At 42.1% G+C, this 134,139-nt stretch overlaps 2 protein-coding genes across 2 annotated transcripts; one reads left to right on the top strand and one right to left on the bottom strand.

The window, feature by feature from the left end:
• Window positions 1-37,436: 37,436 nt before the first annotated feature.
• On the top strand, window positions 37,437-105,923 carry USP7 (ubiquitin specific peptidase 7). The gene is made up of 31 exons (XM_027886158.1): window positions 37,437-37,822; window positions 68,017-68,121; window positions 73,769-73,967; window positions 75,394-75,532; window positions 76,235-76,323; window positions 77,022-77,130; window positions 80,901-81,031; window positions 83,819-83,873; window positions 84,410-84,490; window positions 84,581-84,671; window positions 85,360-85,442; window positions 86,357-86,466; window positions 87,173-87,329; window positions 88,215-88,359; window positions 88,897-89,027; window positions 90,139-90,273; window positions 90,470-90,571; window positions 91,270-91,375; window positions 91,738-91,830; window positions 92,689-92,756; window positions 93,986-94,086; window positions 95,470-95,623; window positions 97,044-97,111; window positions 98,192-98,300; window positions 98,396-98,473; window positions 98,802-98,902; window positions 99,530-99,629; window positions 100,318-100,437; window positions 101,766-101,837; window positions 102,388-102,478; window positions 104,524-105,923. The coding sequence occupies exons 1-31, from the start codon at window positions 37,741-37,743 to the stop codon at window positions 104,628-104,630; spliced, it is 3,312 nt and encodes a 1,103-aa protein (XP_027741959.1). The 5' UTR covers window positions 37,437-37,740; the 3' UTR covers window positions 104,631-105,923.
• A 4,306-nt stretch (window positions 105,924-110,229) lies between these two features.
• Window positions 110,230-120,177, bottom strand: LOC114058634 (cell death-inducing p53-target protein 1-like). Its single transcript, XM_027886159.1, has 5 exons — window positions 120,098-120,177; window positions 113,416-113,534; window positions 112,330-112,395; window positions 111,190-111,349; window positions 110,230-110,720 (listed from the first exon to the last, which is right to left on the bottom strand). The coding sequence occupies exons 2-5, from the start codon at window positions 113,519-113,521 to the stop codon at window positions 110,612-110,614; spliced, it is 441 nt and encodes a 146-aa protein (XP_027741960.1). The 5' UTR covers window positions 113,522-113,534; window positions 120,098-120,177; the 3' UTR covers window positions 110,230-110,611.
• Between the last annotated feature and the right edge of the window lie 13,962 nt (window positions 120,178-134,139).

A 134,139-nucleotide genomic window follows, 5' to 3' on the forward strand; every position in this document is an offset into this window, starting at 1 on the left:
GGAAGCACTTTAGTAGCAGCACTTCTAAGAACATGATCAAAATACTGTCTCATAAAAGCAATGAAATTATGTGATTAAAGCTTGGTCAATTTATTTTTCCCTAAAATAGTAATCCAGAGACTTTTTGCCTCAAAAGCAATGCTCAGTTTGAGAAGGAAAGCTGTTTGAGTCTGCCAGAACAAGTTTCTCAAAAGATCATGTCAGGACTCTAATATGAAAATAATTAAACAACTCAGACAAGGAGCAAGGCTCTCCTTTTGCAGGAAAGACTCATATCCTATGAGATACAGAAAACTGATATGTGGATTCAAACTCTGCCAGAGTAGGAGACACAGTTTTCAGTTTTACTGGGTAATACCTCACTACACACTTGGTTCCACTGAAGTAAATTGTATTTCTTGCATAACAGGATAAAGCACGTGGTGAATATGCAGTTGTCCTTCTGCTCAATACTTCAGAGCAGCCTAATCTTTCTTCATGGCCTAAGAACTGCTCTACAAGGCGAACTCTGCTTGCCTGTAACACTTCTTTAAACAATGTGTTTACTTTTTGTCCATATTCAAATCTCTAGTGCATCATCAAAAATAAAACCAGTTTCTACACAGCACATCGATTAAGATTCACAAACAAGGTCCTGTTGCTGTGGTCTGTACAAATAAAAGAGATGGTCTTTGCTGTGAAGGACCAGCAATGAAAAAACATTTTTATGGTATACAATGAATGAGCAAATTCCTTCTAATAACACAACCCTGTTAGTTGTGGTTCTGTTGTCACTACTAAGAGAGACAGATCTTGAAACTGAATTCACTTTAGGAGCTTGTGCTATGGTTAATGTAACTGTTGGCCCAATATGGAAATTTGTACCTAAAAATGACTACCAAAGCCATGTCCAAGGTTGCAGGAGAAGCAGTATCTGATAATCTCTGACTGCCACAGGTCAAATTCTAACTGTAAAAGCAACTTAATCACTTACTGCAGATGCATGATTGACCTAAAAATAAAAATGAAAGACATGGCAAAAAATCACTGTGGGGGTTATCTAAGTGGTATTTCCTTTGCTTGCGGAGTAGATTGTTTGCTCCAGTGTCTTCGTGAGACAATAAGCCAAGGCTTTTTAAAAACCTCAATGAAGGTAGAAGTTCTCCAGGTGAACTTGTGGTGTGATGTTGACCCTGTGCTGAGATGGGTTGGTTTCCAGGCAGAAAGCCTTGTTCCAGTGGTGTTTTGTCTGTGCTGTCACCCCCTGCTTCTCAAATCCAGAAGCAGGGCCATAGGTAAAGCGTTGGTTTATTGCTTGCCTTGGTGGGCACAGCCATGAGAACACTCATTTTATGCTGCTGAAGTTACCTTTGGAGGGCATCATCCTTTTATACCTAATCCTGTTGCAAATGAGAACAAATGTCCTCTCTTTATCTAGTCCTCACTGGCAGTACTTACACAGGACTAAATACACAGAGAGGACTGCAGGACTCTCATCCAGCTGTGCCCCCAAAGCTCTGTAGGGAATGATATTAGCAGGATTAGATGTCTGAGTAAGCCGTGAAAGCCCCGCTCCCTGATCCAACCTCTGAGGCTCAGCAGAACCCCCACTGAAGCTGCTGAATATTTTGCTTGCTCAAGGACAACTGAATCTGAACTTTTTCTTTAAAAGCACAAGTGGTAGGCAGTGACATGAACAGAGGACAGGCAATGGATCTCAGATATCACTTCAATATCCTTTCACCACGTGACCAAATTCTTTATTTCAAAGAGTGCATCTCTCCCCCCCAATCTTCTAATCAGTTGAGTAGAAAAAAAAAAATCAAACCACCTGCTCCCATGTTGTGATCTGTGTAGTGACTGACTGTTCGAGTTTAAAGTATTTTGAGTGCTAAGTATAATATTTGCAGTTCTGCAGTTCAGCTATTGGAGGATTCAAGGGCAGAGTGAACACCAGTAATCTCTTGGAACCCTGGCCAGAGAAGACTCATTTAGTTTGTGTGGGAGTAGGATGCACAGAACTCCCCAGCGTGGGTCCTCTGGCTTCTCTGCTCAATTCTCCACCTATATAAATGAGATAATACTCTTCTGTAAGAAGTGTGGAATTAGTACCTGCCCTTCAGGAGTCCCCATAGTGTCAGTTCTTTAAAATCTTCTTAATTTGTCCTGAACAAACAGGACATGTAGAGTCAGTAAAGGAGTCATTCAGTCTCAGTGGATGATGTATTGTGGTTTCTCTTCTGCACTGACTGGTTTTCTAGCTCAGGGAAAATAAGGTTGATGTCCTACTGACCCCATAAGTGCTTAATGAAATACCTGCTATCACCAGGCAGATCACATAAGAACAGACTTTTGCCATGAGGGGTTAATAAAATGTTTAAAATGAAACATGATGAGAATGCTAAAGAATGCAAGTTGTGGATTATCAGATGTAATCTGACATTCCCACCTTTGGTTTCCTGGCTGGTGTGTACAAAAACCTCAGCCAGGGCAGCAGGGGTAGCAGGGCTGTGTGAACCCCAGTGCCAGCTCCCCCAGTGCAGCCCAGTCTAAAATCACTTCCACCAGTGCTCAGGCCATGATCTGAGCCCTCTCCTTCGTGGTGGGGGTAGCGGTACAATGGCGGAGGGCAATGTTGTAAAGAACACAACCAGAACCTCATCTCAGCTCATTAAATCTCTCCGATGTTCGCTATGAAGACCAAGCGCTGGGCTCCAGAAGCTTGAGGTGTGTTGAAGAAATTGAAAATGCTCCTTCTCAGGTTTGACCCCACTTTTCAGTAGCTCTCTGCAGCACAAGAGAGCTGCTCCTAATGTTCCCTGTTGCTGCTGTTCGATGAAGTGCTGGGGACTTCAAGTGGCACTGGAACCAGGGCTCAGGCTTCGAGTGCTACTTCACGTCCTGAATACACCAATTTCCTTTGAGAAGCAAGGGCAGGGAGAGATGGGTGTTGCAGAGTGGAAGCCTTCTCCGATGGGGCAGTTTTCTGGGTTGCTATGGTGAGAGCAACCACCATGCTGAGCTCTGTTGTAACAGCCGCAGAAACACAATGGCCAGAGTCTATTCCAGTGCAGATTTATGAGGATGCCGGAGCATTTATTCCAAAGCATACTCTTTCTCCCCCCATTGCTATAGTCAGTTGTTGTCAACAACTGTGTTCTGTAACTCTTCCTGTATTTTACTCTTGGGAACAGACAGAAACAGACCCTAAAATCCAATAAACATGGAAATGGGATAGGCTTTCTTTGAAAAACTTTTTTTCCTCTGTATTTTCTTTGCATTTGACTCCAGATCTAAAGTTCTGGTTCTGGCCTTGCAGCTTGAAGCATTTTGGATTGTCTCTGCCTACTCTTGCTGCTCCAGCTCACCCCGTTTCCTTGCAGTGTCAGGGTTTAGGCAAAGTATGGGCACTCACCAAAACGTTCTCCTCAGCCAGATTTTTCCCTCCATTCCTTTTATGTCAGCATTCTCCACATGCATCACATGCCAGAACAAAGCAGATTTAAACCATTTCTTTTGTCTTCTGGTGTTTATGAAAGAACCAGTTTTCAGTCAAATCAGATCCCTGAGCTGGTCAATGGCCTCGTGTGATGTGGAGATGCTGAGACACGTAACAGTGACACAGCAGACATGAATTATATAAAGTCACTGAGCAACAGCAGCTAAATATGGTGGTTTAAGTCATTCTTCTCTCCTGCAGGTGAAATATTAGCTGCCAAACTCCTTCATCTTTAGATTGTCTTTTTGAGAGGAAAGATGAGGGAACAAGGGAAGGGAAGGAGAGGGTTTTAGGCATTAGCCTTTCTGAAGGATAAAATATCTGCTCAGATGAAGAGGCCAAATCATAAATAAGCCCAGTACCGCCTGTAGAACAAAGGCATGCCAAAACTCAGGTTTTAGCCCTCACTAGGTCCCCACTAGGTGCAGGTTGGCTTTAGCAGGCTGTGTTGGTGTCTGCCAGCCCATGGATGGTCACTGCTGCCATCCAGGCAGTTATCTGTCTGTCTCATGGAGGGTTGGGTTGGTTTCTTTTGCTGGCTTAGCTCTGTCAGAAGTTTGAAGAATTGAAGAGATGTGAAGAGTTGTATTTGCCCACTCATTTGGTACCTTTCTGTTTACAATGATGACAGTGATTTCCAGGGTAGAAGACACCTGTCCTGTTTTCAGGGGCAGCAGTTGGGTCTTGTTATGTATTTTACGAAGTGCCTTTAGATAAGATTTGGGGTTTTCCTGTACCCTATACCCTTACAGCTGTCGCAGAGCACAGCACATGATTTATGGTTGTTTTATCTGAATTTATGACAGTTAGATTATCCCTTGGCTTTATATTAGTGTCTAATATTTTTAATATTCATAGATACATAGTTCAGCATGTGTAATCAAATAATTACAGGTGCCATTAGCTAAGTTATCACACTACTCTGGGTGTATTTCAATGGATAATAATTTAATAAAATTATCACTTAATTTCTGGAGCCCTCTTCTCTGCACAAAAAAAAATGAAAACTAAATGAAAATGCTGCTCTTAACTTCCTTCATTAAGAAACTCCAGCCTTGATTAACAGGATCTGAACAGCCAAACATTTATAACTTGGTTTCCTGAATTTCTACTCCCAGTGGAATTCACAGGAGGACACTGAATTAAAAAGTAGAACAGAAACTCCCCATTTGCACAAAGCCTGTGTGGGAAGGAGATGGGAGCAGCGATGCCTCCTCCTCTGCTGTGCTCCTGAAGCAGGGAACACGGCAAGCAGTTGTCTGCATCAGACCTTTGGGATGGCAGGAACGGCCATGGAAGGAGCAGTGCAAGGGGAAAGGTCTCTGTGTGTTCAAGGGGTTGCTCATCACAATGGTCAGGAAGGCAGTGTATCCAAAATGCTGGGAAAGGACAGCAAAGGGGGAGAAGGGCATGGGTGGCAGAGGGACCGTGAGTGTTCCCTGCAGTGTCCCCGACAGGGACAGAGGGCTCAGGTCTGGGTGTGGTGGTGGACACCCCTTGCCATGGCCTCTGCTCTTTGAAAGGCCCTGTCTGTGCTTCCCATGGTGTAAGTCACATGGTTTGCAGTAAATGCCTCCCTAATGCACAGTTAATGGCAGCAGGGATTGGTTCTGCCCTGCTTGTGAACCAGCTTTGGACTCACATTCTCTCTCTCAAATAGACTGGGAACAGTGATGTGAACTCGATGCAAGGCTGGCAGCTGCAGAGCTGTTGGACCTTCAGGTGTTCCCTCCAGATGTTCTCTCTCCCTTTCCCTGGTCCCCCCCATTCCCTGTGTTCCTCCTTCACCTGTACACAGCACACAAAGGCAGTGTTGGATTTCTGTGGCATCCAGAGGGGATGAACTGGGACAGTGAACCTGGCACAGGGGGATCAGGAGTACCCATTCCATCCATCCATCTGTCCTTGTGGCACTGGCTCCATCCTTTGAGGAGCCACTGCAGCCCTCTGGGCAGGGAATGCTTGCACCTGGGAAAAAAATGCACCTGAGCATTCAAAGGAGACTGAAACAGTGAAGAATCTCATTGTGAATGCAAGAGAAACAAAATAAAGGGATTAAAGAAACTAATGGATTCATCACCAGCATCACAGTGGGCTGGACACTTCTGACTTAGAGATTCCCTCAGTTCCCACTACAAGGCCTTCAGGAATAGGGCCAAGGAGGCTGACAAATATCTCCAGCAGTGAAGGAAGTACAGAGCAGCTCTTCCCTGGTGCACACTCCCAAAGCAGTGACTTATGGACTTCCTGAGTCCAAGGCTCCATCCATTTACAATAATAATGCTGATCTGCCCCTTTATAAATAAAAACAAAGCTGTTTACTCCCCTGGTGTAAAGCTTTGTGGCCAAAATTCTCTGCTCTGTGATACGCAGAAAGTCAGGCAGATTTTCATCATAGTGTTTCAGAAAAGCAGGGAAAATAAACTGGAATTCTAGATCTAGCTTTTTGTTGAAGCACTACCCTATTTCTGGGCTTGAATCCCTTCTTATTCTCAGCCCCATCCCTGGATATGGTTCCTCACTTTCTATGCTGTGTATTGCTGTGTGCTATTAAAGGAATGTTATGTTCCACTTGAAAGGTGGTAAAGTGAAAATCACGTAAATACTCAGGGAAGAGCTCTTTGAGATGCTTCAGGACTTAAAGGGCTATGAATTTGCAAGCTCTACTAGCATGATCTCCTTTTATGGCATGTATTTGTATCAAAATATGGTATTTTTACACTCAGATTTGACACATGGATCCCTTCCAACAGGAATAGAAAGATGGCATCAGTCATCTGTATTTAAAATCCAAACGGAGGATGTTGCATATAAGAACTGGCATTGGGTAATGAGAGGGAAGACAACAGTGATTCCTATTGATCCTCAAAGTGTGACCCTGAGCAAGTCCCTGAATCTTCTGTGCCTCAGCCTGTGATGCTCAGACATGATTAGCATGTGTACTTTATCAGCAAGGATGTTGTGCAAGTTATTTAATGAGTGCTTGCAAAATGACTTGTGGCATTTGAATGGCAGGGGCTGTGTCATTGCACAGCACTGCCCTGTTGTATAATTGCCTGTGCTGCAGGAAGAGCCCGTGGCCAGCCACTCGCTGCCTCCCTGCTGAATAACCTGAGGGCAAATGATCATTCTAGTGCTGGAAGGAAAATGCAGTTACCCAGAGGCATAAGTGTGGATCCATCGTGTTTCTGGGCAGCTCATGCTTCCTTGGGTAAAACTCAGGGCTAGAAGTTCACTGCTGTGTGCTAAGCAGATTTTTGTAGGGCTCTCTTCTGACTTGAAAATAAATCTTTAAGCAGAGAAAAATCTGTGAAAGTCAGTAACTGCTATCTCAACAGTGGGGAGAAAGAAGATTCACCTTGCCACTTGTAGACCTTGCTGCTGGCGGCAGAGAAGGAGTGTAATCCTTGCCTCTATTATATTGCTAGGCCTCTATACCTCTATACTTCTCACACATCCGGCTGGAAGGTCAGCCTGTGGATGGCTCTCATCTGTCACATAGCACTGAGCCCTTCCAAACAAACATGGGAGCAGTGAGGAAACTGGCCACTGGATCTCACTCCAGAGCCAGGGTCCTGCATCTCTTCTCTCTCCCTCTGCCACCTCTGCCTTCAGGGCTGATGCCCTCTCTGATGTCCTGCCAGAGTACACCACAGCACACACGGCTCCAGCCAGGGCTCTGACCTTCTGTCTGTGTAAATAGAACAACTGTATTTTGATGTTTGCGTTAGAATTCCCAAACTGCAGCAGTGCAGAGAGGAGCCAGCTCAGCTGTCACTTTTGCCACCGTTTTTTTTTTCCTTTGTGCATATTGATACTGTTTTAAATTTTACAGTTTCCATCAGGAAGCTTCAACCTGCAACTAAAGGCACAAAAGTATTTACTGTTAAAGAGCATCTGTAGGGCCTGGTCTGAGGACCAGCCCACGCTGAGGAGATCAATTCCTACTGATTTGATCTTTTCCTCCTCTTAATAAACCAGTTTTATTAAAACTCTCTGCTCATCTTTTGGATTTGTTACCCTTGCAGAGGGTGCAAGAGAACCCCTTAACTCAGGGTTGATTTTGTTCCATGTGGAGCTGTATGCCCTTTCATTTTGAATGTAAATATAAACCCCATGGATTCAACGTGATCTGTTTTATTCCTCAGCAGGGATTTCACTGGGATGGAAGGAATAAAGCTGCTGCCCAGCCCTGGACACAAGCTGACTTTGGAGAGGATTTGCCAGCATTTGAGCTTTAAGATAACAAGAGGATTGCTGTAACTATCTTACCTGAATTTAATTGCAGTACATTTTTTAAGCAGAATTTGAATAAGCAGCCTTTAATAATAAGCCCCAGATATGCTTATGATTGTAGGTGATCTCTTTCTGTAATGGCTGTTGAATCATTCTATGTGACTTGGGAAAAAAAACTCCTGGAAGAGATTTTTAAACAAATGAGCCTGTTTCTTAGGCAGATGCCAATTTAGGTGATAATCTATAAGTAATTGTGCCTTCTACCACTGCGATTTGAAACAGCCAAGGCTCCAGCATGACAGTTTGAGCTGCACTTTAAACGGTGTTGTAAAAAGCAGACCCAAAGTCACTAAAGGCCAGAAGGCTCATTAGCTGGGAAAAAAACATGAGTAAAACCCTTAATATCTTCCAGGAGGAAAGAAATCTGGGAGAGCACTTCAGATTTCTTCATTCTGAATGCAGATCTAATTTTTTAGGCCAGATGAACAAAGTGTCTGTCTCGAGAGCTCCAGAAAGAGGAACAAAAGTAAACTATAAATATTCAGCTCTTGGTTTCAGGATTTAATAAATTATGAGCTCTGGGAGAAGAATTTTTTCTTTCAAACATGAACTGACTTGATTCATTTTTCGATTTGGTTGTATAGTGCTTGTCACCTTCTATTTGGATACAATCCATCAGTCTCTGGGCAACACTTTAGGATGACACATCCCAAAGGAAATTGGGTCCAAGGGTCTAATAAGGAACAACCACTCCCCCCGTGGAAGGCGCAGTCTGTGTCTCTGTATCTGTGTCTGTATCTATAAATAAAGTCTCCTGCCCGGGAAGGTCTGATGTGAGACACGACGTTCAAAGATTACTTGACCTATATAACAATCAGTGAGCACTCTGGTGCCAGCCCCGGGGTTGGGTGACAGGCACGGGCTCCCTGTGCTGTGTGTGATGGTCAGGGCTCTGCTGCTCCCTGTTCCGGCACACCTGGATGCTCGGCACACGGGGATTCTTGAGAACGTCTTGTAGCTCATCCGATATCACTGGCTTTGACTGAATGTCTGGATCCAGCCCCCTTCTGCCGTAAGGGAGGTTGTTGGCAAGCCAAAGCAGACGTGGGCCCGTTTAAATCGTGAAGTGACAACTTGCTGGTGCTCCCCAGGACACACACTTGGCTGCGGGGTGTGTGGCATCCCCTGAGCCCGCCCGAGCGAGTCGCGACAGAGTCGTGATGTCCTGCTGGCTCAGACCGGGCCTCTGAGCTCTCCGGGAGACCCGGCGATAAACAATTATTCCACTAGCTTTAAAATCACCTTTTGATGGCTTTTCAGTGTTCAGAGGCGGGTTTGTGGATAGGTAACCCAGGAGAGCTGAGCTCTCCCAGCGTCCCGGGGCAGTCGGTGGGAAACCAGTGAAGGAAATGGTGTGAATTCCAGCTTTTTAACACACAGTCTCATGGAAAGAAATCCGGGAAGCAGAATGACTGGCTGCCCTCTGCTGTCCCCTGCTGCCCGCCGCTGTCCCCTGCCTGTCAGCGCTCTCCCCTGCTGTCCCCTGCCCTCTGCTGTCCCCTGCTGTCCCAGTTGTCCCCTGCCCGCCACTGCTATTTCCTGCTGTCCCTTGTCCTCTGCTGTCCCCTGCCTGTCACTGTTGTCCCCTGCTGTCCCCTGCTGTCCCCTGTCTGTCACTGCCCGCGGCCACCCCCGTGTTCCAGCCCGTCCCACAGTCTCGTCCCAGAGCTTCGCCAGCTCCAAGGAATGTTAGCAGGGAGCGCGTGTCCCCCGAGCCAAACGCTGCCTGTGAGAAGTGTTTCTCTGGTGACTTCGAAATGATTTCTTGTCACTTCAGGCTAAGCCACCTCTCCTCCTTTATTTACCTCAGCGCCCACCTCTGGGACGAAGAAGGGTGGCCACGCTACCCTGCAGGCTTCCACCTACTGACCTCCCAGAGGGGGTCAATTATTTTGAGATTGGCCCGAAATATATTTAGAAATTCCAACAAATAGCTTTTCGTCCAAAATAAATGCTGCCCATCGCTGCGGGAGTTACCACAGCATCACCCCAGGCACTTCAAAGTGAAAAAAATAACTAACCATAAATGTGACTGGGGCACTTCACAGAACGCATCGGCAAAATTTCACAGGGAATATTTTCCTTTAGTGCAAACCGTAAGTTTAAATTCTCCCTGCTGCTTTAAGAGGGTGAATTCAATTTACCCTCAGAGATTATTAAACACTAACGTAACTCTGACTTCGGGAAGCTATTTAAGAGTGTTTGTTTCCATGAAAGAAAAGCCTTTTGTAGTTAAAAATAACGAGCTGTGTAACGAATGACTTAAAGAAATACTATAGAGAGAAATCCTGGAGTATCAATCACTGCTCCAGGTTTCTTGCAGGGCCATCCAGCCCCTCTTACCAGCTGTTAATGAGGGGAGGTCAGTGGCTTTTGTGAGGGACTTGGAGTGGATGGGCTGAGAGTTAGCACTTAATTAGCATCGTTAGTGCTTGAGTCCTGCGAGGCAGAGGGAAAGGTCGCTCGTGGTTCCGCCGTCACCGCAGAAGAGAGAGGTCGCTCCTTACCCGGCTCTTGCAGTCGTGAGCGGACCTTCAGCACAGATTCCGGCCCGTATTTATTTTGCCTCTTATTCCAGACTGCTGCGTCGGCTTCTCTCTTCTTTTCAACAACTGAGTTTATCGATATCTGACTCCTTTGGGTCCTCACGCACCCAGACGTGCAGGCAGGGCCACTTCTTATGGGATAGAGCCAAAATACTAAAGTTTTTCCCAATACTTTTCTCTGGGTGTTGCGATGCTGCTGTAAGGAAGATTCCACCTCTTACCATCACACTCACTCCGAGCATGATAAAATAAACGGGCGTCCCAGCTGCCCTTTCGAGAGGGAGAGCTCCGGAGAGCTCTGCCCAGCCCAGGAACCCCCGGGATGTCTCCCCACCCTTCCCCGGCTCAGCCTCTCCATCCCACCCCTCCTGCGGGGGGAGCAGCAGGTCTGCCTTCCTCTTGTCGCTGTCAAAGGCCATACTTTGCTGTGTGAGTCCCCCTTAACCCTCATCTTCCCAGGCTTTAAGGAAGTTGCTCTTTGTGTGGCTGGGGCTCACTCCCAGCCCAGGCCGTGACGGGGAGCACTTTTGTCTGGCACTGCCTCTTAAAAGCGTGAAGCTCCATAAACCACCTTCTCCTCCTCTGAAAGAGCCGCTTAGGGGGAAAAAAATGGAAAATATATTGACAAAATGACAACGTGGGGAGCTTTTTTAAAGAAACAAACAAACAAACAAACAAACAGAAACCGAGCACACAAATATGGGGAAATACCTCATATAGTAATTAAGAATTGGCAGTGCCGCAGGAGCCTGTGCACCTGAAAGGCCTTTTCTGTCCCCTGCCAGCCCACTTCGGGGACAAATGGCTGGTTGTGGTTACCATTTAGATCGGGAGATAAGGGGAAGCTGGCAGAGCCCAGGAATGCGGGCTGTTAAGAAAATATCTCCCACCCATCCGGGCTCGGGCGTTTGGGCCAGCAGCTGCCTCCCCACGGCGCCTTCCCCACCAGGGCACACATAAGTCACCTTTGCAGCCCCAGAACTCCCTTGGCACTTCCAGCTTTCATTTACAGCTTTAGCTCTGCCTATCCCACTATGCATTCATTTTTAGCTTCCTCCAAGATGGACCATGGTTTACTTGCTCCTGAGATTGATGTCCCCGAGCCTGTGCAGTGCAGTGCCTCATCCTTCTGCTCTGACTGGCAGCATTCACTTGACATAAAGGGACTTTTTTTTTTTTGCTTCAATCCTCCTGCAGCAAAGGGGATTCACATACAATACTTGGCAGGGGTTCCTTGCAGGTTGATTCCTTTAATTGTCAACGATTCTTGTTAAGGCAAGACTGCAAAGTTTTAAGCACGATCTTCTGTCCTTCCCATTCCTGCTGAGCACTCAGATGTGCTTAAATCCCTCTTGGTGACTCTTGAAGTATGAATGTGCTCAGATACAGAGTATTTGTCATTGTGCACACTAAATGTTTGTGTCGGTGCCATCGCCTGTGGCCAAAACAATGAAACTTCCTTTTCTCCAGAAGTGGGAGCAGGGATTGCCCTTACAGGGCTGGCTCTGTCTAACATCAAAGCGGGTTTTGCAGATTTAAGATACATTCAGCAGCTCTGAGGAGATTCCCCCTTTTCTGCATCACTGTTTTCAGCTTGGAAAAACCTGTGGGACTTGAAGCCTTTCGGGCAGGGGTTCAGCTGGGGGGGTCCAGGGAGCACTCTGAGCCTCAGGGCCAGGGCAAAGCTCTGCCTGTGGTTGGCAGCTCAGCAGTGGCACGGCTTTGGAGGGCAGGAGGGAGCTGCTCCTCTCCCAGACCTGCCAAGTGAAGGGGCAGAGGAGAGAGAGGACTGGGTTTGTCCCGGGAATGTTGCTGGACCCCCCAGGCAGCGGCACTGGGAGAGGCTGCACTCAGGGTGCTTTGGTTACCTCAGACAGGATCCTTTTCCCTTTAGAGAAGTGCGAAAGACCTCAACAAGGGGCACTTCCTCACCAGAAATACCCTCCAGCGTGTTTGCCTGTAGGTGCTGTGTAATCCCTGGCTCGGGATCTTGGTGCCTCTGTCCCCATGTATGTAGAGCAAGATTCCAAATCCAAATGGAGCACCTCGTGGTCCAAAACCGGGTTTTATTTTTTTTTCATTGTTTGGCTTTACAACTATGTCTAATGAAATAAGAAAAACGAAACTATGATCCTGAATGACCAATGCCATTGCAAAGGCTTCCAAAGCAGATGTTCCTGGATAACCAATGGATTGGTTGCTTTCTGGGAAGAAATAATTTTCACGGACCTTAATGCTGCTCTTTCACAAAACCCCTCACTCTATCACACGTTAAAGGGAACGGAATCTCAGCCAAACCAGGGATGAGATCTGGGTGCAGGGGAGAGGGGAGGAAAGTGAGGGATGATGAGCGGGCCCGGCCCGAGTCTGGCTCCGGGTCCTTGCGCAGCTTCTTCCTAAGTACAGCCTGGCCCTCCAGGGACGGCGGGATTAGCCGGGAGCGAATGTAAACCGCAGCCTGTGTATTTAAGGAAGGGAGAAGGCTGAAAAGGTGTGCACAATAACACTGAGTGCTTTGGGAATCACGGCCATCAGCTCAAATTAGCATTTCAGCGCTGCCCTGAGCGGCACCTGAGGCTCGGAGCGGGGCGGGGAGGTACCTGCTCCCATCTCCCTGCTCCCATCTCCCTGCTCCCATCTCCCTGCTCCCATCTCCCTGTGCCCAGCTCCTCCCGAATCCTTCAGCAGCTGCAGAGGTGCTGTCTCTGTGCTTGGAGAACTCACACCTGCCCGCAGCTTCCCAATTTTGGGCAGCGGGAGCCGGGACGTGAAATGTGACGTTACGGAATTGGTAATGTTTGTTTGTCTTTTGGCATTTTGAGAAAATTACAGTCCCTAAAGGAGGACAGTGATCCCTCAGAAATTTCCTAATTCCTTGAAGCCAGTGCTGTGCTGAATTGTTGGCTGGGCGAGAAGACAGAGGAGAGTGACATCACTGCCCCTCTGCTCATCCCATCACCAATCTGGAAATGGCACTAAACCAAAGCTAACCCAAGTAATTTATTCACCCTCGCTGTACCTCATGGATCTACGGGGGTTCTGTGCTCTTAGCTGGCTTGGAGCAGCAGCACAAGGACCATTCACTTACAGCCTTTTACGAAGTCAGTTCTCCAGAGTGGAGGAATGACTACCCTCTACTGGGAGGGAAACAGCAAAGGAGATTAATCTTCTCCAAGGTAAGTGTTCCAATAACATTCATCACTTAGTCAAATGACTGCCATAAAAGCAATACCCCCTGAACCTCTTGAAAGAGGTTTTACTTTAAGCACAAACTTAACTGGCCATTAAGAGACCTGTGGTTGATGAAACAGAGACCCCAAGGGGTAATGGAGACCCCAGGGAAGTCAGTCTCACTCAAGGACAGGAATACCAGGGCTGGAATCCCCATGAAACCAAGACGATTCTTTTAGACATCACTACTTTTTTTTTTTTCCGAGTAAATCCATGTCAGTCCTGCCACATCAACACTAACAGTTTTAAAAGTGAGAACCACTCAGGACCCCCAGCCAAAGTACATGGGAATTTTTCTGTTGTTTTGGATAAAAAGATTTTAGAAATCACCAGTGTTGCCTTGCTAATCCTTAATGCCAAGATGGTTTTGTGGTGAATTTGGAGTCCTGATCAGCTGGGACTGGTGAGGATTTGCACTTTACATGTGAGTTACAGAGGGAAGGACATGAGGGCAAGGATGGATTGTGTCTCCCTGCTTCATACCAAAGCTCCATATGCTGGTACAGCACGAAGAAAAACATTTAACTTTATAATATAACTATAGCTGTAACAAAGTTTAGGAAACAGAAGCAGCTCCACTTTTGAAAATTGGAAAAGTGCCTCCTTGGGAACAGGGCTGTGTTAGCAGGGTGTTTTGGCTGATTAAGTGAATTTGCATGCAGATTTTGCTGTTTCAACAAAGCAAAAAAAAAAGATTTTTCATCCTTTTTGGCTGTTAGATTTTCCAGAATTTGCCTGCCAGGGTGATTGTTTAGGATGGCGAGCGATTAAGATCTGTTTTGCAAACAGAAGTATAATGAGGTTTTAATATCTGGCATTTCCACAGCAATACCCTCAAATCCCCATAAGATAAAATACAGTCAGGAAGAACAACAGACTTCTCCTGCGTTGTCACCAAGAAGTTTCTGGCTTCAATGCCTTTGTGTGGTTTAAAAAAAAAAAAAAAATTGGGATGTAAGATTGTAATTATCCACGATGGCAACACAATGCTCCTAATGAGAAAACAATGCTCTTTGGACTTCAACCCAGGGCAGCACCCTCCTCTTCCTCTCTCCATGCCTCTGACTAGCTGAATTAAAAATAAAATATGAGCTGGAGGAGCAGACATGGTGCCCATGGGCAGAGGGAGTGCTGTGCCAGCCCTGTGGCCCCATGAGCTGCCCAAAGGCCCCACACGGGGACAAAGAGAATTTTGGGCCCCTTCCAGCACCTGTGAGGGAGGATATTGGATTATTTGTCCCTTTGACAACAGGAAGCTGGAGACAAGGCATTTCCCATTCTCCTTCCAGCATTATATGAATGGCCTTTAAAAGTGTTGTGGAGAAGTAAACACAAAGGAATGTCCCACAGAGGAATGGTTTTAACAATGCCTCTGCTTTCTCCGCCTTCAGCTGAGCGGGCTCCTCACTAGTCTGTGCAGTTCTGGTCACATCAGGGCATGGTGACCTCCAGTCCCCTCCTCCTGACTGCACTGACCATGAGACCATTTGCACTATAAAATTGCCCTGGGGCTCTGAGACAAATGGTCCTCACTTGACATTCAGGGGCAGGATGTTGGAGTTTAGATCCAGGTGCTGCCAAGATTAAGGGTTCCACACTCACTTCAGACAGGGAGGGAACTCCCCAGCTGTGCTCACATCTCACTTGTGAGGTCCCACCACCTCCTTGTCATGGTTGAAGAGGTTTCTGCTGTCCGTGGCACCTCTTCCAACTCTGACACTGCTGTCTGACCCTTACTGGCTCTTTTGCCTTTTGCAATCCCTCTTTCCCCCACCTTATCCTCTCTGCAAGCCCCTTTTCTTCCCAAATCTCTCTCCCTACCTTAATCTCTTCTTCCACTGTGTCTCTAGAATAAGATCTCATGTTCAGTACCACAATTTACAGCAGAGCTTAGAGTCATCCCAATCATTGTGTCAGTGGCTGGACTTATAACAGTAAATTGCCCATTCCCTCCTCTTCCTCACTAATCAGATACTGGATGGGAGAGGTGCTGCATCTCAGGAAAAGAGGATCTGTTCTGAGACTGACCCAAGGCAGGAGGAGGATGGGGTTTCCATGGGTTAGCCCTGGACTGTCTCATTGATAGAAACCCACTCTCAAAGCAGTTGCTGAGGATATTTTCAGCTGGGGTCCTCTCCTGAGCAGGTCTCAGGTCTCCCAAGTCCCATCCTGACAGGCTGAGTCCCATCTTTCTGGATATTCTTAAAACAAGAACAAAATCCACATCAGAAAGAGTAAGTGGCAACTTCTCTGGGGGTTTGGCTGGTTGGTTTTTAATGATGATTAGTGATGAAGCTCAAAGTTTTCAGCCAGCTCTGGATTGCAGTCTCATTACAGCTGATGGTCTCTGTCAGACCCCCCTGCTCACAAGTGTCACCACGAATCCATTGCTGACTGTGCATTAAAAAGGGAATTCAAAGTGATGGATCATGAGATGGAAAATTAGTTCCCTTTCCTACAGATCCTGACTCCAAGCTGCCCTGCTCTCAGCTTAGCAGCCATTCCCAGCTCCTGAGGGGAGTATCCCTGCTGGTGTGGGGAAGCAGCAGGCACTGGGGTGACTGGTGGAGCTGCTGGATGGTTTCCTGAGAGATTCTTTCCTTTTTATTATTTTGATTATTGTTCACGGTATTTCTGCACCTTTACAGTACAAAAATGGTAGGCATGCAGCCTGGCTGCCTCTGTACACTGCCCCTTAATCAATGCTTAGCTAATTCATAAATAATCCCATTAAACTCTTCTTGCAAGTTTTCCAGCCTTTGGGCTGCTCTGTAAGTTTTGCTACAGTGCATTTTGGAAAGATTCAAATATGGCCTGATTTTTCCATGGGTCCTCTGCAGAGAGGTGACATTCATCTGAACAATCATTTTTAATTCGCACCATGTGGGAAATGGGACAAAGAAAAGTGAAACACTTTCCTCAGGGTAAAGACTAAGGGAAAGAATTAGTTTCTTGACCCTAGTCCCAGACCTGGCCTCAAACCACGTGGCAAGCAGATATCTTTCTCCTTAGGAGGATTGCCATGCTGATCTCATCACTGGCATCTCACTCACCCGCTTTTTTATCTCTAATTATGTACTGACACAATTATCCGTCATTACAGAGAGTGCACACTGTGCACACACAGAGGGGAAAACAAGCTCTGTAGTGCAGTTGGGGCACACTTTATTCTGTCTGGAGTAAAATTTACCCACCACCATAATTTTTTAGCTACTGAGTGTAAAAGAAAGCAGTTAGGGGGAAGGGTTTTCTTTTTTTTTGGATAGAACTGTCCTGCTGTCCTGGTTCATGGTTCATCCATAAAGATACAAATTGTTTTCATTTCTTCTCACTTTTAGCGTTTTCTGCAACATTAAAGCATCTTTTGGAATAGACATGATAAAACTGCTATCACTAAAGCTTTCTGCACTTCAGGGCACTTTCCCACGTCATCCACCTGTATTTATTTCTCCTTTGCAAGGATATAAATAGACAAAACGTATCACCTGAGGCAATCTGGGTATAGCAACTACTCCTGAAGTCACCAAATGGAAATCAGTCAGGTTTTAACTACGTAAAAGTGAGTAAGGATCCCTGGCCTGAGTCAAACTGCTCCCAGTCCAAAGCCAGAGGCCTTTCACTGGCACATGGCACCTTCAAACATCCAAGCCAGTTGGTGACAGGAGTCCAAGTGGGTCATGAGTCAGTGCTATAAATAATAACTCTCTTAGTATATTGGTTCCTACTTAATGTTTTCTTGTTTCATCTTTCCTTCCAGATCAACTTGAGAAAGAAAGAAGTGTTTCCTGGTGTAGTATAAATCTCTTTTAACAGCTGAGGATGTGAACCTGTATGTCACCACCTAGGGAAGGAACTTCTCCACTGTCAAGAGCTGCCTTTCTCATTTAATTCAGTCCTCCATCCTGCTGACAAGGGAATGGGTTTCAGATTCCTCTGAATTTTCTTGGATGAATGGTTAGACCATGGTGGCTTCCAAACTTACTAAAAAAAGGAGGCTGGGCTGGGTTTTCATTTGCTTTTATTGTTCTGAGCAAGTAGATACATTCCACAAATAAAAATGTTTTTCGTTTTATGCATAACAGTTAAAGAGGTTGGGAAGACAAAGCTCCAGAAAATCCATCAGGAACTCCCCAGCCTGTTTTTTAACCTGTGTCACTTCACCAGGAGTGTGGTGCTTTGGGACTGATTCATGTTTTGATAGTGCTGTATTTTGTGTGCCATATATCAGAACAGTTTCTAGTGAAACATTTTTGTGGAAGGCAGAATGGGAGGTGGACAGGAAGGTGGGTCTGACAAGTCTTGGTGAAGGAAACGAAAAATATCCTCCATGAAAAAAAAAAAAAAAAAAAGAACCTGCCAGTTCACAGGAATGCAGTGCAATCTGGCTGTGGAACTGCCAGGCACTCGGTGCTCAGAAACTCTACAGACTCTTCCTTTTTGTTTCTTTGGGTTTTATTTGTTTGTTTGTTTGTTTGTAGATTCAGTACAAGCTGTATAATATTTACACCCTTCTTTAACAGACCCAAGGAGTGAGTCATGACACTTATCTCACCATGGTCCCTGACAGCATCACCTGGGGCAGCATCATGTTATTCACAGCAGGGTGGGAGAGTCAGCAAAAGGGCTGCCACTAAAACACCAGACCCATGTCTGGCTGCTGAGCACACACTGTATCACCTGCTGTAGCAGAGCCTGGATCTCTGGGTTGTACTCTTTCTTAATTTGGGGCATATTATTAAAGATTGGAGGACTCTCCGTGCAGCTTTTGTTTTTAAAGAAAGTTTTAGGAAAAAACCCAAACAGCCTCAACTTGATGAGTCAGCGTTTCTTTCAAGCTTTTTCACCCCATTTATAACCTGAGTGGTAGCAAATTGTACTTGAAAGACTACTTTCACATGATACTTTATGTTATTTCACCAGATCAGTGTAACATTTGTCAGCACACAGAGCAGAACCTGCTGAAATACAGCATAGAAGCCGTGCATTGCTCTTGTCTGGAGGAGCACCCAGACACAGCTCAGCACCCAGCTCTGTCAGTGCACCTTAAATTGATCTCTTGTTCCTAATCCTTCCTTCTCTGGAGATAACATCCAGTGAAATTGCTCTAACTTTATTTGTGTAGTTCTAGTGCTGATCACAGAACAGGATACTTTCACATACAGAACATTATGAGATAAAGACCAATCTTAGAACCAGAGAGGATGCAGAGCATGCTGTGTCCTTTCATAATGAACTGTGACAGGGAAATGAAATTACTTCTCTAATACTTCTGAATTCGGGAGGACTGAAAAGGGGTTTCAAATAGGTCCTTGTGTTACTTTGCTCAACAAAAATTACATTTCTTTATTATGTTTTCATACTAACAGGTTGTTTTATATCCTTTTACATACTAATAATGACGTGGTTCAACATTCATGACCTTTTGTCTCCCCTACCACTGCACCGCCCATATCCATTTCCCCACCGAGAGCCTTCCACCACCGAGCCCTGATATCACTGTCAGGCAACCACCTTGATATTTGAGTGTTGTATCACAGCTGCCTGTAACAGGAACTGTGATCTCCTCAGGACAGCACTGCAACGCACATTTAGAGAGGAATGTGGCTAAAACAAGGGAGGGGAGATGGGAGCTGCTCTCTGTGCTACAGAACCTTCCCAAGACCTCCTGCCGGCCCTTCCACCCTCTCCACTGCTGAGCTTTGCCTCTCATTTTTTCCCTGGAACACTGTAGATCCTTACAGTCTCTCAATAAAGCAGGACAGTACATTTTGTTCATCCCCTCGAAAGATGTCTTACAGTTGGGGATTTAGGAGGTGAGGCAAGAGGTAAGCAGGTTGTTTTTGAAGGGTATCACAGCTTGACACTCTGACAGAGCTCGTGGAAGTTTAAACCAAAATGAAAATGGGAGGGGGAGAGGAACACTGGGAAACTGCAAGATATTTTTTGAGCCATTGTCAACCTACAAGCTTTGCTTTCCATTGATTTATCACCTTACTGCTCTCGGTATCAGGATGACAAAGATTCTCTCAGGCATCTGATAATAAGGGAGCCTCCCTTCCGTGGTCTCACATGCCCTGCATAGCTCACATTGGTGGCCTTGCAGGCTGTGACAGTGCCCTCCTGCATAACTCCAGAGGGAAACAACAACTGAATGTGGCACAGAAACTTTGGTGGCATCCACGTGCATTGCTGAGGAGTTTGTGACATTTGGCACGTCAGGGGCTTGCCCCTGCCATACCCTGGGCTTTACACTGGGCTCTAATTCTGGATCTATGACAAGTTCCTCTTGCCTGGACAGTGGGTCTCAAAGTTTGCCTTTCTATCCCCCACCTGACTCGTGATGGGGAGTGCAGTGCAGAATAGAAACCTTTTTCTTAAGGAACAAGGTCAGGCACTGGGGACGCTGTTTCTCAGGTTCAGTGTGTACCTGGCATTTACATTTGTTCTGGTGTACTAGAGTTTCTGAGTGTGTTCCTCTCATGTGAAGGGTTATGTGTTAAGTACTATGCTTCCAGGATCCTTTAATTAACCAGATTTAAACTGTGGAATTGAGTGGCTCTTCCACGAAGCATCATTTACATTTACGCAGGAGCAGAACCACGGATACCTGGAAGCTGCCTGTCAAGGAGGCTCTCACCTTCATTCTGGGGAGAGTTCAAGTAGGCAGTGAATATAAAATTTCCTTTCATCCTTTTGTATTTGCTTCTTGCTTATGTCTCTTCAGCCTATTAGGAAATAGGGTCAGTGTCACCTCAGAGAACACCTTCCACACTCTTTTGCTGTCCTCTACTTTTTGTTCAGCAAAAGCCATCCTGATCCAGTCTGATTCGTGTAGTGAAGAACCAGGAAAACTGCACAGAAAAAAGGCACATTCACAAAACAGAAGAGGTTATTCTTCATAAAATTCTTATTTTTTTTTTTTTATTTTCAATAAAGATTTGAAAATTCTCCTTACAGAGAGACTGTGGCCACAAGGCAATGAAGTCCCTTCCCAAGCTCTTGTAGAAAACACAGTGCTTCAGTCCTTCTGCTGTGATGGCTCAATCTTCTCTGATGCAATCAGTGAGCTTTCCAGCTATGTTATCAGTTTGATGCTCCCAAATTTCACTGCTCCCTAAGCCCTACAAGCTTGGTAATAATGTCTGGTGAAAAGTCTTCTAACCTGCCAGGCTGCTCTTCAGTGGGAACTTATCAGCCCTGCTACCTCTCCAGTATCAAGCCCAGGCTTGTCAGTAAGTGACTCTTCTTTCAGGAGTCCTACATGATGGAAGCAGATTTAGTTTCATTATTGTTTCCTATGAAAGCCGGATGACTGTTAGTTCTGGGAAGAAGTAGGTCGTATTAGAGGCTAACAGGATTAAGAGCAGTTCAGTAGGACACTCAGGAGGCCACGGATTTCTGCCCTGCTGACAAGCACCAGGCAGCACATCAGAAAGTGATGAATGCCGCTGACAAAGGAAAAGCTTAAATTCTTGTTCCTTTGGCACACACCTACTTTTACCTCAAATAAAGAAAAAAACCCGGGCAATCTCACAGTGGGGTCCCGGGACCCACCAGAAAGATGATGCAAAACAACTCCCGTTTTACCCTTGGCTTATCTCTTCATTCGTTACTCCTGGAAACACCCACCATCAGCGCGGGAGCTGTGAGTGTGTGGGGGATGTGGGGATGGGCACAGCCTGCAGTCCTGACTCGCAGCCTCCATCAGCTCTCACAACAGCAGCGATTACATCCTCGCCACTGCCTCTAGAGGGTAGAGCAATCATGAGTCTCTAACGGGGCGGGCAGCTTGAACAGTGCCATTTCAGGCTCCTAAAAGCTTTAAAATTTCCTGAGCAACCCTGCACAAAAACTGCCAGTCAGTGCAGCCAGCCGGCAGACCTGAGACTGGTGATGCAGCAGTTTCGCAGCGCTCTGCCAGATTCATCCCGCTCCAAACATATTCATAGCAGTCTCATGGACGGCCCAGGACTGCTTTGGCAGCAATTGTGCAGGATAAATAAAGCTCCCATTGTTGCAGATGACTCTGCTTTCAATTGCACGCGAATCCAGGACAGCGGGGACTTCTGACTGATAAAGGTTCGCACATTTGTGCTACTGCTCTAGTAATGCAGGGCTCAACTGCGGCACAAATTGCACCTTTTGGAGGTTTTTTTGGGCAGCTGTTCCCCAGTCGCTTGCAGCATTTTTCTGAGCAGCTAACCCTCCATCACAACGTTTAATTCTTGTGTCCCCAGCCTCGATGTGCTGCCATTTGAGCAGGCAGGAGTCAATATATTCTCGGCCATGGGTATGTATGGCTCTGCACATAAATAGAGGAGTCTTTGCCTCAAAACCCTTTGGGGGAAGAGGGGTTTTAATCATGGGAGCAGAACACAAGTCACAAGTCTATAATCAAGGGCTTGTGTGATTACTGAATTTCTGAGTGGGAGAAGTAGAGCTCTTTCTATGATACAGCCCGATAGAAAACCTTTTTATAGTCAAGTATGAGCTGTGCAGGTTCCCTTATAGGAGCCCTGATCACGACCTCTGAACACGTGCCTGAAAACTCTTTGGATTTCACTAGCTGTAAATATTCCTCCCATAGAATAAATTAAAGGACCTGATGCAGCTGCTAGCACGGTACCTTAACATTACAATGCATTTATTTACCCTTCCAGCGATTTACTGAACAGTTACTGCTCCTGACTCTACAGCATGTACAGCACAGAGATACAACCTCCTCAGAAATACCAGCCCATCTTCAGCTGCTTAACCACCTCCCTCCTAAAACGCTTAAGAAACGGAATGCAACTTCCCTGAAACAGAAATTTCTCACTAGTAGGCACCTTGAATAAGTAGAAGTGTTATCGAAAATTTTGTTCCAGCAATCTGCTCTGCCTGTACACCATGTGTGTTTGAGCCTAATCAGAGCTCAGAAGGCAGTTTATATAAATCAGCCTCGGGATGGTAATATGATAGCAGCCCTGCTTGTTTGTAACACAGCCTTCTACATGGTGCAAAGTCTGAGTTTGATTGTTTATAGCAGCAATGAAAAGGCATGCCTCTGCCTTGCCCTTTGATTGCTCGCCTCGTCTGAACCACTGAAAGCTGCAAAAAGTGACGACAGCCCTTTTTTCTAGATGTTTAATTCACTGTGTTGCAGCCTGTAGAATGGGGGGGGGGGGGAGGAATAAAAATCAATAAAGTTAAGGCAGGCGGTTTTTCAAAGGTCTAACCTCTCTCCCTGGGCCAGAACGAGAGTGTCAAAGCATGTGCCTCTTCACAGGAGCGCTGGGACAAAGCTCCCCGTGGCACAGGGCAGTGCTGGGAGGGTGCAGCTCCCAGTCAGCAGGCTCAGCTAAGCTGGGCTCTAGAGGGGAGGCAAAAGTGGAATGGGGACTGTGAGAGAGTTGTTTGTTTTCCCACTTCTCTGGATGCCAGACGTCTCAATCTGCTTGCAATTTGGGGAGGGAGAGATTCCCAGGGGAGCAGGAGGGAAAGGAATGGAGGAGGCTGCTTCCTATGCTCTCAGCATGGCAACCCACTGAGAAACAAGGGAAGACAGACAAGAATCTCGTTGAAATATAGTCAGTTAGGACTAAGAACCCTACAAAAGGAAGAAATGTTGCTTGTAAACAACGATCTATGAACAGCATAAATTACAAGGCTTGATTTCTTTCAGCTTTGGTAAGTGGGGAGATGTGGTGGGGTTCTCCTCTGTGCAGCATAAATGACACATGGAGCGCTCTAGACGTGTTCATTTGGGAGCTAATCTTCTTGCTTCTTTTGTGAAAAATGAAAAAAAAAACATGTAGGATGCAACCTGACCCCTCCCTGACATGCTGGGGACCAACACAGAGGGCACTTCCTCACTGTTGGAAGCAGGTTGGCACACCTGCAGTCAGAAGTAACATCACGTGCCTATCTTGGGGATTATCTTTGCTTTTATAACCCAAACAGCAATCTTTTTCCTAACGGGCTTCCCATGGCCCTTTTCCAGCAGTGCAGAGCACACGTGGCTGGCCAGGGAATCAGAGAGCTCCTCCCAGCACTCCTGGTTCATCCCAGACACTGCAGACACAGGGAGCCCCTGACCCCACATCACCATGTGAATACCCCAGAGAGTGGTTCTCCATTAGCCTGAGCATCACTGACCCTTCTAAAGCTCTCAGTGAACAGATCCTTTGTAAGTGTATAAGATGGACTTTCCAGTGGCCAGGACTCACCTGCAGGGAGGTTTCTGTATCCCCCATGAGCAGGGCAGGTGATGCAGGACTGGTTTATGGCCATCCGAAAGGCTGCGTGAAAAACCACCTGAGGCTGGTGGCTGAACACTACCCTGGTTTATGGAACACTGCTTTCCCCTTTATTGTGCTTCTCCAGGAATGTGGTGTCACCTTGGATTTGCAGAATGCACCCCATGGGGTGCAGAACAGCCCCAAATCCTGCGGTGGACTGAGCAGACATGCATGGGTTGACTGCCCTGAACTGCTGGTTTTACAGCAGCTGAGGATGTGTCTTGCAAAGCCCACAGCATGTTAACTGTGTAAGCTTTTCATTGGGTTACCAGACTCTCCTGTAGCTCCCTGGCAGGGGGACTGTGTCCTCCATCACTGCCCTGTGCTCTCCCACAGGATGAGCTGCTGTGGGAGGATGAGCTGAGCTGCTGTGTGTTCTGCTTCTCCCTGGGGAACCGCTCCAGGCTCCACTCTCCATGTAAGACTGGGATATTCAGAGGATATGCTCAAGTAATTTTTTTTGGTCCCCTTTATCAGTTTTCAGTATCTTTCTTTAGTTTCAATTCTATATTTTTATTTCTGGTGACTATAACAATCTTTCCTTCTCTCAACATTGTTGACAGTAACAGTGTAGATATACAGATATACTGGCCTCGTTGGTGTACAACAATGATGTTAAACCACAAAGAAAAATTACACTTAGGATTGCTATTTTGGTGCTGACCTTTTTTATTAGAGTGCAATACAAAATCACAGAACTCTTAATTTTTTTTATGTTGCTGCCCAGCCCCCTCAGTTCTTGAATTAGATGGCATTTCTTCCAGTTCATCACCAGTGTGCTGAGACGACAACAAAGCTTACAGCAAATTATTTTGGGAGTGGGAGCAGGTATTCTGAATTTGTCAATTTTTAATTCTAGCTTTATTTCAATACCATTTTGCCTTTCTGTGACAATATTCCTGTGGGACAAACTGAGATTGCCTACAGGTTACTTCTATTCTTTTGTGCTTCTGTCACTTACTTAACCTATTTTTCTGCTTCCTGGATTCAACTATTAAGGCTATTCAGTACTCCAAGGAAAGATTCAGCTTTCCTAACAGGGAAGTCCTTGATATTTGAAGACTTGTATTTTTTGGGAGAAGCTGTTCCTACTGGGCCCCTGCAATAGGTATATGTACTTTTTTTTCCAGTGTAAGGGCTAAGGAAGTGTCCCAAGCAGCAGAGGCCACACCATCTGCTGGCTACAAACCACCACATGAACACCTTTCATTTGTAGCATCCCCAATCAAGTTTCTTTTGCAGAATAAAAGCATTTAGCAACAGACACAGACCACGAGGAGTTTATTTGAGTCCCTCTTTGATACAAGATGATGGTCTATATGGGAAGGTGTGGTCTATATTCTTCCTGCTCTAACAGCCAATCTTCCTCTGTCTTCCTCCCTTCCACCGACACGAGGCTATTTCATATAATTTCTATGGTAATTTTTCTGTACACAAACTTCCAATTACTACAATATGAGTGTAATTGGCTGTTGTGTTAGTTAAGCATGTGGCCAAATAATCTCTCCATAAATAAAGCAGGAAGAATCCCACACCATCAATCTAGGAAAATAAATGAAAATAAGATTTTCTACACAAAGTCCTGTAAAAAGACTAAATTCCCTCAAACTCAAGAAGAGAGAGAGTGCTCTGTCAGCCTTGCTGCTGCTGTCTCCTGCTCCCCTCCAGTGAGGTTGGTGTTCCCAGAGGGATCCTCCATCCTGGGCATTGGCAGATGGGCTCTGGCAGTATTTGCTTGGCTTTAGGAAACATAAGATTTGTTATTTCATTAATCACTCCACTTCACGTTCTGTCTTTTGGAAACGGAAAGGAGTGGATTGAAAACTAACAGGGAAAGAATGAGGAAGCTCCTCTGGGCAGGAACCAGCAGAGAGCTGATGGAGCCAGAAGAACAGGAACAACAATAGGCCTTTCTCCTTCTCTCAGGATATTTCTATTTTGTCTTCCTTGAAGTCTGATATCCTCAGAAATCATTCCCAAATCAGCTTTGGCTCCCTCTAGTTGCTTCATATGATGTTTTCTGGTGGGAATTTCCAAAGTGCTCTGAAGAATTAAGCTTTGCAAAGTTCTGGCCTCCCTCACAATTATAAAATGGCTTGCCTTTTTTTTTTTTTTTTAACCACAACAGTGAATTTTGACCAAAATAACAAGGAGGGAAAAACTAATGAACTCAAGCTGCATGTGACAGAAAAGAGGAGGTGAGTGTGGGAGCACAGGCATTGCACAAGGAGCATGTGTTTGCACATGTGTCCCTGTGGAACTGCAGTTCCCTTGCAGTGCTCAGACCCTCCTTGGGGCAGAGAACCAAGGGGAGGTAGGCACTGCTGAGCTGCCTTCTTCCACCTCCATACTAGGCTGTACCTCAGCCACCAGTTCCCAAAATCAGGGCTGTTCTTGCAAGCCCTCAAAAGTTCTCTTGGGTCCTTCCAGCTGTGGCTCCTCCACGTTTCCCTATTGTCCTGCTGCTCTGTGTGTAACTACTTCACTCTTCTGTCTCCTCCACTGGGGCAGAAGAGGACTGAGGATGTCCCATGAATTTCAAGGTAGCCAGTCCTCAAGCTTGTGCCTGGCAGGATTCAAAAATAGCTCATCACTCAGTCCAAGCTCTCCACAAGCAGCCAAATCAGACCAACAATTTACCTGGCCTCTAGACCAACAATCTTCCTGTCACGTAGCCCAGAACCTCTTCATTGCTGTCACTGTGTGATGCTTAACCAAGCTCCAGCATTCATGGGCCAGCAGATTAAAATCAGCAGTCTGAGGTTACACTGCCTTCGGCCTTGCTCTTCTCTAAGACAGAGACATCTGATCCTCTGGGGAATCAGGTCCTAGATTGCCACTGTCAGCCCAATAAACTGAAGGAAAATAACTCCAGCCTGGATTGGCCTTAATACAGAACTGCAGCAGCCCCAGTGCTGATTCACAAAAGGTTGTCCCTGTTTTGAGGGCAGTGACACCTGGCAAGAGGATGGGAAAGGTGACTAACAGTAGTGACATCTTTAAACATACTGACCTTGGCGACGTAATATTTCTGGAACTGTGTGACACTGCTATAAATCATTGTTCATAGGAAATGAGGACATTGGACTGGAAAAAGCATCCTACTCCCTTGAAACCAGTGCCTAGCTATTGTATTGAGAGATGGTCAGTAACAAGTTAGAAGGATCCTTAAAAAACAACCGATTAAAACATCAAGTTACTCTCACATTTAGACAGCACTCCCTCTTCTATAAATAATTTTCAGCTCTCAAATTATAGGACATAGAGAGGAAGACATCAGCTTGCAGGTCTGCAAGTGGGCATGTGTGAAGTTATGCATAGGAATATCCCCACTGGAAAGCTGTGTGAGCCTGAGGGTGTCCCTCCTGTCCATCCTCCTCCAGCTGTACCTGTGCTGGCTAAGGCACTCACTGCCTTCCTCAGGTCCCTGTGTAACCTGTTCTTCTGTCCATCCTATCTGCTTTTTCCTTTAAAAAGTCCAAGCTTTAGTAACTAGCTCTAATAAGACATTTTTCACACGCTCAGCCTAAAGGTTTTGAAAATATTCTTTCTCCTCTCTTACCTTTACTCAAATTCCCGGAACGAATAACAGATGTTTTTAACTTCGTACCTGAAATATGTAAATCTGAAATATTTTGCAGAATAGTCCATTTCTTCATTAATGTAGGCATGGTTTTGCACAGCTGTTTGTTTGTTCTCTAGTTCTGGTTAAGCATTAATGCTCTGAATGCCTGATGAGATCTTATACTACACCACCACCATCCCAAACAGTACTGACTGTGCAATATCAACTGACTGAAAAAACAGAAGGTTACTGACCTATCATTTTTGTGTTTGAGGAGAACATTCAGATTCCCATTTCAGTGAAGATTCTCAGTTCTGTATCTTGACTTCTCAGAATGAGACAAGCACAGGTCTTTATAACTGGGAGAGGTTTGGGTCCACACAGTGGTGGCTGGCCACTGGTGCCAAGCACAAACTGATGGTCTCCCCAGTTGGATCAGCTGCTCTGTGCAGCTCCCAATTTGAGCAAGAGTTAATGCTTTACCAGAGAAACAAATCAGCCAAGGAGGGCAAAAAGTGGGAAGGAACTCTGACAGAACAATACAAAAGTTACAAAATCAATACCTTATCAGACTCTCCTACTGTTATAGGACAGAGGTGAACAGTCTCTTCAGGGAAGTCAGTGCTAAACGAATGACTCCGAAGGCCTGCCTGGATTCCTATCCCTGGAGTATCAGGAGGTGACAAAAAAGAAGGGATGGATACAGAAGCCAAGTCATATTTGAAACAAAAGGCACAGCAATCTCAATCATGGCATTGCTTTCTCTGAAAGATGCATGGGAGACCATAGCAAAAGAAACTCAAAGCTAAGTAATGTTACCTGCGACAGATGAAGTTTCTACTGGGTTGAACAGCGTGATTTCTATAACATAGGAAACAATTTCCACAGCACAGGATGACTAAAACAGGACTTCTTGCAATGACCAAATCTAAATCATAATGGTTTTGTAGATACATGGGAAAAATCCACATAGCCTGCAGTGGCCTTTACAGCTCTACAGCTGGTTTCTATCAGAACTTAGAACAGGGCTTCAGTATAAGATGCAGGGTGGAAATGGCAAAGTAGCTCAAGTCTCCTCTTTGAAGGGATGCTCAGATGAGTTCTCTGCAGCACTCTACCATGTAAAATCTAAAAGAAGATAAAGAGGTGACTGATGGATGAACCTCACTGGATGTCAGCAAGAAAGTCTTTAAGAAATCAATGAGTGGATCCAGGGAAGTCAGCAATGGCAGACCCTAGAACAGAGCTTTTTGTGGGAGGTTTCAAAAATACCCATTGCCATGTGAACTCCCAACAGAGTACTAAGAGTCTACCTTGGAGTAATTCAGTTCAGGTAAAACTTGTTGGCATTTTTACATCAAAGAGCTTGACTACTTGGAGGTACTGCTTCCTGCATGTATTAGGGAAGGTCAGTGCCTTAACTTTGTGTTCTGATGGGCTAAATCACCAAAGGATCATCAAATGAAAGTGTCAGTTCTTCTTAACTCGCAGCTATAGGTCTTCCCAGACTTGAAACCCAGCTGATCATCAGCCAAAAATCCTCTCCTCATTCTAATTGGAGGGCAGAGACAAAAGATTTGCCTTTGATAGAAAGCTCCTGACAAGAACTTTAAATATTCCAGCCTCCTGGGGCTTGGGCTGTGTTGAAAGATGGCTTTTGCTCCTTCAGCTTCTGCTGTGGAGGACCTCTGGGACTGATTTCCTTGAAGCTACTCAGAAGCATAAAATCCTATTAATAAAGAAGAATCCCTCTCCCCTGCCATGACCAAATAATTCAGATGAGTCCATGAGTTAACCCTTGGCAGAAACCTCCCGTTTGATGGTGAAAGTTTCTTGGTCCTATGGATAAAATAGGAAAAAGCCACGCCACTGAGCATGCATAAGCACCAAATTAGTGTTTTTGTGGACAATTCCCAAGGTTAAGATATTAAAGATAAACTTCTTGAAAGTATCAATGCACCTTGAGCACTGAGGCAAGAAATCTAATGAGCAGCAGTGGCAGCAGTCTGCCAAAACACTGAGGTAACCTCCAGAGCAGCCAGGGAAATCAAGTGTCCAAGCAGGTTCCTACATGCCTCATAACACTCCAGGGAAAAGCCTTCAACACTGGCAAAGCAGTGATGATTCTGTGATGAATTCCTTTGCCAGTACAGTCAGGAAGAAATTATGGGGGACAATAAATATACATATACATATACATACACATACACGTATACATATGCTTGGTGGAAAGAGTGTAGGAATCATAGGAATCCTTTTTCTTTAATGCAGTAACTGCAGGATCAACCCAAAAAGTTATCTTATCCTAAGGCCAGACTAAGAAGTGAATTCTGACCACAGGCTATCTTGAAAAAAATATCAATTTCAGAGTTTTCTGTGCATAGCAAATCTAAAAAATTAAACTGCCAATTCTCTTTCCTCCCCATGCCCTATTACTACTGACTGTATCATTCATCAGAAAGTGTTTCAAACACAGTGTATCTAAAATTACTCAAAACACCTTCCCGTCTGCCCAATTTTCTCGATAGAATTAAATGATTTCTTATTGCTCGAAGCTGAGCTCAGCCAAAATGTAGCCTGAGTGAAAGGCCACTTCATTCCCACCAGAGTGGCCATAGGAAGGGTTGCCCAAAAAGCAGGGCCTGCTGAAGCAGTGCTGCCTGCTCTAAGCTGTGGTATCAGCACCAGCTGAATGTTTAAGTAAGTTTCCTATTCAAATAGCAAAACAGCTTGTATTAAATACAATTAGTATTCATTGCTAAATATTGAAGACAAAAAAAGGTAGTCAGAAGCCACATTTGGCTTTGGCTTCACCATTGTGGAAATGTTAATTCAGGCTCTCATCTCGCCTCCCACACTCCATTGTCAGTTCTCCTTCTTTAAAAGTCCAGCTTCCGAAACTCCTCTGAAAGTAAACTGCTGCTGATAATAGGAAGAAGTGCAATGATGTGATTCCATGGGCAAACAACTCTACCAGTTTCGCTTCTATTTCAGAATCCCACTTTAATTAATCCTTCTTATTTTTCAGTCTTCAAATGCAGATGTTTATCTCTGTGCTCCAAGCCCTGCTCTCTTCATTACTCTAATTGGTATCTTCCTCCTCTCTGCAACATGCTGAACAATCCTGGCATTGCTCTGGTGAGAAACTCCTCCTCCTCCTCAGACCCCACATCAGGAGCAGTTTTATAGCAATTAATTCCCAGTTTCTGCTCAAAGGTCTGTAACAATCAGCTTTGTTCAGATATGCCTCTGAAAGGTAACTTATTTGTTTCATAAGGTTTTTATGACAAAAGGCTGAAGAGGCCTTTTTTATTCTGTCCTGGGTTTTTGGCTGGCTTACACCTTGTCTGTCCTCTCTGGCTTTGCTGGCTGGCAGATAGTAAGGAAAATCCAGGAGGATGACAATGACAATAGGGCTGATATCTGAACACTCAGAGGGCAGGAGGTTCTAATCAAACTACTTCTTCCTTCTACTGAACTCTAATTCCTAATAATACTTAGGAGAGAACTGACTCTGGGCTAAATTCAGCAGCCACATCTTTATCCAAAGCCAAAGGGCTTTCACTTCAGGAGTTTCTTGTAGGAACAATGAAGCTTCATAATTTTCATTAAAAAGGGGGGGAAATTAGTTTTATTCATTTTACTGGGAATTTCTAACCTGCAGTCAAAACTCAAGACACTGAAGGACATTGCACTGGTTCTTGGATCTGCCTGCCCAGAGCATCCTGAAGGATCACAGGGCTCTCATTTAAAAGTGATAGAAGGAGAGTTCTGTCTTCTAGGACCTAGTTTTATTCACTTCAAAGCAAAATGTGTATCTTCCCAAGCCTATCTTTAAAAATTTCTATCTGTTATTAGTTTCCCTTCTTTTACTTTATTCCCTCCCTGGGTTCTTTTTTCTGACACTTAACAAAAGTGTATTAATATATATGAAATAAAAATGCCAACTGCAGATGTCAGTTGCCTTGTTTATTTAGTAATTTTGTGACTACAGATTTTGTCAGGTTTGCATGTGAAGCAGTTTACAAGAATAATCTTTAATACTGGAATCTGATCCACCCATGCAGGCTCCACTGACTTCACTGGGTTTGCCAGGGCTGATCAAATTGCAGGATTGGTTCCTACATTTGTACTGAACTCTGCCAGACTGTAAATAACACATTAGAAAAGAAATCAAATCTATCCCTTAATATACAACAAATTATTCTAACATGACAGATACAGACTGAATGTAGCCATGGCATCGCCTGTGCTTTTGCTGCCCCTGTCCTGCTTCCACAGTTTGTTAAACTGTCAGGATAAGGTGAAGACCAGGGTGAGGAAGAACCGGTGTCAGAGAGGAGGTCATCGTTCATGTGGACTCTTGAAAGAAGGGATTTGTGGAAGCAGGTTTTTCTTCTGAGAAAGAAGGCAGAGGAAGGAGATAAAGGAAATTGCTGGAGATGGGTGGCAGGGTAAGTCTCAAGCTGATGCCTGGGCTGCCATCAGCTTCATGGTACACAAAACAGCACCCAGGTGGGGCATTTGATGTGCAATCAGGGAAAGAGATGTGATCTCAGGGAGGAGAAGTGGCTCAAATTTTGGAGTACTCAGACTTCTTTGTGTTGTGTTTTATTTTTATTTTCATTTGAACATAATAGTTTGGTTAATAGCTTGTTTGCCTAGCGGCACTAACACCTGGCAGATTGAGTCAATAGGGGGAAGCATTTTGTTTATCAGACAGTACCTGCCTGTCTCTGTGCCCCTTTCCTGTGATCAGACAACACAGAGAAATACATTTGTGGACACACAACTAATGCCTCTAGTTAGCAAGGCCAACTGAAATGTGTGCTGTGGTCTTCTGTATCAGCCATCTGGTGCTTTGCAGAGGAGGTGTCACAGGTGGGACGCAGGTGTGACAAAGCCAGGAACTGAAGTCCCTTCTCCTGAGTCTTAGCCTGGTACCTTAACTGGAAAGCTACTTTTCTTCTTGTCTTTCAAAACTCTCTGGTCGAAGGACACAGAAATTCTTTGGTATCCTCCTCAGCTGGATAGAAAAGTGGCCAAATGACATTACAGGTGATCATTGCTTCTGATGTCAAAAGTCATGAGACTTAAACAATAGAAAATTTGCAGCGGAGGGATCAGTTGCAATGCCAAGCCTGAGGAGTTCTCATCATTTTCATCCCACTACTCTGTGCCACCTTTGTATGGGGGTCTGATACAGCCATGGACAGAATACACAATTATTTTTTCTAAAAAAGACCACACGTAACTGATTTGTGCTGCACCACAAGGCTCTTCAGCTCTTGCTGCATGTTTGTAAAGACGAGGATCTTACTCACCTCCCCTCCCTCACAGCAGAGGAGATGCACAGCTTATTCCAACACCACATTACCAGCACATTGAGAACCTTTGCAGGCCGAAGAACTTCAGCAGAACAGCACGTGCTGCATGGGAAGGATCAGTGCTCCTATTGGAAATTCCAATCTTCCACTAATAACACATTTATTTTAAAAGGACCATCACTGCACTGATGCTTTTCAGCTTCACCTTCTGCCTTCTACTCAGAGTGAAACACCACTTTTACTGCTACCCTGAGTCGATTAATTATAGTTGTACAGAAAAAGATGGACCGGTAAAGTACCTTCCATTCCCATTTTACTTTGGTTGTCTGTCACTGTGACAACTTGACTTTAAAGTGTTCAAAAAAATTCAGTGAGAAAAAGGAATCATTGGACTTTTCAAGTACGGTAAACAGAGACTGAATCACCACCTACTAGTTTAGGGTAAACACGCAAGTTTTCAGCAAGACAGTCTTGGTCTTATTGTGAAAATTAAAGTTCATCAATCCTTTTATTTTTTAATAGCTATGATATTTGATGCCTCAACTCTCTGTGGAAGTCATATGAAAGATGTGGCTTTGAAAAACTGTTCCAAAATACACCTTAAATCATGTAAATCTTTGAACCATAGCATGTATTCAGTTGTAATGGATTTACCACCGTTTATTATTATGGAATAAGGGTTTATATCTGTCCTTAAAAGATAATGTTTGTTTGATTAAAGGGAAATCCTCAATGTCTTGAGAAAGCACCTTGCTGGCACAGAGGCACGTCTGCATTAATATATATTCATCCACAAACATAGCAGAGTAAGCTGCACAAGCAGCAACCCCAGTTCTGCTGGTTTAGTGCCCCTGTATTAAGGGTGTGTGCTGGTGCAATTGACCTTCTGTCATTAAATGGCTATACATTTTCTTAATTATAGACACGGCCACCTGCACACACGATGGAGCACCATCCGTGGTGCTGGAACGAAGTGGCCAGGAGAGAACATCTCTGAGGCTGCAGCCTGGGCAGCAAGTGGAGCCAAGCAAGATTTCCTGAAGCAGCTGAGGAGCAGGGAGGAGATAAGCAGGCTGGCAGAAACACGCCTGGTCTAGCTCATTCTGCCACGGGGCAGAGGATGGGCTAAGCACCCTCCTCTTTTCCTTCAGCCCAGCTTTCTGTGGCTCCCTCCAACAGTTTTCCAAGCAGTGGCCAGCAGGTCATGCTGAAAATGGGGGTATCCCTGTGTGGGGCAGCAGCAGGGCAGGAGGGACCTCCCCAGCTCTGCCACAGTCAGGATCTCTCACCTGGAGGGCAGAGATGCAGGGAGACACAGGGCCCACTGGTTCCTGATGGCTCAGCCTGGCGCAGAAACGCTGGCTTGCGAGTGTTTTAAAAATAAACAGCCAGAGCTGGATTTATTTTTACATTTCAGGGAGGCTGGGGAGCAGGTCAGCCTCACAAAATAAATAAAGCCCATTTCTTCAATGGCATTTTAAAGATGATAGCACCTCTTAGGATGACTAATGTAGAGGGAATGCGGGGAGGCTGCACCCAATCCCACAGCCCTACTGACCCCGAGCACACAGTAAGGGATCTCCTGTGCCTGCTGATCCACCCAGGACCTGGAGGATGAAATCCTTTGCAGCTTCACCAGATTCCCCTGTGCTCTGTGGGGGCACAAGGACCAAGAGAGACTGGGTTAGTTGACAGGGTAGCAACCTAAATTTAGACAAGATTCAGTAAGCGGGTGTAAGAAATAAGAGGAAGGAGTGGAAAAAGAAGGACAAGAATGAAAGGAATGGATACATAGACTGCATTCATGTTCCTTCTCATAAGCTTTATTTCTATTTTTTTAAAAATATCAGTAACCCTTGCCAGGGATTTGCCCAACTGTTCTGCACAAGGAGTTTGACACCAGAACTACAGTAGACAGGAGTCACAGGGGGTTGTGGCTGTCAAGGTGTGCAGTACAGAACCAGATTCTTAAAAAAATAGAAGGTATTTATGGATCAGTTGGATAAGTAAATAACTTGGCATCAGTGCTGGAGTAGAAGCTGGGTGAAATGCTAGCAGCAATGATATGGCCAGGTCATTATACAAAGGTGACCATCCTTTATTACAAAGGAGAGAACCTTTGTGTCCTGTACTGGAGGAAGGTGAACGGCAGAAAGTTTCATGAGGGAGTGGCAATGGGCCAGCAGTACTCAGCAGAAGTATTCCTCATGTAGTTGGAATAAAGTGTTAGCATATGTTGAGATCTGGATTTCACCTTAGGCTCAACAATTATTAGGATTTCTATTTCCTGCCTAGAAACAATCAAATCACAGCGGTGCAATCAACAGCTGATGGTATAAAATGCCTGATACTTAATTATTTCAGAAATGCATTTGAGATTATTATATACATATACTTAAAATTTATTCCCTCTTAAATATAAATACTTGACTCAATTCCCACTCGAGTTTGCTGCACAATATAAATGGTGCATTTTCACACATCTTTTCAAAGCTTTTTAAGGTACTTTAGACCCTCTTGTAGCTGGACTCTGAAAAAATAAAGCCAACTTACATTAGGAATATGCAATCAAGTGCTGGCTTGTGATATGCTGCCTTCAGAAACTGATGATACATCGTTCCCATGTGCAGCTAACAACAGGAAAATCCCTGCCTCTCTCTTCCATACCACCTTTTCCACAGCAAAGCATTTGTGCAGACGCATTTTGCATGATTTCTGCTCCCCTAAAACAGTAGGGGAGTTCAACAACTTTGGAAAATTAGCTACCTTAAAGCGGACTGAAGCTCAGAGAAGTTTTGTACGTAAAAGAATGTTTCTAAGGCTTATGATAACATCAGCTTATGGTTAATTTTAGGGACTCGTTCTTTGCAGTAGTGCAACTATCTTCCTCAGTTGTTCCTTGCCCACAAGCCCAGTGTCCATGGCTGAGGAATCAGGTAATAACCCGTAGCCACCTTCTTGTTGTGACATACTGGTTCATCCTGTATTGGGGATCACTTGTGGAGGGAGGATGGAGGGATGAGTTTAAACCTGTGCATGATTTAGGAGTTTGGAATGGAAGTCATTAGGAAAGAGCAATTGTTCTGGGAGGTAATTATAGGGAAAGACTGGCAGTGGGGAACTCAAAGGTTAGGACATTAAGAAAATAAAGACGTGCATCAATCTCTGTCTGAACTTCTGTCCTAATCCCACTCTTTTGCTGAGATATTGTAAACCCAGGTTTGGCAGATTTGTCATGTTTTTGCTTGTGTCAATAGTAACAAATAATTTCCAGATTTGTAAATAATTTTTCTTTAAACAGGTTTTGAAAATTCAGAGGAACAACAGGGAAAGTTAGAATGTACTTTTCGGCAGGTAATCTATCAAATTAGCTGTTTTTAAAACCTGATCTTCCCTTACTTTTCTTCTTTCTAGCCCTGGAATTTGCTTCTTAAGGTAGGGCTTCACACTTGGAAATTATTTTCCTCTCCTGCCCACCTCTGCAGACTCCTGTGCTGCTGAGAAGCAGCTGGAGCCCAGCTCCACGTAGGTTGGATTCATCCCCCAGATTGGTTTTGATTTGCTGATTTTATAAACCAGGAAAACAAATAAATTTTTCATTCATTTATCCACTTGCAGTCAGACCAGCACTGTCTGTCTGGATACATTTTCAGTCCCTTCAGGAGGCCCAATTTTGCATGTTCTGAATCCTTCCCTTTGGAGACTTATCCTGCTGCCTGTTTCCCAGGATCCTGAAGTAAACATCAGACTGTTTAACAGAACTCCCCACAACCTTCCAACTACGTTTTCATCCCTAATACTTCATTGCTCTGACCCCAGACTGGACACGGAGGGGGGTAGATTTATTCATCTGCACCCCTGCCTTGCCCGTCCACCCTGGGAAAACAGGTCCCTTCCCTGGGAAGGGACTGCATTCACCAGAAAAGCCTCATGAAGAACAGTGGCAGCCAGGCGAGGAGCAGCCTTGTTTACAGCAGATTTCTCCCTTTTTCCGCACGCCACACGAACACGTCCTTCCCTCGCCCGTCCCTGCCCTACAAGCGGAGCAGCCCCACACTCGCAAGCGGGGAACCAGCCCAGGGGGCCCAGCCGCGAGGCGGCCGCTGCCGGTGCGGGGCTGTGCGGGGCTCCCTCACGCTGATCGCGGCCCCCGCCGGGCGGAGGGGCCGGGGCGACAGCGGGGTCCCCGCCGCGAGGGCCCGGCCGAGCGAGAAGCGCTCCCCGCGCAGGTGGCGGTGGCCCTGCGGGAAGGCCGCGGCGGCAACGCTGGCCCGGCCCCCCTGTCCCTGTCCCCGCCCCTCCGGCCTCCTGTGGCGGCGGCGGCCGCGGCGCTGTTCCCCTCCCTCGCTCCCTCCCTCCCTCCCTCCCCGGCTGCGGGGCTGTTCCCCCTCATGCGGATGTGACATTTCACGGCGTTACCGCAGCCGCCATTTTGAGGCACCGAGCGCTGGCGGCGGCGGAGCGGCAGCAGCGCGCCGGGGCTCGGGCGACGGGGGCGGCCCGCGGGCCGGGAGCGGCGAGCCGGGCGTCGGCCAGCGGCGGTGCCGGGGCGCCGGGGGGGGCGGGAGGGCACGGCAGGGGCCCCGCGGCGCCTCCCGGACTTCGCAGCGCCGCGGACACCTCGCCGGGGGAAGGGGAAGCGCCGGGCGCCTCCGGGCCCTGACTCCGGGTCTCCCGTCCCCCCCTCCCGGTCCCCTCCCCTCCGGCCCCCGGGGAAGCCGCCGCCGCTGCCGCCGCCCCCGGCCGGTCCCTCCTCCCAGCCCCTTTCCCCCGACCGGGTGCCGCCGCCGAGATTGGGCGAATAGCGAGCAAATACGTGCGCGTCTCGCTGCCTCCGCCGGCGCCCCGCTCCCTGCTCGCCGGAGCCCCGCCGCAGCCCCCCGAGCCGGGCGCACAGTCCCGGCCGCTGCCGAGGCCCCGCCGCTCCTCCGCCCCTTCCCCTCCCGACACAGGCCCGCAGCCCCCCGCGGGAAAGGCCCAGCCCGCCGCCGCCAACGAGCCCCAGCCCCAGCCCGACATGAACCACCATCAGCAGCAGCAGCAGCACCAGAAGCCCGGGGAGCAGCAGCTGAGCGAGCCCGAGGACATGGAGATGGAAGGTAAAGCCCGCGCCCTCAACTCCGCCGAGAGTTTCCCCCCCTCGCCCTCTCTGTCCCCGCTCCCAGGGGCTCCCCCGCCGCCGCCGCGTCCCCTCGGGGGTCCTGGGCCGCCCTCCGCGGTAAACACGCTGTGCCCGGGCCGCTCCCGCCGGGCCCGGCTCTGGGGGTGCCGGGCAGCGCTGGCCCGCGGGGCCCAACCAAAGTTGCGGTGCGGGGCCGGGGGAGGCGGCCCGGGGGGGCTCCACAGGAATTCGCTCCTCGGGAGGGGGGAGGGAAGTGCTGCTACAAAAGGAGCCCCGGGACCCCCGGAGCCTCCTGCGGGGCGTGGGGGGCGAGCCGGGGGGGGGGTCCGGGCAAAGTAGTTGTGGCGGTTCCGGGGGAGGGTTTTGCCCGGGGCGGACGGGGGGCTGCAGCCCTGCCCTGCCCGGCCGCTCATTGTATGCAGGCAGCCACGCTGCTCGCCATTTTTAATTAACCCTCCGAGGGTTATTTACAGAACCCGCTGCCGGCCGGGCCTGCGCGGGTCGGCGGGCAGTGCTGGCCATGTGTAGCGCCTGCACAGCCCGCGGCCCGCATCCTGCACCGTCATGCAGTTGCGCTGGCTCCATAAAGGAGGCACTACGTTTGCATGTTCCCTACCCCCGTCCGGTGTAGTCTCCAGTGGTGCCTTTTTTTTTTCCCTCTTTTTTTTTTTTTTTTATGCGTTGTGTTGTTGTGTTTACACACCCTCCCCCTCCTCTGAACAACACCCTCCGTCCCAATTCAACGCTGTAAAATTATTTTTTTGGGCAAGTGTACGGCGGGGTTTCGTTCCCGAAGGAAGGACAGGCACAGTGAGAGCTGCTCGTACGGATTGACTCGGAGGTCAAAATCACCAACTGCCTAAATAACGTTTAGGATGCCTGACTGTGAAGATGCCAATTCTCATACGGCCACTTTAATCAACAGCGACATAAATATTCGCCAACAGAGATATTTTGCATGAAAACATGGCAATCGACTTAGCAAATGTACCTTTCTGCTAAATAATAGCCATTGAAATCAGGAGGAGCGAAGGTGCTTTAGTGGAAGTTTGTCACAGTGACTGTGAGATTACATTTCAAGATTAGAAGGTCATTACATAAAGCCTTGCTTTCTTAAACACGGGTCTCTACTGCATACAGTAATAGCTAAAACTTATTTACTATCAGAGTGACTGTTTTTAATTTTGTTTTAGGAAAGTCTCCAGACTGGTGTTTATGTACAGTGGAGCCAATATGTAAAAGGAGGTGATTTAGAATATACCTCATATTTATATGCATACAGATATAAACATCTTGTGGGTTATAGTTTCCAGCAGATTGTTTGATAGCCTTTAGCAATCTGCATTTTCTCAATGTCATTTTCAAGTCCTTTAGAATATTGACTGTATTTACTGGGTTTATTTTTGAATTTTATGGGCTAGATGCTCCACCATGCTGGTTTCATTGTGACATGCTGAACATATTTATGCAGTCTAAAGGTGTCCTGAACTTCTCTGGATCACATCCCCTCTGCTGGTGGGGATACAGGAGTCCAAAATACAAGCAGAAGTCCCTATGATGGTTGTGAAAATCACACTGGTGGCCATCTGTTTGGAGGGGTGAGGAAAGAGTCTCTGCACGTACCAATATAGGGACACTAAGAATAAATCCTTGTCTCAGAAATCTATTTGAAATCTATTAGGCCACACACAGCTGATTCCAGGTGAGATGACAAACTTGCTAATTTGTGAGACTTTACAGAACTGTCCATTTATATGAAAACAAAATCAAGAAAGTTTAGCCTTTGGAGAATGATTCTAATACTTGATTTTTCTTGAGAAATATGGTAAGTTTATAAGACAGCAGAGATCAGATTGTTGCTAACTTTTATTAAAAGTTGGCGTCATGGGTATATATTCATATATATTAATGCGTAAAACAATGTTCATCATTTTAATATATGGGTGTTTGTGCTTTCTTTAGAGATGTTTTCAAGCAGAGAGGAAAAGACTTAATAACATGTAGTTAGCGTAATTTTAACATGCACAGAGCAGTGTTGGATGCCATTCTTCAGTGAGTGATCACGTTAGATTTAGGAGGAATGTGAAGAATGCGCAGTGGAAAATTGCACATCTTGATTTTGAATTATGTGTAGGTTTGCTTAGTCTGTGTACAGCTGCACTAGATGAACAAGTTTTGATGAGTGAAGTAACAATTTCAGACATAGTAATCGAAGTGTGGCTTTAAACTCTTCAGGATTGAGGCAGATACAGTATTTTGAGCATCTACTCTCATGCCCCTGTTTTTTTCCCTCCCCTTTCCCTTATGACTAATTTACTCTTCCTTGATGACCTTATGGACACTCTATGTAATTGAAAGCAGTACTAGAGAGGGCTGTCAGACTTTGTGAGGGATGAAAACATTCCCTTTGGAAGGAAAAATCATCTCTACAACATGAAGGAAAGAAGCAATGACAGCCATGGTAAGGGACAGGTACCTGCTCAGCGGGACCGGGTGTGATGCAGCCTCACCTGCTTGCAGTGCCTGTTAGAATGCTGTGGTGATCCCTGTCACCTCTCTGGGTATTTAGTCTTTACCTGTAGGCGTTGTTAGTGATCAGCTTTAGCCTTGCTGAGCCTTGGCAGTAGTGATATGTGGACAGAGAAACTTTAGGTTTCTGAGCACTGTAAGGGTTGTGTCCCCGCAGCTGAAGGCAAACCCTTCCCTAGCCAAGGGGACACTCAGACACACACAGTGTTTGCTCCTGCTGTTTTTCGCCTCTGTGCCACACCAGGTTGGTTAGTGCACCTCCCTGTGACTGTTACAAACAAAAGAGTGGGTGGTGGTATTAAAAATGTAGTTCAGGTTTTTAATTTGGTTCACCCTTCAGCCCTGCTTAGTGTGGTATGAATGTGGTGAAGGGTTGGGATTGGTGTGGGAAGGAGCAGGAAGGGCTGTTTGTGGTGGCACAGATGCTGCTCACAGTTACTTGACCAAAACTGTCTCTAGTCATGAATTTTGGGTGCACCCCTCATTTATTCATTGCTGCATAAAAGCATGTGATTCTGGCTGCCGAGGCTGCCTTTGGGCCGAAACAGAGTGGGAGTGTGCAGATGAGCCGTTGGTGCCTGGGTGTTAGATAAATTAACAGTTTGGGGTGGTGATTAGTAAATTATCCTGTAGAAGTTCTGAAGAGTTTATTTTTATGCTAAATAAATTCAGGGGAAGAAATAAATGATAGTTTTTCTTTACTGTAAGTAGGGTGTGTAGTTTGCTTTATCATGCAAAGAATTAGGGCTCCTATGTTGCTAGTGAGTTACTCTATAAAGTGTAATTGAATCCAAAGCTGATACTTTATATTTGCTTCCTCTGTAACATCTTTTCACAAGTGTGTGAGCTTCAAAGACCTCGGCTCACAACAAATGTACGGTTACATATTTCAAAAAGTTCTTTCATGGAAAGTCTCATTTGCAGCTTAATAACTGTAAGTTTCCCCTGTTTATAATTTGAATCTGTTTTTCTGTAGGTTCAGCCTCTGCCCATAGTTACATACGTACGTGTGTTTCCCATTAGGGAAGTTTCTTTCCTGAAGCAGCCAGCACAGGCTTAGCAAGGCAGTGTCACAGTGCAGGAACATGGAGTGACTGGTGGTTCAGGTCACACACTTGTGTTCTCTCCTTGTGTCATCTCTGCAGCCTCTCAGGCAATGCCATCTTATAATTTTTTCCTTAGTTTGGGCAATTTGAAGTTGAGATTTGAATTTCAGGTGAAATGATGCCAGATATTTACAAAAAAAGAACCCAAGAAGAAACCTCACCTGTCTGTCTGTATGTATGTATGTGAAGAGTTTAAAATTGCACTTTTTTGCTGTTTCCATGCAGCTGAAAGTTTGTATTCCACAGTTCATTCCTGTGTTGCTTATTACTGACAGAATTTGCTAGATTTCTGACCCACTGTGTGATACCGGTCTCAAGTACTGAAATTATTTTTTTGCCTGTCTTCTGACTGCTTGCTTCCCTCTCATATTTTGTCCTCATTAGTATTCTCAATTCCTGGCAATTTAATATCATTTGCATACATAATACAGTGTTCATATATTTTTTCCTTGCTTCCATGCCTTTCTCCTGAAGGCCTGTATCCTTTTTTTTCACTGAGCTCCTCTGCTGTCTTCTATGTTCCTCTTAGTCAGGTGGTGATAGAATGGGGCTGTCTGTTTGAGAGGAGAATATTCAGACAAAATTCATTATACAGCTGTGGGTATCTGCTGGTTTATATGTTCTTTCTGCCCCTTCCCCTTTCCAGCCTTGACATTTTTCCATGAAATAGGTGATGGTCAAGTGAAGGAAGATAAAAATGCTGATGCAGTAGACAACAAGCAAAATTAGGTTAATTTTGAGGCTACACCTAGAGCGAAGAACCAGGCCTGGCCTCTTACTCCTGATGATGATCATGCTTAGTGGCCCTGGAAGCAGCATGCTCAGCCTTGGGAAAAGATGTGCATTGGATCATTGCCAAATAACCACTTCATGCCAACCAAGGGAAGTGGCCCTGGTGACTTCTGAAGAGTACTAACAACTCTGTGTTTAGATCTTCTTCTGTGTGTTCGTGGTGAACTGGGTGCTCCATAGAGCGTCAAATTTATTAAACTTTCTGTGAAGGAGGAGTGGAAATAGTGAATTAGTGAGAAATGTGTGTAAATTACCGAGGGAAGCACAGATTGTTCCTCAGAGTTAACTGAGTATATCTCAGGCTTCTTTACTACACTCCAGTCGTTCCAAGGTATTGCCTGAGTGGTGAAATCTGCTCCCTGATGTTCCTAAGGTAGCTATAGGAAGTAAAATAGCAAGTTGTCAAGTTTTGTTTGTAGAAGTAATAGAAGCCCAAACTCTTTTAAAAAAGCAGTGAAGATAATTGTCTAAAACTAACTGAATCAGTTTCTTTGCTGCTAAGTAATTTATTACAAGCAAATCTAAACAGTGCATCCAGCCTGTAGCAGTTAAACCAGTTTAGCCAGTACATCTTGCATGACATCATTCGATATTTGGGGTAAGGGTGAAAATGAACTGGTTTAAAGCTTGCAAAGCATCCACCACTTCTTGAATGATAATAAATTTAAAATAGGGCATTGTTAGTGTTAGTTTGTGCTTTGAGGTGTCTCAGATTACTTGTTTTAATTTGACTTTGTATCTGGGGGCTGTAGGACGTTGGTTGTGACTGAGTAAAATTGGTGGCTTGCAATACAAGGCAATAGCAAGCCCTAGCAAGTGTGCTTTTTCCCCTCAAATACATACGTTTATATACATACGTTAATATATATATTAATATAGTCAAGATCTACTAGTTTGACATTGCCAGCAGTGGGATTAATTGTTATTAGAAAGTGTTTTGACAAGTGGAAAGGGGGCTGGAGACTGACTATCTTACTTGTCAACTTATTACAGTGTTGTTTTCTGAAACTTTTTTCATTGGTCACTTAATGTATTTTGCTGCAGTGATTTTAGCACTTTAATTTCATACATTAGTAAAAAGAGAGAAAGTGCACCTAATCAGTGCTGTGGCATAATGTATCTGTGCATATTGTTGCAGGCTTAGACTTAACACATTTTAATATTTCTGCTAATCCATTTATTTTTTAACTTGGCTTGCTGATTGTAGTAAAACAAGCTCTGTAAGTTTAGAAACATTGAATGGCGTTTGAATGTCTTGCCAACAAAATGAAGAATGGTCAGCTTGGAAATAATGTCTAATTCTGAATTTGATTTGCCCAGATTGCCTAGAAGGCTGAGCTTTTGTCAACAAGAAATAATCACGCTTCTGGAAATCAGTAGATGGATTTAGAAAATACTGTGCTGACTATTTCCAGTTTAGGGAAGACTGTTGGTTTTTTACTACAGTGCCTAGGAATCTTGGAGATTCTCTTCAGAATTTAAAAATACATTCAAAAACTGGTTTATGTTGGACTTAATATGCATCTAGAATAACACAGCTTGATTGTCCAGCACAACAGCATGTGCGTACTTGTTAAGCAAAAACCTTAAAAATGTGGAGATTAAATGATAAATTTTGAGAAAACTAAAATTCCCTGCTGCAGTCAGTACAGCGTAGCTCACTTAGTGTTTTTTAGTTGCTATTTGGCAACTGTTTTAAACATTACCAAAATAAGTTACTCCAGACCCACTTAATACTGAAGATTTAAAGAAAACCATCATGCTTTGTAGCATCAGACATCTTAGAACAGGATATTCAGTGCCTGAAAACCTGGAGTTCTCCTTGACTGCAGCTGTAAAGGGAGTTCCAGAATGATGCTGCTCAGGGAAGGTGTGCCAGGAGCATCCTATTTGAAGTGGGGAAGAGAAAACGCTGGTTCCTCAGCTTATCCCTGCAATGTGCTGGTGTGTGGAGACAGATAGTCTTCCAGGTGTTTTCCACAACCAAAGCCTTGCACTCCAAAGCATATTGCAAGCTGGAGGAAGATGGTGTGGATAAAGAGCTGGAATGTCATATGAGAAGAAAGTGCAAAATAGATGTTTTTTTAGCAATACTGCAGTGTTTTGCAGCCTGGGAGAGGTGATGAGGTTTTTTTTAATACAGTCACATCTCTTTGATATGAAACATAAAAGTGCTGGAAAAGAGAACTTGGAGCTTTATATTTTGTGTGTGAAGGGGTTGAATGCACTCCAGTAGAACTTGCTTTAAATGCAGAAATCTGTGAAAATTCTTAAGGTCATTTTTCATAATTTCCCTTTTCCCAGTGTAAATAGCAAAGGATGCGTAGGAGTATCATTGGTGTTGACCAAGCTCTAAGCTTGATCATCTTGATTTCACAAGGTGCAATTGTAAGGATGTTTTTCTAAAATGCAGCGTCTCCAGCTGTGTGTGTGTGTTTTTTGCAAGGATCTAAGGACAATTTTGGTTTAGGGCTCTAAATGTGATGTTATATTAATAAAAACAATTGGATGAATTTCTGTTGAGCTGTGCTTGAAAAAAGGAATGGTTGTGTGTTTCCACAACAGATATTTTCCTTCCCATGTGTTTCAGTGTGTTATTTTCGAATATCCCTGATATTGTTCAACAGAATGTTGATGGACATTTTGATAAAACTATGAGAGTGCCTATTAAAACTTGATGAAGGTTTTAAATTCTAAGTACAACTTAGTGGGTTAATATTCTTTCTGATAAGTAGATCAAGCATTTGTAGTGTTTGTTTCATAAAGTAGCTAATTGGTGAATTAAAATGTACAAACTTTACCTCTGTAGTATGTAAGATAATAAATGAGTTTGTATCTATATATGTAGATAGTACACATGGTAGTGATACAAGTTATGTCCAAGTAGTGATACATAGTAGTGATACAAACGTTCTGGTTTGCAGGTATTAGGATCCTAAAGGCCACCCTGCATCTGGGATTGGTATTTCCATGCATCACTATTTAATCCATCAGCTGTGACAGGGACTGTTATGGATCTGGTCCTACCAGGCTGCCCCAGCCTCTGTATGACTGTGCTTATTAGCCCTATGCAGTTTTTGGACAGTAACCTGTTGCATTTTTTTGTCTTGGTAGTCCCTGATTACTGGACAAGAATGAAGAGATAAGAAATGTTTGGGGAGAGAACAGTATATTTTTTGTTTTTTTTCTTTTCTTCTCCCCGTCTAAAGACACACATTGTTTTGGGCAGTCAGGGTGGAGTTCTGAACGCTGGTACTGGGGCACGATGGTCTCTGCATACCTTTATTTATTTCCAGGAATTGAGATCCCTTCATTTGGAGGTGGGGCAGAACTTGCATTCTCCCTTCCTGCTTGCAAAGCCACTTCTCTTGATGCAGCCAACTCTTTGCTGTTCTGTAGTCATGAAATACATCCCAGTTACGTATCAGCACGTGTCCCTGGCAACCATTATCAGGTAACAATTTTTGGACACAAGTTTGCCTTTGCAGCATATCTTAATTCTCGCATTTAGATAATGAGTTAATTTGTTCCTCTTAGAGAGTTGGAGCTGACTGGTGCTGCTGTGTGGGTATAGAGGTTTTAAGTCCTACAGCACTGTGAGGTGTACTTGTTTTAAAAAGAAATCTGCTTAAGCAGAGGCTGTGTGAACCTTCTTTTATTGTTCATTAAATCAAGCTAAAGATAGTTAGATTTTCTTTTTCATTGGGAGTAGCAAGGAACTGACCTTTCCTAAAGAATTTTTCACCTGGTTAAGTGTTAGTTGCTTAATAATAATATCGAGGGGTGAACCTAATTCTGGAGAACAGTAAATACTATTAGAAGTTTGAACACAGAGATAACTCAAATGTGTCTGTAAATTATATGAATTCTACAGTGGGTCACAAGCCACCTGCCAGTAGCAATTTAATGGCCAGTCTTCGCGAACGAAGAACCGGGGAAGGTCTTTCCACCTTCCAGCCTGCGCATTGGATTTTTTAGGTGAGACACAGTGTGCGCGGAACTGAGCCCACCCTTTAATCCTGAGGTTCATCTGCCGGGGCCAAGCACGCTTGGACGGTGGCAGCGAGGTCCTCAGGATGTAGATGGATTGCCTTACAGGGCTACCGAGCTCCATCTGCCCAGGGAGTGTCCTAACCGGGAATCGAACCCGGATCTCAGCGTTGACAACACTGTGGTTTAGCCACTGCACCACCAGGGGCACTCACCAGTAGCAATTACAGTAGTGGTGTTTCACAAGTTTCTTCTGCTTTCCTTTCTTTCCCTCTTCTCATCCTTCCTGTGTGGCTTTTATCTCCTTTGTTTCAGTTTGACTGTTTCAGATGCTTCTTGGACTTACATGCTGAACCAAAAAACAGTCCCCTAAAAAACTACTCTAACACTTTGCAATATTTCTGTCATGCCACAAAGGTAACCAGCCATAAGCTTAAGTGCTGGGTTTTTCCTTTTTTTTTGTTCCTTCTCTCTGAAAGTGGGAACTAAAAATAAATGGCAAAACTCAAACAAAAATCAAATAAAGTCTGCCAGAAATCAAAACTTACTAATAATTTCTTTAGAAGTAATTAATTCTAAAAGTTTAACCACAGGATTTTATAATAACTGTTTGTTTCTTCAAATGTGTTTCTTCAATTTCATATTGATTTTAAACTATTTTCTTGTCCTCAACAGACTTGTCCTGTTTTTTTAACTTGTTTTGTTCATCAGGCTCATGTTTTGACTTAAAATCTGTGCCCTGAAGTGTATCATCCAAAGTAGGAGAGGGTTGGTGTGAGAGAGATATGGTCCTTACTGGAAAGGATTCTTGGGGATTCCCTCTGAAGGAGGGAAAGCTCTGCAGCTCCTTTGCTTACCAGTGGAACTCTGCTGGGGGGGAACCCTCTCTTGATCTCGATAATAGCACAGATTATTGGGAAAACAATTAGAAAGTTGCACAAAAACATATCTGATTTTGACCATGTTAGTAGCCCATTGATAAGCAGCCGAATTCACCCATGACTAGATTCTTTTCTCTCTGCTTTGCTGGAGGTAAGGAGTGGAACCAGTGGGCTCTCCAGGCCCTGCAGCTGAGCAGGAGCTGAGCTGGCTCTGGGGAAAATTGGGGTGCAGAGGTGGGACTGCCTGTGTTGGCATTGCCCCTGAAGAAAGGTGTGTGGAACCTCAACATCTGTCTTCAGACTCTTAAACTTGGGATAACAGCGTTGCTGGTCGGTGACCTCTCTTGCTGGATTAAGGAAACATTCCAACTAATTCTGTAAGACTTTTCAGCGTCCTGCAGTGTGGTGAACTGAGAGGTGTTAACATGAGTGCAGTGAGAGCCCCTGCCTCAAGTGGTTCTGTCAGTGTGTTTATCATCTTTCAAATCATGCCTGCCCCAGAAGTGTTTGTGTAAATCCATATTGCAGCTAATAACGAAGATGAATCAAAATTTAGATACTGTATGACACCTTTGAAGAACAAAACTGAAGTCAGATCCAAGAATAGCGTGTGATTGCTGAAGTACAGCTTAGTCAAGGTCTGAGCGTGAGCCACGGGAGCCTTCCCAATGCCCTGTGTCCCAATCTGTAAACACTTGCTTTTGCTGGTAAAGTTATACTGGTAGCATTGAATTCTAGCACATCTTCAGGGCCCATTTTGTTCAAGATTATTATTTATTGTTTACCTAGCTTTTGCTTTAATCAGTGTAGCAGAAGCCCACTTAGCAAGTGTGTGTGCTGGACCCCCCTGGAGCCAGCAGTGTCAAACATCTCCCACATTCAAGGAGTCTCTCCTGACTGGTACAGTCTCAGGTGGCTGTGCAGCAGTCCAGCACAGAGTAGTGCCTGCAAGACAGAGGAATCTAACCCAAAATGAGCATCAGCTGCAGGGAAGGTCCTGGATTTTGGTCTGGACACCAGACTTCATTCTATCAGATGACTTTTATATGATGCTGGGAGCCAGGGAAAGAGTTATGTCTAGTGGGCTTTAGCACTGCTACAGAGAAGAGGTGTCTACTAGAGCTGGTTTTTTTTGACCTCTGTGCTTCCCTTTTGCCTCCTTGCTCATAAGGAGATGAATGAAGAGATCTGAATTTAACATAACTTCCTTATTTTGGGTTTATTTTTAGCCTGGGTCAGTTCACTGGTCTGCTTTGTTTTTTGGCCCCACGACTGAGGAGGCAGGAGGAACAGAAAACTTATAAACACTTAATGGCTTCTGTGACTTTTTTTTTTCTCTTTTAAACAATCCCAAGACCCTTAATTTGACACCTGGGCCTGTCTCTCCCAAGAAGTGCATTGCAGGGCTGTAACAAAGTTCCAAGGGTATAAAATCTGAGCTTCCAGAGCTCTTAGTGCAGACACATGGTTTTACCATTAGAAAAATTGAATGTTGCTCAGATGCAAACCACTTCTGGGGATGAAATTGTTCCCATTACAGGTCTGCTTCTGGATGTTTTCACTTCTGTTGCCTTTTTTTTTTCCTTTCCCCTGACAAGGGTACTCCTTGTAGCTTAATGTAGTCCCTTGCATTTTCCAGCTTGGAGATACATCTGAAGGATCTTCAGCTTTCTCGCCTGTACTAAGTGGGTTACTATTTTCTGACTCTAGTACATATTAAAATGTCAAACAGTTAGCTCAAATCATAATCTAGATGCATTTGTGGGGGTTTTAGCCTCCAAACTAGCTTTTCTTGTGATATTTTCAGCATAGGGATAAAAATTTCCAGGTCACGTTCAGACCTGGAGTTGGTGGTTGCTGTGGTTGTTGGATCAGCCAAGTTCTCTGGCCACTGCAATGGTTCTAATCTAAACAGGAGACACTGATTTCTGGAACGTGGTTGGATCATACAGGTTTTTAGCAGGATCTGTTAAAAGCAGTTTCAGAGTTGACCTGCTTCCTGATCTGGCAAGTTTACAGAAAATGATGTGTTAAATTTTGATCACATTGAATTCAGCTTAAAGTATTGCTATTAGCATCACATTCACAGGTTTTGACCTGAGAATGTAAAACTGGCTTAGTCTTGACAGGCTTAATGCTAGGCAGGGTCTAGTTAGTGTAACTGGAGCAAAATATTGGCAGAGATTAGCTGGGCTAATGCTAATTTTTGATCTCTCATTTTTAATATACCTTGAAATGCACGTTAACCACCTCAGATGCATGCTTTATTAAATCAAAGCATAGGTGTATAATAAAAGTATTTAAAATTTTTGGCAGGATGCAGCTTTGTAAGTAGATACTTGTGTTTTCTGAAGTAAGAAATTTTTTTTAAGTGAGTGGAGTTGTTGAGCAATTATGGTTAATTTCTGCCCTAAATATGGACAGTTGCATACTGTGAAAAGCTAGTTAAACTCTTGGTGTTGTAAACCTGTTGTTGGTAGTGTGCAATTTTGATTTCTACATCATGCTCAGAAATTTGGGAAGGGGTTACTAATTCGGTAATTTACTTCTCTAGTGGGGATGTATTGCACCCTCATAGCCATGTGGTGTGCCAGGTCAGTTAATCTGGACCCTGTCCTGTTCCTGGCAGCACTCTTTCCTTGGGAGAGATGTCCCAGCTGGGTGACTTGTTGGGATGGCAGAAGGGTGTGCTTCCCAGGTGGGGAAACCAAAGGAAGGAGTGTCCTGGGAGAAGCAGCTTTAAAAATAGGTCACTGCTTCCAAAAGAATCACTGTGCTCTACCTACTGGTCCAGTTCAGAAGAGCACCTGGAGAAGTGGGCAGCTGGGAAGAGTGCCTTGTTCTTGGCTGTAGCCTAGTCAAGATGCTCTTTGGACCCGAGCAGAGGAGAGGCTGGAGGGATATCTACTCCTTTTCCCCTGCTGGCCCTGAGAAGATGGTGTGTTGACTGCCTGCCAGGCAGGGAGTGGTGCCAGCCCTCAAATGGATAACATGGAATTGCTAGTGGTATATGTTAACTTCAGAAGTTCAGCGTAGATTCAAAAGAGAGCTGTATACTTGCTTGTGTTTAGGGGGCTTGGATCTTCTGGGAGCTGGAATGCTTTGCTCACCCTACTGTTCTTTTGTAAGTCATGTGTCGTGGTTGAATGTGTGCAGCTGCCTCCTTGATCTGTAGAGAATTTGGACAGTCTCTGTGATCTTCTTCAGCACCAAAAGCTATTTTAAGATGCTCTTTTAATGGTAGTTCAGCACCTGGATATAGCTGAATAATTTGATTTATGCCTACCCAGATTGTTTAGCCACTTTCTGTGTTGTTAGATTTAGGAGAAAATACAGATTGCTGTCGATATGCCACTTGTAGTGGTGAGAAATACTTTCTCCTTTCCACAGAGCTTTATCAGTTCCTTCAGATGTTTCTTTCAAGTAATGATAACCAAATATAAGGATTGGAGTTAAGTTGTTGGAGCTAGAGTGAAATGCACATTTACCATTATAAAAAGTTTAAAAAGCAGCTGTGCAGGACCCAGCAGTGCAGGAACAGCTCTGCTGTTACGTGGTGTACCTGCCATCTGCGGACACCCTGTACCTGCCGTGCTCTTCACTGATCCTGTCTGTGCTCCTGATCAGAACTCAACTGCAGTCTAGCCTTGAAAATCCTTGATGACCTAGAACTCATGCTTTCTATCTGCTGTTTCTCTTTTCTGTTTCCACCTGAAGATAAAACATCACGAGGGTTGTGAACCTGTGTAAACACGGATTCTGATTGTTGGATGTTGAGAAACTGTGTTGCCGGCGCTCAAGCTGCTGATCTTGGTCTGAGATCTGGCCAAACCAAGTTCACTAGGATATGAAATAAAGTGTAGGATCATTTCTTTGATCCCAGATGAAGTATTTACGTAAATTGACTTACAGTAATAGCATCAGTAATACTAAAATAATACTACATTCTATAAATAATACTAATATTACTGTTTCTGATTTAACCCTCACTTAGAGAACCGAAAGCATGAAAGCTGGATCTTCTTTGAGCCAGTCCATTTGCATACTTGTTAAAACTGGTAACAAAAATAATATGGAAACTCTGCATGTTCAGCAGGCTTTTTTGTATTCAAAATGCCTTTCTCTAAAAAAATTCTGTGTTTGTACATTAAAAAATTCAATGGAAAATAAGGTGTAAAAGTGCCCCTGGAACAGCAGTGGTAACAGGCAGTTAATGCAGTGCAGGCAGTGCTGTCGTGGAGCAGGAGTTTGTCACTCAGGGCAGGTCCTTAACCCCAACTGCAGAGGGATGCCAGGATTCTGTGTCTTGAGTTACAGTTTGCATGTGTGCAAATGCATGGGGTGTGCATTTACTGGTGGATGTGGAATAACCTTCCCTTTTCCACAGTAGCTGGAGCTCAGCGTTCAGATGGATGTTCCCTGTGCAGCTCAGCAGGGTGAGCTCAGAGAACGAAGGTTGCCGGGATTGGGAGTGTGCTCAGACTTCAAGAGTGCTGGATTCTACTAAGTGAGGGAATAAGCACTGTTGGCATTGAAATTCTTACGTTTATAGCCTTTCTATTTGCTTGTGAAATTCATGGAGTTGGTTGCTAATAGGATTTGCAGAAAATAATGAAAATACCCTTCCCCCCAACTTGAAATACAAATTTGACTGTGAACACTACATTGTTAGGCCAGTATGATGGCAGAAGCAACAGTAAAACCTAAACCCAGGTGCCTGTAAGTTATATTGAAAGGTGTTTCTCTTTGTTCTGGGGTCATTTATTCTGTGTCAACACTTTGAAGTAAACATTTTAATTTTCAGAGAAGAGAGGGTGGCATTTACAGTGTTTTGTACAATGAAGGAGCACCTTTTTGTCCTACATTGTGCCCCCCAGCAGCAGTGGATGTGGTATTTCTCTTGTGTGTGCAGCCTGCTCCTTGGGGTGCATTTCCTCTCTTACCACACAGCTGCAAATGGCTTAAATCCCCCAGGGCCTTGCCTTGAGAAGGGCAGTGTGGGGAGATCCTACGGCTTGGTAGAGAAAATCACAGAGATCTCTGGCTAATAATAATAATGATAATCCCCACAGATTATCATCTGAATATTTAGTGAAGTGTCTTGTTTACCCAAGCCAAAGTGAGACAGATGTGTGCTCACCTTATCCCTTGTCTGTGTTTCTCTCTTTTTGGTCTTGTGGGGTTTCTTTGATCTGAAAGTGTGCTGAAAATGCATCCATAATAAAACATCCACAGGGACATTAAAATACCTGAGCTTGGCCATATGAATTAGACCAAATCAAAACATGTATGTTTATTTTAATGTTTTTATGGTCAAATGATGTAATGGGGGGAAAAGGCAGTTTGCTGTGTAAAAATCTAGAAAATGTGTTGTGTCTGGGGTTTGTGAAGAAGCTTAAACAGGTAAAGACTCTCCTGTTACATGTGCAGAGATAAATTTCCTTTTGTGTAGCTTAGCTGTTAGAAGTATTGCCAGTGTTGTGTTACCAGCCAGATAAACTGAGCACATTGCCACTTGTAGCTACCTGGGTTTTGTAGGTGAAATAACTAAATATTGGTCCAAAGGGTTTTTTGGTCCCTTTGCTGCTCTGACTGCTGCGTCCCAGAGAGCAACTTCTCCTCCCTGATGACTTCCAGCAAAATAACTATTAAAATAATTCTCTTTTTAGTCCCTGTCTATTTTGACTTTGAGGTTTTTAATTGTCTTTTATATCCCTTCTTCTTTATTGCAAAGGCACGGCATGTCTCTTCCTTTCTTTCAGAAAAAATGTTTCCCCATTCCAGAAAGGATAACAGTTGCAGTTAAATTATTACTATTTCTAGTAATTCTTAAATCCTGGTCTTTTTCTGACTTTGACCAGTAACCTCTGGATCTTGTTTCAGGTTTGGGTCAGACCTGACTGTAATGGTATTTAAATTGGAGATCTCAGCTTCAATTCTGTGAGTTTATTGTACTAAAAATTAGTGACTTATAAATGAAAGACCTGCAGATAATGCAAACTACTTGCAGATACTTTTTTCAGTATGGACTGCTGTTTCTTAAACAAGATCTCTTCAATTGTGTCCTCTCTCCTTCTGGAAGGAGAAAAATCCTTATGGCTTCTAATTGAATTTTTTTGGTGAAAGAGGTCTGGAGCTGAGGAAGTGCCAGGAATCACATAGTAGACAGTTTGTGGTGTACCTCTATGTTTGGATTTATTTTCCTCTCCTCCCTGTGATCCATTGCCGTGCCCAGTCCCATGCTCACACCCCTTCAGTGGAAACAGCAGTTTTAAAGTCCTTGAAAAATAGTCCAGGAAAAAGAGAAGAAATGAGATGAGGATCCAGCAGTGGGGAGGGCTAACAAAAAAATCTGCTTTTGTGTTCTCCAGGGATATACTCAAAACTGTGAGAGCATTTTTGGGATAAAAGTTACAGCAGGAAATGTAAATGGAGTAGCTAGAGCAAAAGAAGTGTGTCGTGAGGATTTCCATGCCAGCTGTGTGTGAGTTTGTAGTGACTGTAGATGACACAGACCACAAATGCTGCATTATTAGAGAAAAAACCAGTGGACTGTGGAGAAAACTTAAGGGACTTTCAGTTTTCCTGAGACAAAGGAAGAAGCTTTCATGGTCAATAGAATAAGGAGTTTGAGATACAGCTCGGTTTGGTGGTGGTCTTTGTCCCAGCTCCTAGCCAGGGGCAGGGCAGGAAGGCAACAATTAATTTTGGAAGTCCTCAAAATTTGCTTCAGATGAGTGAAGCAAAAATAGAAGTAGTTGGGAAGATTTGCCAGAAAAGAAAAGAGTATTGAAAGTGGGAGTGTATTTCTGGAATTAGGGTGTTCTGCAAAGCATAAGAAAGATGTAATTCAGTGGGTGACACGCAACAGTCAGCTGTTCTAAAATGTATTTTCAAGTCTGTTTTATTGCCTTATACTCTAAGAATAGTTGACCAGAAAGCTATTGAAACGCTCTCTGAGGATTTGGCTCATGAAACAAAAAATAAAATGTAATACGTAGTAAGAAAGTAAATATGCAACAAGCATGTGAGCAGTGGAGTACAACTTCCTCTTCAGAATATATTTTTCATCAAAAATGAGCTAATTATAACTGCTGCCACAGGTGAAGTTACTGGTTTTCCATAGAAAAAGAGAAGAATTTTCACCAGTTTGTTTTGTCTCCCTTCTCAGGGGAAAACTAATTTGGGTGTGGTGTATTTGGGGTGGTGACACATCAGGACATTATTGAGAGCACTGAGATATCCAAGAACCTCAGCATATAAATAATAATAAACTCCATCAGAAGCATCATCATCCCTCTACCCTGGCTAGTTGTTTGCACTGTAAGATGAAATCTAAATTACAGAGGTGCCAGGTCTCATTTCACATTTCTGTTTCTGAAATAGTTGTTTGCATAAACTGTAGTTTTGAAGTTTGCAGTGCAGATGTTAATGTATGATTTACAGGGTTCAAGAAGCTCTGTCTGTGATATAGAGTAGTTTTAAAAGATTGCTGCTTTCCAGGTGTTCCAGTGTTAATCTGTAGGTTCTTTTTTATTCTTAAGTCACTTGGTTTTGGAGCTGTTCACATGAGTACACAGCATCTTCTTTGCCTCATGGATTTCAGTGCATTTGTGTTAAGATTTGGAAAAGCAAATTAACCTCAAAATGTGTGTATGATTGGCCCTTTTTCTCTAGAATTGTTTTCTCTAGAATACAAGGTATAACTTCATTTCTGATTGTGATTGCTTAGCTAATATGAGGACTTGGTCCCATGGCAGCCTGTTTGGCACCAGAACAGCTGGTCGGCTGTTTAACACTGAATAGTTAAACAGGAGAGAAGCTTTCTTAGTCACTTAAAAGTTTTCAGTTTAAAAAAAAAAAAAGTGACTTAAAATTGCTGACAAAGTGATAAAATTGCCAGTGGAGTGCTTAACTGAGGATTATAAAATTCCTGTTCTGAGTTCTTTTAAGAGTTCCTTAGTGGAGGCTAACGCCCAAGATTCCATACAAAACAGTTTTTCAGCTGTGTTATTTGTTGGAAGAAAGTTGTTCACTATGTAGACAGTATTAAATAATTAACACAATTTAGTACTAATTTTGGTGTCTGCTAACATTTGGATGTTTTTGGTACAGTAACTTTTCATCTTCAAAGCAGTAAAGGGAACCTGATGTTCAGAACATTTTACAGCAATAATCATCTTCTTTCTCAGAGCCTAAATAATTATTTCCCTGCATTAACACTTGGGGGTAGGAAGGTTGCTGTCAGAAGAGAAAGGGACAATAAAGGTTAAATCTTATTTAAAAGTGAGTGCTGATGAAAGCCTTAACTGCTTGGGGATTTAATGGTTCCCTTGTTAAGACTGTCACAAGGCTTTTAAAATTATTCTAATGGATCGCTGGTGTTCATGCTACAAAGTAGGAGAAGGCAGAGTAGCCACCTTGCAGATGCTTTAGTAAATAAGGCTGGCCAGAAATTCCGTGGCTGTGGTTTCTTGGGAGTGTCCAGACCCCAAAGTCTTCATGGAGACTCCATTCAAAATGGGGACACTGATGTAGGGAAGCGGGATGGGGTAAATCACCCCACAACTGCTGCTCCCACAGCCACCATCCCTGAGCCTTTTGCCTGTTCAGGGTGGGGGCATCACCAAACCCCCCGTCATTCCCTGCTTGTCCTTGGTCAGTGAAGTTTTTGTAGAACATGGGAATTACTAACTGATGAGGCTGGAAAATTGAGCTTATTAAGTAACCACCTCAAAAGCTCCTGGGAACCATGTCTTTCAGGAATTTGGGAAACTGGTGGTGAATAGAAGACCGATATCTGAGTCTTAGAGAACAAGAAAGCAGCTTCTTTTCTAGATCATCATAAAGCATCCCATTTGAAAAAGGAACGTTTTTTGTTTTGCTCTTTTTGCAGTTGTTGATTTTAGATGAGAGCATAATTACTTCTTGTTAATTACAGTGAAAACAAATGGTAAAATTAACCCGATGTGTAGATATATTTTTTTAATAGTAGGACTCTCTTAAAATCATAGTTTACCATGTCTGTTACTAAGCAAAATAAAAACCGAATTTCAGTCGGAAACAATGCTTTTGTCGGCAGTGCTCCTTGTGTCACCGGCAGGAAGCCGTAAATGTCCCTGTGTTCCCAGGCCGTGCACGTGTGCCTGTGTATCAGTTCACATAAAGGACTTAACAACAGGAGAAAAAAAAAACCAAAACAAACACACAACCCCAAACCAAACCTCAAACCTTGAATGGTTTAATTGTTGTTGTCGTTTTCCCCACGGTTAATCTAGACTTGTAAAAGCGACCCTGACACGAGGTTAGGATTTATCGGCACGGGCAGCCCACGCTAATTGGTTCAGCTCTGCCCTTCCCTGCCGCGGCCGCGGCGCTGCTTCCTCGGAGCGGTTCCGAGAGCGGCTCCTCAAACGGGCACGGAGCGCTCAAAGCGCCGCCGCCTCACCCGCGGCTGCAGGGCCGCTCCTGCTCCCCGCCCCGGCCGCTCCTCCACGGCTGGCCTTGTTTTCCTTGGAGTGAAAAGTGATAAAACCCCCTATTGCCGAAGCGTTTTTCCTCCGGTTTTATAGATGGTCCAAAACTGTCTTTTCAATAAGAAATACTATGTTGTTTTTTTTTTTCCCCCCTGACTGTAGGCTCATGACAGGTTTTCCCAGTATGAATGTTCAAAAGGTTTTTATGGAAACCCTGCATATTTGCATACGATTAGCCACCCTGGATTGAGCCAAAATTGTTTAACCTGGTGTCTCGAGGTCTGTCAGCAGCAGATGCTGATGTTAAACATGAGTGCAGAGGAGGGATGGTGAGTTCCCTTCCCTGCTGTGCACACCCCGAGGGTGTCTGAGCCTGGCCACGCTGCCTCTGTGCCTTTTCACTGCTCCTCATAGAGTCTTCCATTCACTGCTTTGCCTTTGGAAGTGAACTGGGAATAATATATGCTTTGTGTAAGTTCACTGTGCTTCTGCATCTTGAGCACTGAGTGCAGCCTGGTTTCCCTCCTCCATCTTAAAAAGGTATGGGAGAAGTAAAGAAGTTGCAACAAAGAAAATAAAGATCATAAAAGGTATCAAATGCTGTAACAGTAATGACCAGGTAGGGAAGGGTCTGTCTGGCCCTAGTGTCCTGGATAACTGAGGAAGGATGTGCTAAAAGGCTGGAAAGCAGAGTTTCTTTCTTTAAATTTGCATTCTGGTAATTTAATATAAAGCCCCTTGGGGCATTTTAAATAGTAGAAAATCACATATCCCCCTCGAGTCACCTTTTCTTAGATGTGAATGCATTTAGTCTGTTTGCTCTGTCCTCACTCTTAACCTGTTAATGCGTTACATGAAGAAGCCAAACCAGCACACAGGACAGGCTTAATTCACAGTTTTTCTGTACAAACAATACCTTTCTGCTTCCACATTACAGTTCAGGTTGCTCTGGTACTTGGTGCACTGTGCTAATTAGAACCTGTAGTGGTTCTTCATTGTAGAAGCACCACTTCAGAACCAATGTACTCAGATACTGGGCTTAGGAAGTCCTCGAATCTCCCAGTTGTGCATCCCAGCTGGGCAGTGTGTACATCCAGTGGTGTGGGACAGATCACCACTCTGTGAACTCGAGGACACACTTTTTACCTTTTTCTAGATTTACCATAGGACCGCAAGTTCAAGTTTGCAGATGGTTTGGTCTGTGATTTCATGCTGCTTGCTATAACAGCTTGAAACAGCTATAACCCTTGAAACAGGTTCCATAGTTATCCTAAAAGGAGTAATTTCTTGTGATCATATTTGATTCAGACTCTTTTACTATGAAGCAAAGAAACCTGCATTTAGGTTTGTTTGTGTTGTCAAATGAGAAGGAAATACTGTTAATTGTGCTTGCTTTCTTTTACACAGTTGTATACAGTTTCTAATGTTATTTTCCCAAGTCTGAAATATTTGCCTTTCCCTCTTCTCACCTGCTCTCAGAACTTCTAGCCACCTGTAACCAGAATTAAATTCCTGTGAACCTGCTTTACATATCTACCCATTTTTCTGCATAGCAGGAAGCATGAGGAAGAAGAGGTAAAACAAAATCAGTCTTAGCAAATCTGCAGTGATAAAGGAAGATGTGCTGAAGGTGTAGATCCCTAGATGTGAGATTTCTGTGCACATTGCACAAGTTTCTCTGGATTGGAGGGACCTTTCCTGTTTAAAGGTAAATTTTAAAGGCTGGGGCTAAAATAGGTGGTTTGTATTTTTTTTTCCTCCTAGTGCTCGTAAAATTAATTCCAGTGCAAATCTGTGTTATTATCCAGTGTTGTTCTTTGCTGGAAAATTATTTTTGCATTCAGTCTCCAACATGGACGGGTAACAGCATTTCAGCAGTTTAAAAATCACATCAGTATGAGGAAAAAAGCTTTAATATATTCATGCTACCTTTCCATGCTGCTGCAAAGCTCAGCGTGCTTCAAGGCTGAGACCAGGCGTGAGCAGTGCAATGAGCATTTGCTGTGAGGATGAATCTGGTTTCAAACAGAATTGAAGAACCTGAAATAACGACGAGTGATATTTTGACTTTGTACCAAAGTGACTGCGCAGGAGCCGTGTTGCTCCAGAGCCAGTTTGGGCAAGTGGTGTGTGTGATCATACCCATGTAAGGCAACGTTTCATGCTACTGTTAAATGTGCTGAACCTTTCTGCTGCTCAAGCATATAGCAAGTGTTCATGTATGGTGTTTGCTTTAATATGTGTTCCCCACATGTGTACAATTAAACTTTCTGAAACAGTGGACTACAATTATCCAAAATGATACATAAACTTCCAGCACCTACTGCTGTATCTGAGTAATAAAAATCGTGCTGGTCCAGGTGGTGAAGGCGTGTGCTTTCTAGACTCTCACAAGGAAAGAGGGAGGTGTAATGAGAGCAGAATCACCAATTCCGTGATGTGCTCATATTATTATCCAAATAAACTCATTTTAATTACTCTTTAATTGTCTTTCTTAAAACACCAAGAACATGTCCACAGTGCTGAGCATTAGTGTCATGCACAAACATCAGTGCTCTGTGGCTCTTGGACTGCCCTGGCTCCAGCTGAGGCTGCATCCTTTTCTTCCCTCTGTCAGAACTTCATCTTCCTGTGAGTAGCTCTTCAGCCTCTGTAGTGATGCTGCAGAGCTCAGCTTTTGTTGTTGCAGGAGAGAAATCCATTACTCAGTAGAGCAGTAAAAAATAGAGGGGTGTGATACTGGAAAAACTCATTGTTTAGGGTGTGTTCAGTAGGCTGGGACCGAGTGCCCAGTCCTCAGCAGAGATGTAATCACACTGCATTCCTGGAATGTGCAGAGACAAGACATGACGAGTTAGGGGAGTTGCTTCTGTAACCTTGCTGCTCTACATAGAGCAAGGAGAAGGTAGAGCAAGTCCAGGAGCTGTTGCCATAATAGGTCATGACACTTCTGATGTTTCAGCCTTTCCTTATCATGGGAGAAAATAATTTGTCTTGTCAACTGTTCTAGTTACTGTTTTTTGAGTATTACAGAGTAGCCAGAAGCAGTCTTCCTGCCTTTCTTCCTGATCTGATAGTTTTCTAGAAACATAACCTAAGCTAACAGAGCTCGTGAGATTAAGAAAAGGAACTGGGAAAGATTTTCCAGCAGACTTTCTCTTGTCCTGGTGACTGCCAAGAGGTTGTGACACTGTTTAATGGGTTAGTGAGACAGGCAGGTTGGTATCTTTGTGATAAATAATTTCACTGTGCAGAAGAAAAACTCATGCTGGTGCTGCTGTCTACCCCAGTTATTAAACACCTAGAGCTTAAGAAGCACATGAAAGATTCGTTTAAATGGAAAGGCTGTCTATACAAAGTCCTTCAGCAGCAGCATTAAGTTGTAAATTTGTTGGATAATTACAGGTGTGTTGTTGGTGTCCAAACTGAACTCTGGTTCATACATTCTTTCATCTAACACTGAATTATTCATAAAGCAATGGGTTAAACTGATGAAAGCAGGCAGTAATTTAGTCTCTGTTTGTTTTAGTAAATTTTTGGGGGTAACTTCTTAAATGGCAGCTTTAAGTCCACTGAGTAATTGTATTGTTAATACTGGAAATGTTTTGTATGTGTCTATAAGAAGTTAATCACATTTTTAAGACTTAAAGTTTTGTTTTGTAAAGTGGTACTGGATTGTTCCTCTCTTCAAAGATAAGCAGATAAATGAGTAGCTGTAGCAAACTGCCTGGTTTATGGAGCAGGTTCTGGGCAGACTTTTTTTTCTTAGCTATTTTTCCATCCACAAAGTTACATTGTACTTCCCTTTTATTTTCATGTGGAGATAACTGTCTCAGTGGGATGAAGTTTCCAACCCTATTTACTTTACACACTGCAGTCATTCATGCATGTTGTTCAGTGTTCAGGATTACAACTGCTTTGTTTTGTCTAAGAACAGAACAGTCATGTAATTTATTAATATAGGGGTTTTGCCATTCATTAGATACATTGGCACAATTAAAAACCAGTGTGGCCATCCTGTGCTTTGCCAAAATGCCCTCTTTGGCCAGGCAGATATAGTGATGGGAATAGCAGGCAGCAGCAATACCATGATTGATCAGTGTGATAAGTGCACTGTTACTGTCTGTCTAGTCATTGCTACATGTTTTGTAGGCATGGCAGGGATGATGAGTCTGCTTCCAGGAAGTTGTCCCATTCCAGTTCTTCATTTGCTGTCTCGTGTAGCATCATCTCCTCCTGTGGGGGATTTGCAATTCCCAGTCAATAACGCAGTAATTACTCGTTTCAGATGACAAGAGATTTCTGTATAATACTGTTTCTGGTTTTTTTAAGATCTAATGTTGGCCACTTGCTCTTCAGTAAATAAATGTCTTCTTTCTTTCTAAATTTGCTAAGGCAAATTTTGAAAGCATTGAAGATCTGTAAACCTTGTCTCCCCAACTGGAAATCTGCTCAGTTCCTTTGCTCATAACACCTTTCTCCCTTAGTCTGTAAGCTTGGCTCTTGGCTCCTGATACTTCTCTAGAAGCCTTTTCCCTTTAAGATTTGGTCATTGTCCTTCATAACTTTCTTTTTAAGGGTCTTCAATATGTAGATAACCCTTTTGGCACCAGATTATATAATGAACCATGAAGAAAGAAAACTAATAAATGAAACCAAAGCAAACTACCTAGAGTTCTGCTAATGGGAGAATTAACTTTTAATTTACACACCTTTGACAGCAGTTTTCTACACCTTCTTCACATCCTATTGACTAAATTAATCTCATTCTCTTTTACCGTTTAAAATATTTTAGTTGAATTGCTTTGGTTTTGGATGCCATTTGAAAGGCAGCCACACTACAGAAATTGCTTGATACCTCTTCAGATTTTTTTTCATTACAACAACTTAGGGCTGTTTTGGAAAAATGAAGCTGTGTAGAACACTTCTTATTTAATTCCTTTTCTCTTGAGTCCCTTTGTGCATTAAGTGGTGTTTGTATTTTAACTTCAGGTAAGGATTAGAGGCCAAATAGTTTCTCTTACTTGGGAAATGCTTAATTCTTTCAGAGCAAGTGTGGGGACGTTTTTCCTTTGAACACTTCTAATAGTTCAAAGATTGTCTACTGTAATTTAATTTCATTCAGATCATGGAGTTGGGAGGTTGTTTGGCTAACTTTGGTGTGTGTGGCTGTTTTGGTTTCATTTTTTTTGGTTTGAGTGTCTGCTTTTTGGGGGTTTTTTGGATTTTTTTTAAAAACCCTGCCTCCTGGGAGTACTGCCTATTCATCTGCCTTTCCTAGCAGTGGTTTCCAGACTTTAGGAGAAACAAGTTGCTGGAGCCCACAAGTTTTCCTGAGAGCTGTTATAGCCACATAAAAAACAGTCCAACTGGTTCACTCGAGTGCCTGCAGCACTTCCAGGCGTGGACTGGGGAGTCAGTGCTACACAGTTATGAATTAACCTGTTGCCATTGATTTTTCCAGCTGAAGACAAATATTTGTTCTTCGTATTATTCTAACTTCCCTGTTTCCTTTCAAGAGTATTCTTGCTTTAAGGTTTTTCTATATGAGTCCCATCAGTGTCTTCTCTGCACCACCATGGTCGGGTGACTGCTCCAGAGAGCGCAGCATTTACTGCTTGTTTTGGGAATTTCTCAGTTATGTATTTTGATATGCTGCCTAATAGTTACAACAGCAAAGTCTATTTGGTGGTAAAAGATATGATATTCATTATAGTACTTGAAGTCACAGAATGTTTATTCATTATGATTTCTAAGTATGGTGACTTTTTAATTTTTTTTTTTTTTTTTGGTATTCGTGTACTTTCAGACTGGAATTCTGAGTTATGCACTGAAGTAGTTTAGAGGCTTATTTGACTTATTTTAACTACTGATGCATTGAAAAATACTTAAAAAAAAACTTTTGGAGAGATTATAGTTTGTTCCACAGTTGAAGAGATGTTTGGGGGGAGTGCTGAGAGCAGTGGCTCTGCTGGGCTACCCCAGGGGGTGTTAGAGGTTGGAGTTCTGACACTGAGGTGCAAAGCTGGACCTGGACTATGTGTTCAGCACACAGTGCATGCATATCCTTTGATGCTGATGTAATTTGACTGCTACAGGATGGATTTTTCTCATTTTTCAGTGAGTTTTGCATTTTCCTGCTTTATTCTCACCTCCTGCCACCCTATATTTTTGCTCAGTAAGTCCCTTTTCTTAGTGTTTACTGCAAGTTCACTCATCCACTGGAATTCAGACACACAGAGCTCCCATTTATCATATCTGTACGTTCTGTTCTTTTTATATATATTTTTCAAAGTATTAAAAGACCCTTTAAAACTTGTATGAAGGCTTTGACTCTGGAACGTCCGTTTAGTCAAGCAGAGGAGAAAGTCGTGTGTTTCCAGCTTTCCCCCACTAAAGCAGAACCCTGGATATGAAGTTTGGTTCGTATTTTTCAAGCTGCTGCCAGCAGTGAATGACTGACTTCCCTTGGGGCTGCTACTGCTGCCCTTGGTGCAGCTCCCCCCTCCTTTTTGGGATTTTGAAGCACTTCTGGAGGTCTGTGCAAACCGTAGGGACCGTAAAAGCCCTCAGCGCTGGTGATTTCCACTGTGAGGCGGATGTGTGTGATAACTGTAACCAAGTTTTTAGTATCACTATTACTCCTCCTCTGTGGTCTCTTCAACCTCAAAAGGAAACAAATGTTTCATAACCTGCTCCGGAGGCTGCTTCAGTTTCTCCTCTGTGGCTGCCAGCTCCGAAAGCTAATGACACACATCACAGATAATCTTTCAAACTTTGACTACTTGGTGTGATATGACTCATGACTGAAAGCTGGTAAAGTTAGGAGTTCCTTGTCATCGTTGTTAAAATAGTGATAGTTTGTGCCGTAATTAAATTGCTGTGGAGTCATTCTGTAGCTTTTGTCCACATGTGACTGCGAGCACGTGTTTACTGCTGAGCAGTTGTGTCCTGCACCTCGGAGAGAGAGAGATCACAGCCTGCAGTGCTCCTGTCTTAGAACAGGATTTAAGTTGTGCTGAAAGCCACATGAGCTTGACAAAATGTTTTCTGCTTTTTCATTAACAGGAAAAAAATTATAGCAAATTTTGAGGTTCCTTCCTTGTGGATTTGAGTTATTGTGAGCAGTAGAACAACAGAGCAACGAATCTTAGGGACACTGAGTTCATCTTGCTAAACAGGCTGAATCCATCTGAACAGGCTTTTTGGAATACAGTCTTTTAAAATAATTGGTACTATTTTTCTTCTGATTGCCCAACAGTGCGACTGTTGGAATATGATAGTGTTGAGGTCATAGTTCGTAACAAGAAGATTTTTTTTTTTTTTAAATAGTTTCTGTCATGTCTGTCATTGCATAGCAAATTGTAGTTTCAGAGAGTTTAGTGTGTTTTTTTCCTTTCTCCCCTGCAGCAATTGCAAGAACCGTTTTGCTTTCAGGCTTTCATCTCAACACTTCAGTGACAGGCTTAGTTAATGAGCGGTGAGGAGTGTGCACCTGCAGAGTCACTTCTGTGTGCCAGTCATTTGTCTGTGGAAGGTGACTGACACTTCTTACCAACCTCCCAGTCAGTGTTGGGGTGCTCCAGTTCCATTTTGGTTCCATACCTCAGTGTTTAGACTTGATTTCATTTCAGCAGTCATGATCTTTCAGTAAATAAGTGCAAGCTCTTTTTTTTTGCACAAACTCACTGGTATCTGAAATGTCTCTTCTTGGAAGTTGTCTTAACCTCCAAACTCAGAGACCCCTTTAAACTCTTGAAGATGTGTTTTTGTTTATCATGCAGTAGCATGGGCAGAGGGAAAATCAAATATGACGTTAAGTGTCTCAGAAGAAATCACCATCACTATTTTTTCATGTTGCCTTGCATTCCTTTTTGTAGTGAAAGAATATCTGTAATGGTTTATGCGTTGCATTTTTAAGGAGGTAGAAAACAACTTGAATGCTTTTCACCAAGCAGTCTGACAGTGTCTAAAATTTTGCTTTTGAAAGCTTTATTTCATATTTTGCAGTACTGTATTTAAAGAGTTAAAAACACTCCCTATTTGTAAGGTCACTTCATGCTTTGCTGTGATACTTCTTTAATTGGTGTGGTTTATGTTCACTTTCAGTTGTTTAATAGGCTGTACCTCTAATTTTTTCCAGGGATATGATTAAAACTGGGTACTCTGGTCTGGGAATGGGCAGATGACATGACTGGGGTGATGTTGACACACTGTGGTTTAAGCTGCATTAAAGACAGCAGTGTATTAAGTAGTATGTTTGGTAGGAAGGTTTTCCTGGCCAGTGTGGACATGTATTTTTTCTCTTTCTTAATCTTGTAGTGTAAAATTTGAATACTTCTTTGGCATTGCCTCTGCTTGAGGCAAAGGAAAACATGTTTCTTAATTAAATCTTAGTATGATTTTACAATTCTTTCCTATGAGCTCTTAAGGGCAGCAGAGGAAAACATGAATTACCGGGTTTAAATGCTGTAGTAGAAAATATATTTTGTCATACTGCTTGCTAGTACATCTGTTGAAAAGGGACTGTGTTTTGTTTGTGTAAAGGATTTGCTGTAGTAGTTGAATTTTATTAGCAGTTAAAAAACTTCCTTTGTTCACAGAAGCCAAAAGCATTGACTGGTGTTATCTGGGTTCCATCTCTGAAAGCTGTATCACAAACTGTGTGTCAATATATGTCAGAAAAAGCAGCAGAGGCATTCATCATGGTTCATTTGTCTTATCACTAAACAGCATCTCTCAGAAGCTGCCTCTGTTCAAGTTGATTGCTTTTACTATGATCTCTTCTGCATTTTCTCTCCCCTCTGCAAACCATTCATACTTTTGGAGAATGTGGTGCAGTATCTCATAGACAGCTCTATTTTTTAGTTAAGAGCAGTTCTTTCCCCACAAAACGTGGTATCAACATTTAAATCCCCCATTAAAAGAAAACTTTAGATGAGCTTTTAATGAAGAACTGAACTATTCCTCAGAGGTTTGCTTCAGTTTGTGTCTAGATACTAAGTTGCACTGATAAAATCTTCAAAAAAATAATTTAAAAAAATTCTAGTTGTTACTTAGTGGGGGACCTTTCCTTCTTTTTGTCACTTTTCCTGCTCTTGAGTTGCAGCAGTTCAAACCTGTTTCCCCCATAATTTTGTTGTAGTTAGTCTCAATTTTAACTTGCTGTCCTCCCATGCTGCGGCATTGTCAGTGCCAGTTGCTGCTGGTGGGGACTCCTGCAGCCCTATCACACAACAGGCAATCTCCTGTAAACCTTTTTCTAACCAAATCAAAACTTTTAAGTCATTCTTGAATTTGATTTGGTCCTAATCCTGAAAAATAAGAAGGGTGGTGCACATGTTATCCTGGGTGCTGCAGCTTGGACACTTCCAAACATCCCTTTGGCTTGTGCCTGGGTGAGATCTGCTGCACCCCGGTAAGCCCCGAAAGCCCTGTTGGAGCGGGGAGTTTGTGATCTGCAGAGCTCTAATCCAGGAGTAAGTCTCTAACCTGATCTGTTTCTGATGAGGTGAGGGCAGAGGTTACTAGTTCTGCGGATTTACTACAGGAGTAAACAGTCAGAACAGGAATGCTGGGTGTGAAAGTATTTTCTTGTGTGCTGTGAACTGGAATGAGGCTCCAAAAGCACCTTGTGCTGTAAGGAGAGGGAAGACTGTGAAGCAACTGGTGACTGATCCTACTGCACTTTTCCCATGGCTTTATCCAACCCATGGCATGAACTCCCTGGCTTTTAAAGATGATCCCACTGCAATTCCCGTTGTCGCTGGTGTTTGTCCCTTCTGTACAGGAGAAATTCCTTTGCAATCCAGTAGAAGACAAGCGTCCAGGCTTGTTGGCTCCATGCTTCTGGGCAGTTCTTGCACATAGCCAGGCGTCAGTCCCTGGGCATTCCCATCCCAGGCACCCGAGTCTCTGGGCGTCCCTGCGAGCCCTGGGGGAGCAGGGAGGGGATGGGAGCTCGGCGGGGCCGGCGGCAGGAGCGGCTCTGTCCAGGGTGCTGACGGGCGAGGGCACGGCCGGGCTGGTGCTCCGGGGCTGGGATCGTGTTGTGCCCCTTGGGAAGCGTTACCTGCATCCCTGGTATTAATTAATGGCCAGTCTCTTCGCGAACGAAGAACCGGGGAAGGTCTTTCCACCTTCCAGCCTGCGCATTGGATTTTTTAGGTGAGACACAGTGTGCGCGGAACTGAGCCCACCCTTTAATCCTGAGGTTCATCTGCAGGGGCCAAGCACGCTTGGACGGTGGCAGCGAGGTCCTCAGGACGTAGATGGATTGCCTTACGGGCTAACGAGCTCCATCTGCCCGGGGAGGGGCCCCGACCGGGAATCGAACCCGGGTCTCTGCAGTGACAGTGCAGTGTGTTTTCCTCTACACCACCGAGGGGCATCCCTGGTACACACACAGTCAATAACCTGTGTGTAGATTTGGGTATAAAACTGTTCTTGATTACAGCAGTCAGTGGCACTGGGGCTTTTACAGGGTAGCAGAATATACAAGTTAATAGCAGGACTGGCACAGCAATGAGAAACCCATCAGACCCTTTAAATTAGAGTGTCTTTTGAGTGGTGCTCTGTCCTTGAGGTGGTTGCAAGGGCTTATAGATTTTACAGTTTGATGATAAAACTCACTTTATCCAAGAATATATCCACTTCCCTGTAATCATGCTGAAACTATCCATGCGCTTTTGGTGCACAGGTGATGAAAGAAGGCATTGTTGGGTTGTTGGATGAATCAGGAAGATGCTTGTTCATCAAAGCAATGCATCTTTAAAATAGTGGCATTTAGTTCATCAAGGTGTCTCATATCTCTTGGTTTAGTGGCATTTACATATGTTTTAAATGGTGTTTGTAGCAAAACTTCCTAGCAATGATCTAAGAACTAGAAAATGTTGTATCTAAAATATTTTAATCTTAAAGGGTTTCCTTTCCAATTTTCCCCAAAATATAAATCTTACCATTGCATCTGATTAAAGGTTTAGGGTTTTTCTTAAAAAAACAGTAACAATGAAGAAGTCTTAAAGTAAATTGTTAGTTTAGAAAGTCTGCTGTTAGAAACTTGTGTCTGTGTAAAAATGCAGAATGCCAGGAAAAGTGATTTTAAAAGTTTTTAGTTAATGAGACTTTATTATGGGAGGCTGTTTGGAAACTTGGAAATCAATTTATGATATTTATAATCCACATTAATGTGGACTTTCTTCTTCACCACCTATAAATATTCATCTATCTGAAGGGTTGTAGTTAGACACATAGCAGTACAATTGCTGTGCTATAATTAAGGTAGATACTCTTCTGGGTCAGTGTGCACCATTGGTGTGTCTTGTGCTACCTGAGACAAAAATGTTAATTTCTGATTATTAATCGGCTGGTTAATTTTTGCTACTTTTTTTGTCTTAGCTGGAGATACAGATGATCCTCCAAGAATTACTCAAAATCCTGTCATTAATGGGAATGTAGCGATGGCTGATGGACATAACAACACTGAAGAAGACATGGAAGATGGTAAGTAAATACTTTATAAAAACATGGTTTGTGTGGCTTCTTTATTGTAACAATTTTGAGGAGAAAACGGTCCATGTCTTAGCTGTGTCCTCTGAACTGCAGCTCATTAAAAAAATGAAACCCTCTGTAGTTGTAGTTGCTGGTTTTCTGTGCAGGCATCCTTTTAACACACTGTACAATAGGATTGGACTTCTGAGGGCTTGGGATTTTTTTTCTCGTACTCTTTCTAGGTACTCATTTTAAATTTGCTGAAAGTGCTCCTGTCCATTGTTGTGTTTTGTGATCCATCCCTTTAAACGTGCTGCAGTTGGGGCTTTGCTGAATCGCGATTTTGTCGGTTACACAATTCCTTCAGGAGGTTTGGAATCCTTATCTGTCCTGCTCTCTTGTCAGGTGGCAGCTGTGCTCTGCTTTTGTCTCTGTATGGTAAGTCAGTGGGAACTATTCCGTTGATGAACATCTTTTCCCCTCAGTTCTGATGGCCTTTTACTTGCAGATGTAAAGGAGAGGTGTGTTTTCGGAGTCTTTTTTTGGTCCATTAAATGCAAAAAAAGGTGTACATTTTTTTTTTGTTACGGAAGATCAAAAAATTATATGTGTCTGGGTTTATTTAAAGAAACGTAAAAAATTTGTAATTCACTAAAGTCTGTTATGCTTAGTGAGGAAAATGTGCAATGATACTTCTTTTCTTAGGAGAGGATATGAGGGGGACTGCTTATTTTGAAGAACTAAATAAAATTGAGCTGGGAGAAGGGAGACAGCAAATGAGTGGAATTTGTTCCACTCTAATTTCATGTTCCATGCTGTCTTGTGAGATACGTTCAGGACTAGGCATAAACAGATTTGTGCAAAAATGTTGAGTGATTTTTTGAGAAAAATTGGTGTTGGAGGTTGAAGGTCAAAAAAGTGCTTACTTTCTTGTATTGAAGAAACATAGAATACTAATAGAAAATAGTAATGTTCCATGAAGAGAATGGGGTTTAAATTCAGAACAAAAGCATCTCATGGTTGAATCACCTCTTCATCATTGGCAAAGATAAAGTTTCCTATAATCAGAGTCTCACAATAAATAAAAATGAGGTCTGCTTTTAGCCTATGAATTTTGTTTGTATGATTACCTAATCTCATTCAGAGGGCTTTGATTTATTGCTCAGAGTAACTAGCTGAGAGTGAAACAGGGAATTCTGTTCTTATCAAAAGCTTTTATAAAAGATGTTAAATGTCTTTGTCAGGCCATGGTATTTGGAAGGTGAATAGAGAAGATCATGTGAGGTGACACTGACTGGCAAGAACAGCTCTATTTAGTTTATGTTCTTAGTAGTGGTGTTTGTAGATAGAAAGCCTGATAGTGTTTGCTCTTGATACAGCCAGTACATAACACACTGGTCAATTAGTAAAAAAGTTTGTCCACTAGTTGGTCTGTGTATACTTGTACAAATTAGGCAAAGGGGACTTAAGCTGCACAAATAGCTGATGAAACCCAGGCTATATCAAGGCTGACAGGTAATCAGACACACAGCTCTTCATTCAGAATAGCGTGGACTTTTTAACCAAAAACCTACTGTCAAGCAGTTTCTGTCAGTTACCAACTGACTCCTGTTGGAACTGGCTATGAAGGTAGGGAGAAGTATCTGAAGGTATTTGACAAAAGGCTTCTGAAAGCTTCTCGTGCCTTGGTGGACTCTGAGGCTGGTGAGGAGCTTTGACCCACTCTGCTGTGGGACACTGCTCAGGGTTACAGTGTGGTCATTAGGCAATGCTCTTAAGAGTTCCTCCTCATCATATTTGAATAAGGAGTGTCTGGCTACATCTTGGTGCTGTTGTAGCTTGACACAGATAGAAAGTGGTTCTGTTGCAAAATGTTAGAGTTGCAGAAACATTCCTGAAGACTTGCATCACGTAAGTGGATGATGCCTCTTTTCCAAGTCCTGTAAATCAGATTAGTTGCTTGCTGTTGCATTATTTACACACCAGTGCAGTTGCTCTCTTGCTGTTTGGGCTCTTGCTAACCTGGTTTGCAGCGTGATGTGTGTGTGTAATGGACAGCTCAGAGATTCAAAAGATAAGAAAAAAATGAAAGACAGGGGCTTCTCTGATAAATATGCAGTTTTCCTTTGCTGTTATTCCTAGCAAGGGACATCAATCTAAGCTGATACAGAATGCTTGAAGAGAATTTTGATAGCTCTTGAGTGAAATTAGTGAGTTTAATGGTTCCTGTGAAAGAGGTGAGCAGGAAGATGAAAGGTTGATGCTTCCAGCTGGATCACAGAAACCAGCTTTCTGATGATTTTCTGAGTTCAAGAAACTTTTGAGGTGATTTTATTCTTCCAGCTTAGCACATAAAGAAATGACTGATAAGGCTGGGGGAAAAAAAGTACAGCTCTAGTTCCCTTTGCTTGGGAACCAGCCACAGGCACTGTGAGGCACAGGGAATGGCACGGACCACCAGCAGGACTTTGAGATAAGGCTGTGTTCTCTCAACCACTGTGACTAGTACCTGTTGTTGCTATGTGTGATGTCTTAGCAATTAAAAAGAACCAGCTGAAGGAATGTGGTGTGCTTTGTACAGAGAAGGACTTAATGAACCAGGCTTTGTGGGCTGGCATAGCAGCTCCTGCAACTAATGCAAAAAATAATAAAAACAAGGTTCTGATCGAATTTTGTTTGCGAGTGCATCGATATTCGAAACAGCACACAGAATAAATTCTCTTAGAAGTTAAAGTTCAAAGAGAAGGTCCCAAGCTAAACATAAACTCAGAGCTTTGCAATTACCTCCCGAAGTCTCATTTCTGTGAAGAATTGCAGAGGCTAGGAGGCTTTCAGAAGCATCAGTCTTAGCCATATGCTGGTATTGCATCCTGTATTTGGATCATTATTAAAATATTCATAGAATATTCAGCCAGTTTCCTCATTAATAATTCAGGTTCAGAATATTTTAATAACCTCAGTGCACTTTAAAGGTAGCAAAATTTACTAATATAATAACAAAATCTGCTTTTCTCAAAAGTATAAACATTTAAATAGGTGTTTCAGTCTTAAAATGGATCATATTCAGTATTTGGATCTCTGATTTGCAGGGTCTTTGTTGTATCAAGGTGCTGATTGTGACATTCATCTCATCAGTGAAAAAATCTTTTCCATGTAGCAAATACAATCTGTTGCACGTAACTTCTCCAGGCATTGTCAGCTGGGTCTGTTCTGTTTACCTTGTGTTCAGCATCGTGTGTTGTATTTGTAGTTCAGGGATTTATAGAGGTCTTACTTGCCAGTCACTACTAATTTATCCTGCTGCCAGTTGCAGTCTTTTACTGGAAACTGATGGACATGTTTGTGATGGTGAAAAAGGGTTTTATTTATTGATGTGCTCAGAATAATCGTCCCATTTGCTATGTAAACTGCATTTTTTTAAATACAATTCATATTTTAATCAATTATACTTGCTAAAAAAAAGAAGGGCTTTCAGGAAGGAAAGAAAGGTTGTTACTTTTAAAGAAACTTCTATTTTAGGGTTGACCTGTGTTTTTGTGGAGTATTTACTAGTGACGGCTCAAATATTTAACAGAGAAGAGAGTTCTTCCCTGGTGAGCTCTCATGCACAGGCTTTCCTGAAAAGAAATCAAGAAATACAGGCAAACTTTCTCTGAAGCATCTGCAGATGCTGCGTGGGCTGTGTTTTTTAGCTGACAATGTAGCAGCACTGCTGCATCCTTGTGCTGAAGTGCTCTGAAAGCTGCATCAAAGGAGGCAGAAACCAAACTTGGCTCGGTGTGGAGGCTTAGGCTGAGCCCAGAAGCACTGATCTGCCTGTGAGCAGGGAGGAGGGCTTGAGCTGGTTTGAGACACACGTGATGGAAGATTGATTTTTAAATTGTTAAGCGTGTTACAGATTTGTTTTATCCTGCCTGCAGATCAAGTTTGAGAGTGTACAGCTCCTCTGGCTGCAGCTTGTCTGGCTTTTGGTTGTAGACAACCAGCTCTCTACTCTGTCAGCAGGCAGTGAGCAGTGAGAATGGGCAGAGAACAGTTTTTAAGTAAGTGATAGACTTAACAGTTAACTACATTTACATGAAGAGGAAAAAAGGGAATCCTTTGAGCTCTTATGTCACTGAGGAAGTTGACAGTGCAGGGTAACAAGGTCGTTGCAGGTGTGGAGGGGAGAGGAAGCTGGTTTGGGCTGTAGTACTGTCAGGAGACAGTTGGGAGTGCTTAGGGCTTTCAGACCATACCCAAATTAGATCAACGGGGTGGCTGTTCAGAAGTAGGACAACTGCTTGAAAACTGTTTAGCAAGAGAGAAGAACGAAATCTGTCAAAGCTCCCTGGCAGTTGTGGATAAAACTTGTAGTTTTCTGTATTGAAATGTATAATCTTTACTCTTTTCCATGTTGTAATCAAGAGTGTTTAATTTTTTAAGTAAGGTGTCAACCAGGACTCATCTATTTAAAAATGGCTCAACATTGTCTCTGGTGCTGAGTGAACCACTGCTGCCCGTGCACAGAAAAAATACACTTGTTGTGTAGCGTCAATTGTCACAATTTCATGATCAGATTTCTGGCTAGTGTCGTTGTACCTCAGTCCTTTTTGATTTCAGGTGTCACTGCACATGTGACACATCGGTTCTGCACCCCTGTGGGTGGTGTGAGAGCAGCAGTGACCGGATGCTGCCTGTGACCTCTGTGCTGCTGGAGCCTCCTCACACCCAGTTAACAAACCAGTGTCAGGCTGGAGCCATGGAAAAGGAGTGCCTTGTGCATCCCTGCCCTGCAGAAATGTTGGGATAAGCTGCAGTTACTCCCTCCCTGTGTGCAATATGAGGCACGTCACAATACAGAGAGCCCAGCCTTGCGCCTTGCCGAAGCTGTCACAGTCCCCAGCACCCTGTTATAACTGTGCACAACAGAAGCACGACAGATTGTGGAATATGAAGAACTGGCTATGTGGGAAGAAGGAGAAGTTAATTGTGTGTGTCAAAATAAGCTCTTAAAAAAAAAAGTGTCTCATTTAACTTTGTTTTAGACCACTAAAAATCTCTAAGGCTTTGAACACCACAGAGAATACAGGACCCTGTTCTTCAGCAAACTGGTATGAGATTTGAAAAAAAAAATCCAACAGCCAACCTATGAGGTTCATCTGTTTTGAAAATACACTGTTGCAAGCAAAAAAACAACTAAATGATGACTTGATATCAACAGGGCATTTGAACAGATTGTGAAAATCCTTTGTGCATGTGGGTTCATGCAGGGAGCTGACTGAAGCTGTGCTGTGGAGATGCTACTCAAGAAGAGTTAAGAGTGGGCTGTGATTTAGTTGTAAATCGTTTGATGTCTCTGTCTTGCTGCTCCCGCTGCTTTAGAAGAAACTTGATTGGTAACAAATTCTAGTGCTGAAGAAGTATATAAGGGAAGAGTGTACAAAAGGAATGTGTCTCCCAGTGCTCTGTTTGCCTGTGTGGTGTTGCAGTGTTTTTCAAAATGAAAAAATTGAAACTTTAACTGATAAAGTGGTTCAGCATCTCTCGGGGATGGGGATGTTTTTGTTGCTTCCAATATCCCACTATGTGAAACATGCTCACATTGCATGATTTTTGAAAAAGGCATTTCTGAGTGATAACATAATTTTTTTCAAATAATTTCGTTTATGTGTTACAGATACAAGTTGGCGATCAGAGGCAACATTTCAGTTTACAGTCGAACGCTTCAACAGATTGAGCGAGTCAGTTCTCAGTCCTCCCTGCTTTGTACGGAATTTGCCATGGAAAATCATGGTTATGCCACGACTCTACCCGGACAGACCACACCAAAAAAGTGTAGGATTCTTCCTTCAATGCAACGCAGAATCCGATTCCACGTAAGACCCTTTTCATTACTGTACAAGTCCTCGCTTCATACTGGTTAATCTATTGCAAGAAATACAAACATGCACAAAAGATATTTCACCCAGCTTTCTGCAAGAGGAAAGAAGTCCTGCAAGGGTGTGATCCCCTTTCCTCCTCACCTTTCTAAATCTCAAAGCCTAAGAGTAATCCCCTCTTTAGGATGAGCTGAAAATACCTTGTGTACCTAGAAGTTTGTGGTCGAATTTAGATACATTTCTGTTTGACTGCTGGGGGGGGAAGTCCTTGACTGACAGTTTTGTTGGCATGGGAAATGTTCAGAGTTTATTTCAAATGGAAGGGGTACTGGAGCTCCTGTAACCTTGCCAAGCTATAAATCCTGCCCTGTGAAGCGTGTGAGCAGGTAACTGCTACCCCTGGAGGCACAGCAGGGGATGAGAGTGGAGTTCATCCCTCATTAGGAGAGATATGAACACATACATGTTCTTGGAGTCCTGCATGCAAATCAAAATTGGTTATCTTTGAACACTTTTCTAAGTAATCCAAAAATTTTTAAAGATAACTACGAATTTCTAGGGCATTCCTGCAGCTTATCCTGCCAGAGTGCAGACCCCACAGGTGTCCTTTCCAGCAGGGTAACTTCATTCTTGCACCAGATCTCACAAAGCTTGTTGTTCAGTCTGAATAACAAGTTGCTCTTTTTCATCAGTTTTGTCATTTAGAAGATGAGTGCTCAGTGCAGGACATAAAGAAAAAAGTTGGAAGTGTATTAACAAGTTACAGGAGAAGTGATTCATGTGCAAATAGTCACAGAAAAAGGATAATGTGATCTCTAAAAGTACCAACCAAGGTGCAGCTGGTGGAGGTAAACAAGCAGTAATGCCATTGCATGAGGCAGTGACAAGACTTTGTCTGAACTGGCACTCACACTGATTGTTTCGCAGGGTGATTTTGAACAGGAATGGTCATAAAGAAGTGCTGCCGAGACAATTGGTGTTGGGGAGTTTATCTTGTGAGAAGGAGGGTAGAACCACCTCCTCCTTTCCTTAGCCAGAGGCTGAGATACCACACTCTGTAGACACTTGGAGCACTTTGAGTTGGCTCGTCCATCTGCATTAAAGCAGATCAGAAGTAGCTCACCTCTGAGAGCAGTCAGCTCTTAAACCTCTCTTACCTGCAATTGCCTGACAGTACTTTATTAACAACACCGTTGCCCTAAGAAAAATTTCCATTCCGAGTTCACGTTCATAATGTGGCTTCAGAAAGCCCCAGAGGTTCATGCCCTCCATAGCAATTAACCAAGTCTTAACATCTAAAAAGGATAAAAAAATTGCCATGTGTGAAAGTAATGTACCAAAAATGCCTAACAAAAAAATTATGCTAATGACTATAATAAGCTCAGGTTTGAATGGGTTTCAAGTGTTTCTTCTGTATTTATAGGTCATGGTCCTGTCATGCACAAGCAGTTCTCAAGATAATAAACTACAAGGATGATGAAAAATCATTCAGTCGTCGTATTAGTCACTTGTTCTTTCATAAGGAGAATGACTGGGGCTTTTCCAACTTCATGGCCTGGAGTGTAAGTAATTGGACATGTATTAATCTATTGCTAGATGGGAGCAGTTTTGTACTTGTACTCCTGCATACTGAGATGCCAATTAAAAAAGGGTGGTTTTCCCAAGCTGATAATTTTTTCTATCATTGCTGTGGATTGCTTTTCAATTTCTTAAATATCCCTGTACTGAATTTTTGTAGAGTGCTTTTACTTATGTTGTAAGTTAAATACTCCCTCATTATTTTCTGCGTATCTGAGTGCCTGTGTTTTGTTTCCACTGCGTGATAGTGGCATTCTGAAGCAACGTAAATTTGTTTGCATTTCCATGTGTTCTCTCTATATGTGTATGGATATTTAATGCCCTAGTAATACTACTAAGGTTTATCTTGAATTGTGACAGCTTTTATAGCATTTGCAAAGGTTCTGGAATATTATCCAGAAGAAGCAGAACATTTGATTACCAACTCTTGTACCATCAAAAATGGAAAAACTATTGCAAAATCTTAAAAGGCAAGAACAAATTTCCTTTATTGAGACATTAAAAAAGGATTAAAATATATTAAGCTGAAAAACAGTTGCTTTGGTGTCCTTCAGTTTTTCTTCTTTAATTTATTTTTACTGATAGCTCAGTTCTTGGAAATAAGAAAGTGATGTCTGATTGGATGCTTCTCTACAGTCATGTTGCAAGCTGCACTTTCATGTTCCTGTGTCATTTCTGTTTTACAGGAAGTTACTGATCCTGAAAAAGGCTTTATAGAAGAGGACAAAGTTACTTTTGAAGTCTATGTTCAAGCAGATGCTCCACATGGAGTGGCGTAAGTATCTTTGATTAAAAACAAATAAGTAAAATTCCTAATTCTAGTATTTTTATGATGCTTGAGATTGTTCAAGTATTTTGTGTTACTGCCACTTGCAGCTTTCATCAGTCATTCTCACTTTGTCACTTCTAATTGGGGAATTCTCACATGGCAATATAGTCATATGAAGATTTTTGTATAGCTTAAATTTGTTTGTGTGAGGCAGCATAATGTTGTAGAACCTCCACTTGTGTGAGTTGATTTCTGGTTTAACACCTCTGCAGTTCTGGCCTCAGCATTTGTGATCTTGGAGCTGATGTGGTGTCAGATGCAGTGAAGTGGCTTTGCTGTCTAACCTGCCTTGGTTTACAGTTGCTGTAAAATTTCTCCATGGGAGTTATTTCATGGCACTTGTAATCAAAGTGGTTTTGCTGAAGTGGAGACTTGCCCTTAAAAGTACAGCTCTGGGTTCCAGTACACTTGCATAATACATAATTTTTCTTCCATATAGGACATATTTAAAAAGAAAACAATCACAAAGCATTTAATTGCAAAGACTGTTGTTACTGGCAGGCAGGAGTGAAGTGTAGTTTATTTGAACCTTCAGTAGCAGTGAAGAGTAGCTGAGATCTGCCAGCAGCACTACCTTAGAACAGATGCCCTTTATTATAGTTAATACAGAACTGTCTTGTTTTTAACCACTGACTGTTTCTCAGGTGGGATTCGAAGAAGCACACAGGATATGTTGGCTTAAAGAACCAGGGAGCAACTTGTTACATGAACAGTTTGTTACAGACTTTATTTTTCACAAATCAGCTACGAAAGGTGAGTAACCTGTGAAAGAACATGAGGTTGCTGATTGAAATGGTCAATGTTATTTATAAGTGCTTTAGAGCAGAGCAGTGTGTTCCTTTTGGCTTCTTTATCCACTTAAAAGAGTTGGATTTACATGCTGATGCACATCTTGCTGGAGGCTTAGGAGTTTATGGAACATAAACTTTTGTCTTCTGCTGAAGACCTGAGCTCAAGGGGTGTTTCTTTGACGGTGATGTATGCTAATGTTGGTAGGAATTGCTGGGGGGAGGCAAAAGGGATGACTACATCTTGCAGATGAAAGTTGGAAGTAATTTGCCTTTTTTGAAAGAGTTACAATAGAGAAGTCAATTATGGCTTCTCAACCCATAAACAAAGTAAAAAGGTACACATGCACGACATTTGTTCCATCTTTTAATTTATATTATGCAGCTGAATTTTCTCTTATTATGGTTAGCTCTTTGTGATGGGAAGTATTATAGTTTCAGTAGTTCAAACAACTTAATTTTATGTTTGCTTTGTTGAAATTTTTTATTTACTGTAGATATAATTCCTTTGCTGGAAAGAACTTCTTTAAATATTGTTATAACAAATATCCAAACCCAGGATAAAATATGCTAGATAACGTGCCATTTTAAAACAGTGCAGTACCCTTAAAGGGGTTAAAAACATAAACCATGACTTGATATTGGAAATGGTTATCTGGAAGAGGGGATAAACTTGTTAAAAAAACTAACTCAGCACTATGTAGTTTAGTGGAGTGTCCTATTGATTCTAATTCATCTTCTGCCCATTTCTGCATTTACTGTATGTCTCTTAGTGAAAATGAACTGTTCTACTTAGGCTTTCTCTTGTTTAGACTAGTTGTTACCTTTCCATTAAACTTTCTTTTCCCTTTTTAATGTACTTGTTTTCCACTGTCTTCAGTTTCCCACCATCTTATTACTTATATCACTGTGGCCTATAAGTGTCCCAGTTGGCCTGTCTCTTTTCTCTATTGCAATGTGCTGTTTACTCTGAAATAGCACGTCAAACTCCAGTAGGCTATAGCTGAGATCTTACCAATGCCACGGACAAGAAAGAAATACGTGACTTGTTTTACACGATGCACCTGTTTCTTTTTTGCAGGAGGTAAAATTCACTCATTCAGCTTTTCATTCATTGTAATGCCTGGGTTTTTTTAGCTCAGCTCATAGCTCCTAATGTTTGTGCATTTTATGTGTTTGGACAACTTCACTTTGCTGTTCAGAGAAAAAAGTATTTTTGTAATGACTCTATCTAATCCAATTGAGCAGTTTGTTTCAGAACTGTCTCGTAGTCAGTAAATCAATATGTATCACATGAAGTGATCTTGTTCTGTGAAGAAGAAATGCTTTTTGGGATACAGCTTTGTTTCAACTGAACTAACCTTTTCAAGCATTCCCCTGCACTTCCCTCCCAGCCCCAAAATAAATAGCAGCTTTTGGGAACTGTTAATATCTGGATAGTGGTAAGCTTGATTTACTGGCTGGTTGCTGCAGCTTCCTTTATGGAAATGGTCCTGAACATCAGCTGGAATGCCACTGGTACAGATCAGGAAGAATCAGTAATTGTCCTGTCTGGAAAAAGTACTTTTCACAGCACTTCTGTTTTCACTTTGAGCAAACTCATTCCTCTTAAAAACTGAGTAAAATAAAACATGTAGCATCCTCGGTTTGCTTCTCACCATATCAATAATTTCTGTGAATCCTTGTTACTCAGAAGAAATAAGGATTTCTATTGCTGTTATGTAGAGCTTTGTTCCCAGAGAAGCTGCTGTCGGGAGCAGAGCTGGGCAAGTAAGGAACAATAGCAAAGGCAAAGAGGTACCTGTGTAAAGGCAGACCCTGGGGAAGCTGGGGGAGGATTGATGGAGAGGTCCTTTCTTCTTTGCTCTGCCTCCAGACAGCAGATGGGAGGTTCTTGGGTATTTGGAGTGAGACCTCCCTTTTAAGCTACCAAGCAGCTTTCAGAGGTAGAGAACAAATCCAAGGAACTCTCTCTTCTGAGCGTATCTTTGTCTGGGACAGATAAATATGTGCTTAGCTGTAGTCCAGGCAGCCAAGGAGCAGTAGTAACTTCCCAGATGGGTCCAGGTTTGATCTTGGACTGTGTTACAGGAGTTGTCCCAGAACTGTCATTGGTGCCTCCAGCCCATCAGTACTTGTGGCTGCATCCAGTCCATCTTGAAACTTTTTGCTGGTTCTCTTGAAAAATTCCCTACAATTCGTGAGAACATTGCAGGATGTTCATATAACTACATGAAAATAATAAATCTTGGTCCAGTGCATTTCTCCCTGATCTGGCTCTCCTAAAGTTATCCAGTATATTTCACCTAACCTTGGAATTTCATGCACAGTATTTTCTTCCCTTTCAAGTAATTCTTGGCTTTAAGCAGTGTGTTCAAGGTTATCTGTAGGTAAATATCTAAAATTTTTCTCATATCTGTCTGTTCCTTATAGCCCCTACCTATACATGTCCCTGTTCCTCTTTTGTGTTCATTTCCTGAGGGAGCTTCTCAGGTCTTAAATAAGAGACTCTGCTTTTTCAAGTGGATCAGAATGCCTCACTCCTTGATCTTGAGATCAAACTTTCAGAATTTGAGAGGGTAAGGCATAAAAATAAGGGTTTGTAGAGGATCATATTTGAAAAGTGGTTTGTTTTAGTGTTGAGAAACACTCTAAGTTTAGAGAAATGTTAAAGAATTATTGAGTTTCAATATTTAAAACCTGGTGCTGATGATAAAATTGAAGATTCAGTTTTCTTCAATTCATAAAAGCAGGATAAGGTGCACCTCTCTGGAATCCAGGCTAAGGCACAAACACAGGGAGAGCTGAGATCCAGTTCAACATTTCACTCACAGAAATGGATCATTCCCTGTTGTTTCACAGGCAAAAATTCTGGTGGCGATTTTTCTGTCTTTTAACAGGTTATTTTCTCATATGCTATGGAGTCTTTTTAGTTTCATTTTGTTGTTACCTAATGTTCTTCCAAGGTTGTCTGTTTTCTTTTTATGTCTGTGCTTCTTAAATGAACATCTCCCTGTAAATACCATTTGTTTTCTCTTCCTTTTCTCTGCATATATTGAAGTACACTTCCAAAAAAGTAAATCTCATTTCAGTTCCTATTGAACTCTCTTAATCCTTGTTTGGTCTATTTGTGTAATGTCTTTGTTCTCAGTCCTTCCCAGATCGGTATAATCAGTGAATTGAATTGTTAAGATGCTGATTTGCTGGACAGTGATGACGTTAAGTAGGAGTGAGTGAATGTGTTAGGGAATCTCAGAGCTTCCTCTGACATCTTTCCCCATGTGGACCGTTTCTGTTTTCATTCACTTGTTGGCTTTTATGGTTTCATGTAGTTGCTTTTTCACAAAACAAGTTATTTTCAAAAGTCTGTAGTGTTGACCATCATATCTGTTCATACTGTGATGATTACAAAGATAAACCAGGCGTGATAACTTGTTTAAAGGTGTTAAATGCTTTAGTGCATTTACTGTAGTGGGGTGGAATAAGGGAACTATTTAGATAAAATAAGCATGAATGGAATCTGTTGTTCACATCTTTCTAACCACTGTGCTCTAAAAAGAGTCATTCCAGACAATTAACATTTTTATGCTACAGCACAAGATTTTTTTCAGACTGTTTTGAAGGGATGATTAAATTGAGTTCTGTGAAGGAAGTCACTGAAGAGGAAAGAATGCATTCACCAATATGAGCAATAAACTTTTCCTTAGATACTAATTGAACTAAATGCTTTTTCAGGCTGTGTACATGATGCCCACAGAAGGAGATGATTCATCCAAAAGTGTTCCTTTAGCATTGCAAAGAGTGTTTTATGAGCTGCAACATAGTGACAAACCAGTTGGAACTAAAAAGTTAACAAAATCGTTTGGGTAAGTTTCAGAAATTTTGGCTATTTATTGGATTTTCACAGGCTTTGTAAAGCTTTTCTTTAAAAAGGTTCTGCTTAAATGAGGTTATTTTTAGAGAAGTGCAGAGAAGTCTTAATATAACAGTGTTAATTGTTAACTTTTAGTAGTTTACTTGGATAGGGTTTTTTTATAGTCTGTATAGATTTTTATAGATTTTATAATTTATATAGATTTTTATTTATAGTCTGTACTAAAGACAGCTGATCCAAAAGTCAGATTTTTTGGAAAGGGGAATGGTACACAAATACAGCTGTTCATAGCAGGGTTATCATTTACCTGTTACCTGAAAATTGTGTGATGCATTTGGCTTAAATAAAATAGAGAACAAAATAGTTGTTGAAATATTGCGATTGATGTATTCTTAATGTCTTTTAAAAAATTAATTCTGTTTTAAATGTAGGGAATAGCAGTAATTTTCATTTCCATGTGAGTTCTGCATTGAGGGCTGCTGTAAGATGATTTAGAACTGTTTAATGCAGTGTTCTGCTTGGTGATTTAAAGCTTAACAGGAGTATCAGCTGCATGAAGTAAAGGTGTTGAAGCACACACAGAGTAATTCTGTGCATTTCCTCGTTCTAGCACCCTCTTTTCCCCCAGAGAACATCTACAAAAAAGCTTGCTTTTTTTTTTCTTTTTTTGTCCAGTATCCAGTTGACTGCCTGGTATTTTTTTCCAGTCTGGTTGTATTTCTTGTAAGATGGTATTAAGAGGGTGTAATGGTAAATCTGGAGTATCTAGACAAAGAATTATACATTAGAGCTACACTGAGGGTGGGTTTTTTGTGTGTTTTACAAGTGTGATGTTTTAGCTGAGCACAAGTTAGGACAGAAAGATTATGATTAGCATAACCTTTACAAGCCTTCTCTTTGCATGCCCTGTAAGTGTGGAGTAGGATTTTATTAAAATCTGTTCTAAAATACTATATTGTGCATTACTTTGTTTCACTGTATGTGTAGACTAGTCCTGTAGTAATATTGACAAGCACTTTTTTATTTAAAAACACATGAGGAAGTTTGTATCATCTTTTTCACACAGCTGCCCTAGTGTTCATCCTGCATGTGCTGCTTAACCCTTGTAGTGGTGCTCTGTCCTAATAAAACCTGTGTCTTTGCAACCTCTACTTTGCACCTTTTGGGGGAAGTTTAAAATGAAATCAGGAACCTCAGTGTTGTATGTTTTTCTGACCATACACTCTTCCTACTAGCACACTGTATATTTAGTTTATCAGTGCTCCTGCTGTCCTGTTACATGGGAAGGACTTGGTGGAAGTGTAAATATTTCATCTTGAATTAAGATCCCAACTGTGTCATCTTTAGTAGCATGAAGAGACCTTTCCCGAGGGTGTTTCAGATGCTTAACTTTTTATCTGAGAACAAGGATTGAAAAATGTGTTCATGCCTGCTTTCATTTTTGGGAAGGAATTTTTGAATGTGTTTCAAGATCTGGGTTTCCCCCTTCCCTCGCCGTGGAATCAGGGAGTGTCTGACCTTGTGAGCCCTACCTAAGTGCAGTTTAGAGTATGACTTTTTAGTGGGTGTTGTGAGTTTCTAACTAATTTTGGCTTCTTTAAGTAGAAACTGATGGCATGTCTGAAGGAGCCCTTTTAATCCTAATTTTAGTATGTAACCATTTCTTGGTTTTGTCCTTTAAGCTGGTTGGTGTTTCAAGCCTAAGGAGTCAGGACATTATTTTCCATTTTTAATTATCTAACGGGTCACTTCATTCAGCTTTTTAAAGTGTAGACCCCCACAGGGTTGTTGGCACAATGTTTCGATGAGTGTGCTGCTGTGTGACAGTGGGGGTGAGTCACAGAGAGGAGAGTGGGAGGGAAGATAAAGTCAGTAGTGCTCCTGATCACCTCTGTGCTGGTGACTTCCAGGGCTGGGGTGGAACATCAGGCTGAAGCTGGAGCCTACAGTCAGCAGGGCTGATTTCATGTGGTTGGGAGTGGGGTCTGCTGCAAAAAGAGTTGTCAGAGACTTAAAAAACATTCTTGAGTTGAAGAGCTCACAGGAGAAAGTGTTTCATGCTGGAACCAGAAACATTTCATGTTCCTCATTTCATTGAAGGCAGTAGTTCTGAGCCCCTTGGTTGCACTGTGCACCTTGGCTGTGAGGCATTTACAGACTGCTGAGCTCTCACCCCTGCTGTCACACCAGTGTGTTTGCACATGGGCAGTTCAGAAGGATGAAGGCCTCCTTGGAGTCACTGTGTGCCCAGGATTAACTGTTTAGATGAGCACAAAGGAACCAGTCTTTCCTATAAATCCATTTGCTTCCTTTCATGTGCTGAAATAATCCCTGAACACTCCTTGACTGCACCTGAAGGGCCCTCAGAAGAGAGGCAGCTAGAAACACGCTGTGGAAGCTATTCTGACAACAATGAATTGCTCCCAGGTTTTTTCTTCAAGAGTTTTTTTTGGCATGAACTGAGGCTAGGTTGTAGACTGGGGTGAATTCTCCTGCCTCTCCAGCTGGCTCTGCCTGCCCTCCCTGTTCCCAGTCCCCCAGAGGAGAAGGCAGGTGGGCACAGAACGGCTGCCAAAATGTCTCACAAGTTCACTGCCCCTTCCTCCTGCTGAGGGAATCCCACAGAACTAAAGATCCTGTGCTTTAGCCAGTACTAAGCCTCAGTCCTTATATCTTGCTGTGTATTACATTCTTTATCTGCTGAGAAATCACAGAAATGTCTTTTAAACTGTAAGTTTTCTTCACAATTAGTAATGTTGTATTTATTTGCCTTACAAAGGTGGGAAACTTTAGACAGCTTCATGCAACACGATGTCCAGGAATTATGTCGAGTGGTACGTTTATACTAATTTTTGCTGATCTGTGATGCATAATGTTGTTTCTTGATACTGTGGATATGTAATAAAACTTACTAACAATCTGAGTAATAGTGGCCTTGATTAATTTAAATTAGGTTTCAAAGGCAGAGTTTGTGCCTTGCTTTATTTCTTCATAAGAATTGGGATTGCTTATGGGCTTTTCTGGGTGAGGAATTTTTAAAGAATAGGGAAGCTTGAAAGTAACTGGAACATGTGTTAGTGGTGCTTTTATAGCCATGGAGAGAAGTGCAGTTTTGAAGCCACAAATACATTGTTACATCTATGGGGTTTTCCAGACTCAAAGGAATGTAGCTGGGGTAGACCTCAATGCACGTTTTAGGGGGAAAAGGAGGATTGAAAGGACTAGAAAGGAGATGCTAGTACAAACAAGACTAACATTTCATTTTTGTCTAAGTGATGTACAGTTTAATCAGTGAAGTAGTCATCTGTATGTGATGAATAAATTAAAAAACTGCAAGATCATCTTATGTAAAAACTAATTTTTCTTTCAGCTGCTCGATAATGTGGAAAATAAAATGAAAGGCACGTGTGTAGAAGGCACTATTCCTAAATTGTTCAGAGGGAAGATGGTGGTATGTATTTAATACTTCTTAAAAAGATGATTACATTTACTCTGTTACTTGTATGCATTGAAATTCTTTGGGTTTTTGTTTTGTTTACAGTCTTATATCCAATGCAAGCACGTAGACTATCGATCTGAACGAATAGAAGATTATTATGACATCCAGCTAAGTATAAAGGGAAAGAAAAATAGTAAGTGACACATTGTGAAATGCCCTTATTAAATACTTCATCGTGTTGGACTTCAGTGCCTTATGATTTCAGATGGTTTTGTTGGTGCACAGCAATTTGAAAATCTTTGCTTTAAGACACCTAATTGAAAATATTTTTTAAAAAAAGGTCCACGAACTTCAGGAGTTTTCCTGATCACATAAAACTGCAGAATCTGCCGTGGTGACAACAGTGATGTTGTCACAGTGGGTAATAATTTTATATATAAAGATGAACTTGAAGGAAATAGGTTCCTGATTAGGCCTGACTATAGTAATAAGCAAATAAAAGGAATGAACTCATCAGAACAGCATAACTGTGGTCCCTTCTCATCTCTCTACTGAGTGCTTGGAGTACAAGGCATGAAAAGGGATGTGTGAGAGTCCAGCAGACAGAGTCATCTTGCTGCTCAGCAGCTGCAGAGTGAGGAGTTTTGGCAGACAGTTGTAACTCTGATTTTGAAATCTACTGATACCCTTATATATGCTCCTAAAATATGGTGCATTTCTGGACACTCTTAAGCAATATAAAAACTTTTAAAAGTAAAGACAGAAATACTCAAACACGAACTTTCATGTCCTAATGTGTTTTTTGATAATACATTGCAGGCTGGAGTAAACTTACTTTTTTACTCCTCCTCTGTACAACTCCCCAATCTTTTCTCATTTAGTTTTTGAGTCCTTCATTGACTACGTTGCAGTGGAACAGCTGGATGGTGACAACAAATATGATGCAGGAGAACATGGCTTGCAGGTATTTTTTAATCTGCTTTTAAATATTATTTCTTTATCCTTGATAAAATAGCAAAGAAAATAACTAGCAAAACCCATTCTAGATTGTATCAACTGAGTCTGCTGATGTTCCTTCTTAGACAAGCTTTGCATAGCTCTTCTTAGTTGTTGTTATGTTTCTGAAAACAGAGCACAGATTTTATAGCAATCACAGATTTTATAGCAGTGAGTTTTATAGGTCCAAGTCTTTCAGTTACTGAAATGTTTCACTTTTCTACCTCTGAGTAGCCTGTTCTTCCATGTGTCAAGTAAAAAAGCATCATAGCTCCAGAAGTAACTGCAGAGAGTTGATGTTTGTATCATCAGCAAGAACACCAAATGAACCCTGGAATTTTAAACATTTATGTGTGTGCTTTTCAGTTGCACTTTGCTGCACCCACTGGAGGAAGCTGAAGTTTCTTTATAATTAATGTTGTTTTACTAAAGCTTATTTCTGCAGCTTTGATACACCAGATTTTGTCAGTAATGTTTTATATATTCTTTTGCTGTTCTTGGGAAGGTACAGCACAGTAGCCAATACTTGTTGGCAGGAATACAATGAACATGAAATTCTTAATTGATCAAAACTGAGGGTTTGCCTCCATATTTTCTTTTTAATTTTATTTATACAGGTGACTTGCTCTTAATGCTGTGAGATGTCCACATGTGCTTGTATGAATGGCCTAAATTTAAATTATCTGAGGTCTTGTGTTACTGTAGTAGCTCATGAAAAGGTGGGTGCAGCATTGGGGTAGTTTACTTGCACCCAAGTTTTGAACCATTCTTCGGTTCATCAAGCCTATGAAAGTCCCTAGGAAGAGTGTCTGCAGCAAACAAATATTTTGAGTTGTTAAAAATCTTCCCATTTCAACCCTCTATTTCCTTTAAAATGTCTAGGAGGCAGAGAAAGGTGTGAAGTTCCTCACACTGCCACCAGTATTACACCTACAGCTCATGAGGTTTATGTATGATCCTCAGACTGACCAAAACATCAAGATAAATGATAGGTGAGTTGCTTGGTTGGTTTAGTTTGTGGGTTTTTTGGGTTGGATTGTCATTTTTTTGATAGTAGAATTTGGACCTGTGAATGTATTTTACCAGAAATAATTTGCCAAAATCCTGTTTGTGTGTGGATAGGCTGCCACAAGAGTAAGTAAGATGAATAAGGAGTTATCTGCTTTCCCTCCCTCTGTTTCCATAGATGGAGGAAGAGCCATTTATCCCCTCACTAAGTAGAGGCTGATAATTTCTAAAGGACATACACTGCTGGTTGTAAACTAAATCTGTATTGCAGTGATTTTAGCCTCACCAAGGTGAGACTGCAGCAGCTGTAAGGCATTTCAAAATAATATTCTAGTCCAGTAGTAGCTGTGCTAGGAAAGCTTGATTTGTCAGAAAATAACATATTTGAAAGCTTTTATCTTGACACAGTGAATCCAAACCAGCCTTATTTCAGTTAAAGTGCTCTTACCCTTGTTACTGAGGGCATACTTTTCCAGAGGTGCTTGCAAAGATTATTTTTATTCCATATTAAAACAGTATAAATTCTGCCACTGTGTACAATATGTCCTGGAGAGAAATAGCATTGTGACAGTAATGTGTTGAATTTTTGCTACTTGTTTTAGGAGTACTTACAGTGTTCCATAGTAGCGCTTGATATTGTGTGTCTGTCTTAACTACAAATACAATTACTTCAATTCTTTTCAAAACCAGGTTTGAATTTCCTGAACAGTTGCCACTAGATGAATTTTTGCAAAAAACAGATCCTAAAGATCCTGCGAATTACATTCTCCACGCAGTCCTGGTCCACAGTGGAGATAACCATGGTGGACATTACGTTGTTTACTTAAATCCAAAGGGCGATGGCAAAGTGAGTATTGGAAAGCACCTTAAACTCAAGTGTGTGCATGTGTGTGTTGCAAAGGTGTGCATGGAGTTTTCTTAATGGGCAAATTTCTGGAATTTTTGCACCCTAAAAGAAAAGTCTGACACACTTGACTTACAGCAAAAGGCTTCTGACTAAGGGAATCCCTTCATCAGTGTGTGGATGTGTAAAGTTCTACTTCAAACTGATTTTATGCAGCAATTTGGTTTTTAGGCTGACTTTGCTCAAGCAAATATGAACATTTCAAGTGTTTCTGTGACTCAGAAGTTCAAGCATGTTTGCATGTCCCACTGTTACAGGTTTAGGTGACTTGATTGGATCAGACATTTATAGGTCAAGTACCTCTTCCCTTGAGTTGACTGGTTTTGTGTGTACATGACTATTTACAGTAAAAGTAGAAGTAAGATTTTACTGTTAATTTGTTGCTATTTGTCATTTTTTGTTAATTGACTTTATTGTTTGAATTTAAAATTCAGTGTAAATTGCAAATATAAATATACAAATAATTACCAGATGTCTTGTGCATCTCTGCTTTTTATTTTATTCTACAACAAATAAGGTCAGTTTTCTGCTTCTTGCAGAAATACTAGATATTTGAATAGCAGTCTGAAGAAAAGCTTCTGATATTCAGTGTAAAATGTTCAAATACTTCAGCAAAGGTTTGGTATTTTTGGAATTCCTTTTGCTGAGCACAAGTAGCAGGTAGCACAAATTACACTGAACTAGATCTTTTTTTACAAGTCACGCTGCTTGAAGAGTAATTTCAGTTACTTCAAAGAGCTGGAAACCGTGCCAGAAATAGAAATAATTTATCATTCAAGAACACGATTTTATGTGTAAAATTATATTTATATAAAATTTTCTCTCTAGTGGTGTAAATTTGACGATGATGTTGTGTCGAGATGCACGAAGGAGGAAGCGATCGAACACAACTACGGGGGTCACGACGATGACCTGTCAGTGCGGCACTGCACCAACGCCTACATGCTGGTCTACATCAGGGAGTCCAAACTCAGTAGGTGTCCTCTGTCCGTGTGTGTGCCCCAAGGGGCTTTTAAAAAACAGGGGTTTAGGGCTATAATTTACTTGTGAAAAGTCTCATGGGATCAGCCAGCCTTTCTCTCACGTTTTGAAAGTGTGTGCTAATCTAGGGGTGCCTTTTACACAGTCAGGCAGGACTGGGCGTCTGCAAAGTGCTTCAGACCTTGGTTGTTTTATAGGATGGAAAACTTGCTAAACTAACTTCAGTAATGGAATCTAAATCAAATTGATTATAAATATGTATGCTAAAAAATGGAGCAGTAGTAAATATTTTTTTAATTCTGAATGTTTAATTCAGAAGTCTGTGATACATATTTCATGGAAGTAGTGTGTTTTGGCTTGGGATAGAAAAAGCTGCTTTTGCCAAAGTATGATGATATCAAACCATGTTTTTAATTATAAGATGAAGAAAGCTGGTTTTGACTTCAAGTCAGAGGCAAGTCAAATGTGTATGGAAAAAAGCACTGTTTGATGTAAATCTTGAAATGACATAATAAAATCTGCTTTGTAGGTGAAGTTTTGCAGCCTGTCACCGACCATGATATTCCTCAACAACTTGTAGAAAGGCTACAAGAAGAGAAAAGGATAGAAGCTCAGAAGAGGAAGGAGAGGCAGGAAGCTCACCTCTATATGCAAGTGCAGGTCAGCTTTTGAAACAGATGAAGTTGCAACTGCCTTACCATGAAAATTCAGAATGTTGAGCCACCTGAGACAAACCTTGATTTTTCTTTCCTTTTCTTTTAAATTTTTTTTTTAATTCGAGCTCTGAAGTAGTGTTTGAAGTGAAATTATTATTTTAGTGCTTGTGAGTATATTTACATATGCAAAGAGTCCTAATGAATCACACAATATTGTCTGATATAGACATTTCTGTTTTCTGTAGGATATATGTGCTTATGAGTAAAAATAGTAAGTTCAGGTGAAAGGAAAAGGACCAAGTTATTTCAAATGGCTGCCCTGCCACTGCACTTTTATCTCCTTCAGGAATTATTTTCTAAAATTAGAATGTATCTAGCCATAGGCTGCAAGCCTGGACTTCTGCCAAACTGAGCTCATCAAGTAGAAGCAGAAGGAGAGAGTGCTTATATTTGCAATTATCTTTTTGGAAAAGCCAGATGGACTAGATCGTTATGAATTGCCTTAAGGAACCCTGTTTATGGCTCTTTCCAGAGCCCATCTGGCACAGGAAAATAGAACCCATTTTCCATTTGCCTCCATGTTTCTTTGCATCTTCTTTCTGGTGTTCATAAGTAGAGTCACTGGTGAAGTTTGGCTCGTTCTGCAGTGCATTTGCACTGGGGCTGTTTCCAGTGGGGAGGCTGGCAGCGTTTGTGTTTCTGTTAACAAAGAGTGCAAGGGGGCTCTGGGAAACACAGGAGAAGGTTTAGGCAGCCCTCTTGCCTTACACCATAAAATAATTATGTAGCTTTTTTCTTTCCCCTCTCTAAGTGCCAAGATTGTTAGAGCACATGTTTCCAAGACTGGGATCTAAGCACAACTGGTTTTTAATTGTCCGGGATTTGTAAGAATTAGTATATTTTAATTACTTGCACTGATGTGACTATCAATCACAATTTTTTAATTTAATTGTAATCTGTGTGCTAGCAAATTGTCTTCATGCAAACACAGATAGTGTTAGCACTGTGCCACCACCCAGGGAGCCAGTGAGGTTGTGTAGTAAAGCATCATGAGCAGGTATTACGTGGTGCAACTGAGCTAATATGAGTAGTAACCTTTAAATGTCATTTTTCAGATAGTGGCAGAGGATCAGTTCTGTGGTCACCAAGGCAATGATATGTATGATGAAGAAAAAGTGAAATACACTGTTTTTAAAGTATTAAAAAACTCCACGCTCACAGAATTTGTCCAAAACCTCTCTCAAACGATGGTAAGTTTTCTTTAGCTGAATACCCGTATGTACTTATTTTATGAATTTATTATGGTTGCTTCATAGCCCTTGCCTTCTCCAGCAGTCATAATTTAGACCTTTTAATACAGAAGATCTGTTTGGGTTTAATAGAAGTATCTTAGCCTTTTTCCCATGTTTTGTTTTAGTTTCCTGACACGTTTTTTATTTATTTTAGGGATTTCCCCAGGATCAAATCAGATTATGGCCAATGCAAGCAAGAAGTAATGGAACAAAAAGACCTGCAATGTTGGATAATGAAGCAGATGGCAATAAAACGGTAAATAGTCACTGATGAGAGGACATTTTTTTCTGTCCATCATTCATGATCTTTAGTTCTCATTAAAAATATCTAAGTTTGGGAACAGTTTTTTCAGAGTATTAACTTAAAATTAATTTCACTGTATTTGGTGAAGTTTGATACTTAAACAGATTTGAGATTTAGTGGATTAATTTGGATAGGAAGCAGGAATGTGGTGCATGATTTTTCTTCCATGAAAAAAAAAGGTATGATCATGATTTTTTATGTTAGATTTGAAACAGAAGTATCTTTTTGAGTCCTCTATTATTTGAGCAAAAAGTCTGGATTTAATGAAATGTGTTGCTTAAAATGTGAAACACTGTCTAAATACCACAGATAACAGTGATTGGTTTCTGTCCTGTCACTGTTGTGTTACTTCTAACGTGAAATAATGTTCTTGCCATAATCAAGGTAGTTGTAGGTACATTTTTAAATGAGAAAGAGGTGGGTTTATTTTAAATAAAACCAATCATTAGTGCTTTGTTTAACATTTGATGGGTTTATATCTATATTGTTTTCTCTTAATAATCTTCATAAAGTGCCTTTAACACAACTTTAAAAACCCCAAAACTCTCCCACTCGTAGAATGTTATAAAATTCTTGTATCTGTTTAAAATGCAGGTATCAGTTTGTATTATGTTCTCCAGAGACCTTTTTTTTCTCATCTTTCTACATAGATGATTGAGCTCAGTGACAATGAGAATCCATGGACAATATTTTTGGAAACAGTAGATCCAGAGATGGCTGCTACTGGAGCAACATTACCCAAGTTTGATAAAGATCGTAAGCAGATGGGCTAAACCTTCCCTAAATACAAAATACTTCTATTTTGGGTATATCCCCAAACACATTGTACACTCCTTTCTTCAAGGATGTCATTGATGTAATCATCAAACTATTACAGTGCTGAAATTAGTTTTTCTCATGCAGTTTTTCCTTCATTTCTCTCGAAGTGGAAGACATGCTTTGCATGTTTTTAGACTCATTAAATAAATTTCTCTCTCTATATATATATTAAGGGCATCAAGTAATTAAATCAAGGGCACCTACTTATTAGTGTGTAAAGAAAATAATCTAGGTGATCTTCTTCCCCCCTTCCTGCCCTAACCCTTACTTAAAATTAAGTCTTGTTTCTTACTGTGTAGATGATGTAATGTTGTTTCTGAAGATGTACGATCCGAAGACTCGGAGTTTGAATTATTGTGGACATATCTACACCCCTATATCCTGTAAAATACGTAAGTTCTGAAATTCAATTTCTTTGATATAACTGAAAGTTTTTAAAGACAGTAGGTTGCATGTATTTTTTTCTTTTAATAATTTTTCTATCACTGAAACTAAAGGGACACCACAGAAACAGATTCTTATTTAACCCAGAACCTTCCCCGTGCTGTGTCAGTGACACTTTCTGCAGGGCTGAGCATGTCACTGTTGGTGGTCAGTTAATTGTTGGTTACAGGTTTGCTGTCCTCACCAGATGTTGCTGAATATAAACAGCTGTTTCAGACTTGTTGTAAATCACTTTGAGATTTTATATTACTCTCCAGTTTGGGTTTTTTTCCCTCGTATTTCAAGGATTTTTGTGAAATATACTCCTGAAATAGCTTTTAAAATAATTCCTCGGCAATCTTTCACTATGGCAGCCTGAGCAGCTGCTCAGACTGGATTGGGTGTCAGCCTTGGATTTTCATATGAGTCCACTTAAGGAATTCAGCAAATGTCCATTGAGTAAAAATACTTCAGTTTTTCATTTTGCTGACTTGTACATATTTTCTAATTTTTTATTTTAGCTGCCATAATTTATTTATTTTTAAAGATATTAAATTTTTTCTCTAGGGAAGGAGTGGTGTTATTTCATATCTTGAATTTCCAATGGTCTTTCACATATATTGTTGTTCAAATGAAGTGGAAGGAAACCTTAAAATATGTTTCTGGGTTGGATATCAACAAGGGAAGCTTTAACCTGGAAGGCTGTTTCTCAGGCATTGCAAAACTTATCTCTCTGGGGTAGAAAAATAGGTTCTCTCCTTTCTGTGGTTGGTCTCATTAGCAGTTACTGCAACATGTTTAACATTCCTTCTTTTTTTTTCCAACAGGTGACTTGCTTCCAGTTATGTGTGAGAGAGCAGGATTTCCACAAGAAACTAACCTTATCCTCTATGAGGTTTGCATTGACAGACTTTTTCTAAATTCTGTGTCTTTTACATGCTGCAACTAAAAAAATAAGAAGCTCTGTTCATTAAAAAGTTGCTCATGATGATTTATAAACCATCAGCCCTGTGACCTGTAGCTTTGGGGTCTGTCGTGCTGCAAAAGAGTAGCAGATAGTTAACTTCAAAACAGATTTAATATTAAACAGCTGGAAGTGTGAGGCTTTAAAAACCAAAAAAACCTCTCCATGAAGACCTACATGAGTAGCTTAATTGTGCTGATTCTCTGTTGCCATGTAAGAGGAGCTAATGTTGCTGATGTTATTGACCATTGTATTTTCAGTGTCCCCCTTAGACAGTGAAGCTGAGAAAAAACGCTGCATCTTCTCCTTCCTTCCCTAAGTCAGAACTCATCAAACAAAATCCTTACTCTGCTAGCACGTTTCTGCCCAAATACACAAATAGTAAATCTTCAGAACTGCTGCATTTATTGAGTGCTGAAGATGCAGATCTTGCCAAGGGAAAGTCCTGGCTAGAGAAAGAACAAGGAACTGGGTTTTTATTGGGAAGTTTGTGAGCAGTCCTGCTGCTCTCTCTGGTGGTTCCAGGGCAGCACACACACCGCCATCCTAAAGAGCAAAACTGTCAGCTGCTCCTGCTCTGGGCAGGGCAGGGTTCCAGTTTGATTCCAGTTTGCTTAGACAGGTGCTTTTATCCCACCCTACAAGTATAAATATGTAATATGCATATAGATATTTTATAATACATGTATTTTCGTTATGGCTTTGTTGGAGTTGTGGTGTTTTTTTTAATACTTATTTTAAAGACAAATGAATTGGTGTACATAAGTCCTGCACTATTAAAGTAAGTGAGCATAATCACTGCTCTCCAACCTTCCTGGAATCTGACTCAGTAGAAAATTAATTTTGGAAAAATTAATTTTAAAAAAACCATTATCAAGGTAATGATAAAATAGTTTTGAAAATTAAGATAACTTGAGTGAGATTCCAAATATAAAAATGAGCAGCTAGTTTTATCAATAGCAATTAGATCTATCTGGACCCTAGCTCAGATTGCAGTTAATTTGCTTGTGTGTGTATGTCTCATATATATATGTATGCACACATTTTTTTTAGTTAAAAGGAGATACAGGTTACCTTACATGAAGATTTCTTCACTATTGTGACCTTTATTTTTGTCTTTTGTTTATTCTGTGATCAACAATTTTTGTTTTTTATTGCAGGAAGTTAAACCCAATTTAACAGAAAGGATTCAAGACTATGATGTATCTCTTGATAAAGCTCTGGATGAACTCATGGATGGCGACATCATAGTGTTTCAGAAGTATGTATTTTAAGGAGCCAGCTTATCAGTGCATTTAAATCATCTGGTTCGCTTTGGAAGCAGAATTTCCTTTAACTAAGCATTTTTAAGAAGAGCAAAGTATTATGTTCCAACAGTAAATGTGTTCTCAGCAGTTCTCATTTGTTTATTCAAAGGGGAAATGAAAAAACATTGGTAGTACTTTAATTATCAAATGCCATGTTATTTAAGGAAAAGAAGGTTTCATGCTAGTTTAGGAAACTAACAGCCTGAAATAGGTCCTGGTATTACAGAGAATGGTTCAGGAATGCATCTGATTTGTGCAGCTTTTTAGTGGAGCCGGTGCAGCTCAGACCCTGAAGAGCCTTCCAGCATTTCAGACCCCGGCTCAGTACCAGGGCCACTGTACAAGGCTCTTGGCTTGGAGCTCCTTTCAGCCTAGAGCTGAACTAAACTGCTTTCCCTTTCTCCCTTTTACTGACACTCACAGTTAGTTCCTTACTGGTGTCCTGGTCTGCGGTGATGAGATGCTCCCAGTTTGCCTGAGCGTGTGCAACTTGGAGGTGTACTGATGTTTCAGCTGGAGCCTTTTCCGAGGCAAAAGGGGAACTCCTGCATCTTGCACCCATTAAAGGGATCTTTCATAATCTTGTCAGGGCTATAAATCAGCATTGCTATGCTCTCACTGCTGATGGTCACACCCAACTGTGTTGCTGTGTTTCTCTCCATGGGCTGACAGTGGGTGGAAGCCAGCTAGTCTATCTTCAGCACTCTTATCCCAGATTATGTGAGATGAATGTATTTCTCATGTCATGCCTTGGAACTCGCATTCCCAGTTGACCCAGTTGGTGTTATGCACCCTTGGCTGGCTGCTGACTCCTGGGTAAGTGCACAGCTTGTACCCTGGTGCTATTTCTCTGCTGAGAAGTTGGGGTACCAGTCAGGAGTGACCCAAACCAGCCTCTGTGCCCGCTGCTCTGCTTCTATGGGCCAAGGGATGCTGTTGTACATCTGGCCTCTGTGCAAAGCAATTGATCCAGGGGTATGTGGAAAGCTGTGCAGCATCAATGCAGACACACAGTGATGTGCCAGGGCGGGAGGGAGGGATGGCTCCTGCTGGAATGGTGCTGTGGAACCACAGGATCCAGAGTACGGCCAGACTGCCAAGAGCGAGCGCAGCACGTGAGGGCGAGGGACCTTGCGCTGCACAGGGCTCTGGGTCACTACTGACTGCATTAGTCCTACTGTGTACGAGTGGTGGCTCTCTAAAAAGGTCTCTAAACTTTAGTTCTGTACCTCTCAGCTGTTGCTGACTTACTGTAGAACATGTTTTTAAAAGCCCAAACTGTTTGTGTGTGTAACAGTGTGATATGTAATGGTGTTATCATCTGTTTGCTCTTGTAGGGATGACCCAGAAAATGATAACAGCGAACTACCAACAGCTAAGGAATACTTCCGAGACCTCTACCATCGTGTGGATGTCATTTTCTGTGATAAAACCATCCCCAACGACCCAGGCTTTGTTGTTACTTTATCCAATAGGATGAATTACTTTCAGGCACGTGCCCGTTTCTCTGCTTTCGTTTCCTTGTTCTGAAAGTAACTTTTGCAATCCTTCACAAGTGCATTATAAAGGTATTATATTACCTTTATATTCTATATCTATATATATATACACCTATATATATATACCTATACATTCTAAAGGTATTATATTACCTTTAGAAAAGAGTAGATCTTTTCTTATACACCATTTGCCTTGTGGTAATGAAAAATTTAAGGAAGCCATTAAGGCTTGTGAGAAGAAAATGCTCTAAACTCCCCAGTTTTGTTAATAATGAGTTATTTGATAATAGGATTCTTTCTTGGTAGGGCATTCTGCTCTGTCAGGGAAATGATATTCTAATGAATTTATGTATTTGCTTTCGAAGTGACATGTAAAATTCAGCTATTAGAAGGAAAATACTTTGGGAATCTAGTGATACCTGTGTTGTGCTTGTAGTATCACCAACAATATTCATTTTGTAGACCAAACTGTATTGCTTTCTTCACACAATGCACTTTAATGCTCAGTGACACTAACAGATCAAACTTGTTGTGTTCATAAAGAGTGACATGGGGTGTTTAGATGAGGAAAACTGGATACTGAAACTTAAAAAAAAGAAAAAAAAAGGAAATAAAGTTGGTCTGATATATTGAGAGCCTGAGTAGATTTGGCTCCCTGCAGTTCTCCATCAGCTGATTTTGTCAGTGTCAGAATTATCACTTAAAACCAGACAGTTTATTTTCTGTCACCAAAGGCAGAAACTTGGAGCACCTGCATACACAGGGAAACTCAGAGATGACTTTTGCTATCCTGTTCTCGTTATCTGCTTTTTGACCAGTTGTCCTCTCATATTTTCTTTCTACCTGAAGTGTAACGTCTTTATAGTTTGGGGTTTTTTGGTTAGGCAAAAATGGACAGAGAATGCCTATGCCTTCTGTGAGGCAGTGGTATGAAATATGGGAATAATGTGGTGTAATTACTTTAATTCCCTCCAAGCAAGCTAACTTACTTAGAGTGAATTAAAGGAGAGCGAATCTTCAAAGAGCCAGTGTTACTTATTGCCCTAATAATACTATAATTTAAAAAAATGAAAACCAAAACAAACCAACAGCAAAAAGCAACCAACAACAAATTCAACCAAACAAGAGAAAGAGAAATAGAGCTATTGTTGTGGATTTTGTAGCCTTTGGGTGACAGTGATTTATTGTAATAAAACAGTTGCCTCATTTTTTTCAGAGTATACCTTCTTCTGTGTCAACTGTTCAGAAGCTGACAGTACTAGTTTATTTAGCCTTGGGGGGGTAGACAGTGGGTTTCTCTCAGAATGTCAGTAGCATAATGTTCTTGTCATGGAATGAATTGAGTGTATGATTGTAGAGCAATGTCATAACTGTCTGAAATAATTCAGAACTTACCCCAAATTTATTTTCAGGTTGCAAAGACAGTCGCGCAAAGACTTAACACGGATCCAATGCTATTACAGTTTTTCAAGTCCCAAGGGTAAGATGAATTCCTTAGTGCTCTGTGTCTAAACTATTCCTTAAAAGATTTAGCCCAAATATAGGTAGGTAGCAGTTACTCTGTAGCCTTTTCCAGGTTGTTAACTAATTCTTTGCCAGTAAGATGTCAGCGTTCTGGAATGCACAGCAGGTTGCAGAGGCAGTTTGAATATTGCAGTGTCTGGCTTTAGAGCCTCAAAGATTTGCATGTTTTAGAAGAGTTCCAGTAAGTGTCACTGAAAAAAAATCATTAATTCAAAGCCTTATGCTCTGGGATAAATTACTGAGCTAATGCAAGTTCTGTTTCAGTGAATGCAGACTTCTAGAATGGAGGAGAGCAGAAACAAGTACACATTAAAGCAGTAGTTCTGCTGATTTTACAAGTTGAAATGCAGTACTGATTTCCCCCCTCTTCCCTCAAAGTCTGCAAATGAATTTTTATGAAGATGACAACAATTTAGCAAGTTCACAGGTGCTCAGAGGGATATTTCTGGTTAAAATGGTGTTCTTAGGCACTAGATTTGAATCTGTGTAAAACTAGCAGAAAACTGTATTAGTAGCTATCTGTATGTGCTGCAGGAATAATGCACCCACAAAGCTTACGTATTTTTGTATTCATGTAAGTGTAGTTACATGTCTTTAGCTACCTGAGGGTATCTCCCTTCCTTATCAAGGAGACTTGGAATTTGAGTAGCTTTTTGTTTACAGTGCTGTGGTCACTGTTGAGTTTGCTGTGTCATGTGGCTCTGCAAATTAACCTTCCCCAATCTAAAGCATGTGCTGCTATACCAGTAATTCTGGAGGAATGCAGGTCTGCCACCCTGCAGCACTGAGGGTGAGCTTCTAAACATCCGAGAGAGTTAACACACACAGTGAATGGTTTTTCTGTTCCCACAGCTCAGCTGTGTGTAAAAATCAGTAAAGCTCTGTATGTTGTGCTGCTTTGGCTGTGGTGGCAATTACGGGAAACTGGAAGCCAGTAATAAAAGTGTTCTTGGTGCTTTGATTTCCTGAGCCGTGATGGATTTTGGAGAGATGGATTGGGAAAACATACTCATGTTTTTCCTCTTTCCTTCTGTAGTTATAGGGATGGCCCTGGTAATCCTCTTAGACATAATTATGAAGGTACTTTAAGAGATCTTCTGCAGTTCTTCAAGCCTAGGCAACCGAAAAAACTCTATTATCAACAGGTAAGAGTCTTTTATTTTTATTGGTGTGAGTTGAAAAAAAAATCATTCTGCCCTATTCAAAGTATGCCTAAAGTGTTTTTCTTTTCTTTCTTTAGCTCAAAATGAAAATAACTGATTTTGAAAACAGAAGAAGTTTTAAATGCATATGGCTAAATAGCCAGTTTAGGGAAGAGGTGAGTGAGGCATTTGCTGTTGTTTCTGTGTCAAATCTGGTATGGCTGTGGTTAAGGGTCACATACTGTCCCTGAATAATTTAGAACAACCTTGTACCTTATGTAAAAAAACCCTAACCAAACAACAAGAAAAAAACCACAAAGAGAAAAAAATTGTGTCTGTTAACAAAAATTTTTGAAGATAACATAGATGTTATGTTTAGTAATTGTTGTCTTTTTAAAGATGAATTTTAGATGAAGTGAAAAAGCCAGTGTGTTCTTTACTTTAATGTGTTTTTTTTACATTTTTCAGATTTTCTAATGATTTTTTTTGTTTTAAATTCCCCAGGAAATAACAGTATATCCAGATAAGCATGGGTGTGTGCGGGACCTGTTAGAAGAATGTAAAAAAGTTGTAGAACTCTCTGAAAAAGGTTCAGGGAAATTAAGGTAAAGCTGGAGGATTTTGATTTCTTCTATGTGGTCATGGGGATTTTATGCAGAAAAGTATCCATAGAATTTAAAATACTGGAAAAACCATTCTTAACAAATTTAAGTCTGATGCTGTGTTAAAAAATTGAAAAGCTTCCAGATTCCCGCTGTTAAAAAGTGTTCTTATTAACTATGAATATAAATTGTATACAATTATTTATTTTGTACTTCATAAAGTTATGTTCTTGAGATGCCTGAGTTTCATCAAGTGCATTTGTTCACTCACAATTTAATAATTGTTTCCAATTCAAGCATTTCATGCCATTCATTTCTTGGGAGTTACAGGAGTTAAAAGTGAGGTCGTGTAAAGCAAATTTTTTAAACAATCTATATTTAAAAGCTTTGTTTTGTAATGGCATGTACTGGCTTTTTGGCCATGAGCCAGAAGTAATTTAGCCTCTTGTAGCTTCTCTGCTTAATTTTTACTAAAGACTGAATTTAAAGTTTTACAAAGAAAGAAGTAGCATCACTTTACATCCTGACTGCACTAATCATTTTCAAGGTTTGAGGAAGAAATAGTGCATTGTTTGGGGGTTTTTTAATTTATTTTTTTAAAAATGCTTTTCCTGTTTGTTTATTTTTAAGGCTGCTAGAAATTGTAAGTTACAAAATAATTGGTGTCCATCAGGAAGATGAGCTGTTAGAGTGTTTGTCACCTGCCACAAGTCGAACGTTTCGAATAGAGGTAAAAAATTTCTCTTGAAGAAACTTTGAAACTTGACTTTGAGAGAGAAAACTCTCTCAAGTGGTAATTCTCTTTCTCTGGATTTGATTTTCAAATACTGTGATGCCTGCAGCAAGTTAGATTACATGATAATATATATGTATTTTTAAAGGCAGTCCTTCTAAACGGATCCTTGTTTGTTCCATCTGCTTTCACTATAATTATTTCATTCTTTAATTTTTTTATTCACGCTTATTATAACAATGCATGAGAGCCTGGCAAGGGCCTGTCCATAGGACATTTAGTATCTTGGCAGTAATTCCAAGGTTTGTTTAAGGGCTCATGATATAAATGTTTATGCTTAGAACCCACTTCCGTACTCTAGACTTAAATATTCTAGAAGACTTTGTTTCCTTTTCTGTGAAGTTTGAGCTTCTTGAGGCAAATTTTGTTAGTGTGATTTTTTTTTTCATCATTCAGATCTATTAACCTGCCTCAAAGATGAAAAATTTTTAAAAAAAGTTTCCAATGTAAACTGTAATAAAAACTCTTGTAAAAAGACTGTCAGACGACGTGGTTCCTTTAATTGTTTTTAAATAGAATTGTTTGACATCAGTAACAAGACATCAGTAGTGCTTTTAGTTACTAATTAAGGTACTTTTGGGGGAAGTTTAGCTGATTGCAGTCCTAATTCTGTGTCTGGATCTAGGAAATTCCTCTGGACCAGGTAGATATAGATAAAGAAAATGAGATGCTAATCACAGTGGCACATTTCCACAAAGAGGTTTTTGGGACATTTGGAATTCCATTCTTGCTGAGGATACACCAGGTACAGTATGCGTCCCTTTTTCTCCCTGTGGAATTGTACTGATGATGTTCTGTTAAAGTACTGTCAAAGAAATGAATTAGTGTAACAAGTGTATGGGAAAATACAGCAGCTGTAGACAAAGTTCTGCCCTGTCTCTGCCTTTTTATGGTTAAATCATTCACTATCTCAGTTCCCTTTTGCATGTACAGGTTGTTTCCGTGAGCCTCTCCAATATCCAGAAAGTAGGATTTGTCCTAATAGAAAGTCCTCAGACAAGGACTTCTAATGCTGTCAAATCAGTACTGCCCCATTCCCCAGCCCCTGCAGAACCCCCCCAACAAACATGGAACCCTGTTTCTAATTCCACTTTAGTAAATGCAGTGCAAACTTATTAGTAAAAGTTGGCCAGGCCATGGTTATTTGACTTCTTACTGAGACAGGTGATTATGGAAAATGAGGTTATTTTCTTCAGCTCTTTCTGAGATGACTTTGCATTTCATAACTTCTGTAATTTGATGTGCTTTATCTTCTAGGGCTGTAAGTTAATACAAGAGTGAAAGCTTAATTTAAATTCTCAGGTTTTTCTGTGATGCTGCTCCAGTTGAATGTCACACTGATCCTTTTAATATCAAAGTGTATTTCTGGGGGCAGTTGACCATTTGCTTCTAAACTTTTTCTGATTCATTTATATTAGTTTGTATGAAAATTACCTACCTTTAAAGATTTGGCAAGAAGAAATGCATCCACATTTCTCTACTTCATAGGATTTTAGTAATTTCTGTATTTTTGATCACTGTCGAGTAAAACTTCTGTAGTGATTTGTGGTGGAAACCATTTGCACTGCATTTCTTTGTGTGTGACAGTTGATACATATTATTCATCTTTAAGTTGATTCATCACTTTTTTGGGCAGTTTACACGGACAGTGAGCAGAAAAATACTGCAAAAAGTAGTAATATGCTTAGCAAGAGTATGTTGTGGAGGTTTTTTTTCCCCATATTCCTATTTGGCTGCTAATTTTCTGGCTTTGATTCTTAACTTTAACCTGACTTGCACATATCACTGGCAGTGCCTGGTCACTTAATGGGGCAGTTTGCATTATGATGAATCCATAAGACTTTTAACTTAAGTTAAAAGTTAAAAAAGTGAAATGTTTTTAACTTGGAAGTCACTGAATTTATAGCAGGTTGCCTGCTGTTGTACTGAATGATGTTGACATTTGTGTAATTTTGTAAATAACAGAGAGATTAAGGCAAAATATTTCAATGAAGCTCAAAGCAGGAAATATTAGCAGCTTCCCTTGTTTTTCCTAGATTTTTTTGACATCAAAAATCTTGTTGTAATTATTAGGGTGAACACTTCAGAGAGGTTATGAAGCGGATTCAGACAATGCTGGACATACAAGAGAAAGAATTTGAAAAGGTAATTTCAAGTTAGGGGAGTTTTAACTGCTGACTGTAGACCCTAAATGAGTTTATTTTAATAAGTATGCAAACCACAGACTTGGGATAAGTGTAGGTTTGATTGATAGAACAGTTGCTTGACTGAAATTATGCTTTTTCTAAGAATAATTAGGTAGGGTGTGTAGGGGTAGTATTTCTGTACTGCATCAAGAGAAATACTCAGCAAAACGTTGAAGTGACCCAGGAAAGTGTAGCTGGTGTGGGACCTCTAGAGGCCACCCCCATTTCACATCCCTGCTCGGAACAGAACTTGGCTCAAAGTCAGGTTGTGTGCAGGGTTTTACCTCATTGCACTTTGTAAACTCCCAAGGATGGGAATTGTGCCACGTCCTGGACAATGTATTTTAGAGCAGCATTGTGGACTTTTTTCTTTTCTTGTACGGTGGCCTTTTACAACTCCTAAAGAACATGACTTTTAACCAGCTGCGGGTTATACTATGAACTTAGATTTGAAGCTTTATTTTAATGTGGTGTCCTACCAATTGTTTTTTTTCCTTTCCTTTTCATAGTTTAAATTTGCCATTGTAATGATGGGCCGACACCAATATCTCAATGAAGATGAGTATGAAGTGAACTTGAAAGATTTTGAGTCCCAACCTGGTAAGTTTTTAGACAACCTCACTGTTCTTTTGACTTGCTGAAGTTGCTCTGCCAGTTGTTAAAATGTGATTATCCTTAACTCAGGATGCAGAAACAGTTTGTTCATTGCCTTTAATTCATGGTGTGGGGGTTGTCCTAGCTTAGCTGAGTGTTCCTCTATGTGAGCTGCTCTGTCTAGTAGGAACGAGTTTGAGGACAACTTGCTCTCTGGCACTTCTGTTTTGCTGACAATTAGGAACTCTGGTTTTTGTTGGTAGGTTTTGCTAGGGTCAGGCTTCCTGTGATTTTTTCCAGCTGTGCTCTGGATTTATGTGACATTTGTGAAGAAATCCTGTTACTGTCCATTTATTCCAAAACCTACAGAGGGTTAGACCTGTGGTATTATTGAGTACTTTGCAGGAACCCAGCATAAGGTCCTCTTGTCTGTGTTGCACAGCCAGGTTTATGGCTGGGAGGGGATTTACCAAAACTGAGAGTGCCACCAGCTGCACAAGTTGTGTGAGCCCAGGAGTGTGAGAGGGGCCTCTCTCTCTCTACACTAGTTGTGAAGGGTCTCTGCAAGATAAACTTAGAGATGGATATTTCTCCATGGACACATAAACTCTCTCTGGTGAGAGAGAGCAAGCAGAGTCCTGATTGTTTTCTGGGAGTCATCTCTTTAGTGCCTTTCCCTCCCAGACCCAAAAGTCTGAAACGAACTGTCAGACTTTGTGAGAAAGGCAGAGCCAGTATTGCCAAAACAACACGAAAAACTAACCAGGTCAAAAGTACAGAACATGTCATAAAGGGGAAAAGGGAAAACTTGGACCATTTGTAGGAATTGTAGGGAACTTAAGAGTGAAAGCTTTTAGAGTTCACAGGAAGTTGCCCTTTTGATATAATACACTTTGATAGGAATAATTTGTACAAATACCAAATTCTGACACATGCTGGACTGATGGAACCAAAGTTCTGACATTTCTCAGTCTGACATAGCTGATGTCAATAGCGTCCCTTTGCTTTTGCCAAGGTACACTACAGAAATGATTGTGCTGGCACTAACCATGTAGGACTTAATTTCTTTCTCTAAAAACATTCAAGTGATTGAATAGTAAGATTGTACAGTAAGATTGGCAATTCTCTTTTTATTTGACATTGACCATTAACGTTAAGCAAAAAAACCAAAATAATTTTGACTGAAGAAAATCTATCCCAAAATATAGATGCAGGCAACCAACAAGGTCAAGGGTTTTATGCTTTAGTGGTTGCAGTTGATGGCTTGGAATGTAAGAGTGTGCTTTTCTTGCTGGGAGGCTCTTTAGTTTCTGCCTTTATCATTTCACTGCAAAGAACATGTGATGCTCTGAATTGAGGACATCTTAGAAAAGTATCTCTCCCATTTGCAAGAAGGATGTGGACTGTGGCTTTTTATGAAAATTAGCAGTAGAAAAAATCATATTGGGTTGGACAAGTGAAACCATCTGTATGTTTTCTTTGCAGTCTAAATATGACTACATTTTTTTCTCAGAAAATAAAGAGGAGGGTCGGTTACATATTTTGTTCGTAAACATTATTTGCATTTGACGTGAGTTTAACAAATATTCCCACTTCAACCAGGTGAGAGGAATAGCTAAAAACAGCAGAGATAACTTTCAGTAGTGAATGCTGTAGGTTGCCATATTTTGATGACAGAAACCTCCCTGTTTGGAACAGGCTCAGCACTTGGGTGAAAGCCGGTTCTTGATATGCCTGTGACCATAAGTTTTAACAGTAGTTTTCTTACTGTAGCACACAGTTCACTGCTGTAAACTCCTGTAAGTGACTGAAGAAGGGACAGACCAGCTGCCTGATCCAGAAACAGCTGTAAATGTATTGTTGGAAGCAAAGCGTGGTCAGGAAAGTGCCCTGTTGGCTGTGGACTGCAGGGCTGTTCTGCAGCCTCCTTCCCTCCCTCCCCTGTGATTCCCACCAAACTGTCAACAGGGCACACAGAAGTATTTTGTGTAACAGAAATGTTCCAATGTAGTCTTAAAGCTTCAATATCTTTTTTCTCTTTTCTTTTCTAGGCAACATGTCTCATCCAAGGCCATGGCTAGGGCTTGACCATTTCAATAAAGCCCCAAAGAGAAGTCGCTACACTTACCTTGAAAAAGCTATTAAAATCCATAACTGACTTACTTAACCAGATTGTCAAGGCAAGGGACAAAAATAAGTGTGTGTGTGCACCTTTTTAACAACTGTAGAACTTTGGTACACGTGCACTATATCTGAAGTCTTCAGCAAGAGGATTTGCTGCTGATGTTAATTTTATTTTGTTGAGGCTGTTCAGTTTGGCTTCTCTGTATCTATTGACTGCCCTTTTTGAGCAAAATGAAGGTGTTTTTATAAAAGCTTGGATGCCAATGAGAGTTATTTTATGGTAAACGTAATGCAAGGCAATTGTCAGCATAATGAGGGAAGAGTTTAGTAGAACAGTTGACATTGGCAAAATTATTTGTCTGTAGTACGTTTATAGATGGCATAAGCTGACTGGCTGCCCTTCCCAGTGTGGTGTTCACCATCACTGCAGCTAGTAAGTCTTATGTTTAGACTCACATCAGATTTATTTCCTTCAGTTATACTTTAAATGACATTTTTGTGCATTTGTAAATGCAAAAAAAAAAAAAAACTCACATCATCAATAAATAGCAATCTCTACTTCATTGTGTACATTGTTGGCACTTATTCGGGATTTTTGTCTCCTCCAGCTTCATAGAATCTTTTTTAATAAACTAGTTTTCATTTAATTTAGTCAATACTTTGCATCCCGTTTTGCCAAGTGGATGCCCTGAGTCCTGAAAAAGAGATATTTGGGTCTTTTAATGAAATTTTCCAACCATTGATAAATACCGTTGCAATTTATTATGCCATCTTCTGGCAGATAGAATGACACTCAAAAGTTGGCAAAAGCAAGTGAAAAGATTATAAATACCATTAATTTAGTTACCATGGGAAGAGATGGGGAAAACACAAGAACTAGCCTTTTAGCACAGAGGGCATGCTCACTAGTGTTTAGTAAGCTGTTGACTTTGTATAAAAAAGGAGGAAAAAAAAAAAACAGAAAAAAAAAGAAGAAAAAAAAAGAAAAAAGAAATTGTATATTTAATGAATGAACATGTACAATTTAACACTTGGAGGTTAATTTTATTGGGTGAGTCTGCAAGTGAATTTCACTGATGTTGATATTCATTGTGTGTAGTTTTATTTCAGTCCCCAGACTGCTTCCTTTTCTTTTGGAGCTAATGCCAGCCGCGTGTCTAGTTTTGAGTGCAGTAAAGATAGAATCAGCAATTCACACTTAATTTTACATTCTTTTCCAGTATTTTATTTTGTTTCTGTAGCCGCAGTGTACAACTCCTCTTCCTGTATATTGCCTTTTTTTGCTGGAAAATGTTGTATGTTGAATAAAATTTTCTATAAAATTTTTTTCGATGAGTGATGACATGGACATTGAAGAAGATTTCTCCTCTCCTTGGAAATAGAGTTTTGGGAAATGTTTTCATTCGTGAGATTTTGCTAAAGGTGTGGTTTTTTTCCTTAAGTGTTGACAATTGTATAATCCTCGTTGTTTTGGGGGAAACTTTGTGGGGTTTTCTGTCTAATAGTTTTGGGTTTTGGAGGTTTTTTTGGGTTTTGGTTTTTTTACCTCCTAACTGGTCACATTTGAGCTTAACAAATAAAAGGTTTTCCAGGAAGGAGCCATGTACAAATAAGACAAACGGAAAAATTATTTTACTAGTTCGTTTGTAAAGCTTGTAGTAGAGTCTTCGTGGTAGACTGGACTCTGCCTACCTGTACAAAATTTTGTGGTCCAGATTCTCAAGTCTAATATTATAAATGGTGTAAAGTGAAATCTGGAGTCTCTAAAGGTAAGGTCTCTTCATAGAGTAATAGGTTCCCTCCGTAATGTGTTCCCTGTATTCATAACCAAAACAGAAAGTGCAAGTTTTAGCTATGTTTGGTTTTCTTTTTAGTTTGTATCTTGCAGTGCTTTTTAACTCTTTCTTATTTCCAGTCAAAGCAAACTAGTTGTTTACTTTTTTTTATCTCTGAGTGTGTAGGTTAGCCGTAGAGGGAAGTGCTTGACTGGCATGCCTTAAGTGGAGAAAGTTTTCCTTTGGTTTGTATTTCCATCAAGCTGGTGAGAATTACACCGTCCAAGTGGTGGTTCAACTGGTACTTGGATTGTCTCTACAGGCTTTCAGTATATGTCAAGATTTGTTTTCAGACTATTTCTGTGAAATCAGAGGCAGTAGTAAGCCCTAATTATATTTTGTGAATTTAGTGTTATGGTAGACTGATATAAAATTGAGCTTGTATATGAATGTCACTACGTTTTCACATTAATTTATGGGATGTTGGCAGCTTTTAGGGAGTATCTTAAGAAATCACAAACCTTCCTATTTCAGAAGAAAATGCCGCTAACAAAGTAGATTTTGGGTGCCTTTTGGTTTCTAGAGGACTAGATTTTATGTGCTGCAGTATTTGTGCTATTCCCACACTAGTTTAAAGAAGTCGATACTTTGAGGCATTCCATATGCAGTTTTCAGTAACTGAAGGATTTTATGGGAAAAAAAAGTGGTTTTGGAGCACAAGTAAACTTGTTATTCAAATGTGGAAACACACCTATGAAGAGAAGAGGAGGACAGGAGGTTTTCTCAGGTGCAGTATGTTTGTTTAGTTCATTCTAAAAAATTTACAAAAACACAGTCTTCAAAATTGCCATGCTTTCCATTTCCTTATTCAGATTTTGGAACTATCTGGGTAATAGACAGTGAATGCATTAAATTAAGCTAATGGTAATATAAATGTTAAGCAATAAGGATGTAATTTCATGGTACAAAGCATCAGAGCAAGGCGATGTTAACGGCCCATCTGAATCCTCCCCGCGCCAATAGCGAGCGTTGTTCCTGTAGATTTACATAGTGCCTTTTATCCTAAAGGAGTCCAAAGCATTCTGTGAAATCTGAGCAAATCAAACCAGTGACATAGTTGCTGACTAGAGAGTGACAGCCAGCTCAAGCACCCTTTGTACGACAAGGGACAAGTCCGTGCTGCCGCAGGACGCGTCGGAGGGCCCGGCCGATGAGCAGAGCGCGAGTGCCTCCCGCATACTGGATCTACCTCAGCTGCTGCCCCTCCGGAGCTGACGTGCCAGCAATCCCACCCCAGCGTCCCGCCCGGCATCCACCGGAGCTCGGAGCAGCCCGAGGCGCCGTGCTGGCTGCGGGCGGCCGTGCCCAGAGCTAAGCTACGCCGTGGTTTTGCTATTTAATATCCTCTGTGAGAAATCGTTTTCTGTAGGAACCTGTACATATTGTAAATAAAATAGCCCGGGGTAAACGCTGCGTTGGTGTCTCGTGCCTTCGTTTTGGAAGCGGGTTGGGAGCGATAGCGGATGGGTCGCTCGGAAGTCAGGGTGATTTTTGGTTAGGTCAAATAGATAAATTATACTAAAACTCAGTCAAATTGTGTGTCAGGAATGAGAAACTGTAGGAGGAGCTGGTCAGAAGGTACATGCTGACTTGCACATCAGTTTCCAAGTTTTGAACCCTTGTTTTTTTCTCAAAGGAACGAAAACATTCGGATTTTGAGGTGGAGAATGTTGGATGTTTGGTGTGTGAGCAGTGGGGTGTCATTTACTGTTGGCTTTCAAACCCACCTGGTCTTTAGGGTCAGAAAAGGGGGAAGTGTTCACATGTGATATGTCCAAATCTGGCTTCAAATCTGTGTTCAACGTAATTGTGTCCCAGGTAATGTTGAAGTTTGCTGTGTACCAAGCACTGCAGCAAATGAAATTTGCTAACCTTCAGGCTGTGGCTGGAAGCCTTTGTTTTTTATTAAATAGTTGTGTAAACTATTGTACCTGTAAAAAGTTATGTAAAAGTGTCCTAACTACTGTTAAATATCTCCCGCACGTCTTAAATCATATATATATAATTCATTTGTATATTCATGTGGGTGTGGGTTTTGCACCCTTCCTGGTAAATGTTACCAACTTGATGTGTTATTTACCACTACTTAACAGCAAAGCTTGCTGTTCACAGCCAGATTTTAAAATGGAGAAGAATCCTAACATCTTGAAAAAATGTGTGAAATGGTACAAAACCTCTTGGGCTGACATCTGCATGGCTGCCTGTGGGGGTGATGATTGTGGTAGTATTTTCCATCAGGTCTGAGTGTAGGTTGGGTGACCAGAGGAGGTAGAGTTACTGACCCTTGGTATGGAATGAAGGCCAGGGCTCTGGGAATTGCCTGGGTTGAGGAGGCTGGGCGGTGCTGGATCCCGGTGTCATGTAGGACAGGGAAAGTAGTTGTTTAAAGTTTTTGCTTATATTGATTCAAGTGTGTTTTTTTCACGTCTCACAGTGTGAAGACTGGAGTTCTGTACTAGTTGGAGCCAAAAGCCGTGCACATACCCCCCCCAGTTTAGTTAAAATGTGGGACCAGCTCACTAGGGGTGGTTTGTCCATTCTGAGATGTGGGACCAGGCAGTTTGCAATGCAGACGGTGCTGGGTGGTTTAGGATGACGGGGCTGGTGGGCAGTGCCATTCCAGGAGCTCATTTCTATGGCCACCTTCACACCCGCAGCATCCAACACCCGGTACCTGCCCTGTTCGGACCTGCCCTCGCTGTGTGGTAGTGCCAGGTGATGGAGGAGAGACAGTGGTACCCCTGCCAGGGGTCCCCTGTCCCAGTGCCACTGTCTCTGTCCTTGCCCCTGACCCTTCCTGGTGTCCCTATCTCTGTCCCCTGTTCCTGCCCAGTGTCCCCTGCCCCTCCCCACTGTCCCTGTCCTTGCCCCGATATCGCTGACCCTGCCTGATGTCCCTGACCCTCCCTGTAGCCACCTGTCTGCCCGGTGTTCCCTGACCCTGCCTGGTATCCCCTACCTCTGCCCAGTCCCTGATCTTTCCTGATATCCCCTGACCCTGTCCAGTGTCCCTGACCCTGCTTGGTGTCCCCTGTCCCTGCCCATGCCCGGGACTGCTGCCCTTGCTGGCCAGGGGTTGGTGTGGGGGGTGCCTCAGCCCCCCGTGCTGAGGGGCCGGTGATCCCGAACAGCTGCTGGGGGACCTGCTGGTTCGTGGCTAAAACTGACCAAACAGCCAAACCACAGCGTTTCTTCTTCTGTTTTTCCAGCCAGCAGTAAGTAGCAGCAGCTAGTGCTGCTGCTGTCAGTGTTGAGCAGGGTCTGGACATCTCCTGCGTGTGTAATTGGAGATATTTGATTTCACAAGATAAGTGGCTTTAGATGAGAACTGTAAAAGTTCTCTGTAAAGTCTAAAGCCTATCAAGTCCTGGTTTGGGAGATGATGCGTCGCAGTGGGAACGCAGAGAGGTAGAATGAGGGCCTTGTATTGTGGTTGTGGTGATTCTTTTCAAGCTGTGCTTGCTGATTTTTGTTCTTTGTGTGTTTGCCTTTTGTATCTTGATTTGTTATTGTAAAAGGGGTGTCCCAGTGTGACCTGCATCCCTGCTCTGGGGGCAGCAGGTCATGGAAGCAATGCAGACAGGAGATGTTTTGCCAGCATTGTTAACAATAACACATTTATTTTCTTACCTCATCTATAACAGAGTAAAGACAGTCTCATAATTTAGCATTTTGTTAATAAATAATCAGCTACACTGTACCACCCACAGCCCTGCAGGGGTAGGTCCCATACAAAGAAGAGCAGAGAGAAATGAAATCCCGACCGGTCAGTTCCAGGCGCACAGAAGGTAAGTGCTTCTCTAGAAGGTGCATGTCCAAACCTCTTGGGTACTGGGGGCTTGGAAGGTCCAGAGGAGTCTGTGTCCAGCTGGGTGGGAGATTTGAGAGGAGGAGCAGTAGTGCTGAAGTACTCACTAGCTGGTAACTTCACAGCTCAGGGCAGCAAATCGAATAGAGCATAAGTTCAAGTGACACTGTAAATTAGTCTTCAAGGCTTTTTGTTTTAAAGTCAGTCCAACCATGTGATGGTAAACTGGAGTTTACCAGGTGGATTCACCATCAGGGGAGCTGCAGAACCTAAGCATTCCCCTGTATGTTTTGTAGCAGTAGTTTTATGAGCAGAATCTTGTGCCATTAGGAAATGGACACTTGATGTCATCTGGTTGCATCAACTTTTTTTCTATAGTCTTTTGTATCTATAAATGTGAAATTGGCAGTATGGGCAGTAATGGTCTGCGTCCTTGAAGATCTTCACAAAGAAAGGGACGAAGCAGCATCCAAAACAGCACCTACAGCCAAAGGGGAGATGGACAGAGATGATTCACAGGCTTTTCTTTCTGCTGGCCACAGCTGTGCTTTTTCTCTGCCTTATTCTGTCTGTCTTTTCACTGCACAAATCCACTTCTCTTCCAAGTCTATTAATGTTTAAAGGATCTTCCAAAAAATTAATCTTCTTCGCCACTGACATCTTTTGCATTAATCTGATTCTGACACTGATTCTAAATTGCAATAGGGAAGTAGACAACGTTGTAATAATTTTTGCTTTTCTTTTGAAAAGTAAAAACATACTGGGTTAAATTTAGCAGGTTTGCATGCTCTGTAGCCATGATGATTGTATCTAGAATGGACAGAATGTCTTCTTATCAAGTAGAGAAGGGCAAACTGTCTATATAAGCACTAGCTAGAACTTTTATTTTTAATTACTCTTTTTTTAGCCTTCTGCTACTCCAAGTCTGCAAAATGTACATGAAAGCTTACCCAACCATGCACAGGCTGGTGCACAGGAGGTAGGACAGCTTGCCCAGTCTGTAGGTGACCTGGGTGGTGATGTGCTGGCGGCAGGAAGGACATATTGTGGATGTTGGTTTGCTTGAGAAGATCCCTGCTACGATGATCGGGGGCTGAGACACCAAGTAAACTTGAGTTTGAGAGGAGATAGGAAGCAGCAAAATTAGAAGCACAAGAAATACTTTCCAAAATACAGAATCTCAGCTGGGGAATGTAGGTTCTTAACATGGCTCAATGCAGCACCCTTGTTACTATTAATGTCAGATATATTCCTAAGAACCACTGCACTGCTTGTTTCGTGTATTCCAATATGTGGCTTCTAAAAGCAGCCATAATTTACTTGGATAAAGACATCTCCAGGGAATAACCTATGGGATAATCCCCATAGTTAGGCAGTCTCCACCCCCACCCACTGGCAGATGTACTCTGACACTGAGAGTTTATCTTCTGATACTTAAAATAATATGAAAATGCGTGTTTTCTCTGAAGAAGAGATTTGAAGGATATAGAGGAACTTTCTAGATCAACTTTTCAGTAATTATAAGAAATTCATCAAAGCGGCTTCTAACATACAAATGCCATCAGTCAGGTGCTGGTGCCATCCCCAGTTGGTAAAGTCTCCTGCTCATGTTTTCTCAGTTTGAACTTGACTGTCAGACTCCCTGAAGGGCATGACACTTGTAGGTACACGAAGGATATTTTTTCAGAAATGTTTTTGGTCAAAAAATATCGTTTTAATGATCCTAAACAAGTTTAGGGTACAACTTCACACTGTAGCCTCAGGCAAAACTTGAGGAGTGGGAAAGTATCATCTGTTGGATAGATAGGATATAGCATGTCTGAATTTAATTGCCTTCTGATCTGAGGGATTTTTAAAAATGTATTATGTCTTCTTTCCTCCTGTGTGAGATGTTATTGGCTATTCTTTGAAGCCTTTCCCAAGTACCTCCTTTGAGCTTCTCCACTCCCATAAAGGTGAGTAGAGCAGGAACACTGGACTTAAAATGATTTGTTCTGAAAGTCCTGTTGACTTTAAAACTGGAACTGTTTCCCTTTTGTCAGCACGGAGAACCACAGGCATTGTCAGAAATACGGTCCCCTGGCACTTACCTGGTTGCTCAATGGTGGTTGTTTCTCGGTAGGAGTAAGGTGGGGGAGAAGGATACTCATAACCCCCTGTGCAAAGAAAAGCAGGGCAACATGTGAAAGTGCAAACAGCTCCTGGCTGCATCTGTTCCAGGGTAACACTGGAATGATACTTGGTCTGAATTTAGGGACTCCAATGATGAAGTGAGACTTTTTCTCCCCAACTTCTTCTAATCTCTTCTGAGTTTAGCAAGAGGCTTGAGAGGTCTTTAAAGTCAAAAATATTTACAGAGAGAGCTGGTCAGAGTAAAATTCTCTGAAAATTAGACCCCTTTAGAGGCCCAGTATTGACACATCGAACCTTATTAGTCACCCCCTGACCTCCCAGTCCTGTCCGGTAAACGGCAATTCCCTCAACAGCAGGAAGGTAACAAAGGTACAATCACTGATATATCTGTGTGTCTTTCAGTGAGGCAGAAGACAAAGGAGCATTGTGAGATACTTGTGTAGGTGTGAAAGCGCTGCCTGGTTTCAGAGAGAAAAACCAACCCAGCAGAGCAGCAACTGTCGGCACCCACTCGCAGTCTTTGAGCTCAATTGTCAGCACTTCAGTCATGGGGAGGGGTTGTTCGCCCCTACAGAGCCTGGTGCAGAACTGACTCAACCAGGGGGAGCAGCTCCGGTCAGCAGGAGTGCTTGGGAAAAGGCCAGTCCTCTGGAAAACGAGGTGACAATTTAAGCAAGACACAGCCCATCCACGTCCAAAGTTTGCTGGCTGAACATTTGCTCGTTCAGAGGATGAAGTTATTGTAGAGACACAACTGCAATTCCTTTTCCAATAAGGCAGGTGTTGTTTGAAAAATTATTGACTAAATGGACAAAAATATTTGTTGCCATTTTAAATGATGCTTCTATTAGGAGATCCCACCAGCTTGCCTACCCCACCCCTGGGGTTTATATTTTGGCACAAAAGCTTTCTAAACCCATCGTGTCCTGGCACGGCTGGGTCCTGTATGATCCAGCTCAGGTGAGCGCTGGAAACCAGCCATCAGTTTGCCACACAACCCCCGTCGGATGCTCTTTCCAACCAGCCCGGTGAAGCCTCCTTACCCTCCTGGCTGCTGAACTGTGGAGCAGAGGGTTCTTGCCTGTAGAATTCCTGGTGAGGTTCATACATAACCATGGGAATTTCCACACGTCCCTTCTCACTAGACATGTCTGCAGTTCACCTGCCGAAAGCAGTGTGAAATAAAATCGACAGTAAGTGACTCTCAGTGCCCTGTATTTGCCAGTGCCTGCCTCTGTAGTTCCTAGTTCTCACACTCAGGTTTTACTTGGAGGCAGATTAGCAGTTCTCATATTCTGGCTTTTTTGTAGGCTGAAGTGCAGTCAGTTCCTGTACACTTCACGACAAGGAAGATGGAAAAGAAGAGCAGAAAATGCCACATCTTTACGTATTTCTTTGTGCTGGAAAGCTAGAAATGTTCCCCCAGAAAACACACTATTAACAATGTGTAAACTTGTGACTGAAAGTGTTATCTTTGCAGAAAAGTTAACCGCTTTTTTTTTTTTTTTTTTTTTTTTTTTTTTTTTTTTTTTTTTTTTTCCCCTGTGGATTCTCAAAATAATCAAGGAGGGGAAGAGCACACTCAGGAGCACCTGTGAAAACCTCCGCGTGTCATTAAGTCAGTGCAATCAGCAGCAATTCAGATCAGTTGTTCTTTGGGTTATTGTGCAACCTTATCGCCATTGTTATCGTGCCCAGTTTTGTTCTGTGAAACTATTGTCTCATCGGTAGGTGCCAGGCTTTTGTTGGGAAATGTCATTGTTACCTATGACTGCGCTGCCTGAGGCTGTGAACAAGATCAGGTCACAAGATGTGTGTTTTGCAGCTGTTAGCAGGAGCTGTTCCTCACAATGAAGAAGAGGACACGGATTTGTGTTTGTATTACTGCATCTCTGTAAGTGGAAAGGTGTTCATTATTCCTAGCTGACCCCTGAACCAGCTGTTTCCTGCTAACATCAACTGCAAGAGCCCTTTACGGTAGAAAGTTTCAGCCTCTTGCTCAGCTCAGCAAGGAAGGGCAATTTGGGGGCAAATATGTATGGGAAGGACAAAAGACCAGGGAGCAGCAGTGCTGAGATAAAACAACAGTCCTTTAGGGAGGTAGAAAATGAGGAATTTGAAAATATTACTAGGGAAGAAGTGCTGTAATTGTCACAAATCTGCATTGGGGTTTGAATGGGAGGTGGTAGTGGAAAATGGTAGCAGAATGGATAAGAAAGGGAATAGGTAGGATGGTGTGGAGAAAAAATCAGAAATGCAGCATTGGCCATATTTAAGGCCAAAGATGCTGGAAAAATTGCTAATATATGGATTGGAGAGGAGGGATGGACAAAGGTACATCTCACTATGTTTCTTATAAAAGAGCTGAAACAGGTGATTGGGAATGTGAGAGGTATTAACAGGCCTTTGTTGATGAGGATCCCACTGAGAAGAAAAAAGCTGAGTCAAGAGAACTTGGGTAGGATGAAGCTGTGAGATCCAAGAGGGAGTAATCACATACAGAGGAGAAAGACTGTCAATAGTAACTATGGATTCAGGAGTGTGATGATAGAGAATGTTGCATTAGCCAGTATTGACCAAGAGCTGTTCCCTTGGGACAAGGATTAGAGGATAAAATTATAGGGAGTCTCCAAGTTTTTGTCTTATTGCTGTCTTGGTACTGAAACACCACACACTAAATAATGGGTGGTGGCAGTTTGGGTGCCACTTCTGCAGAATTCATCTCCCTCACTGTGAAACAGGAAAAAGAGGAAAGGGCTTTTGAATTCCATCCAGGCCCGGGCAGAAGGGCTTGCATGAGGCACAGAGTAGGAGGGAATAACACAGTGAGAGCGTGTCGAGTTAACTGCTGAGTGCAAGCAAACACTGACTAATCCTGGCTCCACCCTGTGAGGTATGAGGATAATATCACAGCTAAATGTGTAGGACAAGAGATGCAGAAGTGAATCAGCAGCAGAGCCGGGAATAGTGTGGGAGTCCCACTGGGTGCCAGGTTTGTGTTTGATCTGTTGGAGCCACCAAGCACAGAAGCTCTGGGCCATAGGCTGTGGATAGAGCTGGTGCCCCGAATTTGCTCACTTTCAGTGTCTTGTTAAGTGCTTCTTGTAGTGCTGCCAGTAGCTCTGTGTGTTGGGATGAAGGACCTGCCCCAGACCATGAGCTGGGAGAGCTGGATGGGCAGCTGGACCTCAGCTTCTGCAGGAGCCTCTTCAACGTACTTGGGGAAAGTACCAGGGGGTTTAGACACCCTCTGGGCCTGGTTGCTGGAAGTCCAGAGGTCCAGGAAAAGCATTTTGTAGGGTGTGTTATACAACTCAGTAGACCCTTTAATTCTGCACATAAGTTTTTACTCTCAGTTCTTGGTTGCAACCATGTCTGTGATGCCCAAGAGCTTTTTGGGGCTGTGACCTCCAAACCTGTAAGTGTTGTCGCCACAGATCAGAGATAGAGACTTTCCTCTCTTTCAGGTGTGATCATCTTCTGGAGAGGAAGATATGGGAGACAACCCTGTTGGTAGCTCCTTAGGAAAAAGTCATGAGGAGAAATACCAGGCAGCAGCTCCTGAAGAGGAGGAAAATGCCCTATAAACTTCCCTACAGAAACCAGTAACATCCAGGAGGCTCACATTTAATAGCTGGGAAGGTGACAGCAGTTGTCTTCTCTGCAGTCACACTGAGCAAACAGAGCTCTCTGCAAGGGCAGGACAGACCTTGTGTTCTCCTGAAGTGGGGTTGTCGTTTATCTGAAGCTGATTGACTCAAACTACTGCAAACTGCTCGATTTGCAGGCAGAAATGTACAGTGCCAGGAACACCAAAACAATTCAGTGCCTGCCTTCTCTCCTCTGAAGTTTTAGTCTCTTCTGCACATGGGTATAACTGGTTTGCACTGGAAAATAAAGCTCACTTCAAGTCCTGTGGAAATCAGCATTTCACAAAAAAGAAGCAAATCACTCCCCGAGGCGAATACACAAAGAGCCAGTTCAGGGAAAGTAAGGTGGAAATGACAAAGCTTTATGTTCCAGGAAGGACAAATCCTAGGGAAGAATGGACGAGCAGTTTCCATCATCTTTCTCTGGATTTGCTCCAGAGTCTTGTGTTCTGGTGTGAAAAGCAGTCTCATGCAGGCAAGCAAAGCTGATGAGCTGCGAAATTCCATGGCACAGCCCCACTCCCCAGCACCTCACTGACACCTCCTCAGTGTCCCTGCTGGCTGAATGATCCCACCCACGGGATTAGTTCCAAGTGCCTGCAAAGAGGCACAGGCACTGCCCTTTCTGATCGTAAGGGGGGTTCAGCTGAAAATCGAAACACTGGGTAGTACTAATTCTTCTCCTTTCAGGTTCATATCTGGCTATCAAGGGTGGCATCCAGGATTTCAGGCAGGACAGCAAGCAGTGACTTTGTAAGAAAGGTGTTTAATCTCCACTCCAGCTCCAGATGAGATCAGTGTGGGATTTGCCATTCAGTAAGAGTGGGTTCAGAGACAGGAAAAAGGGGACATGGAATTTGGGAGGAAACGTTAAGTGATTCAAGTATTTGAAGAAAATAGGGTAATATGTTCAAAAGTTTTGTATTTTAGAAGATTAACATAAAAACATTATTGTAAGGTATTTTTGCATTTTATGGAGGTATAGCGATTTTCAGCAGTGACCTGTTGGCTTGTAAGATACTGGTCCAAAGGCTTTCAGTTTGCTGTAATGTGTTCTTGTTCTCCTGTCTTCACTAGTTTAATGTTTTCCTGGGCATTTAGCCCTTCCAGCTGGGTCTGTGAGACAATTTAGGTTTCTGATGTTTAAAGACTGACCATAAAATGCCATTGCTGGCATGCAAATGTGTCTGTGGCTTTAATAATATCAAATACCTGTTTTACTTCATTGAAACAGTTAATTCTTGGTTTTGGCTAGCAATGAAACACTGAATTCCTCAGTGGAGAGATCTTTTCCCTTTAGTCCTGAGTTGGTCATTTAAGGTAACATTCACAATGTGCCAAGGCTTTTCAGATGTTCAAGAAGGAATAGCTCCAGCTCTAATATAGACAAACATAGCTGGGGAGCAGCATTCAGGTATTTGTCTATTCTTGTTTTTAAAATAGAAGCTAAAAGAGATGACAGCTGGCAGCAAATTAGAAGTTGGACATTGAAAATTTTTCAGTGTGCCTGAAGTAGACAACCTTTTCAAGGAGATGAAGGATGCTCTGCCAATTCCCCATTCTTTACTCCTGAATTAATTTTCAGTTCTACAGTTATTCCTACTTTTAAGCCTGCATCAGGCTACCAGCCTCTTCAAGTGGAGAGGATGTAGCTGTGTGGGATTCAACTGAATAGACACCATATTTCTGGTTGCAAACTCTTCACCTGATTTCCCTTGGCTTGTCTGTTGACTGCATGGGCCCAATACCCAGTATATAGGGTCACTGCTGCAAGTGGTGAGTGAAAGAAGGTGGTTGCTGATGTGCTGAAGTCATCAGAATGCTTTTGTCATTGAGCCAGGCAGCAGGGCACAACAAATAAAGTCACTGTGTAGATACTGCTCCTGCTTTCGTGTGGAAAGGGATAGTTACGTGTAATCCAAGTCCTCATGGCTTACATGGAAATTTAGAGTAAAATGAGTTCAGCTGTTGTTCACAAAATCATGAGGAAGGGTATACTGAAGAGTGAAATATTAGTGAACTGAGCTCTACTGAGAAAGAAAGAGCTCTTTGCTTTCTCCTTCTTGGGGACAACCTTCTCTCCATCATTCGTGCAGATCAGCAGCCTGGCCCTGCCTCCCTGGGCTCACAAGGCTGCTGGATAGGCAGGGACTCCTCGGATTTTCCAGTCCTGTCCCACATCAGACGTTTATGCTGGGTTAATCCTTCATGAAGGGAGCTCCAGTCTATAATTCAATACATTTACTGCTCCTGTTGCTCTCACCTGAAAGCAATTCAAAGTACTGTAAACTCTCACAAGCCTGCTAGTCTAAAATTATTAATGGTAGTTTATTCCTGTGTGTTATTGTGCCAGCATCAAGCTTTTACAGATCAACCTTCTCCCCTCGAGAGAGCCCAGAGAGCATTCCTGTCCCTTCACAGCCTTTCCTTCTCAGGGCTAAGCAAGGTTTTGAGCCCTCCTCATTTCTGTGCAGTGAATTCATCCTCCTTTTCTCTGCGTGGCCAATGAGCTCTGTCCTCAGCCTGTAGAGTGGTATGAGTGTCATCTTGTATTTAGTGGAAATGCCTGTAGAATAACCCAGTAGCACTGCTTCCTTTTCCACGGGCACACCGTGCTGAGGTTTGTATTTATGCTGTCATTAACCAGCAGTGGGTCTTTCTCCTTCAGTCTCATTCTGTACTAATGAACTCCCAGCTCGGAGCTGAAATTCCTGATATGCTTTTCTAAGTGCACTGCTTTGTAACTTTATAATACATACAAATACTGTCACAGCAGGTCTCTAACTTTTCTCACTCTGAATAATAGATTTTCCACCTCCATAGTTTGTTTCTTCAGTCATACATTTTATTAGCCACTCCTGTATTTCTGTCAAGGTTATTAATTAAAATACTAAATAAGATCCACCACTGATTTCTGTGCTAACCTTTGATGCAAACCAGGTGTATCTCTTAAATCTTGTTCCTTAATTTACTGTTTGAGGTAAATGTTCCCTTCAGATGACCAACTTCACTTGCATTTAAAGGGCACTTATTCTGAGGGGTGAGCACAGCTGAGCCCTGGGATTGCATTAGAACTTGTTCCTCCCTAATTACCATTCCAAAAATAGAGTACTAACCACTAAAGGGAAGTATTGTCCAGTGGTTTGTGCATTAACCTGGATGGGGGGGAAAAAAGGTGAGCTCAGTTCCTGTTCTGCAACAGTGAGGATGAGAAAATTAGTCTTGGTTTTGCTCAGGTTTGTTGTGTATGGAGACACTGTGACAGGGAGGCTCCGTGTCTGTTCTGCACTGACGTGGTCACATTTGGTTGTGCCTTAAAACTTGAGCACAGAAGGTGAGAAATGCCAAGTTTAGATTCAGCTTTTTTCCTCTATTGACACAATTTTTCCCTTTTAGCTTTCAGAATTGAGGGCAGCCTTACCCAATTGTTTCCAGCACTTCATTATTGCCTTAAAATTTGATGTTTGATATCTTTTCATTTGATTCCAGTATAGATTAACATTCCTGTACCAACAGCGTTGAATCATGGGTAGCCAGCATTTCATTTATACCCTTTAAAAAATAATGCTCATAACTTGTCCTTCAATTGAAAACCGATGGAATAGCTCAAGTAACATCTCATACAGCATCTGGAGCTGGTTTAGCAACTTTTGCAAAGTTATTATGAATAAACATCCATTTGAAGAGAGCAGGTGTGTGCCCTGCTTTTATGTGTGAGCTAAGCCCTTTCCTACAGCGAAAACAGTTTCATTAGTGTGACTTTCCATTCTTATTACTGTTCTCATTCCCACCTTATCAGAAAGCTCCTTTTCCTCTTTTCCACCTCTGAACTGTTCCAGGAGAAAGATAAAATACCCTGAGAAAAATCTTTGCCTCCAGATTTTAGGAACATGAGAGAGGCTTGCACATTTTGAGAACCTGTCAATTTAATCATAACAAGTTAACATTTACAATAGAGAGCCACAGCTGTCACACTCCTCGAGCTCCCTGCCTTTTCTAGTCCTTGCCACCTCGCTTTCTTTACTTCCTAAGGAGTAAACACAGCATTGATCCCAGGTGATCTGAAAGCTCTTACCTTTATGTAGCTCTGGCGAATCTGGGGAGGAAAAAAGCTTCAAAAGTTGATCCCTTCATCCATGTCTTTGCACCGTGGCTGTGTCTGGGGAAGGAACACGCACCTGACCAGTGACATGACCTGCTGTCATGCCCCAGTGGCGTATCCAGCTGCAGATGGGAGTCAGTTGGTAGACACTGTATAATTACCCCTGTTCTGCCTCAGCCCCAGCCTACTGCTCACACCTGCTCTGCCACCAAAGGAATGTTGTGCAACAGGCTTGCACCAGAGATTGTTTTTGTTGTTGGGGTTTTTTTCTTTTTTTTTCCCCCCCTAATATCCCAGAAATTTTCCTTTGTGCCAACCTGGAAGCTAATGAAGACAATTAGAAGCAGCACAGGAATAACTTGAGGGCAACGGAGAGAAAAGTGTCTGTGCTGACCCATTGTGCTTCTCTGCAAACCACCACAGAGAATGATGAAAAGCCATGGGTACAGCTGTGTCTGGAGCTCTGTTATTTTATTACTGAGATCAATAATCGCTTGGACTCTCTGATGAATTAAGGGGTGCTTAGATCAGCAAAGATTATCTGTGTAGGGTGATAACCATGGATATTTTAGCTGGGATCTTCTTGGTAACTTGGTTTGTGGCTGAATTGGACTCTCTGTTAAATAGATGCTTTGACTTTGTGGTGGGTTGCCCTTGGCCAGCTGCCAGACACCCACCCAGACAGTCTTACTCTCCTCTTCAACAGGATGGACGGTGAAAATAATATGGGCATTTTCTCTGAATGAGATAAATACAGGGAGATTGCTTACCAGTTAGCATCACAGGCAAACCAGGCTTGGGGGAAATTAATTTGTTGACAAGAAAATATATTTGGATGGTGAGACACAAAGAGAAAAGCACCTCCCCCAGATGCCACATATTCAGCATCTCCAAGTATAATGGTGGGGATGTGGCCCTCTTAGTAAGGATCATTCTTGCTTCATCTGAATCTACTGCAGAAGTGTTTCACGCTAAAGCCTTCCTCCACAACAGGAGCCCATCCAAAGTGTTTCCAGCAAGGATAGAGCATGATGCATTGGGTTTGCCTGGGAGACTCATCACCAGTCCAAAATACGCTGTTTGCTCCTGGGCAAACAAAGTCTTAGTCAAGAAAGGGCTGCAGCAGTGCAGGAAGCCCCTGACCTTGAGAGGTCAGGATTGCACAACAAGTAGCAAAGTGGTGTTGAACAGCTGAGAAACTGCCAGTGGGTAAAGCAAGAAGAGAGGCAACAGTTGTGCACTCCAAGTATTCGTGCCCCTTTTTTCACCACAACTTGGAAACTCCTGAAATAGAGATTTTTGTTGTTAGTGGATGAGTTTATCATCAATTTTGGTGTTATTGGATGCTGTTAGTGGTGACAGCACATCACCTGCCTCTCATCCAGACCTGAAGGAGCAGGTACAGAGCACTTGCTCAGGTTTTCCTCACTGCCAAGAGTGGAGGCTCAGCACTTTGTACACTACACACATGCATCATCACTCCTCTGACGAGTCACATCTCCAGGCTGAACTAAAAATATGGAAGGATGACTGACATAACTGTGGCTGATCCCATTTTTGCTTTTCAAATCATTGCTCTTTCACAGGTTTCCTGTGTGATATTGGGCAAGTTATTCACTCCTCTGTGTTCTCTCCATGTAAAGAAAAATAATAGGCTGGTCAGAATAATTTTAATAGAGATGATAAAATGCTGCTTTATTGAAGCTGAAATGCTTTGTGGAGAGACATTATTTTGACAACATTTTCTCAGGAGAGTCACAGCATGTTCATATAGTAACATACCATTCCTTGAAGAGGTGCTTTAATGTCTAGTGAAAATACTCTATTGAAGAAAGAAAAGAGAGAAGTGTCAAAACAGTAATATCTGTAGGAAAAAAAAATGGAGTCAGGGATAGTCCTTTTATATTTCTAGCATTTGCTTTTATATATGGTAGCTAATATCTGTTAAATGGTGCTTGTGAGACCGTCCCCCTGATCTGAACCTCAGCAGCAGGTTTGTGGACACGTGTATGTCTGTGAGGAGAAAAGCCATGGATACCAAGAAAAGGAGGAGCTTTCCCCACTTTTCAAGTGAACTGCCCATAGTGTGTGAGACTGGGAGGAGGAATGGCTCCCAAGGCATGTGCCACAGGGGGTGTCTGTGTGGAATTGCCTCCCTGCCCTTCCTGCTCCATCCCCGCTCTGTGGGGGTACCACGTGGGTGGTGGGCACGGGCTGGATTTTCTTTCTTTCACTGAAAACCTTGATAAGGTAGGTTAAAGGTGGATTTTTAAATGGCTATGGTTGTATATCAAATTCATATTTCTTTGGGTTAGAATATTTTTCTCCTGAAATATTATTTTTCTGAACATCTGCTAGGTGTTCAGCAGGGCACAGAGTTTGGACTCACCCACAGTCCCCTCTTTGATGTTGACATATAAAATGTTAATTTAGTAATTACGTATTGTTCTTTGTTATGGAGGTGGTAATCATCACTAGCCCTGAAATCTTTCACTCCTTGCTTTTCAGTCACTGTAACATTGCAATCAAAGACACAACCCTTAAGCAGGAAATCAGTCTGTGGGAGAATGGGCCCATTTCTTTGGGGATGGGAGTCTGATTTTTTTTTCCTTGAACAGCAGAGGAAAAGAAGTGATGAAACCATGAGTGCATACAAAAGTAGTCACGCACAAGAAATTCCTCCTGTGATGTAGGGTGGCTTAAGTGCTTAAATATTTAGAACAGACTGAACATACTTAACGTGCTGACAAGTTGACACTTATGAAAGAACCTGACATTGTTGAAGCTCTGAGGGCTCTTTCCAGGAGCTCTGTTTCACCTGCTCCAAGTGGCACTGGGCATGCACATGTTCTAGCATCTTCAGCCTTTATTGCAGGTGAGATGAGGGGATGCAAAGATCCTCTTGTCTCCTGCCATGCCCTGCTGTGGTCACCTGCCAAACTCACCGTGATTCCTCAGCCTGTGGGGGAAGTGAGTGATTCTAAACTCGGATTTACCTGCGTATCACTGGCTTTCTTTTGCAATCTAATTACACTGTTTGCTCTGTGATCCTTAGCAAAGAGAAAGATTTTATCAGTCCCCTTGAATCATTATATCAATCCCTTGAATATCATCTATGCTATCAGAGGTAAGCAAGGGTGCAATAATCATTATGTATTAGTAGATCAAGCTGATTGCTTTTTCTATCATCACAGAAAATATCCTCTTGTTGCATGTAGGAACTTTTCACAATTATTGCTGGTCTCTCTCCTATTTTTGCTTACAGTCCCCAGTATGATGGGAAAACTGGATTCAGGATTTTTATTTATGTTTTTTGTTCTGCATGTAGTTGATAGCCCTAGTTCTGACTGTGGATGTTGTAACCATGGAGTTAAGATCAGAAGGGTCATTGTGTAAATTCTCCCCTGGGGATTTCTGCACAGCAGTTGGTGGAGCCAGAGCACTGCTGGATGTTTGAGCCCTACCTGGACCCGTGTGTCCATGTATCCTGGAGGTTTGGAGCCTGGCCCAGGACAGGACAGAGCACACAGAGAGCCCCTGCAAGGGCAGGGCAGGTCTTCCCCCTGGCCAGCCGTGTTCACCCACATATGAGGGTGGAATGGAGCACAGAGGAGGTTTTTGTGTCTCTCCACTGACTTTAGGGGGGGCCTCATCCAACTGGCTCCTGCTGTGCTCCTTACTGAAATTGGATGTGTTTTTTCCCCTTTGCTCCTTTTTAAATAGTTCATAAGTTCTTTGAAGTGTGATTGTCTCTTTCTTGCTGCTTTGTGCTCAGGTCTAGCCCAGCTGACTGAAACCTCTGTTAAAGCATGACAAAAATAAAGTGGAATCGAGATCTTAGTATAGGTAACTCATATTTTGATATAGCTTCTCTCCTACTTGAAAACTGACATTGAATGAAGGTCCTTTCTTAATAAAGCTTGGATAAAAATCTGAACCATTCTCCAGTTATGAAAAGCAGAGACCTTGTGCACACAATTCCCCTATTTATCCCCTAAACAAATCCCCAGCAGGTATTTGCCCACAGTCAGTGTTACCTGGAGCTGGAAATGTTTTGTAATTTAGGAAATGTCAGTGTCTGTGAATATCCCTGCTCTTGTCTGACATAAACACTGTCTATCATAAATACAGTGCAGGTAGAAAGAATTCTTTTCCCAATTAAAATGCCAGTTTAGTATAGCTGAACACAGCTCCTATTGACTGGGAACTCGCCTCTCCAGTTTGGTATCTGAACGCAACATATTTCTTAGAACACTGATTACACAAGGAGGATAAGAGTGACTCAAACATGAAACATCATTCTTTTCAGATAAGGTCTAGGGATGAGTTGCTTTAATGTGCAAAGTAAATATTTGGGTGACACGTGGCACATAGCTCAAAGCAGAAACCACTTCTATGCAACAGTTTCCACATGAAAAATTGCCTTCAATATGACAAATTATGCATAGGCTTTCTCTAGTAATTTCCTTATTGAAGTGAGATGTAGCAGCATATCATGCAGGAATCTGAAAAAAATGACTGTAACTAATTTAATCCGAGACTCCCAGCCTGCTATAGCTGGACTGTGTGCCAAGCCACAGTGGGGACCATTCCTTAGTTTTGTTAGTAGAAAAAAGTCATTGGTTTTACTTTCTTTCTTTTTTTTCCCTTTTTTTTCCCCTTTTAACATCACAGTTCTAAAAGCTCTGAGCCTGATATCAGGAACAGGGTTGTAGTATTCATTCATTGATGATATAAGGCAGAAAAACTTCAACAGTTTAAATCAAAGTTAATCATTGAATGGAAGGAAAATGAGTGAATGTTTGCCTTGGTTTTCAAGGAACTAAAGATTTTTTTTTTATTTTTTTTGTATTTTGGATGTTGAAAAAGGTCTGCAGTTCTAACTTGGTGTTTGATAATCATATTTTAGAAACAACACATGGAAAAAGTCAATAAGAACATTTCAAAAAGGATGCATATTTGTATTCAAAGTATGTTGTTAAATTTCAGCTGGTTCTGACCACCTTGGCTGTTAATGGTTTCCAGTGGAAATCTCTGTCCTGTTGCCTGAGAAATTCTCAACATTCACAACAGATTCCACTTTCCTGCAAATCTATCCCTGCTACCAACAGAAATACCTGTGTTTTCAACGTGGGCCAGTCTGGCTTAGAGCAGGCAGGGCTGCAGGGAGTCAGCTGGAGCTGCCAGGTCACCGCTGGGCTCTCCCTGCCCGGCAGTGATGGACCACAGCGGGAAACACTGCCCAGAGAAACCCTGCTGCAGGAATGAAATTGCTTCTGCTGGTTATTATCACACCTCAGCCACTGCCAGAGCCAGAACCTTGAGGGATTAGACTCACAGATCTGGAAAAAAAGTAGGGAATTGTGAGATTTCACGCGGGGAGGACAAGCCCGCTCTGCTGACGTGACTGTGGTGCTGACACTGGTGATTACACGCTTGGGCTGGGCTTGGCATGTCCAAGAGCTGTAACATTTTCTGCTGGAATTAAAGGGCTTTCTGACTTTTCCAGACAATGGGAATCAGCAGGATTGCTATCTACAGGATGCACGACAACGCCACCTTATAGATCATCACACTGATCTTGGAAGGAAGAGGAGTGGACTGTCAGCCCTGAGGGTCATTTGGGAAGTTCGTTACCCACAGCAAAGTAATTAACCTCAGTGGTGAGGGCTGAGAAGCTGGAAAGAGCTGATCACTGGAGCTGGCTTGCAAACCAGGGATGTTTCTGATGTAAGAAAGAGTATGTGGCCAGATACCTGAATTATTGTCTAATTACACACTCTGGGGCAGGCAGAATAAGTATCTCAGTATTTCAGTTGTCCCCAGAATGCTATTTTATTGTAGTTATAAAAGTAGACAAAGTGGAAAGGAGATTGAACATAGTTTAAAGAGGCCAAAAATATCTGTTCTTTTGCAAAGACTGTGCTGACTTTGCACAGGCTTTGCAAGGACAAGTTGCAGGGGCAATCAAAATATGTTAGAGGTTGCTTCCCCCCAGGGAATCCCATCACACACAGAGCAGTCAGTGCACACCTGTCTGGTACCACAAGGGAAAAGGACAAATACAGACTCCCACTGCCTGATCCCTGTCATGAGAGGGGCTTCAGGTCCCTGCAGCCAGGAGAATTCCAAGGGTAAGGGAGGTGCCTGCCTGGGGGAGGCTCCCAGAGGCCCTTGAGTCCCCTAATTACAGTGGCAGTAATTAACCTTAATCCCATCGTGGGGTCCTGTGTTTGGAAAATGCACCCTTTGGGTAATTTTGAGCATTTATAGCTTATGAGAGTAAGTGGATTTTTGGGGGGGGATGTTTTGGGTGGGTTTTTTTTGTTTGTTTGTTTGTTTGTTTTTTAAGACTGTGTTTCGTAAGTTTAGTTTTAGGTGGTCTGTAAGAAGCAAGGAGTTGGATTTGATGATCCTTATAGGTTCCTTCCAATCTGATATATTCTATAATTCTAGTGGTTTCAGCTTCTGGAAGCAAACTGAATGATCTGAAAATGCCTTTTTTTTTTTATTTTTTCTTTTTCTTTCCAAGAGAATCAACTTTGAATCTTGAACTCCTGGATCTTCCTTCAGTTTCTTCACTTGAAAGAAGTGGTATGTTAGAGCATCCTATCTGTAAGAAAAAAGATGGAGAGAGCTCAGCACAGGTGCTATTAGTTGTGGTAGGGTTTTGGCTGATCTACTGACATAATCCAAGATACAAATCCCAACCAGTTAACTCGTGGAAATGCTAAGCATTCTCAAGCTGTTTATGCTGAGATTTTCGTGGAAGATTACTTCAACTGCTGGGTAAGTAGAGAATTACACTGTATAAGAGAACATATATTCCTTTTTGATCAGTACAGTTGATCATGCCTTTTTTTAGCCCCTCCCCTTGATTGAGCTCCCAGAGCAGCATTCCCTGTACCTGGCATGAAGGACAAAACAGCTTCACTGTTTGGCTGATGTGTTGACGAAGATGGTGATGGTCAAAGACTAATTTATGCAATTACTTGCAAAGTCTGACAGTACAACTGTATGAGATTGTGACCATAATATGTAGAAAGCATAGAGTCAACAGCTAAAATGCAGATTAGTGTTGCATTAATTAGTAGAGCCAACATTGTATTTCAGATGGAAAAAATCAGACTGAAATTGTAGAGGTACCAAAGCACTGCGGGTGTAGGACGTGGATTCAAACCCAACAAACCCCCACATTGACTTTGGGCTGGGTTACAGGCTGCTGCCACCTGCAGTCTGCACTGCTCCAGAGCTCCCGGGCTCAGGCACTGACACATTTGATTTGTCACGTCTGCTTCTCACTTTCAGAAGCCTCAGATTTAAATGTATTCACATTCTGTATCCCAAAATATTTGCTTCTAAGTAATTTTACGGAATAATTAATAAGATTACAGAATTAAAACCCCCCAAAAAGGTAATAAAACATCCCACAAAACCAGAGAGCCATCTACTTAGGTCTTTTACTATCCATTCTATCAATAATATAAGGAGAAACAGTATTGCCTATTAATGGTCACTTACAAGGTCTTTAATCCAGTATTTCATCTCTTATGTGAAGATTACAGTTTAAAAGCCATGAATCCTTTCCATCACTGAGTTCAAAGGTCTGTGTGGGGACAGGATGAGGGGGTTTTCTTCTATAGCTGAAGTTGGGGCCTGAGCTATCGTCCTCTGTAATCCTGTTTCTTATAATTTAGGCACCTTTAAATTTATTTTTGGACTTTATTCCAGTGACCTTTCATATCTGAATGACCCTATAGTTGAGCCTTGAGCAGCAGCTAAGGTATCAATTAAAATGATTAAATTGAGCTAAATTAAATTGGACTAATTAAAATGATCCCTTTCTACATTATATGCTGTGCTTTTCTTGATGGAAACAAAAGACATGACAGGTCACTGTAGAGGAAGTTCGTCCTCTCCCTGAAACAATTCTCTGAAACGTGTCCAGCAATGTTCAAATGTTTATCAGTCTGTGTCTGAAACTATGCCAAGAGGTACTTGGAGAGAGTTAAAGGTGTGCAAAAGTAGTACAGGAGATCAAGAAGGGAATTATCCTGCAATCAGCTGTAAGATGTTAAGGTACTTACTGTACTGTAGAACTTGTTTAATGCTCTCCTGTCAGGCTGTGAAAACACAACCTCATACTGGTCCTCGACTTGGATGGTAAACTGTTCTGGCTTACTGAGGGAGCAATGAAGCATCCCTTTATTTGGTGACAGTAAAATAATTGAAAACCAACCCCCCAAAGACCAGAAATTAGACAGAGTGAAGAACTGACCAGGCTGATTAGTCCAGTAAGTGCAGGAACCATCCTGGTTGTCTGTGTGAGTCTGTGCATTTGTGTGGAAAGAAAAAGAGAATACAAAAGAATAAGTCAAAGAAAGAGTTATCATATCCTAAATTCCTTGGGTTTTTTGGGGGTTTTTTGTGTTTTTTTGGTTTTTTTGTGGAAGGTCCTTAAAATGTTGAGTCCAGCAGATGGAGATGATGCCAGCAGAGCACAACCCAAATAATTGGTTTGCATGAGTGTTGTTAGAGGGCACTATGGGAGAGAAGATGATGACTCTGTACCAGCACAGGGTGTCTTGAACTCAAGCTGAGTATTTCAGTACTGCAGTTTAGCTTAGTTTTGGAGTCTCTGAAGCTCTGTAATGCCTTTTTAAGTGGTTTGGAATATGTTAGTCTGAAAAAGAAGATACAGAGAACTCCTTCAGCATGAAGGTCTGACATGAGTCAGCTGTACTTTACTAGGCACTGTTTTTAGGAGGATTTCATTGCTGTACATGAGGTGCTCTATTTGCCTCTCAGATATTTGGGCAGACAAGATGCCTGGTGATTATGTACTGAAGGATCAAGAGACACACTGGTGCTTCAAACCAAATGATTTCACTTTCAGAGCATAAGGAACTGATGCAAGTGACAGGTCAGAGAGCAGATTAATTTGAACACAGCATGCTTCTCTCAAGCATCCCTGCTTGCAGGGGAAATGTTTCTTCTCAAAAAATAATAATTAAGCAAGAGTAAGTTAGATTATGTACCTCTGGAAATGTTTTGCACTGCTTTGTCTCTCATTAACTCTTGCAAAATTACTGGTCAGAGAAATTTAACATCTGCTTCTTGGTGCCTCTATCAATTAGGAAGGTAACAAAGACTTTATGCAAGAAATTAAAAGATGATAAAGCCTTTCATGTCTTTTTCCCTGACCCACTTGTCCCCGGCATGCAATTCATTTTATATCTCAGGAAATGGCCAAATGAGTGATTACTCGATCAGCCAGTGGTATTGCTGTGAAATGCAGAGCTTTTCTGCAGAGCAAATGGAAGTATTTCTCTTGCTCTGCTGCTGGTTGAATGCTGCTCTTAGTTCCTTATGGAAAAAGAGCCAATAGTTTCCTGGGGCAGTCAGACAGTCCAGTGCTTTGAGAAGCTCAGAAATACTAATTTGTTGTTGTTGTTTGTTTGTTTTGTGGGGGTTTTTTGTGGGTTTTTTTTTTTTTTTTTTGGTCTGTCAGCTGTGACACTTTCCCATCTGCCCTTGCAATCTGTCTCTGGATTGTTGAAATGGCGTTAATCAGCAGAATTGACAAAAAACAAATTACATGACTGACAGCAGAGAAAGACCCAGAGTTGCCTCATCAGTGCTTTTGTACAGGCTGACCAGTCACATTCTGCCTGAGCCCACCACGTTGCTGCTCTGCTCTGAAATACTTCTGGGTATTTCAACAGCTCTGTGAGGGAGGAGACACCCAAGCAATTCAGAGTTTGAGTTCAGATTTGGATCCTCCCTCTCATTCTCTCCTAAGGGAGGGACTGGAAGGGATCTGTTGGAAGGAGGTGTGTTCATGGCATGTGTGTCTCTCTGTGACGTGCCTTTTGCAGAGGGAGTAGCTGAGCTAAAGCAGTACATACTCGAACACACAAAGAAGTGTGGTTAAACAATTCTATCCTCCCCAGTTGATCTGGAGGGATAGTTCATCAGTGCCCTGTCCAGCTGGGATCCTCTGAGAGCAAAAGTCACTTCCAGGGCAAAGTCAGGATTTAAGACTCTAACACATACTCCTGACAAAGTCACTCATCAGGACCAGGAAACAAAGGCTGATGCAGAAGGGAAATGCAAAGATGGGTTTCAACACTGCTGGGAATCCTGTACCACTATCCTGTCCCACTTCTGAGCCAGGTCGATGTGCCAGCCAGTGGTAGAACTGCCTTCCCAACAAAAATTTGAAACCAAACCTAAAATCTATAGGAGCATTTTTTGAGTAATGTGATTATACTGTGATTTAGTGCCTGTAGCACCTAATCCTGTCCACCCCTTAAAGTTAAGATGGGTTTTAAGGCGTGGAGATGCAGCATCCTAATGATTGAGGGATGGCTTGTGTCTGGAACAGACTACACCCAAAGTCAAAGCTAAAAGCAAAAGGCAGTTTCTAATGATGATATACAGTGGATAATGTGTTTATCCTTAATTGTGTTTACTGTAAGTGGAGGGTTTACTGCCCTTGAGGGAAAACCAATACAAGCAGTTTCTCAGTCAAGAATGGAGCCACAAGGACAGGCGTGTTGTTTGAATAAAATTCGCCGCCTGCTACTGATTTTTAAATCTTCTAGAAGGTGGGAATATGGTGTGTGATAGTTGCAGAGTAAATGTTTACCTCTTATGGTGATTCTGACCGCAAAAGTCCTGACAGTAGTGTCAGCACTGGCAGAAAAGGAGACATCCTGATTCTTGTGACTGGGAAATTGCCGAGCTTTTGGCCCTGGGATAATGAATTTGCACTAACTGATAATATCTTACTTTCCTGTGCTACCTTAAGAAATAGTCCGTAATAGGTCAAATATTCCATATTCCAACACCCCAAATTCAGAAATAGTCCATAGTATGTCACAGACTGAAGAACACTGGTATAGACTAGAGATACATAGCAAGATGAGAAGCCCAAAATTAATACAAAGATTGCTCCAATGTAAGAGTGTTTTTGGGGCTCTGTGGAAAGAGTAGCTGTGTAGATAATTACAAAGAGAAAAGGAGAGAGAGGGAACATCGAGGCTGTGAAGCTGCCTCATCCAAGGGACATTGCTCCTGTGCTCTCTGTCTTTTTACTCCACAGAAAACACACTAACTATTTTACTCTCTGTGCCAAACAACTGGCTGCCCCCAGATTTTCTGCTCCGGGGACAGCACAGTATTTGGAGAGCAGAGAAATGTGTGTAGCTTGAGAGCATGGAAAAAATTGCATCAGTCTGTGTCCTGGGACATGAGGAAAAGGAGCCTCGTTGTGTGTTGAGCGTGGCTGTTGCTCAGATAATGAGCTGTGAGCTGGACGATTCAAACCTGCTGCTGCTGCTGCTTAACAAAACTCCTTCTGAGTTCTCCCTCATGATGGTCTGAAAAGCTGGGATACAGACTGCATATCTTTACCAAACTAAGGAAAATCAGGATAGTGAATGCTGCAACACACGACCACGCAATGTCTCTGTTGTTTCCTAGTTTTAAAGATCACGTGTTGCTGAAGTATCTAAACTCTGTCAAGTTTAAATATCTTTATTTGAAATATCTGTTTTGTCAGTACATTTCCTTTCTTATGAAAGCACGTGGGTAAATTATTATGAACTTGATAATGTAAACTTGAAAATTAATAACTGGTTTGTTTTTTTGTTTGTTTGTTTGTTTAGTTTGTGGGTTTTTTGTGGTTTTTGTGGGGGTTTTTTATTTGTTTGGTTTTTAACCGTTAATATATCTTCAAACAAGGGTGAGATCTGAGACTGACCAATTTCTTCAAAAAAGTAAATAGTCTGTAAGTCTTCAGTAAACATTTCAGTACCTGGTGGCAGCAGAGTGGTAAGGCTGAAGGGCTGCTTTTTTGATTGCATGGCCAAAATGAAAAATTGAAAGCAATTTCACACTGAATCAGCCCAAAACAAAACATGGATTGAAAAATATAGATGGCACTAAATGGAACATTGTACTTGGCATAAAGCAGCTTTGCCATGATGCAGCATTTAAGACATTCACAAACTAATGATAATTAAGCTGTCTAAGCCTGTTACTGAGGTGGTATTGCCAGAGGCTGTGGAATGATAGCATTGGTGGAATTGCAGCAGATTTAACATCAGAGTGGGGAATCACCTCAGTGCTCACTGAATGAGTTCAGTGAGCTCTTCTTTCTGAGTCAGCCCAAAGATTTTATTTCTCTCATATCCACTGAAATATTATGTGTCTGGGCTAAGTATTGCACTACATACTAAGATTTATATGATTAATAAAAGTATCCTTCATACAGCAAAGTCTAGCCTGTCAGTCTGGAATTTGAGGCTGCAGGTGGAGGATTAATGGGAAAACACAAGGCTACTGTACTTGAAAGGAGGAAATTTTTAAAAGAAAGAAAGAAATAGCAGTACTCCACTACTGTTGTCACCTAGATAAACCTCTGATACCTAGAGAAACCCCAAAGAACAGGAGCTCTCTTCTTGCCTTGGTGCTTATGATGTGTAATGCTGATTCTCCTGGTGAGAACATTCCTATTTACTTCAGCAGAAACAGGAGTCAGTCATGGGATCATCTTAATCTGCAACTGAACCGAATACAGAGTCATTCTGAAAGGAATCAGAGCTGGTAAGTGCTCCTGTTTCCTGTGTACTTTCTCTGTTTTCCACAGGCTGAAGGGACTGAAACACCCCTCAAAGCTGTCTGTCAGTAATGCACACAAAACTGAGCGTGTATTGGGGTTGTTTTTCTTGAATCTTATTGTCCTGGAGTGCCTTTCTTAGACATAGTGTGAAATGTTTTCCAGAGTCAAAAGATAATTAGAGATTGGTAAGAAGGAATTAAACACACAAAGGCTGCAAATGGAGAGAGGTGGATGGGGTGGAAACCAACCTGATGAAGTAGTAGGAAGTGCTCAATTGATTTCCTTTTAAAAATATAACAATTTCCTTTTAAAACTATAATTTAATTCAAACACTGTATCAGCTAATTTTTTATACTTTCCACTGTTTTTTTTTTTTTAATCTTGAGGAAATATGGCTGATGGAAGGAGAGTAAGTATAGAAAATTCTCTGATCAGAGCACCTTAATCTTGGTCTTTTCCTTGTGAGCTGCCATGGTGTTGGCATAAACCAATTTTCAATATTGTCAAGATATGACATTTCTGCACCACAGTTTTCAGCTCCCTGAAGTTTATCTTAGGCAGAAACCTCAACTACCTTTAGCCTGTCATCTTTGTGCAATAATCTTTGCTATGATCCCATTCTTCCCCTGTTCCATACACTGGTGTTGTACAAATACTAAATCCTTCTATCCTTACATTTATCATACGAACAGGAATTAATTTTTTAAGGTTGCATTAATGCCTCCAAATTTTCTGAAAATAACAAGAAATTTTTGGACTGTATTAGATTCCCTGTTGTTTGTTTGTTTGTTTGTTTTTTCCAAAAACATAGAGCCAAGGATTAACTCTCCTCAAGCAACTCATGGAATCAAACACTTGGAATTACATTTGGAATTGTCAGTGTCAAAGGTAAAAACAATAGTGTGATTCCTGCTCCTGCATGCCCAGTGCCCACTGGCAAAGGCTCCCAGGCTGTCACTGCAGAGAGAATATTCATGAACCTCTCTGTGCTACGAGAAATAGCCCTTGGTTAAAAGGAAGGAAAGGCTAAAACTAAAATAAGCAGATGCTGTGAGCACTTCAGTTTTACCCCTCCTTTTGCTCCTGCCCTCTCCCCACCATGAGGGCAGGGGGAGGGAGAACTCAGCGAGGCACTGGAGGCTCCAGCCACCTGTGTAAGTGAAACCTGAACTTTTGAAGAAGCAATTTTCTTAAACAGTTCTCTCCCAAAATAGACAGAGGCAGGAAGCAGTGAAATGGATGGCAGAAAGGCTGGGAGCAAGGTAGCTGAGTGTTTCCTGTTTGCTTTGTGTGTTTGAAACAAAAGGGCTGGGAAGCATTTCCTCTTGGTGATGAGACCAGGGTCATTGTTGGGAAATGTGGTGTGTCTGACATCATCACAGGGCCT

This window comes from Empidonax traillii, unplaced genomic scaffold (genome assembly GCF_003031625.1).
Source record: "Empidonax traillii isolate 1590-97213 ecotype Southwest subspecies unplaced genomic scaffold, ASM303162v1 scaffold180:size851510, whole genome shotgun sequence".
In the NCBI taxonomy this organism is placed as follows: Eukaryota; Metazoa; Chordata; class Aves; order Passeriformes; family Tyrannidae; genus Empidonax; species Empidonax traillii.

Bases quoted from the DNA above. Each gene is read 5' to 3' on its own strand.
- USP7 (XM_027886158.1), top strand. From the start codon at position 37,741: ATGAACCACCATCAGCAGCAGCAGCAGCACCAGAAGCCCGGGGAGCAG. The intron at 84,672-85,359 runs GTAAGTGACACA...TTTCTCATTTAG, and splicing joins TATAAAGGGAAAGAAAAATA to TTTTTGAGTCCTTCATTGAC. The intron at 98,903-99,529 runs GTAAAGCTGGAG...TTTATTTTTAAG, and splicing joins AAAGGTTCAGGGAAATTAAG to GCTGCTAGAAATTGTAAGTT.
- LOC114058634 (XM_027886159.1), bottom strand. From the start codon at position 113,521: ATGTCTAGTGAGAAGGGACGTGTGGAAATTCCCATGGTTATGTATGAA. The intron at 112,396-113,415 runs GTAAGGAGGCTT...TTCTTTGCACAG, and splicing joins ACAGTTCAGCAGCCAGGAGG to GGGGTTATGAGTATCCTTCT. The intron at 111,350-112,329 runs GTAAGTGCCAGG...CTCAAACTCAAG, and splicing joins AACCACCATTGAGCAACCAG to TTTACTTGGTGTCTCAGCCC.